The 105,571-nt window shown below is 40.5% G+C and overlaps 15 protein-coding genes and 1 long non-coding RNA gene across 26 annotated transcripts; 7 read left to right on the top strand and 9 right to left on the bottom strand.

Moving 5' to 3' along the window:
• Window positions 1–4,744: 4,744 nt before the first annotated feature.
• On the bottom strand, window positions 4,745–9,308 carry LOC6593682 (protein aubergine). Its single transcript, XM_002018724.2, has 7 exons — window positions 9,169–9,308; window positions 7,577–7,688; window positions 7,049–7,521; window positions 6,045–6,237; window positions 5,590–5,717; window positions 5,120–5,274; window positions 4,745–5,042 (listed from the first exon to the last, which is right to left on the bottom strand). Exons 1-7 carry the CDS (start codon window positions 9,262–9,264, stop codon window positions 4,745–4,747), a joined length of 1,455 nt encoding a protein of 484 aa, XP_002018760.1. The 5' UTR covers window positions 9,265–9,308.
• Window positions 9,309–12,790: 3,482 nt separating this feature from the next.
• On the top strand, window positions 12,791–14,018 carry LOC6593683 (dnaJ homolog subfamily C member 28). The gene is made up of 2 exons (XM_002018725.2): window positions 12,791–12,967; window positions 13,024–14,018. The coding sequence occupies exons 1-2, from the start codon at window positions 12,869–12,871 to the stop codon at window positions 14,011–14,013; spliced, it is 1,089 nt and encodes a 362-aa protein (XP_002018761.1). The 5' UTR covers window positions 12,791–12,868; the 3' UTR covers window positions 14,014–14,018.
• A 47-nt stretch (window positions 14,019–14,065) lies between these two features.
• Window positions 14,066–24,807, bottom strand: LOC6593684 (trifunctional purine biosynthetic protein adenosine-3). Its single transcript, XM_026987963.1, has 7 exons — window positions 24,372–24,807; window positions 18,823–19,070; window positions 18,112–18,761; window positions 17,829–18,054; window positions 16,722–17,143; window positions 15,594–16,649; window positions 14,066–15,526 (listed from the first exon to the last, which is right to left on the bottom strand). Exons 1-7 carry the CDS (start codon window positions 24,546–24,548, stop codon window positions 14,211–14,213), a joined length of 4,095 nt encoding a protein of 1,364 aa, XP_026843764.1. The 5' UTR covers window positions 24,549–24,807; the 3' UTR covers window positions 14,066–14,210.
• Window positions 22,465–23,790, top strand: LOC6593685 (pupal cuticle protein). The gene is made up of 2 exons (XM_002018727.2): window positions 22,465–22,696; window positions 22,775–23,790. Exons 1-2 carry the CDS (start codon window positions 22,685–22,687, stop codon window positions 23,339–23,341), a joined length of 579 nt encoding a protein of 192 aa, XP_002018763.1. The 5' UTR covers window positions 22,465–22,684; the 3' UTR covers window positions 23,342–23,790.
• A 2,158-nt stretch (window positions 24,808–26,965) lies between the features above and the next one.
• On the bottom strand, window positions 26,966–29,022 carry LOC6593686 (regulator of nonsense transcripts 1). Its single transcript, XM_002018728.2, has 3 exons — window positions 28,454–29,022; window positions 27,951–28,372; window positions 26,966–27,882 (listed from the first exon to the last, which is right to left on the bottom strand). Exons 1-3 carry the CDS (start codon window positions 28,505–28,507, stop codon window positions 27,306–27,308), a joined length of 1,053 nt encoding a protein of 350 aa, XP_002018764.1. The 5' UTR covers window positions 28,508–29,022; the 3' UTR covers window positions 26,966–27,305.
• A 556-nt stretch (window positions 29,023–29,578) lies between these two features.
• On the top strand, window positions 29,579–30,946 carry LOC6593687 (mitochondrial magnesium exporter 1). Its single transcript, XM_002018729.2, has 4 exons — window positions 29,579–29,906; window positions 29,974–30,406; window positions 30,467–30,643; window positions 30,713–30,946. The coding sequence occupies exons 1-4, from the start codon at window positions 29,796–29,798 to the stop codon at window positions 30,880–30,882; spliced, it is 891 nt and encodes a 296-aa protein (XP_002018765.1). The 5' UTR covers window positions 29,579–29,795; the 3' UTR covers window positions 30,883–30,946.
• An 81-nt stretch (window positions 30,947–31,027) lies between these two features.
• LOC6593688 (ras-related protein Rab-30) lies at window positions 31,028–33,344 on the bottom strand. Of its 2 annotated transcripts, none has more exons than XM_026987960.1 (2): window positions 32,938–33,344; window positions 31,028–32,886 (listed from the first exon to the last, which is right to left on the bottom strand). In XM_026987960.1, exon 2 carries the CDS (start codon window positions 32,836–32,838, stop codon window positions 32,140–32,142), a length of 699 nt encoding a protein of 232 aa, XP_026843761.1. In that variant the 5' UTR covers window positions 32,839–32,886; window positions 32,938–33,344; the 3' UTR covers window positions 31,028–32,139. The 2 variants fall into 2 exon arrangements, with proteins under 2 accessions (XP_026843761.1, XP_026843763.1); XM_026987962.1 differs by having other exon boundaries at window positions 33,060–33,344.
• Window positions 33,345–33,888: 544 nt separating this feature from the next.
• On the top strand, window positions 33,889–39,241 carry LOC6593689 (RNA-binding protein 39). 3 transcript variants are annotated; one of them, XM_026987957.1, is made up of 6 exons: window positions 33,889–33,972; window positions 34,036–34,169; window positions 37,137–37,327; window positions 37,397–37,837; window positions 37,907–38,465; window positions 38,530–39,241. In XM_026987957.1, exons 2-6 carry the CDS (start codon window positions 34,116–34,118, stop codon window positions 39,169–39,171), a joined length of 1,887 nt encoding a protein of 628 aa, XP_026843758.1. In that variant the 5' UTR covers window positions 33,889–33,972; window positions 34,036–34,115; the 3' UTR covers window positions 39,172–39,241. The 3 variants fall into 3 exon arrangements, with proteins under 3 accessions (XP_026843758.1, XP_026843759.1, XP_026843760.1); XM_026987958.1 differs by having other exon boundaries at window positions 33,903–33,968; XM_026987959.1 differs by having other exon boundaries at window positions 33,908–34,169; window positions 37,910–38,465.
• A 1,052-nt stretch (window positions 39,242–40,293) lies between these two features.
• Window positions 40,294–59,843, top strand: LOC6593779 (trafficking kinesin-binding protein milt). Of its 3 annotated transcripts, XM_026987909.1 has the most exons (6): window positions 40,294–40,513; window positions 43,667–44,001; window positions 44,069–44,278; window positions 55,306–55,584; window positions 55,655–57,251; window positions 57,334–59,843. In XM_026987909.1, the coding sequence occupies exons 2-6, from the start codon at window positions 43,827–43,829 to the stop codon at window positions 58,421–58,423; spliced, it is 3,351 nt and encodes a 1,116-aa protein (XP_026843710.1). In that variant the 5' UTR covers window positions 40,294–40,513; window positions 43,667–43,826; the 3' UTR covers window positions 58,424–59,843. The 3 variants fall into 3 exon arrangements, with proteins under 3 accessions (XP_026843710.1, XP_026843709.1, XP_002018771.1); XM_026987908.1 differs by lacking the exons at window positions 40,294–40,513; window positions 43,667–44,001; window positions 44,069–44,278 and adding exons at window positions 45,496–45,560; window positions 49,419–50,310; XM_002018735.2 differs by lacking the exons at window positions 40,294–40,513; window positions 43,667–44,001; window positions 44,069–44,278 and adding an exon at window positions 54,314–55,039.
• An 83-nt stretch (window positions 59,844–59,926) lies between these two features.
• LOC113565420 (GATA zinc finger domain-containing protein 14-like) lies at window positions 59,927–62,030 on the top strand. Its single transcript, XM_026987351.1, has 5 exons — window positions 59,927–59,974; window positions 60,331–60,460; window positions 60,704–61,101; window positions 61,168–61,281; window positions 61,523–62,030. Exons 2-5 carry the CDS (start codon window positions 60,395–60,397, stop codon window positions 62,028–62,030), a joined length of 1,086 nt encoding a protein of 361 aa, XP_026843152.1. The 5' UTR covers window positions 59,927–59,974; window positions 60,331–60,394.
• An 820-nt stretch (window positions 62,031–62,850) lies between these two features.
• Window positions 62,851–63,610, bottom strand: LOC113565520. Its single transcript, XR_003408644.1, has 3 exons — window positions 63,571–63,610; window positions 62,991–63,504; window positions 62,851–62,865 (listed from the first exon to the last, which is right to left on the bottom strand). It is a non-coding gene; the product is annotated as an uncharacterized LOC113565520 (long non-coding RNA).
• Window positions 63,611–65,698: 2,088 nt separating this feature from the next.
• LOC6593780 (protein tyrosine phosphatase type IVA 1) lies at window positions 65,699–68,708 on the bottom strand. 2 transcript variants are annotated; one of them, XM_002018736.2, is made up of 4 exons: window positions 68,522–68,708; window positions 68,176–68,342; window positions 65,958–66,089; window positions 65,699–65,893 (listed from the first exon to the last, which is right to left on the bottom strand). In XM_002018736.2, the coding sequence occupies exons 1-4, from the start codon at window positions 68,639–68,641 to the stop codon at window positions 65,782–65,784; spliced, it is 531 nt and encodes a 176-aa protein (XP_002018772.2). In that variant the 5' UTR covers window positions 68,642–68,708; the 3' UTR covers window positions 65,699–65,781. The 2 variants fall into 2 exon arrangements, with proteins under 2 accessions (XP_002018772.2, XP_026843087.1); XM_026987286.1 differs by lacking the exons at window positions 65,699–65,893; window positions 65,958–66,089 and adding an exon at window positions 66,212–66,587 and having other exon boundaries at window positions 68,522–68,650.
• Window positions 68,709–69,365: 657 nt separating this feature from the next.
• LOC113565400 lies at window positions 69,366–71,567 on the bottom strand. Of its 3 annotated transcripts, XM_026987287.1 has the most exons (3): window positions 71,440–71,567; window positions 69,968–70,045; window positions 69,366–69,428 (listed from the first exon to the last, which is right to left on the bottom strand). In XM_026987287.1, the coding sequence occupies exons 1-2, from the start codon at window positions 71,565–71,567 to the stop codon at window positions 70,006–70,008; spliced, it is 168 nt and encodes a 55-aa protein (XP_026843088.1). In that variant the 3' UTR covers window positions 69,366–69,428; window positions 69,968–70,005. The 3 variants fall into 3 exon arrangements, 1 of the variants encoding a protein (XP_026843088.1); XR_003408582.1 differs by lacking the exon at window positions 69,366–69,428 and having other exon boundaries at window positions 69,981–70,045; window positions 71,347–71,567; XR_003408583.1 differs by lacking the exon at window positions 69,366–69,428 and having other exon boundaries at window positions 69,984–70,045; window positions 71,343–71,567.
• LOC113565401 lies at window positions 69,983–72,009 on the bottom strand. The gene is made up of 2 exons (XM_026987288.1): window positions 71,701–72,009; window positions 69,983–70,045 (listed from the first exon to the last, which is right to left on the bottom strand). Exon 1 carries the CDS (start codon window positions 71,826–71,828, stop codon window positions 71,703–71,705), a length of 126 nt encoding a protein of 41 aa, XP_026843089.1. The 5' UTR covers window positions 71,829–72,009; the 3' UTR covers window positions 69,983–70,045; window positions 71,701–71,702.
• An 8,916-nt stretch (window positions 72,010–80,925) lies between these two features.
• LOC6593781 lies at window positions 80,926–82,534 on the top strand. Its single transcript, XM_002018737.2, has 2 exons — window positions 80,926–81,035; window positions 81,104–82,534. Exons 1-2 carry the CDS (start codon window positions 80,967–80,969, stop codon window positions 82,145–82,147), a joined length of 1,113 nt encoding a protein of 370 aa, XP_002018773.1. The 5' UTR covers window positions 80,926–80,966; the 3' UTR covers window positions 82,148–82,534.
• Window positions 82,535–83,815: 1,281 nt separating this feature from the next.
• On the bottom strand, window positions 83,816–85,689 carry LOC6593782 (cdc25-like protein phosphatase twine). 3 transcript variants are annotated; one of them, XM_026987572.1, is made up of 2 exons: window positions 85,554–85,689; window positions 83,816–85,500 (listed from the first exon to the last, which is right to left on the bottom strand). In XM_026987572.1, exon 2 carries the CDS (start codon window positions 85,471–85,473, stop codon window positions 84,181–84,183), a length of 1,293 nt encoding a protein of 430 aa, XP_026843373.1. In that variant the 5' UTR covers window positions 85,474–85,500; window positions 85,554–85,689; the 3' UTR covers window positions 83,816–84,180. The 3 variants fall into 3 exon arrangements, with proteins under 3 accessions (XP_026843373.1, XP_026843372.1, XP_002018774.1); XM_026987571.1 differs by having other exon boundaries at window positions 83,816–85,489; XM_002018738.2 differs by having other exon boundaries at window positions 83,816–85,486.
• Between the last annotated feature and the right edge of the window lie 19,882 nt (window positions 85,690–105,571).

The raw sequence follows: 105,571 nt of genomic DNA, 5'->3' as shown, positions 1-105,571 counted from the left end.
CCTAACCTAACCTTCTCCGAGTTTCCAAAGTCAACATTTCGCAGAATTATACAGCCAAAATGTGGCATTTGAAGGTATGGACAAAAAGCTGCCGTTTAATAGTTTATCTATAGATTTTTACAAACGATACCTTTAAAGACGCGTAGTTAACGTACCTATACTAAGCATATAAAACCCCCAAGGAATAAATTTAGTTCCACCTTCTCCGAGTTTCCAAAGTCAACATTTCGCAGAATTATACCGCCAAAATGTGGCATTTGAAGGTATGGACAAAAAGCTGCCCTTTCATAGTTTATCTATAGATTTTTACAAACGATACCTTAAAAGACGCGTAGTTAACGTACCTATACTAAGCATATAAAACCCCCAAGGAATAAATTTAGTTCCAACTTCTCCGAGTTTCCAAAGTCAACATTTCGCAGAATTATACCGCCAAAATGTGGCATTTGAAGGTATGGACAAAAGGCTGCCCTTTAATAGTTTATCTATAGATTTTTACAAACGATACCTTAAAAGACGCGTAGTTAACGTACCTATACTAAGCATATAAAACCCCCAAGGAATAAATTTAGTTCCAACTTCTCCGAGTTTCCAAAGTCAACATTTCGCAGAATTATACCGCCAAAATGTGGTATTTGAAGGTATGGACCAAAGGCTGCCGTTGGATAGTTTATCTATAGATTTTTACAAACGATACCTTAAAAGACGCGTAGTTAACGTACCTATACTAAGCATAGAAAACCCCCAAGGAATAAATTTAGTTCCAACTTCTCCGAGTTTCCAAAGTCAACATTTCGCAGAACTATACCGCCAAAATGTGGCATTTGAAGGTATGGACAAAAGGCTGCCCTTTAATAATTTATCTATAGATTTTTACAAACAATACCTTAAAGGACGCGTAGTTAACGTACCTATACTAAGCATATAAAACCCCCAAGGAATAAATTTAGTTCCACCTTCTCCGAGTTTCCAAAGTCAACATTTCGCAGAATTATACAGCCAAAATGTGGCATTTGAAGGTATGGACAAAAAGTTGCCCTTTAATAATTTATCTATAGATTTTTACAAACGATACCTTAAAAGACGCGTAGTTAACGTACCTATACTGGGCATGTAAAATCCCCAAGGAATAAATTTAGTTCTAACTTCTCCGAGTTTCCAAAGTCAACATTTCGCAGAATTATACCGCCAAAATGTGGCATTTGAAGGTATGGACAAAAGGCTGCCCTTTAATAGTTTATCTATAGATTTTTACAAACGATACCTTAAAAGACGCGTAGTTAACGTACCTATACTAAGCATATAAAACCCCCAAGGAATAAATTTAGTTCCAACTTCTCCGAGTTTCCAAAGTCAACATTTCGCAGAATTATACCGCCAAAATGTGGCATTTGAAGGTATGGACAAAAGGCTGCCCTTTAATAGTTTATCTATAGATTTTTACAAACGATACCTTAAAAGACGCGTAGTTAACGTACCTATACTAAGCATATAAAACCCCCAAGGAATAAATTTAGTTCCAACTTCTCCGAGATTCCAAAGTCAACATTTCGCAGAAATATACCGCCAAAATGTGGCATTTGAAGGTATGGACAAAAGGCTGCCGTTTAATAGTTTATCTATAGATTTTTACAAACGATACCTTAAAAGTCACGTAGTTAATAAACCTATACTAAACATATACAAACCCCCAAGGAATAAATTAAGTTCCAACTTCACCGAGTTTCCAAAGTCAACATTTCGCAGAATTATACAGCCAAAATGTGGCATTTGAAGGTATGGACAAAAAGCTGCCCTTTAATAGTTTATCTATAGATTTTTACAAACGATACCTTAAAAGACGCGTAGTTAACGTACCTATACTAAGCATATAAAACCCCCAAGGAATAAATTTAGTTCCAACTTCTCCGAGTTTCCAAAGTCAACATTTCGCAGAAATATACCGCCAAAATGTGGCATTTGAAGGTATGGACAAAAGGCTGCCGTTTTATAGTTTATCTATAGATTTTTACAAGCGATACCTTAAAAGTCACGTAGTTAATAAACCTATACTAAGCATATAAAACCCCCAAGGAATAAATTTAGTTCCACCTTCTCCGAGTTTCCAAAGTCAACATTTCGCAGAATTATACAGCCAAAATGTGGCATTTGAAGGTATGGACCAAAGGCTGCCGTTTAATAGTTTATCTATAGATTTTTACAAACGATACCTTTAAAGACGCGTAGTTAACGTACCTATACTAAGCATATAAAACCCCCAAGGAATAAATTTAGTTCCACCTTCTCCGAGTTTCCAAAGTCAACATTTCGCAGAATTATACCGCCAAAATGTGGCATTTGAAGGTATGGACAAAAAGCTGCCCTTTCATAGTTTATCTATAGATTTTTACAAACGATACCTTAAAAGACGCGTAGTTAACGTACCTATACTAAGCATATAAAACCCCCAAGGAATAAATTTAGTTCCAACTTCTCCGAGTTTCCAAAGTCAACATTTCGCAGAATTATACCGCCAAAATGTGGCATTTGAAGGTATGGACAAAAGGCTGCCCTTTAATAGTTTATCTATAGATTTTTACAAACGATACCTTAAAAGACGCGTAGTTAACGTACCTATACTAAGCATATAAAACCCCCAAGGAATAAATTTAGTTCCAACTTCTCCGAGTTTCCAAAGTCAACATTTCGCAGAATTATACCGCCAAAATGTGGTATTTGAAGGTATGGACCAAAGGCTGCCGTTGGATAGTTTATCTATAGATTTTTACAAACGATACCTTAAAAGACGCGTAGTTAACGTACCTATACTAAGCATAGAAAACCCCCAAGGAATAAATTTAGTTCCAACTTCTCCGAGTTTCCAAAGTCAACATTTCGCAGAACTATACCGCCAAAATGTGGCATTTGAAGGTATGGACAAAAGGCTGCCCTTTAATAATTTATCTATAGATTTTTACAAACAATACCTTAAAGGACGCGTAGTTAACGTACCTATACTAAGCATATAAAACCCCCAAGGAATAAATTTAGTTCCACCTTCTCCGAGTTTCCAAAGTCAACATTTCGCAGAATTATACAGCCAAAATGTGGCATTTGAAGGTATGGACAAAAAGTTGCCCTTTAATAATTTATCTATAGATTTTTACAAACGATACCTTAAAAGACGCGTAGTTAACGTACCTATACTGGGCATGTAAAATCCCCAAGGAATAAATTTAGTTCTAACTTCTCCGAGTTTCCAAAGTCAACATTTCGCAGAATTATACAGCCAAAATGTGGCATTTGAAGGTATGGACAAAAAGCTGCCCTTTAATAGTTTATCTATAGATTTTTACAAACGATACCTTAAAAGTCACGTAGTTAATAAACCTATACTAAACATATACAAACCCCCAAGGAATAAATTTAGTTCCAACTTCTCCGAGTTTCCAAAGTCAACATTTCGCAGAATTATACCGCCAAAATGTGGCATTTGAAGGTATGGACAAAAAGCTGCCGTTTAATAGTTTATCTATAGATTTTTACAAACGATACCTTTAAAGACGCGTAGTTAACGTACCTATACTAAGCATATAAAACCCCCAAGGAATAAATTTAGTTCCAACTTCTCCGAGTTTCCAAAGTCAACATTTCGCAGAATTATACCGCCAAAATGTGGCATTTGAAGGTATGGACAAAAGGCTGCCGTTTAATAGTTTATCTATAGATTTTTACAAACGATACCTTAAAAGACGCGTAGTTAACGTACCTATACTAAGCATGTAAAACCCCCAAGGAATAAATTTAGTTCCAACTTCTCCGAGTTTCCAAAGTCAACATTTCGCAGAAATATACCGCCAAAATGTGGCATTTGAAGGTATGGACAAAAGGCTGCCGTTTAATAGTTTATCTATAGATTTTTACAAACAATACCTTAAAAGACGCGTAATTAACGTACCTATACCAAAAAAATACAAAGCCCTAAAGAATAAATTCATTTCGAAGTTTTCCGAGTTTTCAAAGTCAAAATTTTCGCAAAAATATTACACAAAATTAAAATAATTGAACCATAAAAAAGTTTCAATATTTTTAAAAATGTTATAAGCCCTTTTGTAGGATTGGTTTTGCTTGAAATATTGTATTTTTGATGTTACACTATTTTTTCCCCGCTGTGATTTTGCTCTTTTTTAAAAGGTGGACTACCTTCTTTTTTCACGTAACTTAAGTATCTGACATCTAGTTTTATTGAACTTTGTCATTCCGTAAAGCCGAAAAAGGCAGCTATAAATCGAATACATGCACTTTGTAGCTTTCGCTTACCTTTTCGAAAATATTAAGCTTTCCAACTAACAATGGAGAATTTCTTGTGGTATATTTAATTTACGCGGTATATTAAATATGTACATGCATGCATACATATGTACATTCCAACGGTAAACTGTGTCTGTGTAATGGCTGCCGAGCTTGGCCCGTTTTACAGAAAAAAACACAAACTAAATATTATCCTGCATTCATATATAGTTGCGAATAGTGTGCATAATATTATGTACTATATTACAGCCAGAAGGCTAATATTTTCTTCGATTTAAATAAGCTGCCGTCCATAAAATTGTACATATACAAATATGTACGGTAAACTGTGTTTTGTCTGTGTATTAGCTTCGGCGTCTGTTGATGTGCGTTTTGCAGAGACAAACACATGCAAATTGCATTCATTTCATTCCATAGCATCAACATTTGTATTATGAACAAATAAACACTCAACTTACTTGTCAAAAACGTATTTTTTGTCCACATGCGAGTACATTGAGTTATTTCGGAATTCCATAGTCCAATCAGCACGGTTATCGCATACGAATCGCTTTTGATTGCCAAAAACTATTTTCTCAGGAAATAAAACGCGAGCTGGGATGTCCACCAAAGCTGTATCAAGTTCAATATTCCACGATTTTAACACATCCATGCTCTCTTTCGACGATTGCAAGCGCTTGTTGAATGCGCGCAGGCGTTCAATGCGACGGTCCGGATTCAATCTGGTAAACTCGCTCATTGCTTTCATTAATCTAATTTAAGAGTAACGAACCAATTTTGATATTAGAAATATTAACAACAAAAACTTTGAATAGAATAAAAGACATACTGAAAATTTGCTCGCATAGCATCAGTCATTCCAGTAGCTCGAGCCAATTCGGGAACTAGCATAATAAGCTGATCCGTGCCACCACGAATGTTTTTCTCGGTAGGTCGTGACACCACCAATGGCTGCTTATGGTCACGAATTGTGATATTATATCTCTAAAAATCGAAATAGTAGAACAGTAAAATGATTTCTAAAATTAAACAAAAGATTAAATTACTATTTGCCTTAACATTGTACATTCCAATTTCTGTTGATCGCGTTTTGATGCTCTTTTATATAGGATCATTCTTTATGATTCAATACCTTTATGATTTTCGGTTGTAAACGGAAGAACATTTGCGGTGCTCATACATTAATAGTGTAACAAAACTAGGTGCTCAAGGGGCGAAACTCCAGGTGCACTTAAACTTGCTTTTTATGTATTTTGTGTATTTTTGTACCGATGTAATAATACCTTTATGAAAACTTACCTTTTTATAATATTCCACATACGATATATCTCCATCTTTAGTGTTAAACTTACACAAGGGGTTCAATCCAAAGTCGACATCATCGATGCGATAGGTTTTATTGTTGTAATCAGTAAGACATATCATACCTGGGGAAGAGAATAAATGCGTAAATATACAACCATCAATAAGTTGTACCTGCTAAAAAGTATATATATTGCTTTAGTAAGTGTTACGACTGCAGAGTTAGTAAACGCCCCAATTTTTATAGTTTTTTCGTTCGGTTATCCTAAGAAACAACCTACAGTCATACCTTTTGAGTTGCAATAGCTCGACTTAATCCTGAGATTTTGCCTTTTCACATCTACTAATATTTTGTGTATAACAAATGCAATTACGAGTCATTAATCTAATTGGTCGCACAGGCTTATGCACAAATTTATGTATATATGCATATGTAAATATGGAAGTCTCACCCATTACTTGGCGTCGAAAAGCATCTTTAAAGTTTTCGGTATCCCGAATCGCCTCACTTAGGATGTCATACAAGGTATCCGTTCTCATTACCTTATGAACGACCTCGGCACACAATAATATATCAGACTCGTGTTGACGAATCGATGTTTGATATCCAGGCCACAATTCCACGCGGTAATTATTAAGTTTAATCTTTAGCAGAAATTAAAACACAACCGTCGTTATTTTTCGTTTGTAAAGATATTTCAAACATTTTAATAATAATATAATAATAAGAATTGTGAAATTTGTGTTTTCCCTGATTTGATTTTTGCTACGTACGCTACTGAAAATAATTGCCGTCGCAGCAGCCAACAATGAGCCAATATTTTTAGATTATTAATAGCAGCAGAAAAAACTTATTGCAAGTTGTCAATAACTAATAACATCTAGTTCGTTTTTTGACCCTCAAACACTTTTAAAGTGAGAGTCAAAATAAAAGATTTTTACCAAAGTTTTGCATCCAGCCATTCCCACGCCGATTTCAGGGAAACCGGGAATATTTTAATGCGACTAAATTTATATTTCTGCGCATGGTAAGATAATAGAAACGGCACTATCTGTTTGGTATTTTTCAAAATTTTCTTCAAAATTAAATTTATAATAATTTCTTTGGTTTTGCATCCTTTAATGCGGATAATGTTGGTGACTTCATCATTACATTCGAGTAAAAAAACCAATGCATACGATGATGGAAAGGCATTATGTTAGGGAGCCATTATGTTACAGCTTGGTAGGATTCGAATGCCGGTTTTTTTTACCATTCATGCAGATTTCAACTAGGTACACATAAGATTAAGATTGAGAGGCGTTAAGATTAAAATTTTTGGTTCACATTTACATATTAGAGAAATAATTCCTGCTGCTGTAACAATATGAAAATCCATATAAAAATGGTATAAATATATATTTACATGGCAAGTATATTAATTAAATTCATTTTTGTTAGTGCAAAGTGACGTACCTTCGCCTTAGCATCATAATAGTTGCGGGATACAAGCTGGAGACTAAGACTCTCCATTGCTTTTCGTAAGAGAAGATTAAGCACTTGGAATTGTTGATTGTCAGCTGCTTCAACTAAACCAACATACTTAATTTTGATGGTAATGTTCTCTCCTGCGTGATTTTTTGTCACTAATTCCTTGAAGTTGAACTGAGTTGTGCAGAATAAAATAGTTCCGTCGAAAATGTATCCACCCAATATGTTTTTATGTTCGTAAAGGTACCCACGACGGTAACGTGTGTTGTCGACTTCAGGTTCAAAATCAACCCGGTACTGGAAAATGGTCCAGCATGGACGTTTTAACAGCTTAAAATAATTGGTTTGGACATTTATTTTCGTGCCGCTGATTCCAGCTTTGGTTGTAAGTCCCTGAGGACGAGAGTGCACAACTTCAGTTATTACGCGTCGTCCACGTACAGACCCACGAGGATCGCCTAGTAAGAAAAACATTGGAAATTAAATTAATCACAAAAAGAACAAAACCAATACCTTCAATGGCTTGAGCTTCAGTATCCTTAGACTTGGGTATGACCTCCGACGTTTTTAACGCGTCCGCTGGGGGGACAGGTTTATCCGGACGAGCCTCGTTAGAAGATTGCCCCTACAAAGCGATAAATTCGTATGTTTTTACATAAATGCTTATATTCTATACCAAATAAGAGACAGAATAACACAAAATAGTTCAACAGAACAGGAGTTTTAGCTTCGTTAAAAAAGGCCAAAAAGGGATTTTGCTCCGTTGGAACACACATTTCTGGAGAGAACCAACTATAGAGCTTGAAATGAAGAACCGGTTAAATATTTAAAAAAATTCGGGATAAAAGATGGTTTTTGATTTTATCAGGACAACAAAAATCGTGAATTCCTTGAATTTTTCTAATTTAATTATGTCCCTCCTTGATGAATTCTTCGGTTCAAAAGCCTGACTTTAAAAGGCATTGAGAATTTGTGACTGATATTGTTTGGAAAAGGTTATAAACAATAAGGAGGGCATACCCAATATTAATTTCTAGTTCAAAAGTAAAATAAAAACGGGGGGAACGTTGCGAGTTGCTGCTATGGCCGCAGCTCCATACTTATAGCCAATACTTAGACAGTATGACTTCCCTGCGCCAGAGGACGATTACATTGAACAACAAAAACTGTGTGAGAGAGGAAAAAATCTTGAAATTAAATGATCTGATCCAGATTCGCCAATTTGTATCTTCAAAATTGTGGATGCCACAGTTGTTCGCCCCATGTGGGGGAGGAAAGAGGCGTTGCAAAAGAAAACGTTTGAAACAAACTTGATTCAGTGTGATATAACAGGAGTCTGGGTACAAAATTTGGTTGCTCTAGATCTTAGTATCTGTGAGAACTAGGCATCGAACAAGACAGACAGGCAAAAGTGGCTCAATCAACTCGGCTATCGAAAACGCTTCCTTTCCCACTTTCTCCACAATCTAATATTCCACAATACTCTTTTTGAGTATTTGTACATGAATGCTACATAAATGCTCTCACAGACTAGCTTTTCGACCGATCCAATTTGAACTCCATTCGCTTAGTTACATATGCATAAACCCAGCACATATGTATTAATAGGTTTGTGTTATGGTTTTAAACATGTTTAGAGACAGATATTATAACATAGCAGGCCAAGAAACCCACACTAATTCTATGCAAATTTCAGCACGACGGTTATCCAAAGCGCAATTATTCGGGATTGATAGAAGTATTGATCCAAAAGCATAAAGTGGAAATACGTACATACGTACGTTCATTCAGTATTTGCAAAAACAATATAATATTGTATACTTTTAGCACATGCAAAGTTATACAAACTTGAACATCAAAGTTTTCTAAAGACACATTCAAGAATAGGTGCACCAATTAAGCTGTTCAGTAAAAAGCTGCAATATTATTCCGGTAACCATTTATATACATCACTTTTTTAACATGTTAATACACAAATTAAAGTGAAATTACTTAATTACTGTGAATTTGAGTTCTGTATGTTTAAAAAAACGCGATGTGCAAACTATATATCAATACTGCCTGTAAAGCATATACATACATTGTATTTAATTTAGTTTTCTTACCAACTGCAGACCCAAGCCACGGTTTGCATCGTCCTTCTGTTTTGTTCCGCGCCCGCGTCCACGAGAATGCCCAGAATTTGTTGGTAAATCATTCATTTTCCGTTGAATAATTTCCGTCGTCCACCGTCAAAGTTTTAAAATTACCCCAGGGCTGAATACGCAAGTTTTACACTTCCATTTGCTATCGATGTCAAAATATCGTTTGCAGTTATTGGCATTTTCAAAAATTAAATGATACTGTGGTCATACTGTAATACTGTTCAGGAACAGGTAGGAATGGAATACTTTTTTTTGCAAATTACCTATAAATGCATATTCAAATGAAAACGGGACAGTCGTTTACATTTAAATTTAAAAAAGTTAAAGTTGGTGACTTCAACTTGCCAGGAACAGTTTGGTCTTCGGTAAACGAGTCTAGTATCCTAGTGCCCATGTCACGACATGACTTTGTTGACGGCTTGCTTGACCTGTCCCTGTCTCAAGTCAATCATGTGAAAAATTCCTTGGGTCGTTTGCTTGATCTATGCTTTGTATCGGATCCGACCATAGTGTTGTTAACCCGAGCCCTTCCGCTCACTATACCTGAAGACGCCTACCACCCTACTTTCGAGGTGTCGCTAGATATAGGACCAACTGTATTGATATAGGACCAACTGGTCGAGTGGACTACCTGAACGTGTCCGCTGCTTTCGTAAAGCCGAGTTTACGAAGCTTAATAACCTCATTAGGGATTTTGATTGGTCCGTTTTGTACTTGTGCACTGATGTCACAAAAGGCACAACAATTTTTTACAATGCTCTTGGCACATTTTTTGATTTTTGTGTCCCGCTTTCTTGTCCGATTAGATCTGGAAAACCCCCTTGGTTTACCAAAGAGAGCACACCCATCCTCGCTATCATTTTGTAATACGTCGGCAAATAATGATCAGGCAATTGCCGATCTTTTTGCCCAGTTTTTCCAAACCACCTATTCTGAGGAAAGCTACCATACGGTTTACCGAGATCGAACGGCATTTTCAGTCCCTTGTTAAATGAATGTTCCCTACTTCATTATCTTCGACTAGTTAAGCCAGTGTTTTCACCGGGTCCAGGCGGGGTTCCAGGTTGTGTACTCAGGTACTGCGCTGAGGCTCTGTGTGGACCTTTGCTTAAACTATTCACCCTATCCATTGATTCCTCTTGCTTCCCCCCAATCTGGAAGGAACCGTTTATAATTCCTCTCCATAAAAAAGGTAGCAAGTCTGATGCAAAAAATTATAGAGGTATAGCAAAGTTATCCGCTATTCCCAAAATGTTTGAGAAGGTTTTAACTCCGCACTTGCAACATCTCTTCAAGTCACTTATATCTACAACTCAGCATGGATTTATAAGGCGGCGATCAATCACCACGAACGTGTTAGAGTTTACCTCTTCGGTTTCTTCGGGAGTACCACAGGGCAGCCATCTAGGCCCCTTACTCTTCACACTCTTTATTAATGACTTGCCTTCAGTATTAACATACTCTCGAGTACTTATGTATGCGGATGATGTTGAACTCTGTGTCCAGTACAAGGACATTTCATTTCATTCTCGCTTGCAATCCGATCTCAATAGCTTTCTGTCATGGTGTTGTGCAAACTTGTTACACCTTAATGCCTCGAAATGCAAAGTTATGACATTTCATCGTTCTAGCCCTTTGTTGGCTCCCTACACCCTATTTGGTCGTTCTCTTAAGAGAATTACCCTGGTGGATGTGTTATGTGTGTTATGTTAGACCCCAAGTTAAAGTTTTCCGAACTTATTTCTACCATGGTAAATAAGGCCATGGGCGTGCTTGGGTTTATAAAGAGGTGGTCAAAGGAATTTGACGACCCCTATATAACAAAGACTTTCTATACCTCGCTTGTTCGTCCGATCTTAGAATACGGCTCCTGTGTATGGTGCCCTCAGTACAAAGTACACCAGGACCGTATAGAATCAGTACAGAAAAACTTTTTACTCTTTGCTTTGCGGGGCCTTAACTGGAATGCGGGTGTAAGACTCCCATCTTACTCTAGTAGACAACTATTAGTAAACCTCCCATCCTTAGTTAACCGTAGAAAAATGCTTGGTGTGATATTTATGCACAACTTGATCAGGGGTGACATAGACAGCCCTGATCTGTTGAGCCGCATAAACTTCACGATTCCTATTAGACTGACTAGAAACTTTATACCGTTGTTCCTTCCACTTTGTAGATCGAATTATTCCTTGCATGAACCGTTTAGGGTCTTATGCTCGGATTATAATTCCCTCTACCATATTATATCCACCACTAATTCTTATTAAATCCTTACTAATCCTTACACACCTTTCTAGTAATTAGTAATTGTAGTGGTATTTGTATTTTGATTGCATGCTTAGTTTTTTAGTAAGTTTAGTGATAATTTTCCTCGAATGTTAGTCTAATAGCTATCTTTCTTGCATGTTCGCGTTCGGTTCGGCTACGCACCGCGCGTCATGCGGCAGCGCCCCTCGGTCGGAGGGCTGCGTTTTGCCTGGGATTCGCGCGTAACAGCCTTCTGCTGGTTTCACACGGGCCACTTGACAGTGCAGCAGGGTGACCGTTTTCGGTATTTTTTGAGGTCCCAATTGAGCCAACGGTATACTTACGGTATATGGTATACTTGATCAAGTTCATCAATCTATTAAAGTTAATTTTTAAAGGTATATTTAAGAGCAAAGGGTATAGAAAATTCCATACGCATTTATTCCAACGGATTGCATTTTAATCCTAGTCGCGGATTCACTTTCAAAAAATTTCTATATCGTCTGTATATTTACGGTATATTTTGGTAGATTTTCTGAGGGTCAGACGGTATAAAACCGCAGTCACACTGATAATCATAAACAAAGCTGCGTTTGGCGCCATTTTACTTAAAACTGTGTGTTTCATAGATAAAAATACGGTTTTGACAAGTAAGTTGAGTGTTTATTTGTTAATAATACAAATGTTGATGCTATGGAATGAAATCAATGCAATTTGCATGTGTTTGTCTCTGCAAAACGCACAGCAACAGACGCCGAAGCGAATACACAGACAAGACACAGTTTACTGTACATATTTGTATATGTATGTACATACATATGTACAATTTTATGGACGGCAACTTATTTAAATCGAAGAAAATATTAGCCTGCTGGCTGTAATATAGTACATAATATTATGCACACTATTCGCAACTATATATGAATGCAGGATAATATTTAGTTTGTGTTTTTTTCTGTAAAACGGGCCAAGCTCGGCAGCCATTACACAGACACAGTTAGTGGCACAGTATGGTTGTGGCTCAACAACTTTAAAAATTTGCGCCGCCATTAAAAGTGCTACCACATCTGACCAAAATATAATTATCATCAGTGTTTGCAAAGAGCCAAAACGAACAGGAATATCGAAAGGTGCTTGATTTTTATTTATATATATAGCATATATTTAGAGTTAAAAAACCCGTTGTATTATTAACATATTTTCATCCATATAACCATGTCATATAACCATATTGCATTTCCACTTGTGACCAAGTTTATACTACGAACAGCTGTACGCAGCAACAACAAAAACAAACAAACAAAATATAGTATTATGAATGAATTAACCGTCAGAGTGAGTGTGTTGGCATTCAAGTTGCTTACAAAACTCACAACTAAAAATCTACAGCTGGGCAGCTGTTCAGAACTACAAAATGTTGAAAGCTGGAAAACTTTTTGGGAGCTTGATTGGATCCGCGGGCGGCCGCATCGCCTTGCGGGAAGTGCACCTGAAACGCCGTGAGGTCTATTTGGTAGGTAAAACGAATACTCTGCTGCAACGAATTGCTTATGTAATCCTCCATTTTAGCAATGCTTTCGCATCCTGGGCGTCTGCGAGGGCGCGGATCAGAACACCGTGCGTCAGGCGTATTTGGATTTGGTGAAACGCGTCCATCCGGACTCTGGATGCGACGAGGCCAGTGCTGAACGCTTCCAACAGGTGGACGAGGCCTTTAAGCTGCTGCAGGAGAAGTTCGCGAAGGGTCGCCGCAACATCCAGGAGGACGAGGAGCAAGCCATGGAGTTTGACATCAAGCACACGGCCCCACAGCACCGACAGTATCTTTCCAACGAGGGCATTGGCGTGGGCACCCCCTTTCAGCGCCAGAAACAGTACCAGCAGGTGCGCGCCATGAAGGCCCAAGAGCGTGTCCTCGAGCATCGCATCGACAAGGCGGCCGCCGGCGACAGCGACCTCATATCCAAGGAGGGAAACCATTTTCAGAAGCACGCCATCAAAACCAAATACGGCATTGATCGTGTGGTGGAGGATCTCATCCAGGAGGCCATGTCCAAGGGCGACTTTAACAATCTCAACGGCTCTGGCAAGCCCCTGTCCTCCGCCCAGTCGCAGAATCCCTACCTGGACTTTACCACCCACAAACTGAACAAGATAATGCTCGACAATGGCTTCACACCGGAATGGATCACCCTCGGCAAGGAAATACGCGATGCACGGATGCAGCTATTGAAGACAGTGCGCAAGGAGCGCGTCTACTACGGCGATTGGCCGCTACAGAATGCCGAAGAGCAGGCCGCCTGGCTAAGGTTCACACAAGACCACGAGGAGGAGGTCCAGGAGCTGAACAAGATGATTGATAAGTACAATCTGATTGTGCCCATACTCAAGAATCAGTTCTTTCGCTATCGCCTGGACCGCGTGGCCGCCATGGTGTTTAAGGAGCCGGACTTAAAACGTAATCAGAAGCGTCCTGCAGTCCAATACAAAGCGAAGGATGAGCAGTCGGAAAACACTTTCAAAAGCAATATTTTCGACCTGATTACCCGTCTTTTGTGATTGATATCGAATATGAAAGCATCCCCCCGTGATATTAGTTGTAGAGAATACGTTTAAATATTTTAAATAGGTTTGTTATCTATAAAAAACATGGAATCCAGTCTTAACCAAAAGAGAAATTGTTTGTCGATATAAAAGTAATCCCTTGGAGGGCGTCAAAAACTTACAAAAACTAAAGTTTTTATTGTCTTCTCACTTCACTGGCTATCCTTGATATCCTTTGGCGCCTCCTTCTTTACCTCTGACACCCGACGCAGGGCACCGCTGGCCAACAGCGCCAGTGCACGCGGAAAAGCCCAATGTTCGGCATAATGGATGCGCTGGGTCAACGTCTCCTCATCATCCCCGGGCAGTATGGGAACAGCGGCCTGAACGAGTATGGCTCCCGTGTCGACGCCCTCGTCCACATAGTGAACCGTGCACCCGGACTCTGTTTCACCCGCCTCCAGGGCCTGCTTTTGGACATGTAGCCCCGGAAATTTAGGCAGCAGCGAGGGATGAATGTTGATTAGACGGCCACGCCATTCGCGTACAAAGGGAACACTGAGGATGCGCATGAAGCCCGCCAGGCAGATGAACTCCACGCGAGCTGTCTTGAGATGGCGCGTTAGTTCAACATCGTAGACCTCGCGACTGGGGAAGTCCTTGTGCGAAATGACCATCGAGGGTATGCCCGCCTTGGCGGCCCTCTCCAGACCCAAGACACCCGCCTTGTTGCTGATGACGAGGACAATCTCTGCGTACACGCCCTGAGCCGAGTCACGGATGGCATCGATGAGGGCCTGCAGATTGCTGCCTTTTCCTGAAATGAGCACTGCAACGCGTTTCCGTGGTTGAGATAGCATTCTCTGGGTCCTGGTCAGCGATGCCTCAAAGTTCTGGACCACCACCTGGGGTTTCTTCGGATCCTTTCGGGCCACTACTTCGCCCACAACAGAGGCGCGGTGTGGATAGCGGAGCTCCCGGAGCACGCCATCCACTTCCGTGGCTCCCACCACCAACACCAGACCCAAGCCACAGTTGTAGGTCCTCTGCAGCTCTGTGGAGCTGATGTTTCCTGCTGATGCCAGCCAGGCAAACACTGGAGGCAGCGGGTATTTGTTGGCGTCCAATCGAACGGCCAATTCCTTGCGCAGCACTCGGGGTATATTCTCGCTCAGGCCACCGCCCGTGATGTGCGCCAGCGCCTTGATCCCATGATTGGGTCGAGAGAGCAGCGCGGACAATGCCTTCACATAGATCTTGGTGGGCACTAGGAGCTCCTCCCCCAGTGTTTTCTCGCTGAATGGCGCCCGATCGTTGAGGCCCAAGCCGGCACGCTTGAGCACCGCATGAACGAGGCTGAAACCGTTGCTGTGGACACCCGATGACGGCAAGCCAATAAGCACATCTCCGGGCTGAATCTCATCCAGGCGTGGCAGGATGCCCGAGCGTTCGGCTATGCCCAAAGCAAAGCCAGCCAGATCATAGACCTGCGGCTCGTACAGGAGTGGTAGGGCAGCACTATGGGAGGCTATGGGATCGAGAGGAAATGGCATTAGTATGTGAATCAGCAGAAGAATGATCCACCCAAAACATACCCACAAAACTACTATTGGCCTGGCTGGCGCCTTCCTGTACGCCAGCGTTGACTTCCGCAGCCAAGGCCGCCTGCCATTTGCCGCATGCATAATAGCTGGAAAAGCTAAATGGTTCGGCGCCATTGCAGAGTATATCGTTGACGCACATGGCCACCAGATCGATGCCCACGCTGGCATTCCGATGGGTCTGCTGGGCAATCTTCAGCTTGGTGCCCACACCATCGGTACCCAAGATGAGTATGGGATCCACGTAATGATTGGGCACGCGGGTCAGGCGACGTCCCACGGCATTTTCAAAGCATTCTTCACGTGTCGTTGCCTTCACTCCCGAAGTGGGCACATCCTTGACTTCCTCGGGCAGCTGCGATTCGCCCAATCCCCCAAAGGGTGCAGCCAACTTCTGCAGTTGCTCCACAAAATTTCGCACTTTCACGCGCGGAGCACCGCCGGAGTCTTTCGCTTGACGATTCAGCACGCCCAGAACCTTGGCCCCCGGCAGGGCTGTGCGCCACAGAAGACTGCTTTGTGGGAGAACCAGCACCATGCCAATGCCGCAGTTGTGTCGCTCCAGCAGGGTCTGGGCACTCAGCTGCAGCTGTCCCGCCAGCCAGCCAAAGACATCAGGGACGGGCACTGCACCAAAGTCGAGGGTGACCTCGAACCCTTCGGGCAGCAAGCGCTGGACATCGTGCAGCAGGCCATGCGTGACATGGGCCACAGCTTTGATCTGGTTGCCAGCCTGCAGATGGGGAAGCAGCTGTTGCACGTACAGGCGTGTGGGCGTGCCCAGGACCTGGGCCAGGCTAAGGCCATGCTTGCCCCCGCCGACAGGAGAGCACTCCTTGAGATTCACTTTCGAAGCGGCCAACTGGGTGAGGATCTCGTTGAAGCCAGCACAGTGGAGGCCCGAGGACGGCAGGCCCACGAGCAGATCCTCCGGTTCGTACAGATCAAAGCGTGGCAGGACACGAGCCTGCTCTACGATGCCCACACAGTAGCCGGCCATGTCGTGCTGCCCGGGGGCATACAGCGAGGGCATCTCCGCTGTTTCGCCACCTGGATGGGATATATTATATAGTTATTAATTATCTTCCTCAAAGACTGCCTCTCCTTCGATTAGATACGCACCTACTAATGCGCACTTGGCATCCCGACAGCCATCAGCCATTCCCTTCACGAGCTGAGCGGCCAGTGGCACATGCAGCTTGCCACAGGCTATGTAATCCAGAAAAGCTACCGGCTCGGCGCCCAGTTCCAGCAGATCATTGGCAGACATGGCAAACAGATCGTAACCAATATTCTCATACAATTCATTCTGCAGGGCCAACTGGATCTTGGCGCCCACACCCTGCGTGGCCTCTGCAATTACGGGCTCCTTGTAGCTGAGATCCTTCAGCCGAAACAGACCACCAAAGCCACCCAAACCGCCAAGGACCCCAGGTCTTTGAGTGCCACGCGACAAGGGCTTAATGCGTTGGACCAAAGCATCGCCGGCATCAATGTCCACGCCGCTGTCTTTGTAGCTGAGGCCTGGCGCCGTGGCAATGGCTCTGATGTGGAAAAGAAAAGTAATATATTAGTTATATGTTTAAATACTTTATTAGAGGCAAGGAAAACATTAAGAAAGATAAAGATGAAGGTTGTACTAGGGGAAACCTAGTGAGAATCTCCATTTTAGATAGATTATAAGTTGAATCAAGACCCAAAAATAATAGAAGATTGAAACGATTGTAATACTCAATGAAATTTCAAGGTTTTAAAGGTTCCAACACTTGATTTCTATGTAGAACATTTGATATTTGCGGAAAGATTATAATTTTGACCTAAAATAAGTTACGATCCCGAACAAGACTTCGAAAAGGTGACAGATCAAACAAAATCTCACAGTAATAAGAGTTTTTAGAGGCTAAGAGGAGATTAATTTTTGAATTTTTGAGGATCCGAACGATGCCTGAAATGCTTGTGCATGAAAAACTGACAATTTCCACCCTTTATAGGACTTCTGATAAAGATTTGAATACAAAATGGAACCATTTCCATACTTTACAGATTAAAGATCAATAGTTTTTCTGGCAAAATTTCATCTGTCGAGGATCAATAATTATATCTATAGCATAATAATCTTTAGTAAGAGTTCTATCAATCAATAGCTTCAATCTCCCATCTTTTAGGACCCCAAATCTCCCTATCTTCATTGGCTTTATATACACATTGAGTAAACGTCTTTTGAATTACATTTTAAATGCTTTCTGGGCAATGTCCGTGCGATACTGAGCTCCTGTGCCGGCAAAAGTGATAGTTCCTGCGAGTTTTGTGGCCTTTGCAGCCGCCTCCTTGAGGCTGGCATCCAAGGCAATGGCTATCAGCACACGTCCGCCATTCGTGAGGGCCTCCTTTTGTTTGTTTACAGAGAGACCGCTGTGGAAAATCAATTGAGTGGGCGAATTGACATCAGGCAGTCCTAGAAAATGAAACAAATTAATATAGATTTAATGGAAAGAGCACACGGAAACCTTACCAGTGATGAGGCAGCCCTTCGTGGAGGTCTCTGGATAGCCAGCACTTGCGAGGACCACACCCACAGCACTCACGCCGCTGCGCCACTGGAGGGGCAGCCTATCCAGCTGACCGCTGCAGCAGGCCTGCATCACCTCGAAAAGATCCGTTTCGAGGAGCGGCAGAATGACCTGCGTTTCGGGATCGCCAAAGCGACAGTTGAACTCGAGGACGCGGGGACCATCGCGTGTCAGCATGAGTCCCGCATAGAGAACACCCTGATAGGTGATGCGCTCCTTGATCAGACCCTGAACAGCTCTCTCCAGCACGGCTCGCTGGACCAGCTCCAACGCGGGCTGACTGATCAAAGGACAGGGACAGTAGGCGCCCATTCCTCCGGTGTTTGGTCCTGTATCTCCATTGCCCAAACGCTTATGATCCTGGGCAGGCAACATGGCCCTAACACTCTTGCCATCGGTGAAGGCTAGAACCGATATTTCCTCGCCCTCGAGGAGCTCCTCTACGACAAGGGTGGCCCCAGCTTGTCCGTATTTCAGGTCTCCCAATATCTCATCCACCGCTTGGCAGGCTTCATCCACATTGGCGGCCACCACAACACCCTTGCCTGCAGCCAAACCAGCGGCCTTTACCACCAGAGCCTGATAGGGTGCACTGGAAGAGAGGGCATCATTTATTCGAATCTAATTTCCATTCCAAGAGATTCGTTTCTCACCTCCTGATGAACGCCTTGGCCTTGTTCGTATCCGTGAAGCTCTCATAGCGAGCCGTTGGTATTCCATGGCGCAGCATAAAGTCCTTGGCCCACTTCTTGTCCGCCTCGATTTGGGCCCCCTGCTTGCCGGGTCCAAAGCATGGGATGCCCTCCTTTTGCAGCACATCGCCCAGACCCAAGGCCAAGGGATCTTCGGGTCCAACGACCACTAGAGAGATTTCATTTTTCTTGCTCCATTTGGCAATGGCCTGAAGGAAGAACAGGGCAAGAAATATGTATATCAAGATTAGAATAGATTTATGATTATTGATCTATTACCATCCATAAATATGTTGAGTTTTTGGGAATCGCATTTAGATGTTCCTAGAAATAAGATTCTGTCTATTCTATACTTCTAATATTTGATGAAGAACATTAATATTTCCGTATTTCCAACTCGGAAAGTGGTCCTTGTGCCAAAGATAGAATCTTTGCCTTTTCCTTCCCATCTTCGAAAGGTTCTGAAAAATCCCGATTCCTTCCTGCCTTCGAAGCGTCCTTAAACCTCAGAATTCCCCCCAATCTTCTCCTTGGAGCGTATTCAAAAGATTTAATGATGATCTGGGGAACCGCTGGAACTATGTTATTGGGGATACTGCCCAATACAATAGGTCTGTTCGATCTTTAATTCATATTTTAAAAACCTCATAACCCAAAAATGTTGTTCCTTATAGATAACCAAACCCTTTGAAAACCCCTTCATCTTGCCATAATATCCTACTAAAATTTAGTAAATTTGTATTCCATTTTTGTAGCATTTTAATACAACTCAAGAGACGAAAGAATATATTATAATATTTCATTAAAATATTAAAAATTTCTTATAGAAAGAATATTAAATATCACTCCCCTGAAAAATACACAGATATTTTAATCATGCAAATTTTCGATCTATATATTTTTTCCAAGCCATTTGAAATATTCGGGTTATTCATTATCCGCGACGACACAGGTCTCCATAAGCTAAGTAATCATGCAATTTAAAATTAATTAAGATACAAATATTTGGTGTGATGTTTATAATCGGAGAACCGTACGGTTTGAATTTGAATTCAACGCAAACCCGAGTTATTTATTTGGCATCGGCTTTGTTCTTTATAAAACGATACACTGATGAAAAAAATTGCATCTTTCATTTTAAAATTTCATATAAAAATGTAACGAAAAGATCTACTTGATTTAAAAGGAAGGTTCTGCGTTTTTTAAATTTAAAATATCATATGATAACCATTCTTTAGGTGGAAATTGTATGGAAAATAATGAAATTTATGAGAAATAAAACTGTTTCTTTCCAAACTTCTCTTCCATTTTACTTATAATTTGTATACTATCGTTATCTTTAGCCGTTCCTAACTCCAAATCCCATCTAAATATTCTCATATCCCTGCTTTTACCCTCTCCCCATCAATACCTCTTCTCTAAGAATTTCAGAATTGGCATTGAATACAATTTGCATCAAAAACCAATCCCCAATCAACAGAGATCATAATTGGATTTCCCCATCTAACATCTAACCGGGTCATGATCGCACTGCAACTTCTTTGGGCGGGGGATTCTCTCTCTCCTCTTTGTAACCACATTCCCCAAATGGAAGATAACACTCCTCTAAGTACTCAACCGGTTCCATTCGCCAATTTGTCGCCAAAATACTAAATGCCTTCCTAATTGTTTTGCCATTAAACTGGGTCTCTCCGGCGGTACGGGTGCATTGTCTTTCGATCGGGCAAACGTGAGCCAGCGTGTGGATCAACAGCGAAATCAACGAACGATGCGACTGACTAAGGCGCCAGCTATGTCAGAGCCATGTCAACCAACCACAGTAATCCGGGGCTGTTCTGGTCCGGTTCTCTGGTGCTTCGTTACCTCAGTTCTAATTCGTATCGGCGCCAACGCAGAATTTCGGTTGGTTTGCCCCCACAACAGCAGAGTCGACGAAACACGGAGTTGAAATTGCAATCGTCTGCGTTCCAGACCGTTTAGCACTTGGGCAAAGAATCATCCCGATTTCCTAAGAGTTCAAGAACGTTCACACGGCCGCATGCTCTCCAATTTTGCTGCTAAATATGACGTCTTTTAAGAGCTATTTGGGCTTTCCAAATTAAGAGCAAAGCTGGTCAAGGTTTTAATTTCCCGTAACGAAGGTTAGGCGCGATCAAGAAGAATGAGTCGAAAGGCAAGCACCATCTAACCATCTACATACTCGCAAATGAAGGCTTATGACAGATAGAGGTATACTATGTTTATACGAAGCTGAATTCATGATATTAATGAAGGCAAGTTGCCAGATCTAGCGGCTTCGCCGCTTCTATATCTTTGGAATAGGACAGAGATCTCTCTTACTTTCCATTTAATTCCTTTTTTGCAGTATGATTTCTTTGTTTTTGCTTTCAGAAGAGATTTGTACAGTTGATCATCAGCTGTTTTTGGTTTTCCCCCTTGATTCCTGTAAGGACAGAAGTTGGCTGCGCCTTCCTAATTCCTGATTTCATTCACTTTTCACAGCTTTTCATCAAATCTACTTCGTATAAACCGAGTAAGAGAAGTCTTGAAAGACTTTTGCCTTTATATATGTCGTTCGGAATCTCTGACCTGAGCGAGCGTCGACTACTTGCCAAATTTGGCTAGAACGTTTTCGTCTTTATGCTTTACAGAGTGCGCTCATGATTTACTGTATTATATGCAAATTATGTGGGGGAGCCAGCGAATGGGAATCGGGGTATTGAAGCAAGGAATGCTGATACATTTGTTTGCGGATAAGAGTTTGGGGAGGGAATCAGAATTAGATACGGTTTGGTGAATTAGTCGAACCGGTACGGGTTTTTATTTTCGGAATTAGCCAGCAAAAACAACAACAAAAAGAAGACGTATCAAATAATCGGAGGGATACGCGTAATTTTGATAAAGTTTGTGTCTAATGATCAAAATATATGCTTAGAGATAACACTTCATTCATCATTTATGATGCTATGCAATTTCTAATAATAACTAGCAGACAAAAACTATAAAAAACAAAGAGAGTGGTTGAATTAATTGAGCAAGATTATGGGTTGTCTGGGGGGTGTTCCATAGATGGTCTTTGAGCTGTTGATTGCTGGAGTTTTTCTTGAATTGGAATGCAATTTCCTGTACAATTTTTATTACAAGTCTGAGATGAAAGTAGTATTGTTCTTGGTCTTGAAGTATCGTACAACAGATTCCCTTCGCAATATTCTATAGTAGGAAGCCATAAAGTGGAAGTTATCCCCAGTAATCACTACAATCTTTGATCTATAAAATCAACCTTATTTTCCTCAGACGAAACTTTCTTTTGCCTCTGATATTCCAAAATGGAAGCCAATTAAGGACACTCGCAGTGTCGATGATCGCTATGGTATTTTCGTGTTCCTTGAGCATGTAAGTATTTCAAGATCAGCCACAATATACTATATATGAAACTGTAAGTGCCCCAACCTTCGAGTAGGGCATAACCATTCACGAATATTGTATATGTATGTATTTTTACCATCCCACACTTTGGGAATTGCAGCGGCGACAAATAACATCGCTGATACCTATATAAAATAATACTTATAAGAAATAAAATCATTTTATTTATGACTGACTAAGGCAAGCGGCCCCGCTGCCGCCGCAACGATGATGATGACGAGCCATGTCGGTGATGTTTCGGAACTGGGTTTCCGAGGCAAAAATATTGCCAAAAAAAAATCCAAGCTGACAGGCAAGCGGATGGATATAAAAACGAAAGCGTACGAGAAGCAGACAAACAGTTCCACTTGATACTCGAAAGACGATAGAACCCAGAGATCTCTACTCCACTCCCGTCATGCATTTGCTTGTAAGAAACCGAAAGGCGAAACGAGAATGGCAGTACACCCGAAAACGGATTATAATCGATCAATCTTCTACCCCACAGATGAGTCTCTTTGGAGTGCTGGCTGTGATGCAGCAGCAGCTGGCGGTTCGGGCGGCCGCCTACATTCCCGACTCGGATAGGAATACGAAAACACTCCAGAATGATCTCCAGGTGGAGCGGGATGGTAACTATCGCTATGCCTACGAGACATCCAATGGCATTTCGGCCACTCAGGAGGGCCTCGGAGGCGTCTCCGTTCAGGGCGGCTCCAGTTACACCTCCCCCGAAGGATCTGTGATCAGTGTTAGCTATGTGGCCGACGAGACCGGCTATCATCCCGTGGGTGATCACATTCCCAAAGTGCCCGACTACATTCTGCGCGCCCTGGAGTACATTCGCGCGCATCCGTACCAGGTGAAGGATTACTATACGGGCGAGCTCAAGACAGTGGCCCACGATGCGGCCGCTTTTAATGTCTACACCCGGAACATCCAGGACCAGACGACACCTCGTTCCCGGCCAAGTTCCACACCAAAGACCATATATTTGACCCATCCACCCACGCTATCGGATGCCCCAACACGGCGACCTCTTAGACAGCGTCAAAACGATTCGAGACGCCGATGATCCGATGATCGGTGATCGTTGATCGGTGCTAGGGGCAGGTCTCAATAGAACACCATGCAAATCTGTGAATTTCAATCTTACCAATTAATTAAGCCACAAAAACAATAAATATAGAAGTGCTAAGCAAAACATAAGCTATATGCGAAAACAAAGAACAAAGGCCCAATTTTGTGTTTATTTTTGTTGTTGTCTGTCGCAAAAGAAGGCGCTAATGTGAGGCAATGTCTGGGTAACGTGATGGAACAATCTTTTGGCATTTGATTCTTTATTTAGATAATTAAACTAGACAGTTTCAATTTATGTTTAGACATGGGTAGACAATAGGGGGGTGGAATCGTGATCGTATGAGGATCGTTTTGCACAAGCAAAACCCTGGTCCCCTGACAACAGTCCCATTAAACGAGCAAATCTACTTTATTATTGTAGAATACATTTTCTCTGCCAATCACACTTAATCTATCAACATTACGAGCCGACTAAGCCACACAGAAAAGACAGCCACAAATATGATTAAAATCAATTTGGATGCATTACAAAAATGTTAAGCTGCTAGACCTCGAATAATGCACGCAAATCCCAGCCTGCAATTGATAACGTATTGACAGACTCTCGTTACACAGATCTACATATAATAATAATCTCGAATTGCAATATTTGCCACGATTTTCGTCAGCTCCAATGGCAATGCAAGGCGCGCTCAAGGGTTAAAGTTAAACCGATTAGCGGCGATCGCAGTGCAATGGAATGATCAGCTTTAAGATCGTTCCGATTGCGGATTTATTGGCGGCTTAGCATAAAACATTCTGGGGCATCATAAAAATATACATTGCGATCTCAAAGATCTCTCAAGAAGCCATAAAAATGTATCACAGACGGCAATAAAAAAATACCCAAAACGAAGTAAATGCCGAATATTCCACGCTCAAGCTTCACCCCAAATAGCGTGCACACACACACAGGCACACACACTGTAACTGTAAGTCACTCGCGAAGGTTAATCCAAGGTCGCTGGGGGAATCATTCAACTCACTTCAAAATCCTTTGGATCCAAGACTTTTGCATCCAAATTGCGGCACTTTTCCACCTGTTGGATGCCAAAGCTGCCAGGCAGGGCATAGATCTGCTTCACCAGCGTCGACTGCGACAATTTCCAGCAGATGGCATGCTCCCGCCCGCCGCTGCCGATGACCAAGACGCTATGCGACATATTACTGGCCGATAAGAACAAAAACTAATCACGTTTTTAAGAATTTATAATTCTTTCTTCGTTTTCTCGCCCACGTGTTGCGAGTTGTTGAACGGGCAGCAGCAACAGCAGCAGCGTTTCCAGAGAGTGAGAGTGAGAGCACAGTATGTTTAAGCGACGCGACGAAAGAGAGCTTGAGAGAGGGAGAAAGAGAGCCAGGTTTTGCGTGTTTTATGTATTTGTTTTTTTTTTTTTGGCTGATCAGATCCGTAATACCGCACCGCACGACGCCTCGTTTTGAACTGAAATCTTGAATTTGAATTAAATATTTTTATGTGTGCGGCCCTAGGCCTAGGTAAGAGCAACTGTGACGCGTCAGTGACCGCGATAAGAAAACCTCCGTGGGTCGCGTCGTTAGGAGGCGACCCAATCCCACAGCATTGCACTTATTTTTCGCCGCGGCAATAATTGTTGTTGTTTTAGCTCAAATAAATAACACAAACACGTCGGCGATAGCCTTTCCAGACCCCTGCTGGGGGTAAATGTAACTGTAACTCAAATTGCAATTCTTATCAGTCGTAAATTTGTTATTCCGTATGAAAATAATTTAAAAAAAAATAAGAGGCAAAATATAGAGAGAGAGAGGAAAGAACAGCTGTTTCTCCTGCGAGCATTAGATAAATGCTATGATAGGTACACACTGGTCATCGTCCTAATAGGAACAATATTTCAGGTATAATAAAATTCTATCAAATAGTCGTGAAAAGATCATTGACTTGGCCTGGGCCTGTTTTAAATATGTTCCTAAAATACACTCGTCGGTGTAAAAGTCAGTAGACAGATAACGAAAACATCTGTTACTTAAAATTGAGCTTTTTATACCCGATACTCAAAATGAGTATTGGGGTATATTAGATTTGTGGTAAAAGTGGATGTGTGTAACGTCCAGAAGGAATCGTTTCCGACCCCATAAAGTATATATATTCTTGATCAGCATCAATAGCCGAGTCGATTGAGCCATGTCTGTCTGTCCGTCTGTCCGTCTGTCCGTCCGTCCGTCTGTCCGTCCCCTTCAGCGCCTAATGCTCAAAGACTATAAGAGCTAGAGCAACGATGTTTTGGATCCAGACTTCTGTGATATGTCACTGCTCCAAAAATATTTCAAAACTTTGCCCCGCCCACTTCCGCCCCCACAAAGGGCGAAAATCTGTGGCATCCACAATTTCGACGATACGAGAAAACTAAAAACGCAGAATCGTAGAAGATGACTAAATCTTCTAAAGTGCAAAATCTGAACCAGATCGTACAATTATTACAGCCAGAATCTCGAAAACAATTTCACTCTTTCTCGCTCTGTCTCACTCTAACACACAGGTTTCATAGTCGGTTTTGCCAATTGCCAAATATGAGTTCAAGGATCTCAGAACCTATAAGAGCCAGAGCAACCAAATTTGGTATCCACACTCCTGTGATATCGGACCTTGACCGTTTCGTGTCCAAATTTCGCCACACCCCCTTCCGCCCCCGCAAAGGACGAAAATCTGAGGCAACCACAAATCTCAGAGACTATTAAGGCTAGAGTAACCAAATTTGGTACACACACTCCTTTAAAATGTCACTATAAAACGTATATCTCAGAATTTCGCCCCATCCCCATCCGCCCCCACAAAGGACGAAAATCTGTTGCATCCACAATATTGCAGATTCGAGAAAACTAAAAACGCAGAATCATAGAGAATGACTATATCTATCCAGTTGCTGAATTTGGATCAGATCAGATAATTTTTGTAGCCAAAAGGAACAAATCAATTTGCATTGGCTACGCAGCGCCCGACGTCACGCTCAGACTGATTTTCTGTCTCTCTCGCACGCACTCTTTGTCGTGTCGTTTAATATTAGCGGCCTCTGCCGGAGGAGAGCCATACTGACTTAGTATCGGGTATAACCGTAGAGTTGCGGTGTCCGCAGCAACTCACAACGTTCCCCCTCGTTCTTAATTGAAATATGATCTGGGATAACAGTTTTGATAAACTTTTAGCTTTATTTCAATTACTAGGAAGAAGATCATTGTACGATTGGCTCCAACAATATTTACAATCCACGATATGTTTGTATAAAGATTGAATTTCAAATGAATACGATGCTCTTGTTGACAACAGGCTACTGCTGGCTGATTAATTAGATTCCAAACGGATGCTAACAATAAACAAGATGATATTTTGAGCTCAATTATTGTAAGATCATTGCACTTTCAGCCTGAATATTGGGTGTAAAAATGAAATACTTGCGATGAATCTTCTGTACGATCGGAGAAACCTTAAAAGTGGCTGGAATTTCGTTTGATTGAAGTAAATGCTAAAGTAAATAATCAATTCTACTTATAATAATCATCCTCCATAGTAGAAACCGCTTCCCAACTCCACATTTCTGTAGGACACTCACTTTAAAATAAGGATTTCCTTTTATTAGTATGACATTATACAAAAATTGGGGGTTTGGGTGAGTTGTAAATTTATAAAATATCTACCATACTTCGTCATTAATTTTTTTTACATATTTAAGTTTTTTATGTTTGATGGTTACTTCGCCTGCGGACGGACCACAGAGTACACACAAACATGACGACATACAAATCTCAGATCGGAAACGCTCGCACATGAATTTCTGTTTGTTGTTTTTTTTATCTTTGCACACTTTTGGAATCTATACACCAAGATGAGTAGAATTTACTGAATTATTAAAACCACATCCCATTGCTCCTGCTTCTGCTGAAATCTGTTACCGGCGCATCTGAAAGCCAACCGAACCATTCGGGCAGGGTCCCCTCGGTAGGCGCAAGATGTTGTCATTGTAGTTTTGCGGCGGCTGATGCTGGTGCTGCTGCTGTGGCGACTGCTGCATTGACTGCTGGCGCAACAGAGCAGCGGATACACTGCCTCCGACCACGGGCGACCAACTCTGCTGTTGCTGCTGCTGATTGACCGATGGCTGTGGTGGCGGCTGGGCTGGCATTCCACCCATGCCCATACCTCCTCCAACGTACGGTGGCATGCGTTGATTGAAATGCGGCGGCATGGCTGGCGGCTGCTGCTGTGGTGGCAGTGGTCCGGCGTGCTGGTAATAATAGTTCAGCCCCGGATTATGCGGCCCTTGGAAGTAACTGTTGTAGTTATTGTACATGGCCGACACTTGGGACATCTTCGGTGCCGAACTAGAGCGATGCATTCCACTACCAGGACCAGGGTTACTATTATTATTGTTGTTATTGTTATTGTGGCTGACAGCAGGTAGAGTTGAGTGGTTTGCCGCAGCAGGAGAAGCCTGTTGTGGTGAAACTGGGATTGGTGGTGTTGGTCTGCAAATGATTCAAGAATCACATTTAGAGAAAAAAGTTCCATGCAATCGCTATCGTGCTATGCTTACGGCTTATCATCCTCTGGATTCTTGGCCGCTCCCAAAATACGCAATCTGGCCTCTGCATACTCCTGCTCGCGCTGCTTTAGCGTCTTGATGGGCTGCTTGGGTTTCATGCCATTCGTATCACGTCGCTCCTCCGCCTGGGCGGGACGCCGCAGGATTTTTACGGTCTGATTGATGGTGGGCGTGGCATAGGTAGCCGGATCATAGTCGTTTGTCGACTTATGAAGCACCATCAAGACTGGTTCGCCATCTGACTGGGCCGCCTCGAGCGGCGTGGGCTTCTTGGCAATAGTGATTTGCCTGGGGGCACTGCTCGGGCTGCCACTGCTGCTGTCCTGGAGGCTCTGCGGGCGCTGAAGTAGTTTCATTTTCATTACGGGCTTTTCCTCGCTTGTTTGCAGCTTGGTTTGCAAAGTCATAGAGAGCTGGGCAGGTCCGAACAAGTGGGTGCAAAATGGAATTATATATAGATTCTAGAGAAAGTTTGGTGGGGAGTGAGTACGTACCGCCGCCTCGTCAAGCTCTTCCCAATTATCTAGCACATCCTCGCCATGGGACATTGTTTAACACAGCTGCTATTTGACTTCACTTCTTTTGTTTAATCGCAAGCGGAACACGTTGCGCGCGCCTAGGGGCAATGGGCAATAGATTTTTGTTTCTTGCTTTCGGTGACGACTCCTCCCTGCTGCGCGAATTCACTTTCTTCTTTTGCGCCTGCTGCTGCAGCTCGCACTACGACTGATACAGGATTCCTTTGCACTTTTATCAGACATAAGTTATACATATGATTTGTTCACTCAGATTGCACAAAAATGGTACGTCTCTTCTGCTGGGCCAAAAGAAATGAGATAAGACAATACGCAACAATTTTGTCGAAATGCTGTTGTTTTCGTTGTTGTTGCTGCCTGCCTCCCTTCTGCTTCTTCTTGTTGTGTCAGCAGCAGCAAATGGCTGCTATTTACAGCAGCTGGGTGAACGATCGGGGCGTTTTGACCAACATGCGTTGCAGTGTGTTCGTGTTCGCGTCTATTAGCCTATTTCGTATCATTTATTTTGTTAGTTCAACATTTTTGTCTTAAAATTTTGTGTTGAAATTTTATTGAAAGGTTATCGGAAGTAGTGCTGGAAAAACATCGATGGTAATATCGAAGAACGATTAACCTATTATAAGCCAAAATAAATGAAAAAAAATAATGAAAATTTAATAACAGGAGAAGGATATCGTGGTTTTTTAAGTTTAGAGAAAAGATGGCATGAATCTACAATTCGAATTTACAATCGTTAATATTCTCCGCCATATAGCTCAAGTTGAACTATTTAAATAGACGGGGCTTAAGTGGGCTAAGTCTGGTTTTTCATGATACGAGACGCTATATTGTTACAAACATTGATGCAAAAACAATCTAAGCCAAGTGTTTAAAATAAGCCAGTCAAGTAGAAAATGATCTAGATAGTTAGTTATATTCCACGGAATATAGAAATCGAGCAATATAGAACTTGAATTCGTATGTATATTTACGGTATACTTTTAAAATGAGACGGTATATTTTGGTATATTTCTGTGGGCGGAACGGTATATTTTAACGCTATTTCCGCACTCAAAGTCCGCTGCAATAGCTCAAAATCAAATGAAATTCTTCGCATAGATAAGGCCCAGCATTTGAAGATGGAATTCGCACCCCAATGGACTACTCAAATTTTCAATATTAGCATAGGTCAGCAGCCTCAAATCGTGCAGATAACATAACGCAACCCACACGCAGCATACACTCGACAGCACGTGCATTCGGCCGCGAAAGAGGCTGACGAATTTCCTGATTCGTTTACGTAAATAGTTACAATCACGCCATGACGGAGCTCGTAACGCCGCAGAAGGCCAATCCCGTGAAATTCTTTATTGCCGGAGGTTTTGGTGGCATGTGCAATGTCATCACTGGCCATCCACTCGACACAATCAAGGTATGCCACAAAAATTCCACTTGGGAAATGTTTCTTGATGCCAAACATATGTGTTTCTTATCTGCAGGTTCGGCTCCAGACAATGCCCCTGGCGGCGCCTGGCCAGCAGCCCAGATACAAAGGCGTCATCGACTGTGCCGTAAAGACGTTTCGTCAGGAGGGATTCCGGGGTTTCTACAGAGGAATCTCCGCCCCCCTTCTGGGCGTAACTCCCATTTACGCAGTGGACTTTGCCGTCTATGCGGCAGGCAAACGTCTGTTCCAAACGGATGATCATATACGGCTCACCTATCCACAAATATTTACCGCCGGAGCCTTTGCGGGTGTGTGTTCCGCCTTGGTTACGGTGCCCACGGATCGGATTAAAGTCCTGCTGCAGACACAGACGGTGAGTGGAGGACCTCAGATGTACAATGGGACGCTGGACACGGCTGTGAAGCTGTACAGACAGGGCGGGTTCAAGAGTCTCTTCAAGGGAACATGTGCCTGCATTCTGAGAGGTTAGTACTCAATCTTTACATCCGAAAAGAGGCCATTAAATATCTTGTATAACCCACTAGATTCCCCCACCGGTTTCTACTTCGTGACCTATGAATTCCTTCAGGATTTGGCTAGAAAAAAATCAAAAACTGGACAAATAAGCACCACCTCAACCATTTTAGCTGGCGGAACATCTGGCATTGTGTTCTGGACTTTGGCCGTGCCCTTCGATGTACTCAAGAGCCGTCTACAATCAGGTGAGTCATCATCATCATCGATTTACCAAGTATCGGCCATTATTGAATCATTTATGATGGATTTTACAGCACCCGAGGGCACTTATAAGCACGGCATTCGCAGTGTTTTCAGGGATCTTATGGCCACCGAGGGTCCTACAGCGCTGTTTCGTGGTGTCCTGCCCATTCTCCTACGTGCCTTTCCAGCCACGGCAGCGGTTTTCTTTGGCGTGGAACTGGCCAATGATTTTTTAAATTAATAGGCAAATTATATTACTTAAAAGAGAGGCTTTTCGTATAGTTAAACAAAGTATTTTTATCAAAGTGAATGTGTGGATTTTATTGTAAAAAGGGATACGAGAGGAATGCCTTCTCCTGAACTACTATCTCTTCGTTGGTGGGAGTTGAATACATATGAAAAGTAAGATATTCTTTTTATTAACCGATTGAAATAGTAATTTAGGTGAAGTATTGATTTGAAAATTATTGAGAAGAGTGCAACAGAGTTTTTGGAATAGATTTGTAGGCTATCCTTTGCTCAATATCTACGCTTATAGCTTGGATATCCTATTAATTCTCATGCTCAGATCTGTTATCCCATGAAATCTTTACCTCATTATGCTTCAATACTTTATACATACGATCCTTATAGAAAGTAATTGAAAAGTAAGAGCTATTATAGTAGCCACGGCTACCTATCCTGTACCAATAAGCAGGGGATATCTTGACCTTCTATTTGTTTTTTCAACATTGAGAACCCCTTGCAAGTCTCCTTAGAATCCACAAGTCCCGTAACAAATATTTACCCCGAATTAAATTACAAATGGATTTATTATTTATTTAGTTTAGTTTCCATCCAGCATTTCCTTTTATCTCATATTTTGTCAACTACATAATTAATTTTTGGAATGTCATAAAATCACCTTACACTCTAAATACGAGTACCAGTTTAAAAATTGCATTTGAAATGGTTGTTGCACATTACAAAATAATGTCAAATAAATACGCATATTGCAGGTTGGTAAATGTATACAAAAATGTTACAAAAAAAAAGATACCTTTGTTAATGTATAAAATATACAAAATACTCCTTCGGAAACAATACAATCAATTTTAAAAACAGGAATTTGTGTGCATTGCAATGTTGATATTACATAAATGTGATGCTCACTTGATACAATATCTATTGTATGTCTATGTTTATGTATAATACTAATCAAGAAAATCAGGCGCTTTAATCAGGCGACTACACATCCAATGGAGTTCGACTTTTAACACAAATATTTAGCATCCATAGTCAAGTGTTGGCTAGTTTTTCAAAGATCTTAATCGTGATTTTGGGCAACTTTGGGGAACTAAAGTAAAATATCTTGCATTTGAAATTATAATAAATACATGGGGAAAACAGGGAGTGCAGATGAATGTCTAATTATCTATTAAAAGATCAGATTGAGTATCACGATTAAGCCCTAAACTAGTTACAAATTTCATTTTAGTTTTTCAGTTACTACCGCTTTTCAGCCGCCTTGACTAGTGTTTGCACCACCGCCACCGCCGCTGCCCCCTCCGCCAGCATTGGCCAGACCGCCACAGCAATTGCTCTGCGCTGCTTTGGCACCTAAGCTGGCTAATCCAATGGAACCGCCGTCCGACTGCCGCTGGGCGGCCGCCGCAGCTGCAGCACTGCTGCCGTCTTTGCTGCGGGCCTGGCCAATCAGTTCGGCGGCAATCTCGTAGAATAAACGCTCCACATTCTCAGCCTCTTTGGCGGATGTTTCGAGGAAGTACATGTCATGTTGTTTGGCAAACTCTTCGCCAATTTGTGTGGGTATTTCGCGGTCGTCGCGATCCGTTTTGTTGCCCACGAGTATCTTGAGGACCTTGGAGTTGGCGTACTCCTGTATCTCACGCAGCCAGTCGGGCAGGCAGTCGAACGTGGGCTGGCAACTGATGTCGTACACCAGAATCAGGGCGTGAGCGGATCGATAGTAGCTTTGGGTGATCGAACGGAATCTCTCCTGGCCGGCAGTGTCCCAAATCTGTAGCTTGATCTTCTCACCCTCCACCTCCACGGTCTTGATCATAAAGTCCACGCCAATGGTGGCTCCTTGTCCGGGGGGAAAGAGACCCTGGGTGAAGCGCCGCACCAGGCAGGTTTTGCCAACGCCCGCGTTCCCAACGAGCACGATTTTGAATAGGAATTTGTAGTCCTCCATAGTTTTTATTGGGCGAGTGGAGCGTTAGAGAAACGTGTGTGCGATGCTCTGCAATCGTAGACAGACATTAGTTGATTTCAAAGCATAGTTTAGACACACCTTAGTCAACGACGCGTAACGCCTGATGTGTGGTTGATGGGCGATGATGATGGGGTGGTTTGTTGGATCAGCTTACGCCATCAAGGCGAAAGACTACGCCTTGTCTCGTGTGTGCCTCTCACCTGTGGCACCGTCTAACTCGTCGGGTGGTGTTAACGGTCGCCCCCAAGGCTGCTTCTGCTGCTTCTGCTGCTCTTGTTTTTGTTGTTAATTGTTGATGACTCAACAACAAGACGGCCCCGTGTTCTTGCTATTGCACGGAGGCTGAAGCTCCATTCAGGATGATTTGGCAAGCTTTATAATGTTCTCTCTTCCAATGCGCTGGGTGCATGCTGCTGCATTAATTGCCAGCCCTCTTTCTGCATAAATATTTCAGTAAAATTCCGCTACTGCTTATTATTTATAAACAAATCGATTAAATGACGACACACAGGTATCGACAGGTATCGCAATCCAGGTGGCAGCACCGTATAGGGTTTCAAACAGCTGCGAGTTGTAATGATAACTGCCCAGTAAATCAAATCGACGACATATTTTGTCGACAATCAAATGATATTTGAACGAAGCGAATGATATGGGAACGATTAGATAAAAATTCATTGTATTTTGATTGACAACATATTTCGCAGCTGGCTTTTCGCGGAAAAAAATACCGCAAATGATTTGCATTGCTCGAAACAGACTTACTCCATAACGAAAAAATGAGTCGTTTTTTGTGAATGGACAAAAGAAAGGGTATGGAATGGACCAACAGCCAAAAACAGGCAAGACAAATGTCGAGGTTCGCGTGTGATGAAAATATTAAGCAAAAGTGGATATTAACTTCCATGCGTTGCACTTTCTGGACCGTTTTGACCACTGTCCATACCCTCTTTTTCCTCCCATGATGTAGCAAATGCGTAGTTACCGTGTAGTTTCCATGGACATGGTACGTGTAAAGTAAATTGAACGAAACACACGCTGCGACAGCCGCCACGCTAGTGAAAAAACGAAAAAATTGCACTTTAATTTAGAAATAAACCGAAATAAAAGTTCGTAAGTGGTTTTACGACTTGCGCTGCGCATCCCACAACATTTTGATTTCTTCAAACGAGCTAGACACCGACGAGGAGACTTTTTCACTTGGATTACACCGCGCCAGCAGCGGAAGGGGAAGGGAAAGAAGAAGAAAATTTAACATGGCCGAGGACTTTGATGTTGAGGCAATGCTCGAGGCGCCGTACCAGAAAAACGTAAGTTACCACTCCATGCACACAAGTATTGAAGTATTGAACATTAAATTAAGCCAAAACAAATGGTTTGTACCAACAAAATGAAATTATTTTCACTGCGAAGAAAAACAGTTACTCTACATGTATGTTTGTATACTTCTTTTCTACATAGACACCCACATAGCGCGCGCCGTTCGTACGTGCATTTTGTGTTTGTATGTAAGTCGTCGTCTCGGGCACACACACACACACAAGCGTATACATATGTATATATATATATGTGCATTCAATGCATACTAAGTGGCGGCCGCTTGTCTTAAATCGATTTTTTTAACCTAATTTTTCTTTCATAAATGAAATCGGCAAGCGTAACACTGCAGAGCGTGATTCTTTTTTTTCTCCATAAATTTTCGTACCTTGCACCCACACACGGAAAATAGTTTTCCCGCGGCAATGTGTGTGCGTGCGAAACTCTGTCAGTTTGTGGGTGCATGTGTATGTATGTGTTGTTTACTTTATGCTGTGAGACATTTAACGGTGAACCCAGGGATGTCCTGAAGTGGGGGTACAGTGGGTGGCATAACATAACAGTGGGCAAAAACAATTTAAAAACGTGTCTTTAAAACTTTTCTCTATTTCATGGATATATTGTACGGACTGTCACGGATACTTTCAGCATTTTCTTCAACCTGCTATATGCTCAAGCGTTTTCATTAGCTTATCTTATCAGTGTAGAAATTTTTCTCTGCAGCTGTTTTAAATTGAAATGAATCGGTCCCAGTTCTAATTAAAACAGATAAGGAAAATCGTAAGAGCTCATGGCAAAGAGTTCTGTCTAAACTAAAGAGTAGTACTAACGGATTTGGGCATTCTTAATCTATTAACAATCTCTCTTTTGTTCTATCATTTTATGAGGTTTCGGGGGGATTAATACCTTAATATATGGAAATCAATTTATATTATGATTCCTATAAAAGGAAATAATTAAAAATATAAAAGTTCTCTAAAGCAAAAGATATTCTCGTCACCAAGTTAATTGTTTATGACCAGTCGTTTTTTTATACTTTTTATTTAAATTATATTCCCAGCTGTAAAAAAAAAAGAACTCGGGAGTTTCCACACTTTGAATCAAATAGAAGTCTTTCTGTTCTGATATAAGAAGTTTATAAACTTCCCGTACCACAAATGAATCAAACTGAATTCTATTTCTATTCAACATTCTCTTATTTGTCCATTATACATAGTCCCCCCAACCACCGCCCCACCTATCAAAAATATCAATACTTTTATGTAGATTGAATCAATCTGCACAATCTTTGAGTTGATTGCTCTTATTTCTCCCTCTCTCTGCTCTCTTAACACACAACTTCCCCAAAACCAACCAATCAATCAAATCAATGACAAAAAAAATTACAAAAAATTTAAAAAACAATGCTAGAATAATCCTGAAGGGTGAAATGTCTTTGCAGAGAATCGTATAAGCTCAATATTGTTGCTAGAGATTGTTTTGGTCATTCTAAACACAAAAAGCTGGAGACCATTTGGTAAGTTTTGAATGTGCCACAGAAGCTGCGAACAAAAAAACAAAAATCAAACGAAAAACAAAAACAAAAAAAAATATATGTACAAAAAAAAAACAAACAACAACAAGAACAAAAAACAAAAGAAAAGAAAAGAAAAAAAATGAAACCAAAACATATCTAGGAATTTGTTTGGTGTTTTTACAAAATACTGTATGATTTGTTTGAGTTTGAGTTTATTTTTTTTCTCCACACACAAAAAACAATTCCAATTTGCAAATTCTCGTTACTTTACTGCTTTTTTGTATATCATCCAATCAAATGAAACTGAACGTGCACTAAATTTCAGATAAACTCTACCTAACTTGTCTGGGGCAGCAGGCAGCACTACTACTACTCCACTCTACTACTACTCTCACTCACAAAAGACAGACCAGATTGAAAGAAAGTCAGAGTCTCTCTAAAAAAGAAAGCCCAAGCCAAGCCAAACAAAATATATAAGAACACAAAAAGAACAAAACTGAATCCGTGAAAAAGTAATAAGCAATTTCTATACACCATATATAGCATTATCATCTTGTACTTATATAATGTCTATGTCCTATATCTATGTGTAGACGATGTCTTCTCTGTTGAGAACCAAATCAACCAGTACCAAAGTCCACCTCCACTACTCCACTAGCCAGCGCTAAAACAAAAGAAAAACCAAAGCAAAAAACTGAATAAAAAAAAACAAAACAATTCCCCAAAAACCAAACCGTGAAAGGGAATCGAGAGCATGAGATGAGAAATGATGTGGAGACAACATTTCTCGCGCGTCGTCGTGTGAAACCATCTTCTGATCTGTGTGTGTGCCATAATATCAGCTATATATATATATACCCACCAAATATATATACTATATATCGAAACTATATTGTATAAGATCTCTCTGTCTCTCTCTATATATATTTGTGTACTTCTATATCTCTCTGTCTCTCTATTATGGCTATAAATTGGCAATGATCCCCCATGATCATTGTTGACTTAAGCATTTCTATTTTATATACTTGCAGATACACAAAAATTTAACTAATTTACTTTGATTTGCTTTCTCTTATTCAAAAAAAAAAAAAATAATAATATATACTAAAAAAATATATATACGAAAAAAAAAAATGTTACGAAAACTGAAAAACAATATATCATGAAAAACCAAACCAATGATATAAATCGAAAAATCAACCAACATCAAAACCAAACCAACGCGACAACAACGTAACGTACGAATCCACAACAAAAACCCCACCCACAATCCACAAAAAAAAAACAAACCAAACCAAAAAAAATTATTAAAAATTATATGTATGTACATTATTGCTTGCGACCGATCCCCCAAAACCAACCTCTGCCCCCATCCCATCCCATCCAAATCCAATATCCTGATTCCGAAACAAAACATACAAAAACGAAACCTATCTGTGTATAGAGTGTCAGTGCGGGCAGCGGTGGACGTGGAGGACGCGGGCGCAGCGATGGCAGTGATGACAGTCCCAGAGGCGGCGGGGGTGGTCCGCAGGCGGAGATCAACGATGGTCATGCACACAATGGAACACGCAACGGCGGCAGCAGCGGTGGCGGAGGCGCCAGTTCAAACAAAAAGCCAACGAAACGATCTCGGTAAGATTTTACAAAACACTGCAAATATTAGTGGCATAACCACTGAGAGATCTCTCTTTTGTATTGCAGCAGTCGCAGCGGTTCGCGTGATAACAAATCGAGAAGAGAGCGTGGAGATCGTGGCGATCGCGGTGGTGATCGCAGCAGTTATCGCGACAAGGAGAAAGATAGAGAGCGGGATCGCCATCGTGATGCTGGCAAACGTCCTGGCAACGATCGGGAACGAGACAAGCAGGAGAGATCACGTCGCAGTCGATCAAGAGAAGAGCGCGGCGGCGGCGGAGGAGGAGGAGGAGGAACAGGAGGCGCTGCCGATGATCGTCGTGTACGCTATAATGATCGCGGCGAGAGAGATCGCCGCTCTCGGGATCGTCGAGATGGCAGTAAGCCCATACAGCGCGATCGATCCAGGGACAGGCGTCGACGCAGTCGCTCACGTGAACAGCCGCGCAAGCGACTGAGTCCAGTACGTGAACGCAAGCGTAGTCCTTCGCGACCAAGAGATAAAACGTAAGTTTATAATATAAATATGCAGAGATTTTTCAATAAAATCCATTGAATCCCCTTCCTTTCCCACAGCAGTACTCGTCGTCGTGGCAGCTACTCACCCCGCCGGCGATCACAACCAAATGGCGGCGGCGGCGGTGGTGGCGGCGATCGTACACCGCCCACCGAGCTGAGTCCCGAGGAGCGGGATGCTCGCACTGTGTTCTGCATTCAGCTGTCGCAACGTGTTCGGGCCCGTGATCTGGAGGAGTTCTTCTCCAGCGTGGGCAAGGTGCGCGATGTGCGTCTGATTACGTGCAACAAGACGAAACGATTCAAGGGGATTGCCTACATCGAGTTTGAGGATCCCGAATCGGTGGCCCTCGCTCTGGGCTTGTCCGGCCAGCGGCTGCTCGGCGTACCCATTATGGTGCAGCACACGCAGGCCGAGAAGAATCGCCTACAGAATGCAACGCCTGCATTCCAGCCCAAGAGCCACGTGGGTCCGATGCGCCTGTACGTGGGATCGCTGCACTTTGATATCACCGAGGAAATGCTGAGGGGGATATTCGAACCATTTGGCAAGATCGATGCTATTCAACTGATCATGGACACGGAGACAAATCGCTCTAAGGGATACGGATTTATTACGGTATGTTTTGGGTATATAATATCTAGAGATTCCACTTCAATAAACTCTTTTGGTCTTTTTGCAGTACCACAATGCTGAAGATGCCAAAAAGGCTTTGGAACAATTGAATGGCTTCGAGCTCGCTGGACGTCCCATGAAGGTGGGAAATGTGACCGAACGTCTGGATATGAACACCACCTCTTTGGACACGGATGAGATGGATCGCACTGGCATTGATCTCGGCGCCACAGGACGACTCCAATTGATGTTCAAGCTGGCGGAGGGAGCGGGTCTTGCAGTGCCCCAGGCGGCGGCCAATGCGCTGTTGGCCACAGCACCGCAACCGGCACCGGTGCAGCAGCAGCAGGCGACACCATCGATAGCCACACAGTGCTTCATACTGTCGAATATGTTTGATCCGCGCACGGAGACGAATCCCACCTGGGACGTAGAGATACGCGACGATGTGCTGGAGGAGTGCGCCAAGCATGGCGGTGTGCTGCACATCCATGTGGACACCGCCTCGCCCACGGGCACCGTATACGTAAAGTGTCCGAGCACAACGACGGCGGTGCTGGCGGTGAATGCGCTGCACGGCCGGTGGTTTGCCGGACGCGTCATTACGGCCGCATACGTGCCCGTGGTCAACTATCACTCAATGTTTCCGGATTCAGTGGGCACCTCCGAATTGGTGGCACTGACGCGCAAGAACACCGACGACGATTGATGAGAGTAGAAGAACGAATGGATGGTTTTTTCTTCGATGTGGATGCAACACGCTCGCGGTATATTGTTATTATTCGTTACAAAAATCATTTTTGGTCAGAATATTTTCGATTTTTTTCAAAGACTTTTCAACGCAAGCTGAAAACTAGGGGGCACATATTACAATACAATTAAATACACTTACAAATATATTAAAAAACGTATAAATTAGGCATTCCTAACCACGCCAAAATGCGATATACCAATTGGGGTTTTTAATTCAGTAAAGCAAACAAATTACATTTTTATGTGTGAAATAATCTGAAATAATACGTTTTCAATTTGAATTTTAAATTTGTTTAGAAAATCCATAATTGAGATACAAATATTTTAGTCCGTCTAAAGATGCTGCAAGGTTAGATCTTTGACTTGGATAAAGAAAATTAAAATAATAAAAATTGTACTTTAATATCACCAAATATTCCTCTTTGAATCACCGCCAATCTCCAAACATGTAGCGTTATCAAAGCAGCAATATATAAAAAAATAGTCGATTATTAGGCCGTCATAAAATAAAACAATTGTACAAGAATTTTAGAATACTAAAAATCAAAAATAAAAACAACGGAAAGCAACAACAAAAGTCGTATTGAATTTCGAGCAACGATAACGATTAATCAGTTTCGATACATTTACTCAGGATGGCCCTTTTCATCGGTAAATATACGGTATATTTCGGTATATTTCTGAGCGCCAGACGGGTGCATTTGATCGACTATCGAAACAGACCCACTCCTGCAACGAAAAAATGAGTTCTCATTTTGATGGGCTATAAAAAAGGATATGAACAACAAGCAAAAACAGCCATAGCAAGGTTCCGTAAGAACCTCACCTCGCCTGTAAGGACAATATATTTTGTCTTCAAGGTATATGAGGCAAAAGAGGTGGATTTCACGTTGGATGCGTTGCACTTTCTGTGCCGTTTTGCCCACTGTCCATACCCTCTTTTTCCTCCCATTATGTAGCAAATGTGTACTTTCCGTGTAGTTGCCATGTAATGTAAATGTAAACTGTGACAAATCTGGCCGAAATGGTCGCCGCGAAACGCTATTGAAAATCTAGTTAAATAATTAGTTTAAATTTACACGCACACAAACACAATTCGCAGATAGTATATTCTAATAGATCAATCGACAAACAATATTCTTTTCAACCATTGACGAGCGCGTTGTGCCGTGCGGACTTAGACGAAAATTCCATGTGACGATTGAGTTTCTCGCTTGTACGTGTGCGTCGTGTGTGTGTGTGTGAAAGCAGCACACGGTGAAAAAATGGCAAACACAATCACACAGCTACAACAAAATGTAGGTATCAGAACTAGCAACAACAATGCCAAAACATAGCATGGACAAAATTGAAAATTCAATAATTTGATGGCCTAAGGTGTAAAGGTTAATTTCGTAGTACGGAATGGCTATTATGAAATTCGTGAGAGAATGAAAACAAAGTGTAGTGTAATGATGACCGCAGTGCTTCATAACGGGAGTTCAAAATCACAATACACGCACAGCTGCGCCCACGCAACATTGTTGGTGTGTGTGTGATAATTTTTGACCTCCCCCACGCAGCATCCCCACCCGACCCCCACCCGTTCTAGTGATGGCCCAGCTGATTCATTGGGGTTAGGCAATGCCTGCTGCAGCCAGAGGAATACCCCTTAAAAAATAAATCATATAAAAAAACTAGAAACGATGCCCATCGTCTAATGACCCTGCCCCACTGGCGTTGCGGCTTATATAAGTGAACGGTACTAATGGCCTGGGCTGTGTGTGGTGTGTGCATCTGTGTTAAGTGTGTGTGGTGTGTGTGTGCGTATGTTAAATGAGTACAGCGTGAAAATAGCCCAAAACAAATTTGTGGGAAAAAGAGCGGCATAGCAAACGCAACTTTAACAAATTTTTCGTTCTTTTGGCAAGCATTTGAGGGTTGTCGTTTGCTTCGAAATTAATTTTAGAGCATTATGCCATCCGCTTTCGTTTCCCCGTTTATTTTTTGTGTATTTTTTGCTGCTTGCCTGTTCTTGGCTGACAATTGCGCGCTTTACGCATTCTGGCGGTACGTTTTTGAGGTTCGCTTGGCAAAACGAATGAAAATTGCTTTCCCATGTGTGAGTGTGTGTGTGAGAGAGACCGAGAGAGTGCGAGTGTGTTTGACAAGTTGGCTGGCAGCGTCATCGACATTTGCAGCGCTGCCAAACTATTACCGTTTACCGCCGCCGGTCTCCCATTCACGATTCTGTTTTGTTGTTATTTCTGTCCATCCCCCTTTCTCCACCTCCCTGTCTGCCTTTCCCTATATGTAAATTTCTCTCAACATTTTTCTATTTTCTTTTTTTTTTTTGCGCCCCGTGTTACGCAATGCAGGCGGACGTTCGACGAACTGCAGCATAGGAAAAAGTAAGAGTCTAGTAATACGACTATAGGATACCCTGTCTATGCTAAGGGGATTCTATAGACCCTCCTATAGGGACCTCCTATGGTGAAATGTAATATCAGATATTTCATTATCCAACCGTGATGGGTGTTGGTAGATCTTCAGATAATAGACAGTAGCTCTCCAGATCTTATAGTCCCCAAGATCCAGGTGTCAACTAGTACAACAGGCAGAAGGAAATATGTCTAGATTTTCCCGGTTAGGGTAGGTAGAGATGGTTTCCTGGTTCAAGGCCCTGACACCGCTCAACCGGTTTTTGAATGCTGATAAAGAATAATAGTAAAATGTCCGCTCGAGGGGTGGAAAACGCTTCCTTCTGTGCATGGCATACCTTTACATAAACCCTAAATACCCCTGAACCCCACGAATACCAGGTATGAGGCGTTATCATTTGGGGTGTCTTTATCGCCAATTCTGACTAGAGGGAACACCCATAAAGCCTCTGGTCTCCTTCCCTCGGGGTCCCATTGTCGTCGTCACATGCTTCACAAAGTTCAGAGATTCAGTGGTCATTCGCTTTGTGCGTCATGGTTCCACCGCAGATTGTGCGAGAGAATTGCAATTTTTAACTCCAATTTGCACTCTGTTCTCTACCGCTCTCCCGCTCTTTTGGTTTGTGTGTTGTGTGCTTTTGTTTATTGTTTAATTACACCTTTTGCCTCTCATTTTTTGATTGCTTCCCTTCCGAATTATTATCACCACAACATCACACAACACTGCTTATGGAGTGCAGCGGACGGGGCTCTTGGCACGTAGTCGTATCTATTTTTTCCAGTTCACTCTTTTTGGGGCATCTATCTCTTTGCTGTTGGATTCTGTGTGCTCTTTCGAGTACTGAATATTTCGGCTCTTTTGTGCTTTTTATCGCGACCTCGAAACTCCAATACGACTTGCAGACTCCGCTTAATCAATCATTTGTGTGGCTCTGAGAAATCAGTTGAAGCCAGAGAGACGCTCTGTACGCATCGTTAGCCATAAAAAGTGGGCCCAGGTGTGAGATTAAAGCTTAAAAAGGCTCTACACGATGGAAACTTATAAGAAGAGCAAGAAAACTTGTCCAAATTGTGATAAATTAAAGAGACTAAAGATTTACACTATGCAATCATATACGGAAGGTTCAGTTAAAGCTTGTAAGACTTTCTTTAGGCAACTTTAAATATAAAAGTGTGACCAGGTGGGAGATTAAAGCTAAAAGGAGGCTCTACACGCTGGCATTTTCCATTCAGAGTGTCTAAAAAGTTGAATTAGTTTCAGATAAAGCTTAAAATCAAGTGAAATATGTACTTAAATGTAGAATGTAGAACCAAAAACAATCAGAAATATAGAGCTTTAGATCTTATACTGAGCTTAGTTGAGAAGTTGTTCATATACAACGAGTAAATAATGTAATAATGCTACAAAATTCTGAAGTTATGGCTAAAAATTTTATTTCAAGAGCTTCCAAAAGTTTTCAAGGTGTAAAATATACAATTTTCGAAAGTTCTTTCCTCTGAAAATGGTGAGATTTTAAAGAATGTAGAATGAATGGCAAATACTAATCTCATAAATACTGTTAAAACTATTAAGCAGTTAAATAAAGTTCTATAAAGATCTGTAACTATTTTCCTGCCCTAAAAACTGCAACGTGTAATGAGGTCTTCCACTGAGAATTTCATAGAAATGATCTCATATTACACATTCGTGTGTTTCCAATACTGTGTAGAATACTTTCACGAGTGAGTGGATGAGTGGGAGACTTGGCGACTGCCAATTTAGTAGTTGATAAACATTCGGGCGAAAATCCTTTGACGTTTCGCTAATATTTATAGTATTAATAATCATTCACTTTTTTTTCTGTTTATCAGCAAAAAGATAAGCAATGCCCGCGGCTACGGTTCCCGTCCGTTCGCTCATTCGGAATGAAATCATGAAAGGCAAACAGACAGCCAAAAGGTGGAACGTCGCTTGGCAGCTGGCTTATTAGTTCCATGTGATTGCCAGACAATTAACACCAAACATTCTCTCTTTCTCTCTTGTCATTTTAGTTGAGCGACTAACTAGCTAGAAACTAAAGCAGCTGGCTGACGACGAGACGAGAAGCAGCCAGCAGCACACACGAGGACTAAGACAGACTCCAAAACAGAGGATTCCCCCCAGGAACTAAAACCAAGACAATACTATAATTAGAGATCGTTTCAACATTTAATGCTATCTGCAAGATTGGGGGCCAATGGCGGCCAAATGCCGCTCAGTCCCTCCGCCCAGGCGACGCTCAGCAAGCACCTGCCCAAGCTCCAGACGAAGCGTCTCATGCAACAGGCGACGGCAGCAGCAGCCGCCCCACCAAAACCACAGACCTGCGATGCCAGTTGCCTAACCGGTAGGAGGATATAACCCGCTAATTCTCATAGCCATGCTAATCTCTTAATTGATGTTCATTTTTGCAGAGCTGTGCAGCAGCGAGAATCTGCCGGAGGTGGAGATATTTTCATTGCTGGAGGAGCAGATACCCAAATACAAAGTTCGCAATGATTTCCTAACAAATTTCTCGGGCTATGCGAATGAGGATTGGTTCGTGCCCGCCCCAGCGCTGCCGATACCAGCGGAGGGTCTGGGCTTGACCAAGGATCAGACTAGAGAGTGCCTCAACTATTTCCGTGAGTGTTTTGCACATTAAACTAGCCCTAAAATAGATGTAATAGAGGAATATCCAAAAGTCGTCTTATATCTTTTTGTTTTTAATGGCCCCCCGTTCGCGCGCCATTCAATTGCTCAATTAATTTGAATTTATCAGCGGAAGCCTCTGAGCAGTCGGCCTTTGAATCATATTCGGTTTGTGTTATACAATCTACCATATACTAGATGTATATTCCATTGAGTCTTGTATATATATATCACTATTTGGTCATGCTTCTCGTGTCAGCAACAGGCGGAATTTGCTTAGAGCTGTCATCATTCTTCCATTTCTTTGTTTTCTATACTATTTCCTTTTTTTATGCTTTTTTAAGCATTTTTCAAATTGTTTATCCAAACGTTCCTTTCAGGCAGAACGCAATTTTCTTTTATCTACGCAAAGAAAGTGGATTAAAAATAAATTGCGAAATATACTAGATTCCAAATTGTTTCTTTGTTTTTGTTGCACATGTCCGTGCCGTTTTGTTGTCTCGAAACGTTCATAAATTTTGTGACACTTTTGCGAATTTATTTTAAGAGATCGCTTAGAAGTGTTTTGAAAAATGTTTATTCATATTTCGAACAGAAACAAATTGAAGATGATTTAATTGCTTTATTGATTGCAAAGGAAATTGATTGATTTATTTTATACATATTTATAACAAGACAAAGACTGTGATGTTTTAAAACGATAAATCTTGCAAAATTTCAAAGAAATTCTGTGCCTGATTTTGTAGAGAAATATTTATATAAATTTTCTTGGATATTTTTATTTATATAAACACCATAGAAAAGAAAACCTATTGCGTAAATGAAATTCAAATTTGGCGCCCATTTAGTTACCTTCCAACACTTGATGCAGTAGACAGTGTTGTTGAACAACAGCTGCTTGCCATTCACACACATGTGCACACAATAATGACAAGTATACGACGAAAAATTGAGCATTCCGCTCTCTTTTGAGTGTGATTTAGATCAAGCGCTCTCATAAACTAACAAAGCACTCAACACAAGAACTCAATAAAGAACCAACAGTCCGGTTCTTGGTTCATTTGAGTTATTCCGACCAATTGGCGCTCCAATTTGACAGCTCCAAACAGCTGTTCTTGCTCCCGCCCGGCTCCATCCGGCAACGCCGGACATTTTCGTTTCGGTCGCCGGGAGGAATGTTCCGCGTGCATGTGTGTAAAAAATTTCAAAAGTTTAACCAAACGGCGGCGCCGCGTTGCTCGTCTCAAAATTGTGATTGTGTGCCAAAACGAAAATGTAAGCGGCGGCCTGCTTTAATAAATTACAAAAATAACACAAAAATACCCAGACACAAGTGCAAGTGGTGAATGCAGAAAATATGTGTGTTTGTTGGCAGTGAAATTGTGCGTGCGCGCGTAAAATAATTGCCAAAAATACACTAGAGAAATATGTGTGCCAAAGGCACAGCCAGGCGCAAAATCATTAACGCAAAATTATTAATACACTTTTGGTTGGATTATTCATATGTGTGTGCCAAAAACAAAATCGAAACACTTGGAATTTCTCCAAGTGGAAGATGTTCGTGCTGTCATACAAATTGAAATTTATTTTTAGGACAACTACAACTACCATAAGCTTTTTTCATGAGTGTGTGTGTGTGTGTGTATGTTTCTTATATTTCTTTTATTTTATTTTCGCTGGTGAATTATGTAGGAGAAAATTGTTGCTGTTGTAAACATTTAAAAGGGAGCGTGTTTAATAAATGGGTTCTGTGGGTGGCGGCTGACTCTTACATTGAGTTTTGTGCGGTTCTGTGTGTGTAAGGCCATGGGCAGGGCTATTCAGGGCAGGGCTTGCCCCGTCTGTCAGCTTAATTTGTTCTTGTGTTTCCTCTTTACGTATTATTGAATGTGTGTACGACGTCGACGACGACGTCGTCTCCAATTTGTTCAATGCACGCTCTTTACATAATCGCTTTTCCATAAGCAGCTCTATTTCGTCTTGTGCTTCGTCTCCTCCTCCTCCTCGTCTGCTGCTGATAAGGAGCGACATTCGTTTCGGTTCTCCCTCTCTCTCTATCGGAATTTCCCGTCTGTCTATGGCATTCCTCCTCTCCCCACACCTCATACCCAAACAGCTGTTGTGTGCGTGTGTTTGTTGAGTAATTTTACCATCTACCGTTAGGCGAATGCCGCTAGTCCAGTTCTTTAGCCGGTTATCCAGCACTTGTTTGGCCTGATTGATCACCATTATCATCCAGTGGGTCTTCCGCATCAATCAACGGTTTATCTGGCGTGCTAAAAAAAAAGCGTTACGTTGATTATAGTCGTACTCTGGACACTCATCAAGTGTTCCGCAGAATATTAACCGCAAAAAGTCACATACGCGCTGGGTGCTAGGTGTTTGTTCACGCGTGTGATATATGAGTGTGTGTGGGGTTCCATTGGTCAGTCATCAGGGGTCTTCTTGCTTATAGTTTTCATTTGATGTGGTCGCTAGAGATACCTTTTGCAGTACAGCTCTTTATTGCTCAATCTGTTCTTTGTTCAAACTATTATATTTTTGTATAAAAGTAAACCATCATTAAATAAACAACTGTTATTGGAACCCCCCTAATGCTCCCCGCAAATGTTATTTTAGTGTGCCTGTAAGCTATTGGGCACATTAAATGGCCACTGCCCAGGTAATAATCTCTCGCACAATTGTGCTTTTATTGGTGCTAAGCTTCTCCCAAAACTAAATGGCACAAATTTGTGTCAGGTACGTTTGTTAAAGCCCCAAAGCTGCTTATGACCCGCCATGTTATACTTCTTGTGGCGAAAAACCCTATCGAAATGGACGCGCAGACACAAATGGTTTACATTTTTCTTGGTTTTGTGTGCGTTTTTTTTTTCTGCTTTCGGGGTGACATACTTTCATTGCGTCATTTCGCAACACTGCACCTGAAGCCGTCACATATTTGTATTTGTTTTTGCTGTTGGCTTTTGCTATTTCTGTGCCTCTGCCTCTTTTTTTTTCTCGTGTCTTGTGTGTCACTGGCCTATTGGGGAGGACATTCACATTGTCCGCCCGATAATTAGTGCAGAAAAACGTAGTGCAAAGCGTTTTTTATTTTGTTATATGATACAACAATTAAATATATATTTTGGGCGGACATTGACTTCCTTGATAGGGATCATATGTTTATACTCAATTATACTCATGTATCAATAAAACTATTAAGCTTTATCTCCTAGTATATGCTTTCTTTACTTTTCCCCTGCTTTCGCTTTAAATCCCATTCGAATTAGGCAGACATTGAACTTGTTGACCAGTGTTGGAGAGTGTATTTTGCATCACAAATTAGTTTTATTTGCTGTTTATTCAATTCATCATTTGACAGCTTTATGAAAGTGCTGGTCAGGGTTGCCTCCCCAGCCTCGCTATTTATTGAACAAAACATGACTACGACTCTTCCCCCGCGGTGACCATAAAAATGCTGCTTAAATGCACCCAACTTTTGCCATTAATTAATTACAAACAACATGTATTTTTGTGAAAGTTGATGTGAACCAAATACATTGCAAAAATCTACGAAAAAAATATATTTATATGTATATAGAAAAAATAACACCGCCAAAAAGAGTTTGTTACTGCTGCCGTTTTCGTTTCATTTTCGCGTGTACGAATTGATTGGCCTTTTTTGTAGTATCTGTTTATTTTTTTCCGTTTTATTTTGCTTTTCCCTCAGCTATTTATTCAGTTGTCTTTACATAATTACCCCAAGCCGGCGTTGGCCCGATCGTTGGTTGATTTTTTTCCATTTCATTTCATATCTTTTGTCAATCAAGCAATCAATTTGTGTGGATTCTCGTCGTTGCCCATTTTGTCATATGCTTTATTATTTATCTATGCGATAAAGTGATTTATTCATAAGTTTGTGCCAACCTGTGGCTCTGTCCGTGACTCATAAAATGCATACAAATGGAAGCTACGCTCTGTGAATGTCGATGAACCTCTGAGATCGACGGGTGGACTGGGTCTCGAAACGAGGTTTAGTCGCTTTCAACTGCAGGGACGATTACGCTTCTTTTTTTTCCCCTGTGAATCAACGCAAATCCGAGAGACATTTATTCGAATAAGTTGAATCATCTCCTCCTCTTAGTTTTTTACTGCTCTTCTCAGATTCTGTTGTTTAGGTTGAGTTGGTAGCTCTTTTATGTTGGTCATCTCATGTTTGCCGTTCATTTGGCACAACCGTTAGCAGTCGTTTCTAGCGCAGATCTCAGCTGTGGGCTTCAATTTTCTTTCACTTTGCTGCCTGCTGCCTGCTGCTAGGCATATAAATTATGATCGAATGGCTATTGAGAGCAGAGAGGCATTTATGGACCCGGTCCAAGGCATTGCCTCAGAGCTTCTTAAGATGCACTGATTCGTTTGCCCATGTAACAGGAGCAGCATTCAGCATTCAACATTCTGGGGGCCCAACCCACACGACTCTGTCTGAAGGTATTCTCTTTGGTTGATTTACGACTTCGTCCCGAAGACGACTACGACAACGACGACCTACGTGATCTTGGCCATGCTGGAGGGATGCCTCGCTTGGGCTACCATCAAAATGCATCTCATTCCAGCGGCGAGTCTAACTAATTTATGGAAACGAGTTTTATGTTCCGACTTTTCTTCGCTGGGTGTAGTGCTAGCCACTAAATCTCCAACATGATACCCACAGTCTGTCGTCCACTCTTGCGGCTGGGTGTCGTGGCGTTAGGACAGAGTTTTGAAATATTTGTGATTTTTTGTCGGTCCCCCCATTGTATGTTAATGAATGAGAGTTATGTGCATAAACATATTTGCAATTTGCCATTGTATTTTTTGGTAGATTGTGGAAGCTAACGTTTGCCTAATAATACGACAAAACAAAAAGAAATATAGTCTATATACTTATTTCGATAATTGCAATTCCGGTCGTAAAGATAAAGATATCTTGGGGTCTAAGATCAGATGAAAGACGGACGGTGTTTAGTGTTTAGTGGCCGGGCAAAAGCGCAAGACTAAAGCGGAGCGGGTGTTGGCAACCCTGCAATCGATCGACAAGCCTGTTCAACATTAAAGGAACCTGTTATTTATTAGTTATCGTAATCGTACTCGATAATAAATATATTTTCCTATTAGCCAAACAGCTCTACATAAAATGTCCAGTTAAACGTTAATTGTGTGTCAAAGTGCGTGTACAAGTTCGTGTGAAAAGTTTGCGTTCAAAGACCATGCAAGTTCATCAAAATGCCACTCCTAAATACTGTATTTCGAAGTAAAAACAATCCACAAGAATCATCAACACAACACCAGCCAAATGGCGGCCAATGTCTGCTCAAGAGAGTCGACAATCTGCCCATCATTGCGGAACAGGACGCAGATGACTATGTCCAGAGTTTCGGGAATGGAACTCTATTGAATAGCACCCTGAGAACCGAAGATGAATCACTTATCGCCAGCAAAACCTGCTCTGCCCTGCAGCCCGATGAACCCCTCAATGCCACAATCTCGACGAAGCCTTCGAATTCCAGCAAAAATTTCGATAACACCTATAAACTGCTGGGCAAACATCTGGAGACAAATTGCCAGCGTACGGTGGAGAAGCTGCAGGAAATAAGCGGAGGCTCAGAATTTGACAGCATCTCCAGCTCCTGCTCTTCCATGTCGGCGATTGTCAATGGACTGGACCCGCCGCCCACGCGACTGGAACTCGAACTGGAGGCAGTCGATCGCATGCGTTGCATTGTGAGGCAAATGAAGTCCGGGCCAAAGACCACAGATTACACGATCTGCGTGTCTGTGCGTTTGCTGGCCCTGCTTCATGATTTTGCCGCGAAGGGGGAGAGCAAGAGCAGTATTCCGGGGACACCAGCACAGAGTCCCATCACGGGTCCCGTGGAGGCGCCTCTGTTTGAGCTGCCGCCGGAGCTGCTGCAGGCGGCCAGCTCCTGGGTGCTCATGTACTATGCCTCCAAGAATGTCGATGGCAAAAACTGTCTCAAAGTTGTGCGCAGCCTGTTGACAAATAAAGGTAAGACCTAAGATGGATAGGAGAATAATTACCAGTAATTGTATGGCCTTTTTCGGTTCGATTATACCTGATAATTGTTGCATTTATTTGCACTCAATTCTGCTCTTGAAAAGATAAACAACTCTAGTGGATAATTGACTGTGAGATAATCGAAAATGGCAACGATTTGATAACTGATTCAATTTCGATAAGTGAGACTGTGCCACTAGGGTACATTCAGGGAGTATCTTTGTAGACCCCTCACAGCTTACAGATCATTCGAATAGAAGGTATATCTTGGGAATAGTTTATTCCAGTTCAGGAACACCCTTACTGGAGACTTTAAAGTTTATATAGATGTTCAATCTGGAAAGACAATGGGGTTGTCCAGTCTTTTAAATTAAAAACCACTTGCTATCTTGTCTGGTCGGTCAAAAGATCTTTGATATTATAAGACCTACCTATTTTGGTATTATGGTCTCACTTTTCCTGTAGTACCAGGGGGAATGTGTCACAGCTCTGATGGAAACTTTCTGTGGATGGCTTAACTTATCGCTGAAGTGCAGCAAATGGCGAGGCCTGCATATGCGTCGCCTTTTAGCCATTTATTTTGTTAGCCCAAAGCGTATCTTATCAAACGATTATTGTATTCCAAATTAATAGATTTTGTTGTTTTACTTTTGGCCATTTGTTTGACTTCTTTCTGTTGTGGTGGACGTGGGGACAAACACGACAACCATAGGCCCGGCCCGGCGGTATATTTTCGCCCATTTTATGCCTTTTTCTATTTTAGACTTTGTATTTGTTTTCCATTTTCTGTTATTGATCGTGAGGCTCTGTCATTAGAGCCCCTATATCGTCTGTCTAATGTTGATATTTGTACAATTTGTTAGGGAATTTCTCTCTCCCATAATCTTCTAGGCTTTTAGCAAGTTCATTAGAAAAAAACTATTAAAATTCGTTGAGCGACGACAGAGGGCCACATGATCTCATCTTGTGGTCGCCAAGCGACTTATCAGCAAAAGTTTATAACAATTTTAGTTTTTGGTCTGATGAGAAGAGGAGCTTTTTTCTGGCCTCTTATCAAGTGTTTGCCAGGTACATTATCGTTTCGCATTGGAATCAGGGGAAAATGTTTGACAATTTACAGCCAAAACACCTGACCCTCTTGCGAAAATCCCATCATTGAAGTTCTATTAGCGTTAAGCTGCCAAAAAAAAAACGAAGAGCCATTAAATGAGTCGGTTTATGACTTGCAAAGCAATTAAACTTAATTACTTTCTTAATATAATGAAAGCTTGAAAGCTTTCCAAAGATTTTATAGTATGCCCCAGCACTTGGGGTTCCCTTAGAGGATCGTTTTTTTCAGTTACCGCAGGGCTATCTAACAATTATACTATATCACTCGAGATTAGATGGGCAGTGGAGGGAGGGTATATTCAATAAATATGATAAGGTGGCTAGATAAGGATACAGTGTTGTAATTAAATATGGTAATATAGGTGCCAATTTCTACGGTTCTTTAATGGCAGCAGATCAAACGTTTATGCCAACTCTGGGGCGCTGTGTTATCTGTATAATTTATGGTGATGATTTACCACTTTGAGAGGCTGAAATGTAAGGGAGAGCTATAGTAAGTGTAGATCTAAAATAATGCTAAAAATATTAAGCATACTTGGGATCCATAAATCGAAGATTTTTATATGTTTAGGTTTCTAATATGTTTCTCTATCTTTAGAGTTCTCTGCTCTCTACTTTGGTCAATACCTCGCTAAGATCCGTTGGTGGTCTCAAAGAAGAACATTCTTCCATCATAATAAACATTTTATTGGGGTCTCAATATAAGAGGATGCAATAATCATCATCATCAACGACAGGTCTCTCACAATGCGCCATCACAAATTACATATATCCGTTCTTATATATAGGGTATATAAAAAAGAGCTGTTAACCGCAGACGTAAACTAATTGAGTTTTCTCGAGTTTATGATCCCCAGCGAGCACGTGCTGTGCTACACTTTTCGTTCCACAAAATCCCTCGTAACTAGAGCTTCAATAATTTTAAATTGCAGTCCGAGAGAATCGTAATTCGGGTACTGGACCTCCTCACCTCACTAATCCATCAGCCAACTATCCCACGCAAAACTCGGGAGATCTTCGTACCTGATTTTGTGGAAATTTTCGTGGAAATTTGTCTCGGTCTTGTACGCGGAAAATTACCCACGTAGTTTTTCGCGCCCTATTCATGAATGGGATTAGGTTTATGTGGAAAATGGTTCCGGTTTTAAGTTGAAGTTTTACGATCATGCTGTCGGCTCGTTCATCTCTACCTGGTAAATGGGAAACATGATATATGGCCAAAGATAAACAAACAATCGGCGACGGTTTTGCGCGTTTATCCGCTTCATTTGCATGGAAAGTTTCGTGTTTCAAATAGGTATGCTTTGCTGGGTAGGAACTATGTAACAATTTTCACTGAAAAAGTTTAATTTGCTGTCCCTAATACTAATATCATTTGTTTTACGTAGTATCATTGAGTCGAGTTCCCTCGGTTAGCACTATTCTAACTTTATCTATGCTGGCAATGCTGGCACGCATTGTCTGAGAGCCGTTCTCTTGCTCTCTCTCTCAATTCCTCATTTGTGGGGAGGGTAGGCGGATTCCAATACAATTCCAAATTCATTCACTCTCAGCGCCAGTTCATATGAACGGAAACTGACTCAAGCGAACTTGGAACCGAATCAAAGCAGTCGGAACCAAGCGAAGTCAACATCGCGCTCGGACGCTCATCGGATTTTTTTTCAGACTCGCTCTCGTGTATCTGTAAAATTACACAATTTGTGCGAATTGCAAAAGGTTAAACGCAAAAGATAAAACAATTTTGTGAAAATTGTCAATGCAAAAGCCATAGGAAACCCCATTGTGTAGGTGAATGTGTGATTAAAGATGATTTGAGCAAAAAACAAAATTGATAAATTGCAAGCAAAAGGCAAACACACAGCGAGCGACGCAACACGCAAAAAACGCTGAAGGAAAAAAAAACCCACCCGTGGCCCCTTGCGAGTGTATCTGTGTGTGTTTGTGTGACACTGGTGTGTGCTCCGTCACGAGTTTGGAGCGTAGTTTTTTGTTGTTGTTGCTTTTGCTTCTTTAAGTCTTCTTCTTGCTGCCTAGATTCGAAGTTATTCACGTTTATGGTTAATGTCTCTCACCTTTGGACCTGGAAAGGCCGCGATCAGCCTTGCGGCGGAAATTAGATTTTGTTGTGAAGTGAAGTGAAACGGGGACGGGGAAGGCCTGAGAAAGAGTGTGAGGGAGAAGCAGTGATAATTTTTTGTGAAACATGTGAGTCCCAGAGTCGTTTCGTAAATTTCCCATAGAATTGGCCAAAAACTGTTTTCCCAAATGCCATTGCCATTTTCATTTCCCTTTCACTCTGGAAAAACGCCTTTTACCGCAAATGCTGCGCTGCTGCTGCAGCGACTGTCTCTGTCTCGGCCTCTGCTGCTGCCGTTGTTGTTTTTGTTCAGCTGCCTTGCCTGCTCTGCCGGGGTTCTCCTCAGTCGCTGCTGGCGTCGCAGCTGTCATTTTGTGTGTGTGCGCTGTCCAAGCAAGAAGTCCTCTCTGAGAGCAGAGAACGAACGAGCTAAGCTGCGCTCATGGCTAAAAATACAAGCAACAAAAGATAACATTGACCAGTTAAGCGAGGTTTTTGGTAGAAATCTTAAAATAATAAATTAATGAGCTCGAAGCGTTAGTGCGCACACTCCCAAAAAAAAATGAAAAGAGTGGGTGGCTTACAGAAAGAGAGTAACGTAACAGCCAAAGAGCGTAACAGCAGCGACTGAACTGGAGAGCGCGCGCCGCCATCGACATAACAGTTATTCAGTTTCTCCTGTGACTCTCTACAATTCGCATTAATTTAGCAATTAATTTAAATGTTTTTCATTTATAAGCATCAGTGTGAATGAAAAAGCGAAAAAATAATGAAAAGCATGTGACTCACAAAGGGAGAAAAGAAAACACACAATTGATGGAAAAAACAACAACGACGACAACCAAAGGGACCAATCAACCCCTGCCCTGCGCTCCACCACCAAAAAACACAAACACAAGCGACAAAAGTGCCTTGGCAGAATTTCTAAAAATGCTTTAAAATTACATAATACTCGCACAACCTGAGAAAGGGAATCAAGCAGAAAACCGATCCCAATCGATTAAGATACTTAATTTAAGCAAAGAATGCAGCAATTTCCTCTGTGACTAAGTAAAGAACAATCGCAATAGAAACAAAAAAAACCAAAGAACATGACGCACGTAAACAATGCCGAAGGAAACGCTGAAAGGGAGATGGTGGAGATGGCAGATGAGCAAGAGAGAAACAGGGCGCCTGCTGCTGCCGGCAGCAGCACTGTTCATCAACAGCATCGATTTTTAGCCAGCAGCAGCAGCAGCAGCGGCAGCACCAGACAAGAGGGTGTGAGGAGAGAGGGAAGCTGTGGCGGCGCCAATGCTGTTGGGGATGCTGCAACAACAGCGATAACCTGCTTGGAAGACTTTGCCTTTGAGGCATGCCAAAACGAGGCAACCACAAACGACTGGTCGCAATTACGCGACGACTTTTGCATCATGGACGATGAACTTGAGTACGAGGATGAGCTGGAGCTCTCTGTGGGGAGTGGTAGTGCATCGGCAGGAGGAGGACTGGGGGAAACATTGGAGCAGCAAAACGAGCAATTGCTAATGGAAGGTGGTTAAACGCTTCTTCTTTGAGAATAATAACAGAGCGCGCTCTTAGTGGGCATGGCAACAACAGCCACCTATACATAAGGGTGTGTGTGTGTGTGTGTGATCGATAGACAGGAGAGTGAGCGAGCAACGCTTTGCAACACTGTAGCTACGATATAGCAGGCCTTGACCAACACACAACATTCTGTTTGAGTTTTAAAATTAATATTTAGTATTCTTTGGCGATCAAGGAACTCAGATCATACATTTATTTTTTGAATATTCCAGTTCTATGCGGTAACCGTGTTAGCCAGATGACGCGGGCATACGATGACATTGAAGCCGTGACGCGTCTGCTGGAAGAGAAGGAGAAGGATCTCGAGCTGACGGTTCAGATTGGCAAGGAGCTGCTCACACAGAATAATGCACTGGAGGCGCGTGTCACCGATCTGGAGGCTGATCTCAAATCATCCAACGATGATCGCTCCCAACTGCTGCACGAGCTGCACAAGAAAAACGAACTGATTTCGGTGCTGACCAACGACGCAGATGATGGTACAGATACGGGTAGGATTTGCACTCGGAGAATGTCTCGGAAGTAGTATAGTAACAGTATGTATGTATCTTCCCCCCGTAGAAACCCCCACCATGTCCAAGTCCATTACGTTGGACCTCCTCCAGCGAAAGGTGAACAGTCTGCTTGACGAGAACAAATCCCTCAAGTGCGAGGCCACACAGCTGGCCCATCAGACCGACGAAGTGGAGGAGCACGAACGCCAGCTGATGGCCGACATCGGGGCGCAGCTGCACGACGCCAACTCGCAGTACGACAACCTCAGTCTCGAGTGCGAGAGGCAGCGCGAGGAGAATCGCCTGCAGCATGAGCAGATTGTGAGTCTGACGGCCCGTCTGGCCGAGGCCGAGATGCGGCTGCATCAGCTGACGCAGGACAACGACGAGCATCTGTCGCTGCTGCACGTGACGAAGGAGAACCAGAATGCCCTCGCCCTGGAGCTGGTGGAGTTCAAGCAGCGCTACGAGGAGGTACTGGCCCTACTGCACTCGGCCCAGGACCAGCTGAAGCAGCAGCGCAAGCGATCCCAGCCGCAGGCGAGGAGCTCGTTCCTGGGTGGAATGGGAACGAGTGGAGCGGGCGGTGGCATGCTGATGCCGGATTCCCTGAAAAGCGAGCTGATGAATTCGTCGCTGTATTCGGAGAACAGTCTGGACTCGGGCATCTCCGGGGATAGCCAGCGGACGGATCGCATAAGCCGCATGATGATGCATATGCCCGGCGGCATGGGTTCGTCCGGTGTCGGTGGTGGCAGTATTTATGCCGGTTCGGGTGTGGTGCCGCCCTACAAACGCGTCTTTGACACGGTCCGGTGTGCCGGCAAGAGCGGCAACTACATGGACAGCGGCAATGTGTCGATGACCACCCTGGGCGCCATGTCAATGAGCAGCTCCTCCGGTCCGCGCATGGCCTCCATGGCGTATCCAGCGGGCTCGTACTATCGCGGCGGTGGCAATCAGTCGTTGGGCGTTAAAACTCTCAGCAACGAGAGCCTCAACTCCCAGTCCGATGACGGTTATCCAGCCCAGCCCTCTGGTGTGCCAGGAGCCCCCGGCGCCAGGGAACTGGAGGCGGCCCTCAAGCGTCTGACGCCCGGTGAGGTTCTGGCTAGACGCGCCATGCTCTCCTACGCTCCGATCGGCACCTACAACTACGATGAGCCCACGATGCATGGCGGGGCGGGTGCCTCGAATTCGAACCTACCGCTGGGCGTTCGCACTCCCGATAGCATCATGTCGACGGGATCGTCACGAATGAGTGCCTCCTCCAACAATATGTCCGCCTCCATGACGCATCAGTGGCGTCTTCCAGAGAAACTGCAGATCATTAAACCGATGGAGGGCTCCCAAACCCTGCATCATTGGTCGCGCCTGGCCACGCCCACGCTCAGTGGCCTGCTGGACGAACGTCCGGGTGTCACCATTCGTGGAGGGCGGGACCTGGAAGATCTGGGCATGCAGATCTACACGCTGTCCGACGTCGAGGAGGATGTCAGCGAGGAGCTGCCGGGCAAGCAGTTTGAAGCGGCCGGTTCCACGTTCACGTACACGACGAGCGTGGTTATGCATCCGGATGATGGTTTCGTTAACGACCTGTCGTTCTTGTCGCAATCGCAGATGTCCTCGCGCATGGCCTCCACATCGACATCAAGACAGCCAAGGTAAGCGGTGATCCCAGTCTCCGGGGATGCCTGGATTGCCGAGAGATCCCCCATTCTAATGCTTTTGTTTAATTTTCTTTAGTTGTCCCGCCACACCCCGTGCTGGACTCTCGCGCAAGAACTCCTGCTCCACGTTCTCGGTGAACCTCGGTCTGGCCGGAATGCTCAACGAGCGGGGCATCAAGGCAGTGACGCCCAGCGCCTTGAATACGCCCGCCGGTCCCAACTTCTCGCCCACAGTGACGCCCTGCAACAGTCCGGAGGGTTCGCCACCGCGCTGCCAGTCCCCCGAGCCACTCTTCGGCCTGCTTTCGTCGGGAGCGGATCTGATACGCCGCAAGATTGTGGGGGATCAGCCGCAGCAGCACAGGAGCAGCCTCAGCAAGCAGCAGCAGCAGAAGATCATGCTGTCGCATCTGGAGAGGCGCGCCCTTAGATCACTGAATCTGATCGAGAAGGTGGAGAGCATTGGACTGGAGAACATAATCAGCGCACAGCGTGGACTCGGAGCGGGCATTGCGAATCGCAGCAGCTCGCCGATGAGCAGCGGCAGCCTCCAGAGTCTCCACACGAGCAGCAATAGCATCGTGGATGATATACACTTCGATCGGGCGCAGATTAAGGGTGTCCTGCATCGTGGATTAAAGTCACCCACTCCCACATCATCAGCAGCAGCAGCGATAGCTGCAACGACGGCGAGCAGCAGCACCAGCGCCTACAACAGCGATGACAGCGACGATCAGGGTCTGATGATGAAGATTAGGCCCAAGGACACATCGACAACAACGAAAGCGGCTGCGGCTGCGCAACAGACGGACGGAGCGAGTTGCTCGACGGGAGGAACAGCACCCTCCACCAGCACATCCAGCGAGACGCGAGTGAAGCAAATGCAGCGCCAGAAGTCGCGCCGACAGCTGAAGAACGGCATGGCCAACCAGAGGCCCGATCTGGGCACCATTGGTGGCGGCGGTGGAGGCAGAGTGCGTCCCGATTTGGGCAGAGTGGCAGACAGCAGCGGCGCCAGCAAGACGTCCGCGTCGAGGGTGGCGGCCAGAAGGGAAGCGGCGGCGGCCAGGGCAGAGGAGGAGGAGGCAGCACCGCAGACCATTACACAGGCGTTTGTCGGTTCAGTTAGTTCCTTGCTGTTTGGCCGCAAGGGCGGGTGGCTGTAGAACGAATACGATTATCAGATGATTGTCCTCTACCTTTTAGTTTTAAACTTGCTCTGGACTATAGTGTTTACTTTTACGAAACGAAAGCGCGAGTTTAGCATTAGTTTTTTTTTGTTAAAGCACAACGCGAAAACGATCTTTTGTTGGAGTCTGAGAACCGATTGTTCTCAAGTAGCAGCAGTGCCCTCCCCCAATGCCTGTCATCGCCACCTAATGAAACACTGGAGCAAGAAGAAGGAGATAAGGATTTAGTGTTTGTAGCTGTGATTTGTATATACATATATAAGATGAGAATGTGTTTAAATTTAGTAGTTATTAATCAAGTACTTCGCATATTATTACGATGATGTTGTTTTGCTTCAATTTACAAACAAACCAAACGATGGCCAGTTGTTTTTCGTCTAAAACCGATTTCCAAAGCAGCTATATATATTTTTTATTTTTACTTGAACTTTTGCCAATTTTGTATTTATTTTCCCCTGCGTTTACCACCTAACCGGAACGAGAGCATAATTATATCATACATTTAGTTATTTAATGAATGGTTTAATGCGGATATGGATGTATTTCGTATGGTGCAAAACTTGTATATAAGAAAAGAACGAAAGGAAGGTGATGCAAATGGAAAAGAGAGAGATCAAATTAAATCAAATCAATCTGTATGTTGGAAATGTGGTGTTAAGCAAAGAGGTACATATATTTTTTTACACGCATATGTAGTTTACGTTTTTGCTTTTCCCCCTCCACCACACAACCAAAAAACCTTATATATATCACAAAAACCTATCGCTTTGAATCGTGTACTCTATATATACTTTCGGTGCTTTGCGCACTGCCATACGCAAACAAAATACACAAATTGAAGAACTGTAATGAGAAACTATTATTTTTCTAGTCCTATCACCTGTCATGGGTCCCTGGCACTCGTTTGGCTATGCGGAATGTATACAAAAAAAGCATAGCTTGCAAAAACAGAGTGCGAAATACTCAGCGTTGCTTAATAGATTTGTTAAGGCAGAAGTTTAATGGATTAGCAGCATGGCGCACTCACTAACTGTCGGTTATCCTAGAACACACACACACATGTTATCGAGACACACACACGAACAGTTACCGACTGTACCTCAAAAACGGAAATGACTATGATCCTTAATTTGAGCTGCAAAAGTATTGATTTAAATCAAGAACTATTATACATTTGATTTCTGAAAATTGTACGCGGGTTGATGTTAAATTGTAATACGAAAAAGAGTCGTCTCGGTCGGGAGTGTGTGCTCCAACAGATAAAACGGAAATACTATTAAAACAAAACAAAAAACCGAATGCAAAACAGAAAATGTAAAAGTTATTAGTTGTAACTACCAATATATTTATTTATATATGCAAAAATAAAGAGAAACATCGTTAAACACAGAATCAATTGACAGTTTTCTTTTATTTTCAGTTTTTTGTACAACTTATATTATAATTTATATTAATTTATTTAATACATCTATTTTTAGGACACATTATTGAAGATCTGTTCATTACATTCAAAATTCAAATATATGGGTAAGTACATTGAATTATAATTTTAATTTATTTATTTATTTGCATATGGAACACTGAGGGTTTGAATTTACTGAGATCTATCCTTTAATGATATTTTCCTATAAGAACTATAACTTTCACGATATGTAAGGCTGTGGCTTCGAAAGTACTACGAATTATTCTTAATTGCATCTAAAGTCTAGAACTGAACGATCCCTACTATCCAAAATTATATTGATCCCCTCAGCTCTTAAATTTCACACTTGCTTAACAATACTTCATTTTTCCATGCATTAAATCGGAAAAGATTATCGTCTAACCATATTATCATCGGTTTCGAAGCGAAATAAAATATCCAACTCTGGAATGTTCCACAGTCTTTCGGTAACACGCAACCACTCTGTTCGGATCCCAGAAGAGCTCGCATATTTCCACCACAAAATGAATAGTTTATATTCTCTGATTTTGTTATTAATCAATTTAGTGGCTATTCGATGTGATCAACAAGTAGGTGAAATATTATGAAATATTATATTTTCTGATGGATAAATTGTGCTAAACTTGTACATAATCCAAGTGTAAATGAATTAAGGCCATAACTAATTGGTAACCGGATAATTTTGTATGTTTCGCATCAAAGTATGACATCAGAAGTTTGGCAAATCCGAAATTGAAACCAGAAAATATTGTATCATTTTAATAGACACGACTTTTTTATTCCATATAAATTTCTCTTGGTATCGTCACAAGAGCCCTTACGCCTCCATCCGTTTGGCACGGGAGCTAAGAAAACACCGCAGGAGAATTGATCTGGAGAGTCATATGCACGATCGTGTGAAACCTAAGCACTATCGAACCATAATACGCGAGTATTCATTGGAAAATTCATATCAGAGCAGTGACGAATCCGATAAAACTGGCGAAAACTTAAACCTTCGTAGTGTGGCAAAAAATTCAACCAATTCCTCGGGCGATGGCTCCTTGGCGATAGAACCAGCTGCCAGAACGCGTTCATACAAAGGCAATAGACCAAGATATCAAAAGCGAGAATCAAACTCAGGCAATGTGGCAGCAATTCAGCAATTGGCAAGGTCCTTAAATATCTTAAATACCGACTTTTATTCCTTTAGAAAAGAACAAAATGAAAGGTAAAGCCATCATATACCTAAAATTCTTGTAATACTTTCAATAGATACTTATGTTATCTTCAACAGAATGCATAATTTAACCAAACTCTTGGATAGAATCACTATGAAATCCAGAAAGGCGGAAAAAGAAAGAAAAAGAGATTCGAGATGGAACAGCAGCAAAAATAAAAAATATAAAAGGTCAATATATATCCAATAAACTCCAATTAACAGTTTTCTATAAAGAATTATAGCAGCTGTAGGAAACCCTCCGTTTCCGAAAGGATGCATAAAGTAATAGACCACCACACGCTGTACACCTTTAGTTTATCAATCCCTTTATCCAACGAGATAATCATAAGTCAAGACACAATTTCTAGTCCAGTCACAGTGAAATCGATTCTTTTTATAACAAAATATTTAACATTGAAATATTTTGCAGCCGGACTGAGGACGTAACGGACACCAAGGACCAAAATAATATAACCAATAAGAATAGCAATAATACCGACCAGATTCTTAACAATACCCACAACGAGACCTTCAACAATACCCAAAATAAGGAGGAGTTGGATCAGGAGCCCATCAAGAGCAAAACCCACACAGAAACCGATACAAACCCCAGCCACACTATTCAGAATAATACCGACAATAAAGTCCTTAATAATACCGACAAAGGGGAATTGGAGCAGAAACCCAACAAAGGCAGAACACTCACAGAAATCGACACAAATACGAAACCCATCCATAAAAATATAACACAGAGCAAGGACACCAGCAACGATCTTGGTAACGCGTTGAAGATTCATCAAACAGTCCCCAAACAAGCGCCAAAAGCATCTGGAAAAAACGATCTTCACGACGTTCCGCCGAGACTACGACATCTACCTTATCATAAAGTTACCATCTACCGAGCACAAAGAAAGAAAAACAAGGAATATCCATTGTGATATCTTGATATGTATGTGGTATGTCTTATTCGTGGTCTAATTAATGCAAATTGATGTTGATCGGGTTTTAATATATCAAAAACAAATACATATGTAAATAAATACATATATATAAAATATAATTATATTGGCTTAGCTCTTCATTGGAAAATAGTCTATTTTTAATAAGATAGTTTTTTTAACAGCGGTATAAAAGAGTTAATCCCGCAGTCTTTGCCCTATTTGCACTTAATATATCGTATATTTCAAGGATTATATCAACAGTAGAGGTCCTTGTGGAGTAAAGCGATGGACTTCGACTGTAGGATTGGTCGCACAGGGCGAGTACAGGCCGGGAGTAATATACAACGATTAACAGTCAATATCCTTATTGTCCTTGATGCAAATCTGAATCCAAACAATCCGGGACATTCGCCCGATCAAAAGGATTCGCGAAACGCCAAGATCGGACAACAAATGGGAGAGTTACAGCGATTGACATCAAAATCGGTTTACAATTTTAAAAAGGCGTTATGCATTTAGTTGCAGCTGTGGCTGTCGATAAAGAAACTGCAAAAAATCACCGGATGAGCCGCCACTGTACAACCAACAAAGAAAAACTAGCGATCTTTTGCTGATTTCTGTTCGCCTAATACCGAGTGTTTTCGCTCATGACGTCTGATTTAATTCGCATTTTTTCTCTGGCTATATTTCGGCTATGTGGAGGCCGGTCTGGGCAGCGTGGCTTGCGTGAGATTTTGATGCAGAACGACAGTTTGGATTCTTACGATCCTAGGAATATGTTCTCAGCCGATCTGGCCCTACTTAGCCGAGATATAGACTCGCCAAGTTTTGCCTGTGGAATATATTTAATTACTGCTTTTTTTTGGGACGATACATCTCGACTATACAGCTATCGATCTAGGCTGATCGTTTTCAATCACTTTGACTTCAAGGAAATTAAGGATTCTGCATTTGTACCTGTATTTTGTATTCGATTTTTAGAGCTCCGCTTTTTTGCGTCCTCCTCCTAATAGGGAGACTGCTCCCGACTGTTCCCTGTGGCATATAGCTATAGCTCCGGCAAGATTGATAGTTTACTATATAACGAAGCCGATTAGTGATTAGTGAAATTTTTGTTTTAGTAAATGCTTTATTCGTAGAGACTACACGATAGCTTCAAGCTTTCTGTAGGTTTCGTCGGACTTGTGATGGAGGTTTAGACCCTGTCGTTTGCAATTCCTATTGCTCAGCAACAGCCTCCACAACAGCCTGTACAGGGTCCCGTTGCACCGCACGGTCCGCAGACATTGGGTCCATAGCAGGGTCCACAGCACGGATCACAGCAGGGTCCACAGCAGGGTCCACAGCAAGGACCGCTGCACGGACCGCAGCAAGGACCGCAGCACGGACCGCAGCAAGGACCGCAGCACGGACCGCAGCAGGGACTGCAGCACGATCCACAAGGGCTACACATTTTTGATCCGTAAAATTTCTGGAAAATATATAAACAAAAAATGTTGAACTCTATTGATGTTATCAGAAAAGTTAAAGTAGTTACCAGAAAACAAACAGAAGCCGGAAACTAAACAAAATTTGTTTGATGTGTGCTTATCGGAGTGTGATGAACAACTGAAAAAATAATGCAATAGAACATATTACAAGATTTTGACAGCTATACATTCAGATCCTCGGGTAATGTGATTGGCATAACATGCCATATACATAATCAAAATAATTCCATCAAGTTGTCTGTGAAATGACAATATAAATATAGAAATATACTATGGGATAAAGTGCTTAAAATTAATTAAACTATGGGAAAATCATTTTGTACTTGGCACGACGAAAAAATTAGTTTGGAGGCCTGTAGACCGCATCCTCAAGCAATAAAAAATCTTTTTTAAAAATTCATTAACTGCTCTTTGGTGAGTTTTATAAGTTTTTTTACTCGGCCTTTGCAGCATCCATATCCACAATTAATGATTTGAAAAGAGAATTGAACGATCTTTCACAAGATTTTTTAATCGTGTCGATATAATGGCTATACCTAAAGATATAACAAATTAAACTTAAAGTTTTATACCATTTTTAATGTTATATTTTTTGTTTAAAATCTTTTTTTGTTTGTTATGGACTTTCTTTAAGAAATAAATTTTTTAGTGGCACTGATTCACAACAAAAATGTCCCTGATTTGATGGAGTCCTAATCAAGGATCAATTATATTTTCTCCATTATTTGCCGTGCCGTCCCTGACGTCCTTACCCATACAATAAAAGTTGAGTCATTTGGTAATAGCAGCAAAACGCTGCCATTTATTGTTCGATCTGGACGTGCCACGCCTTGATGCCTCTGCATCCCATCCCTGATTGAACATCGCACAATTGATTTTGTTTTAATTTTAATATATATCGCTTTTATTTCCTTGTAATGACTAACATTTTAAAAAATTACAATTCAATATTTTAGATAAATTAATTTGTAAGCTTTATATTTGTTTTTACTTTCGGCTTTTGTTTTTTTTTGTTTCTTTTCTTTTAAATTTATTTTCATCTTCGTCACATCTCACACACTATAATTTGTTAATTTTTTATTTTTTAATAATAAGGTTTAATTATTTGTAATTTTTTTTTCATGTTCATTTTCTCAATTTTTTATTTAGTGTTTTTGTTTGGTGTTTTGTTCTTGTTCGAGTGTTTTTATTTGCTGCAAATTATTTGAAGTATTTTCTATTTTTTTCTCTGAATGTATGTAAGTCATTAATGTAAAAATTTGTAGTTTTATTATACAAATATATATACTATATATGTATATTCCTTGATGCTCTCAGTGGCAACGGGGTAGGGGAGGGGCTTAGCATATGTACTATATATATAAAAGAGGGGATTGGCATATATAATATATATGTAATTGTATAATGCAAGTAGAAAATCAAGTATTTAGACATATAATTCCGTTCGTTGATAGCAGCTAAAGAAGAGAGTGTAAGCATAAAAAAACCATATCGAAAGTATCCAAAATTTCACAACTAAATACCGCATTAAGTACATTTTTCGTGGTGTCTAAATTCTGTCTATGTCTGCCGCTCCGTATAATTGGTTTATATATATATATATATATCTGTATATATAGTATCTATATTTTTGTTCACTCTACACTTGTTTGTTTTATGTGTTTAATTTGGGTCTAAAGGATGGATACCTCTACTGTTCCACATTCTGGGTGTTCTCTTTTGCTCGTATTTCTGTTTATTCCAGAGTAGTAGCTTATTTTGTTTTTCTTTTGTTTCCAGAATAATATGTAAATGTAAACTACGTTTCGTGGGAGGGTGGCCCATTTCTACAACCATTTTATGGGGTATTCGGGGCCCTAAACATCATCTATATAATTACAATGTCTGTGAATATGGTATCGTGAATCGAAATTTCTTTTAGCATTGGTTTTTGTGGGGGTTTCGGAAATCATAAAATAACAATAAATTACATTAAATAATACATACAAAAAATTACAATTGGATGCCAATACATTATTAAATTTGAGATTTTTTATATTAATTACTGGGGGGCTGGGGATGGGCTGTGATTCAATTTGTTCGTCTATAGGATTTGTGTGGTGTTTCTGGGTGATTCTCTCTTTTTGTTTTAATTCCTTTCAATCCGCATTTTCTTTACTTTTACTTTCGTTTTCTTCTTCTCCTTTTTTTTGTTTTTTTTTTTTTGAAAAAATGAACACTTTTTATCTGGTGGGAATATACATATGGTGTTTGGAAATCTATTGCACAGAACATGAATTCTTATGGCCATTTTTGTGCTTTAAACGCGCCTTGGGCTTGTATTTCTCCAAATACGAGAGCTGCTTGGCATTGATGGCGCCACGTCGTTTACTGAAAGATAGAATTTGAACTTTAGTTGGGTTTATTCTTTATAGAGTAAGGCTATGGTACTCACTCTCTAATCATTTCCACAGCTGCCTCATATTTCAAGCCTAATTCGATCAGTGCCAGGGCCACCAAAACAGGAGCTCGTCCCAGACCAGCCACACAATGAACGGCCACACAGGCCTCTGGAGTTTGTCGATATCTAAAGAACGAAACAAAAGTAAAAATCATTATAGTGACATTTATACAGAGAGTTCTAACAGATTCCTAAACACATACGTTACATAGATTAGGATATTTGAAAAACTGATTATTCGCTTAGCTAAAACTTGGTTTTGATTTTGGGTCTCTATGTCTAAGGACTACGGCTTACCGACAAGTTTCATTATCAACAAATGCAGTATTATTATAAATTGCCGATGATGCTGCCTCATTATCATTGCCGGTATTATCATTGAGATTGAGATTGTCATAGGCTGTTGTTAGGGGAATGGTATCGGTATCTGTGATATTCCGACCTGATGCCGCCGCGACGGAGGACGAGAGGCTGGCTCTGGTTGCCGAATGCCTGATTGTTGAAGTAGTGGCCGTAGCGGTTGCTGTTGTTTCTGGTGGAACTGTTTTTGGTATGTGTCTGAGCGAGAAACGCTTATGTTTGTAGTAGGATAGTGTGGCGCTTGTGGTGTTGGACTGTCTAAAACTATTTTTGGGGCACAGGCGGCAGCGTTAATTGTATCAATCAAATATAGCACACACAAGGAAGGAAGGTAGTAACGTAAGTTCACATTTGGTAATAGATTCGATAGATTAAAGAGGTTCAAAATAGATCAAGTGAAAAATGGAGAGATACAACCGAAAAAAAAGTATCAAGAAAACATGATAGGAATGTTCAGATAGTTTTGTTGGGATAAAATTACAAGTGGTTTCAAACACAAAATCTGTACAGGCAAATCATAAAAAGAGTTCTAATAGAAATCATAAATCGGTGGAGAGCTAAGCCGGACAGCATGGGGTGGGGGCGCTACAAGCGGGTTTTTATCGTACATATATATTTCTTTGATTATTTTGCATCTTTTATTCGATTTTATGACAGCTTTTTTGTTTGTTTTTTTGATATTTTGTTTGGCTAGCGCAGCATAAAGATTTTTCATTTTGATTTTGATTTTTATTTAAAATGGAATTTAGTCTTCTTTTGATTTTCAAAGCAACAAATAATACTGAATAAATTGATAAAGATCGCTTGAGGTATTTTCTATCGCGTACACTTTGAACGAATGATCTATGATATAAATAATACACTATAATTATGACTTTAAGCTATGATTAGTAATGGAGCTACGCGGAACTAGATCTGTGATTCGGGATTACGATTTAATGGTTTCTTTATAATGATCCATAATAAACAAAATATCTATAAAATACGGTGCTGCATACAGTCTGCTTTACAAACCTATAATCCTACAAATCAATTTCCAAAACCGATTTCAACCTTTAGACCTGAATTTACTCGCATATCTCCGAATATGCTCGTTAACATGTCGATCAATGCCTTTAAGACGGTCTCATACAAATTCGCATCCCGTAGTGCAATAGTCGCAGGAGGTTCTCTTACTATGACCCTAAAAAAATTCGTGGGCACCTGCCATGGCCCTACAGCTCCCAGGCTATCGAAAAGCTACCAATTTTGCCTCTAAGATACATCAATTATGAGAATTCCATGTCTGATCTATCGATCTGCCTATAGTAAATGGTTTTTGTACACAGTCTTCACTCAGAAATTGATCTATAATCTATGCAAAACCTATAAATGATCTTAATTTTATGGCAATTGATAGACAATCTATAATGGATCTATACTATATTGATTTCGTATACATTACACGCCAAGAAATTGATCAAGAATGATCTAGATCTGTGGTAAATTTTCTTCAAGACATCAGAATGACTTAGAATGTATTTCTAATTGAGTTCTATAAGAATATGAACTGAAATTGAATGATTTTACTACATTTATACACTCTAAAATATAAAAGAACTATACACTATACAATCACTTCGTTGGATCTGGAGAGAAGGTTCTTTAGGGCTTTACATTCGATGAATATGGTGTGGTCTACGATGTACATATTCTATTCCAAATTTATACAATATAGAATCATAGTTCCATAACTCCATTACATAAATGTAAACAATATTTAAAATGTCTTATGCTTAATGATGAAAAATCAAAAATATATATAAACTAGGTGACTAACAAGAGATCCATATTTGGTATAGCGTTTACTTACTTATCCTTCAAGACCTCAAACCACTCGTCAACGACTGTTTGTGGCGGGAAGGTGCCATCCTCAAAGGCCAGATCCTTGACATTGATGCCCTGCGCCTCCAGCTCCACTGTGTTATAGCTTGGCTCACAAACACGCACCACAGTGTTGACATTGTTCTTCTTAAGTTCCTATATACCAAAAAAAAGAAGATCAATTAGTGGGGGTATGCCTTAGGAATAGGTTTTGGGGTAGGGATCGGGGCAGGAAGGCATTCAAAAATGGTATAGAACACCATTCATTCAACACCATTCTATTGCAGTCTTTTTTGATCACATCCATGCCCACCTCTTGTTGTAAATCCACTCACCATAATGTAATGATTAATTGTTATGTCTGATGGTCGATCGGTGATTAGGAACTTCATGCCCTTGTACTCTATTAGAGCCGGGGCTGGGCGTAGATCTTTTTGACGCATAGTGATGCTCATATAAACAGTAAATTATAGGAAAAAAGAGCAGTCCTAACTGTGGTGTTTTTCCCACTTAGAAATGAAAAGTTTTTGCGTGATTTGTTTCTTTTACAATTTGAGTTCTTAGAGGGGAAGTTTTCTTGATTCCTAGTTTTAAAAATTCAGCGTATTTAGATGCTACAATTGATGTTTCGTTTAGTGTATAAAAAATAAATTTAAATATAATTAGCTCTCTTCTCTTCCTTTTTTGTATCGTTCTACACCAAAAAACACACAAAACTAGAGTAAAATTTTCCAAGTACAAATTATAGGTGATCTTTTTTTAAAATTAATTTAAGTACGAATTGTAGATTTTTTTTTTCTTCTATCACAAAGAAAATGGTATGAAAATTTCCGTGAATTAAATCCCTGTTAGTTTTTCAGTTTATCTCTCGGATTTAACAACGTGTTTTTCAGTTTTCGATGTTACAATAATAAGATTTCCTTTTCAGCGATGATATGAAGACGATGCTGCGATGCTAAAAAATGTAAGGGGGTGTAGATTTTGCTGCTTCCGCTCTCTCTCTCTCTCCCTCTCCTTCTCTCGCTCTCATAGATTGACGACCGGAGTGAGAGACCAGACAGACAATGTGTTGGCCCGCTGTTGCTGCTGCTGCTGCCGCTATATATCCTATATCCAGCCGATCTGCTGATCCGCTGATATGATCCACACACACAAGTTATCGACGCGTCGACACTTCCGAAGAGACAGACCGGTGACCGGTGTTCACTCAGGCTATCACCGCCTTGCTTGAGGTTTGATTACCTACAAACGAAAGAATGAATAAGAATTCTTTAGTAAGCATCGAATACAGCAAAGGCTGGTCCCCAGAAAAATCTGGTTTAAATCGCCCAAAGCTGCACCCTTACTGGTTGGAGCAATACTCTCGTATTATTCCCATTAATTGAAGACGAAAAAGCAATTTAGTTCAATTACACGCAATGGAATAATTGAGGAGCGACTCTATAGAGACTCTATACTCTTGCAAAATATCTCTGGAACACGCGCGCGCTCTGCCATTCTTCCTCCATTATCCATTCTGTACAGTTCTTTCAGGCGGCAGGCGGCAGGCGGCAGGCAGCGGCATTGGCAGTGGCAACGGCAGCGGCAAGAGCAATAAATTGGCCATAAAGGTCAACCGCACTTAATTCCCTGTTAAAGCCAGTTGACCTTAGTCTTTCCAAAGAACCACCCACCCACGGCACACGCACTGCCCGGAGGCTACTCTGTTCATTTAGCCAATTAATTTTCCATCAGAAGTGGAAATTTCTGGATCATGTGCTCTATAGGAACCTTATACTTACTTTTTATTTGTGCTGTGCCTGGCAGTATTCTGCACTGTCTAGATGAAACTCCATAGATGTGGGAACAGGTCTAACCAACTGCAAAAGATGATTGAATACTTATATTAAAATTGTGTTTAAGAAGGTTCTGAAGATAGTTATGTATAGATTTTCAATGAAGGAATACTTAAGGTCCTGCTTAGGTTTTAATGAAGGTCTGACCTTAAAACCAATCGGTTTTATAGCCTCAAAATGGGTTCGGCTACTCGCAAGAGAAATAATATAGAATTTTAAAGCTTAATCAGCTATGGGTGATCGATCAGGCTTTATTCTCAATTTAATTATAGACCATTTTTGCAATTCTAGTAAAATTCTCGCGACTCTAAGCTCAGAAAATGTCACTTAAGTAGTAGATATTTAATACCACCATAAATATTCTCCAAACCATAATATTTATCATAGCCCCTGAGAAAAAAAACAGCTATCATATTCTGAAAGTTTTATAAATAGTCCCTTCCGTGATAATTTATTTGTACGTTCCCGGTTTTCAAGTTTTTTTCAACAGAAAAATTCAAGGAATATAATATTCCCGATGTATACTTTCTTCATATTTATGTGAATTTTAATAAGTAGGTCGTTGGCTGTCGTAAAGGAAAATCTTTTTGAGCAAATATATTCCCTAAAAGCGAACCGAGACAAAGCCAAAGTCAACGAAAATGTCGTCTCCGTTCCACAAAAGATTTACATTATTTAAATGTGTTTTTGTTCTTGAAAAACATATGTATAAAAATGGTCCACAAAAATAAAGACCGAACACTGTGCCTGTATGAGTGGATGGATATATATAAAACATTTGATAATTCTTCGAGCAAATATTGAACTTTTTTTATAGGTGGGATGTCTGGCTGCTAGCCGTTTTGTTTATTTTGGTATTAGACAAACAATTCCATTGAATTTTTTGGCCTCAGGCAACAATTGTTACCAGGGAAAATACTTGCGAATGGAAACCATTATAGATTACTTATCGAATCGGTTCTTAGACGCGTGGAACTAATTAACACATTTCTTTTAGCCAGCCAGCCAGCCAGCCAGCAACAGCACCTTTCGATTGTTGATACAATTGCAAACCCAAGAGGAAAAAAAGCTACTTTCACTTGTGAGCATATGACTATATTCTTTAGAAGGAAGATACACCTCATGACACGATAAACAACAGACAGAAACAGATTGGAAGACTTTTGTTGATGGTGCCATTTATTTTGGCATCCTCTCTTGCCTGCCTGCTTGCCAGCCTTGATTCCTTCTTACTTTCGTGACTTATGCAATGAGCGAACCGAGAGTATTTTTTGTGTTTTTGCGTCTTGGCGAAAATGAAAAAATCACACAGACTACGTACATACATATATTTGTATATGATTATATATAGGTACTGCCCGATTGTTGAAGGGGGGGCTGGCTTATGACGACACTTCAGAAATTAGTTGCGGTTTTACCGTAGATCGCCAGAGATGCGGCGCGATAGTATCTCGATTAGATATCGACAGGTGTCAATTCTGAGTCGCTGATCGATTACCACACTGAGCAGATTACAGTTAAAGCTGCGCGATATGCACTGTTTCATTGCTATCGACTGAGTGAAGGGCGCCAATCGCCGACGCGGCCTGTACTTCCAGAATCTCTCTCTCTCTCTCTGGGCTAGTGGAGACTTACTCTAAGCACTTCTTAAACGAGACACTGCGGCTGTTTGATATTACCTTTAATCGCCCGTAATGCGGCGTGAGAAGATCTCGATTAGATATCGACAGGTGTCAATTCTAAGACGTTGATCGATTTCAACACTGAGGAGCAGACTTCTGAAGCTCCACGATGAGCACTGTTTCATGTTTTTCTGTCGAATGCTGCGAGAGGGAGCTTCCACACGTCGACAGGCCGCCCAAAAGCGGGTCCGTGTCCGGGTTCGGTCTCCCACACACAGACACGAACACGACCAAGTGGAGACTTACTTTCAGCAAGAGAGCACAAAACATACACCAGGAGAGAGCAGTGGAGAGCGAGTGAAACGTTACGGCAGTCAGTTGTTCAATGACGCACATTTCTACACTCAATTGACGCGAAGAGAGCAAGCTCTCGCTCTCTCCAAGCACCTACTTCGTCCCCCCGTCCGTTCGCTCTCACTCTAGAGGCGCCTACCGCTCTGCTGCCGCTCTACCGCTCCCTCCCCTTGAAGCCCAGGGGGCCATCCGAATATACAGATTTTACAGTCTGGTGAATATTTAAAGCGCTTTAAAGGCGGCTGTCGAATAAATACATATCTACTGCGGAAAGCACACATACAAAATGGTCTTATGACATATAGCCCACCCTTGAAACCCCTCTATCCCCCTCCCCCTGTAAACACTTTCATTTATTGCCAATTTAATTGTTTCATTATCGCTTTCGACGGCTGTAAATGGATAAATACACTCGTATAAAACAGGAAAAAGTAATGTGGAAAATGTGGAACGGACTGGCAGGCGCGTGGGAATTATGTTAAAAGTTTTTTGGGGCGTGCACCAGGGAAATGGCCTTGAAAATGTCAAGTTTTTTGAATAACCCTTTTTATTATGATGTATGGGAGTTGGGGATTGGATATATAATTAATACAACCTACTAGCGCCTAATCTACAGCCTAGTTCCCAATGCCTAAGGTCAAGGTTGGGAAACTGATGGCCTTTTAAAGTAGAATTTGTATGCCCAAACACAGGCCAGACCCCTGATTATCCCACCTGTACTCCCATCACCATTTAATAGCACACACCGCAGGGGCTTTCAAGCGCTTCTCAGTGAAAGAGTGGCCTGCTGTGCCATCGAGTGGAGTCTCTGCACCAGATTAAAGCTTCCTGCCTTCGCAAGGACGTTGAACAAAATATTATAATTAAAAGCTATCATAAAAGAAAGTTATATTTTATCAATATAACTTTGGGCCTGAAGGTCAGGGCGTTTATTTAAGTGCCGTAAACAAAGTCATAATGAGGTTTAATCAAGGCTAAGGCTGTGGCTTACACGTGTAAACGTGTAACCTAATATGGAAATGGTCTTAAGGTTCGTAGTACTGAAACCTGTTAGACCCTCCATAGAGATGACGTCAGCGGAACCACATATTACGTTTCTATTACTATAGAAATTTGCTACACTTGAGTGCACATTCCCTCACTCAGACATAAACAGAAAGCTTATTGCTTCCCAGTATATATGGACCCTCTATGTACATATAATCATTGAAAAGTTGCGAAACTATTTATTTACTGAAACTTTAAATAGAGGTTTACCGATGACCATGTAATCACCCTATCTAATCATCAGTCATTATCTATTAGGTATCTATCTATTACAAAATTTGCAAATGAATTTAATGTAAAAAGCTGTCAACAGTGCAAATTAATTCGAGAGTTTATAGTTGTATTAAGAATTCGTCCTCATTTCGCGATATGGTAAGGCGCAACCAACTTAACTCCGTACAAAAATCAGGTGGCAAAAGCAAAATCAGCTGTTCAGTTGCTTAAAACCAGAACAGTCAGAAAAACTAACTTTAAAAACAAAAAAGAGGTGGAAAATAAAACGTTTGAAGTACTTCCGAACAAATGGAGCTTCTTGAAGGGAAAACCTCTTAAGAAAGTAAATGTTATCCCCATCTGGCTGCACATTTCGTGAAATCAATCGTATAAACATGGCAATCATCATTCAAAGGCAACATCATAAGGGTTACTGTACAACATTGGAATTTCTTATTGCAAATTCCATTACAGAACTCAAGAAACTATTTGGACAAGACCCCTTTTTTCCCATATACTCGACATTTATTAAAAGTTTTGCATACAGTTTTTTTTTTCTCGTTGGCTAACAGCTGTCTTTGTGGCTAGGGATAAAAGTTTATTGGACTCTCCGGACAGGCAACAGTCAATGGCATTTCGAAAGACAAAGAACTTCCCGAACAGGAACCCAAAAAACGTCTTCACAAAAAAAAGTGAAGAGGGATACATACCATAAAAAAAAGGGAATTGAATTTCGGGGTCTGTGTCTCTCCGTCTCGCGTCTCTCGTCTGGTATCTGGGGTTCAAAGTACTGCAAAATTCTGTCTACCTTTTTTTTTGTATACGTGCAACAGCTTTCGCTTTCAATTTTTCCCAGACTCAACACAATACCTCCTGCCTGGAATTGCAGCCGGACACATATATTTCATGTTTATTGGCGTGGTTTTTTCATAAACAAATCGGAAAGTATGTAAGTGCGCGCAAGTAATTCGATGTCCCAAAACCAGAAGCTGAACCAAAGTCTAGACACTAGAGAAGAGGTGTCGATTAGCGCGGGAGATACAGACGCACCCGGACAGCCGCCCAGACAGACCCCAGACATTATATAAACAGAGAGTGAGATTTATGGAAATGCCTGTGTGTGCAATTCAATTCGATGGGAACAGATGTTCTCTAAGAGTCAAACGATGTTTAAGGCTGGGGCTTTCTTACACTTATTGTATAACCTTTAAAAATCCCTTAAATATTCTTTCTATATTTAAAGAACATTTTAAATAAGATCTATTCATAGTCAAGGCTTTCCATCTATTAATATTCACCTATTTGTGTATCTTCTTTGAATTATTTCCCCCACAAAACATTAACCTTAAGGTTTAATTTTACCTCCAGGTACAGCTTTAAGAACAGCCACCATTAGGCTGTCTATCGGCATAGTCAAGGCTTCTCTCTGTTTCAGTCGTGTTAATCAAACAGAAGACACGTTAAGAACACAGACAGAAATTCAGGGCAGAGCGAAGGAAAACAAACAGAACCCGAAAGCAAGAAAAAGCCGAAACGAGCCGCAAATGGGGCCTCTGTTGGGAATTATTGATTTTCTGCGACAAATTGCAAAGGGAGGGGCAGCGCTGTTCCTCTCTTTGGGGGGAAACCTATTTCGCCATAATGGAAATTTGAATTTCTAAAGGAAACTCTTGCATCTATTGGGAGGGGGGGGGCAGGCGCTGGTAGGATCTAGAGAGTTTCCGAGTGGAAAACTCAGAGGAAACCCAACAATCTGTCAGTTGCCAAGTGGCCCGTCCGTTCGTAATAATTTGTATGACGCGTGTTCTGCTGTTGCTACTGCCGGCTTCTTATGCGTCATTCCGTCCAGAGAGCCTTTATCGCTTTGACGTACTTCCAAGGCTCAGTTCTGTTCGGTTGGGTTGGAGTGTTGCCCTCCCCATGGCGATAGGGATTGCAAGTGTGGGCTGAGAGACAGCTGCCCTCCGTTCTGATGTTTGTCTTAATGATAAATAATCAACTTGTTATTGCAATTATCGGAATGCATGTCCTCTGTCACTTGGCTGCCTCTGCCTCACAAATTGCATGTCTTTCAAGGTTAGCTCTTGTCGAAAAATCACATTGTTGAAATTTCTTTCAATTATACGTGGTACTCAGAAGGGTTCCAGAGGGTATATTGTGTTTGTGGGGAGGTATGTGATAAAAAGAGATGCTGAATCTTTTATCCCTGACTTCGCTATAGAAAATGTTCCCATAAGCGAAAGGACTCATTACACTGAATTTATATCAAGCTGTGGCAAAAGTATTATCTATCTAAATAAATAATACAAATTATTACAATGGCATACAGTTTTGAATCGAAATATTTCCTCATTAAAAAGTTTATTCTATGGCTGAATAAATCCTGTGGATTACTACAGGGTATCCCACATTCAACTACTGTGGGGATCCTCGACTTCTTGCTTCTTTTTGCTCTCTCCTCCTGCTTCTTTTTGCCTTCTTCCACGTGCCTTTTATTGTGCTTTTTGCCTTTAAGCGCAAGGGCAAGCCAAAACTATTGCGGGAACAACAAAAGCAAAAACCGCACACACACACACAATATTTATTGTACTATATATAGAAACCAGAGACCGTTGTTGCTTATCGCGCGGAGGCGGGGTGTAATGGGGAATGGGGCGCGGTCGGTGGAGACATCTTCCCCCATTCCCAACCATTTTCTATTCATTCTCCACCCCCCCCACTGACGTTTGTGAATTGTATTGCATGTTTTTGTCGTTCTGTCGTTTGGTTTTCCATCTATTTATAGCAATGACATGTGGAAATGGTGAAATTTTCTGCACATAAGCCACCGAAACGTGACAACAGTAAACAAATGCAGTAGGGAGGGGGTGGAAGGGAGAATGCGTCTTGCCAGAGATAACTGGGGCCTCAATTAGCAGGTGATTATGAATATAACAGGCATTTCTACAGTGAAACGAGGCAATCTCAGAGACGGGGGAACCAAGATTTAACGTGTGGATTATGTCGATGGCAAGAAATGTTCGGTTTTTGGGCACATGAAAAGATTCATTTGATCAAATGCAATAATTTATTTCATCAACCAAAAAACAAATGGCCAACAAATGATTCATTTTAATGATCATAAAAGCCTCTTCATAAGTCATTCCACATTCAATTGATCTCACTGCGCGCGTATGCGTGTATGTAGTATTCACGAATTATGCGAATGTGCTTGAGAGAATATGGCACATTCAAAAACTGGCATAAAGCAGACGAACCCAGAAAAAACGGCAATCGCAAGACAGCCAAAAGAAAGAGTGAGTGGAAAATAATATGGAGAGGGGGCATCGGATCCACGGTGTGCACACACACATGCATGCGTACATATGTACATACAATGCCTTATCTCTATCTATCTTTGCATACCCTTGGATAGGAGTGGACTATATCAATGTTGTTCAGAAGTTTGTCATCCACCGAAGAGCGAGCAAATGCATGCAATTGGGTGTGTGTGTGTGTGTGTGTGTGTGTGAGAGATAAGAGTGCGCCTTAACATTCTGTTGAAGGCACTGCTATTGAGGTACATTTTTAAGCGCTCTGTTAAGTAATGCATTTCTGTCTTCCTATTTGCGGTAAAGGGGTATTTTATAGTCGATAAATCACACTTAATGGTTTCATACGGTTTTTATACCCTTCCTCAGAGTATATTCCCATTTATCAGGTGTCTGCATTGAGTACAAATTTACAATTTTCTACATTTAAAAGTACAAGAATTGTGGCCTGATTTTTCATAGATTTTTTTAGGGTATGCAACACTTCGACTTTCGGAAACATTTTCTTGTTCCTAATTTTCGGCTGTGTACCGTGGGGGGAGGGGTGGGGACGGGGCACAATATATACGATAAATTTCGTTCGTCCCAACATTTCTCCCATGTTTGATATGATTTCATTTCTGTGTGTTCCTTTTTCTTTATCAAGAATAAATAATAGGAGAAAATCAACAACTAAATTGTATAAAATACACACAGATTTCATTTGTATGGGTAGAAAATATCATTGAACTTTTTCAAGGACAGAACCAGAAAGAACAGGCAGAATCAAACCAGAACGGAAGCCAACAAGAGAACAGAATAAAGAGAAATCAAAATTTTGTGTGGTGGGATTTTTTTTAAAAGCGATTTTAACTGTTTTTTGTACTTGTTTTTCGATTGAAATTCTGGTTCCACGCCCTCTCTCCCTTTTCAATGGGAAGTCGATTACCATTGACGCAAATGAATGGCTAAGAGGGTTCGGTCTGCTGCGGTACCCTGATATGATATATCTATACGACGAATCGCGTCAAATCGATTAGCAACCGAGCGTTATTGCGATAAATAAAATGACAGAATGCGACAAAAATGTGAGATAAAAGCGAAAAGGCACTTGCAAAATCAAATACGATTACTCCTACCCAGCAATCTCTGTTGAATAACCGATGATAAAAAGAATTAAACTCTTTCGACTGGAATAAAATGTAGACTGATTTGGTTTGCGGGCTGAAAGCGTATCTCCGGCTGACTTGTTGGCTCTCTTCTTTTTGAGATATGATAAATCTATTTGAAAAAGTATTCCCAAAGATTAGATAGATCTTTTCGTACGTGCCCGAATGACGTAGGTAGGCATTGAAAGTTGCCAAAAACAAGAAAGTAAATCAAAACCAAAAGGAGTGTCTTCGTGCTAAAGTAGATCTGGGGCAGGTCTGTCCTACTTCCTACTACTTTTTCTGCTGAAACTGGGTCAACTCTTACTGCTGTCCTACATTTGACTGTGAAATGCGGAAATTCCTGAGCTCCCGGGTCAATGAAAGTAAAAGGAGTTTCATTAATAACTTAATTTAAGCCACAATTTGAAATACTGAAGTATTTCTGATTTTGCACAGCACGCACGCACACTAACGCAGCACACAACACTGCACTCATACACTCGAATGGCTTTAGGTGGGAAAAAATCACTAAATTTGACATTATTACTGCACGAAGCCCCAATAAAAATGTAATTTCCTTTTCAATATTAATTCACACACAATAATTCTCATAAATTATGTGATAAATGCTGTATTTTTGGCCATAAATAACCAGAAATTAACAAAAGCCCACACACGTGCAAATTCGCACAAGCAGCGATATACATACTTACATGCATACATATACACTGCTGCCTTGAGCATGTGTATGCGTATGCCTTTAGGCTTATCGTTTTGTAAATTCTCTTTTTAAAATTATAAAAATATATTTTTATGGTTTCTATTTTACACCCACACACGCACCCACATGTATATACACTTACCACAATTGCCATACACATTTGAGTATAACTTTTGGAGCTTTTTCGTTGCTTTTTTGGGTGCACGAGAAAATTGAATTCACGCACACTCACACAGCACAATACACGGGCGTACACACTCAGGCAGAGACTATTCACACAGACACACGAATTCCACGAATGCAATTGGCTTCTGTGTCTAGGCAGAATCCCAGCTTTTATTGTATTTTTTAAACTTTGTATTTCAGTTTACAAGTGTTTTATATTGAATGTAATTGGCAATTGATTGCTGTTGGGCGACATTAACACAGTATTCAGCTGCTGCCGTGGTCAAAAAGGGCTTAACCTCAAATTTCTTTGGTGGCACACGGACGTACACACACACACTCACGCACAGATGGGCGAGACACAGCGCGAGGCGAATATCAATTGGAGCAACAGACGTTGTTGGTGTGAAATCACTGAAGGCTAAAACGACAACCAATTCGATTTTCTGGCTAGGTCAAGCACTGGTATTACACAATTAATATAGATTTCGAAGGATTTTTAATTGAAGACTAACTAGAGTTGCTGTTGCTGATAGCGGCTATCGACTTATCGACTTATCGATAAAATATACCGTCCGACCCTCAGAAATATACAAAAATATACCGTCTGATTTGAAAAATATACCGTAAATATACTGACAAATTCAAGATCGAAAATGTAACAAATCTGCGAATGAATGTTTCTATACTCTGCGTTTTTTAATAATTCTTTAAAAATAAAATTTAATAACTTGATGATATTGATGGAAAATATTATTATATACTGATATACTTAATTTCGGCGTCAAAATATACAGAAAAGTTATTATATACCGTAAACGGTCACCGAGAATCGATAGTACGTACTATCGGTTGAATTCTGTTCACAGTCGATAGCTGGAATAAGGGTATTCCAAAAACTGACCAAACTGGTAAAGATTTATTCATATTTCATTCATATTGGTATTGGGTTTTTATAGTGCTTAAGAAGTGCTTAAAAGTAGTTAATCTTGTAGAAAAAGTAATTAGTTAAAATTAGCATATCCTGCAGAAAATTGATCTATTCTATCAATTTAATAAAATTATGTCTTGAGGTATGGAAGTCCGCGGTGAATTCAAATTGTACCATACGCAGTGTTGCGGGCAACATTAACTTGTTTTAGTCAAAATACAATACATGAAAGTACTTAAAAGTAGTTAATATTGTTGAAAATGTATTCTTTAATGGGATAAAATTAAGTGGGCAAAGCTGAGCGATATATAGCTTGAAATATCCGACGAAAGATAAATTTGGCAACACCCGCTGCACAACAAATGAGTCCCATTCCATAATTCCATGCTCACATACCCTACCGTGGCGGAAATGGATGTTATAGAACTGAGAAAATATTTGTCATCCCAGGCTGTAATGAATTGGCCTCTAAAATTCAATCTAAGACAAGATAAATTACGTTTGAAAGCAACTTTGAAAACAGTATCTCTATATAATATTAACGAAATAGGGTATAAAAATGCCCCTGGTTGACAAGAAATGAGTCTGAAAAAATCACCAACATTGACGTCATAACACTGCGGCTGATTTTTTTGTTAAACATTGTTGTTGAAACCGTGTTTTGGTCAAAATAAAATACCTGCGAGTACTTAAAAGTAGTTAATCTTGAACACTATTTATTTAGCAATCATATAAAATTATCTGGGCAAAGCTGAAAGATCTATATAGCTGGGAATATTCGATGGAAGATCAAAAACAAGTATTTACTGGTGAATAACCGGTTGACAACAATGATTCCCGGCAAAAGTAATTTTCATAACCTAGGGAAAAGGATGTTATAGAATTCAGAAAATGTTTGACATCCCAAGCTCCGTAAGTAAGATCGAGATAAATATATACAAGATACTAATAATATACATGAATATGTCTAAAACATATCGATTTGAGAAAAGGTCTTTATAAATTACTTTTTATCTTCATATAAAATTTAAGAAATTGGGTATACAAGTTTCGATCATTATGTCTTAAATTACCAGCAACATTGCGACTGTTTTTTTTGTTGAACTATTTTTTTTAAACCTTGTTTTAGTCAAAATGCAATAAAAGCAAGTGTTTAAAATAAACTAGTCAATTAGAAAATAGATTCACTAATCGGATAAAATTATGTGGGCATGGCTAAATGTTCTATAAAGCTAGTAATATTCCACGGAAAATTAAAAACGAGGAATATTTAAAATATAACTTGAATTTCTCAGTACACTTACGGTATGTTTTTTAAATGAGACGGTATGTTTCGGTATATTTCTGAGGGTCGGCCGGTAGTCCGCGGTCACACTGTCCATTGTTCAAGACGCAAAAATTTCCGCGAATTGGAAATATAAATATATTATTCACAATACAGCTTAGTGGGAATGTCCAAACGTAAAGCCGAGGATACAAACATCGAAATGGCATCAGGTCAAGAGAAAATCAGCCCCAAGGTACGAAAAAAATACACTTTTTGCAAACAAAAGATTTGGGGCTTTATATTTTTCGGTTTTTTTTGTAGAACAATTTTAACATTGGCCTGGCAGAGCCACTGAAAGATTATCAGAAGCTGATCGAAACGAAGGTGCAAGTTGATGAAATTGTCGACGATGAAGTCATCAAGAATAATTTCGAAGGCATTGCAGCGGCGGCGCGTGGCGTCATTTGGCAGCTGCTATTTACCGGAACTGATGGCGACGGCGGCGTCATCTCTGAGTCACAGCAGAAGGCTTCCGAACTGCTAGAGGAATACAAAGGTGATGCCACATTCTATGATCCATGGGAGTACAACAAATGGATTATCACGCTGCGGGACGAAGTGCTGAAGAAGGAACTCCTTGACTTTTGGCGAAACACAATCGTGAAGAAGCAGCTTGGACCGTGCTGGTCGCGTGACTGTGATCTGTTTGACAGTGACGATACGCCTCCAGTGGAGTTTTACGCCCACGCTGGATGCACGGCTCCGTTTGCGGCCAGCCTCAAGGTGCGAGCAGCCAACAATGAGCTCCGGGCATCAGAAGCCTCCGATGCAGAGTCGTCCAGGGAGGCACCCGAGGGGGAGGAGAGATCTGCAGAGCGCAGTGCCGACGATGAGGCAGCCTTCACGGGTGTATTCGATGCTGTTATAACCCGGGATCAGCCGCTCAGCGAATACCGCGACCTCATGACGCGCTTTGTGCTGACCGATGTCATTGTACCCGATGAAATTCAGCAGGCCAGCGTCAAGAAGATCGCCAAGGCCGCCCAGGATGTCATCTGGCAGATTCTGTTCGAGGGCAACCCCTCGCAAGAGGATCAAGACAAGGCGGCCGATCTGCTGCAGGAGTATAAAACCGATTCCGGCTTCTATGGCCCCTGGGACTACAACGAGTGGATTGTTAAGCTGCGCGATGAGGTCCTGGCCAAACAGCTGCTCGACTTTTGGCGGGAGAAGATCGTCAAGCTGGAGCTGGGTCCCTGCTGGTCCCGCGACTCGGATTTCTTTGAAAACGATGATGATGTACCCCTGGAGTTCTACAACAAAGCTGGCTGCAAGGCGCCCTTCAATCCACCAGCCGATACCTAGATGGACAGGAGCTCCTCCATTGAAGCCCCCACCACGTTGTTGCCTGCAGGTTTTCATACATTTTGTGGTTTATGGTTTCGTTAGTCCGTGGCGCACAAATAATTTTGGCAACTAATTAAATTAAATACATTTGAACATTTAAAATATTTATTATGAGATGCGTTGCGCGTTGAAAATCTCATTTAAATGTGAAAATAAGTTTAAAGTCGTATGCAAAAAGTTTTTCGAAAATTCCTCGAATATAAAAAGTGTCCTTCATATTTATTTAAAGAAGATTTTACATTGAAATTATAATGTTTTTGTATTTCATCTATTAATTAATGATGCAATTAAAAGATGTTTTACATTTATAAAAAAATATATTTTCTTTACTCGCTTTGAAACCAAGTCGAAAGTCTCTTGGAGCGTGCAGGGGGATATGGAAAAACCCACAAGATAATTGAGTCAATTCATTTCCATTGTCATTGTAAGACTGTTTTATTTGCATCGAAGGTACTGATAAGGCAAGAGCCTCCCCTCCGATCTTTTATTTGGTGTCAATAACAAAAGGTGCGCGCAGAGCTCTCAGGTTTTGAGAAGGTTATCAGGTTCTATGAGCTGTGATTCATGTGAAGTGAAATGCCAGCTTTTGCTATCAGTAGGAGACAGGCTTTGGCCCAGGGGATCGTTGGATTTTCCTACTATATGAACAAGCATAGTATAGGAACATCTGTAATCGCAAGCCTGTGAAAGGGATTTAGATTTGCCAGAATACTTATTTATTTGACTTTGTGAAATAATTGGTATTGATGACAGAAGACTTTTGTACTATTTGTTATAGTTTTTTATTTATCAAGTTCGGTTTTCATGGATTTATTTAATTTAATTTTATTAAATTCTTTTATTGGTTCAGTATAAACACATTATTATTATTTTTGTTCATTATTATTTTTTGTTATTAATTATTGTATTTTGAATTCAAGCAAATATTTTTAAAATCAAATTTTCTAGATTTGGTATAAAATTATATATAATTTATTTTATATATATTTTTTATGGAACTTTCGTAAACCTACAAATTTTTATTATTATATTAAAAAATTACACATTTGTTTTATATGAATTTATTTTTTTTTTTTACCCAAGTTTTTTGTGTAATTTCAAAATTAACTTTCTTAATTTATTAGTAAAAAACTATAATTATTTTTTCGAAAAAATATTATTAGTAATAGATTTTGAAATAATTTTTGAGTATTTAAATATGATTTTTCTCAATATCCAAAATTATAGACCTTAAGGATCTTAATTAAAGTATTAAAGCTATAGTCTTATTAAAGTAATATTGTTTTCTCGTTCTATTTTATAGACACTTCCATAATGCTCATTTCAGATTTTTGTGCTTTTATTTCAGCAATCATTCAAATCTTCTTCTTTTTTTTTTTTTTAAATATGGATAGAAATATAAGTAGATCCCTTCCTTCTTCTTTTTTTTTAGTTTTTTTTTTTTTTTTTTTTTAGCAAGTATTTTAATCGTTTTCCATAATTTTTGGTAAATCCCTCGGGCTTTTTGGATTGAAATCCCTTTCAGGAATTTATATAAGTTTTAAGAACCCGAAACTCAATTGCTTGAATAGTTTTTTTTCATTTCCTTTTATGCTTAAAATATATTTTATTTGGGCTTTGGGAAAACATTTGATTTACAAATATATTGGATTAAAACTAAAATTAAACACGAAATACAAATATATATTTTGCAACTAAACTTTAAAATGCCGAACACAAACAATAAACTAAATCAATTCGAAATTTTCACTTTCACTGACTAGAGAACATTTCTTTTCTTTTTTTTGGTTGGTGTGGGGTTTTTCTATGTATAAAACTCTCAACTAGAAATCGAAATACGAATAAACATTAAATCTTAAAGGGAAAAACTCAACATTTGAACAAAAATCAACGAAACGAAACGAAACTATAAATTTGCGTCCTTTCAATCCTAGCGATTAATTTTGTTTTAGAATAATTATTATGGAGAGGTGGATGAGGATGGGCGCCGCTTACTCGGCGTAAAGCAAGCGGGAACGTGATTTGCGCAGGGTACGGGATCCGGTACTGCCGCCGCCGCCAATGCCACTGTCAGCGCCGTCGCCATCGCCGCACTGCCACGACTTGGTCTTGGCCCGAAAGTGGCGGAATTCCTCGTTGTAGGCGGGCGCCAGCATGGGCACATAGCCGCGGGGTTCGCAGAGATTCGCATGGAGATTGAAGAACTCCTTGTAGCCGTTGTGCAGCAGATACAGCTCCGGATAGTCCAGGGCCGGATAGTTGTGCGTGTGCTGGCTGCGATCGTTGCTGCGCAGGAAGCGCAACAGCTTCGGTCCACGCTCCGACGAGAACTCACAGTGAAAGATGTAGATGTAGCGCTGTCCTGGCACAGGCTTCAATGCGGCAGCCGGAAAGGCCTCCTTGATGAGGGCCCGAGTGTACAGATTCTGGGCGCCGCGTATGTGCCCGCCCTCGTACTCGTACGGATAGCGACAGTCGATGATCTGGTAGCAGTCGTTGCCCAGCTGCTCGCCGAAATCCCCATTGATCAGGCGCGCCAGGGTATCACACGAAATGGTCTTCAAGTCCCGATGACGGGTACCAGCGATCAGGCAGGGCAGGGCACATGGTTTGCTCAGATCCCCAATCAATTCGGGCTCGTCGCCCAGGGCTGTGAGAATGTCGGCATCGTTCATGGACACGGACTTGCGCAGCAGCATGCGGGTGGCGCTGGGTGACGTCTTGTGGCTAAGCACAGACACGCTGCTACCATTGGAGTCCTCTTCCGCCGGGTCACTGGGCAGCATGCTCAGGCAGCGACGTGCCGAGCGGGCCTTTGGTTCGCTGCTGCTCTCCGAGATGTGGTCCGTCTTCAGCTGGCCAGTAATCAGTTGCTCCAGATCGTCGGGCAAACCCACAGGCAAATCATGGCCAACAGCATCTCTCTGGTCCAATTCGAACATGTGCAGGTACTCGTCGTCCAGGGAGTTGCCCGAATCGTAGCTAGAGGCTATGCTATTGATGCTATTGAAGGTTCGTAGGGTGTTGGTGGACTTGGGTGTGCCACTGGCGCACTCATTCAGACGGGCGCCGCGCATATTGTACGACAGCTCGGTGATCGGCGACAGTGCGGTGGCCGAATTGGCGGGAATGTGCCGCTTGAGCATGCGCTGCAGTGGCGTCTCCAGCAGCCCCTTGCGACGTTTCGCCATATTATTGGTCGGAATATTCTCCTGATTCTCCAAATCGAAGCTAAAACCATCATCTTGTTCCTCATCATCGAGCATCAGCCGCTTGCAGGCCATAATTCACAGACAGCTGCTGTGAGAATTCTGCGATTAACCGATCAGCTGGTGATCTGCGCTTTCACTTGATCAATACTTACACTGATTTTCCTAATTTAGCTTTGGATTATTTTAAATGCGTGAAAAGCGTGCTTTGGGTGCGATTCTCTGGCCTTCCTTTTAGTCTGTCTTTTCCTTTTCGCTTTTCGCGGCAAAACCTTTTGGCGCCTTTCACCGATTCCCCATCCCTTTCTAGTTCGAGTCACCGGCATAATATCAGGTAGGTAAACATTGCAGAATTCTAGAGATGAGCTCTAGCCGATAAACAGTGTGGTGAATTCACGCTATTTAAATTTGAATTTAAAATTATGGAGGATTTATACTTGAATTTTTCAACAATATTTTAGAATATGAAAATTGAGTGAATATACTTAGGTGAAATATTTGCTAAGACTGAAAAATATTCGTTTAAACTGTGCCAGTGACTACTATTAATTAATCAGCCGATAAAAGATCACTCTGGCTGTTTTTTACAATTTACTTGCATTTTATTCGTGATTTCAATAAGAAATATTTATTCAGGGAAATATTTAACAGAAAATATACATTCGCATTTAAAATTGCGGGTTTTTGAACCAATTTTTTTGACAGTTTGCGGGAAGACCACTCTTTAAAGACGTTTAGACAGGTAAATAGATGATTCAACGGGTTTCCCGCCAACTTTAAGTGAACCAATGAATCACCATACCACCATAAATAAGATTCAAGGTATTAATCTCCGTCATGTTCGCCGGCTCCGGCTCCGGCTCCGGCTCTGACATGCTCCAGAAACACCAAGATCTGTGCCTTGTGTTACCAGTATTTGCTCGGAGAGAGGCCCCAAGAGAGGCCCCAAGAGAGACACAGACAAACACACGCACGTTGGACACGCATTTTAACACACAACACAGAGCAAAATACTCGCCTGACAGACTGTCAATTTAATCGGCCACTCTTTAGCCTCAACTGTCAGTTAAGTTAAAGCGCCGCTTTTATCGGTGTGTTGCCCCGATCTTTAGCCCGACTGTCATTACCAAATTCAACTTAAGTGCTGTCAAAAGATAATTACCGTTTCGGTTTTGATTTTAGCTTAACTTTTTTTGTTTATTTTGTTTTTCCCTGGCCACAGACAACTAAATGACGCAGACATCGCACCAGCAGCAGCAAAAGCAGCAACAGCAGCAGCTCTAAAAGGCTTAAACCAGTTTTTTGCGTCTGTCTGGCTTGCTGTGATTCAATAATGCCACTAAATTCGTTGATTAATTGCATTATTTGGTTGTGCGTCTGCGAAACAACTAAATTCAATTTGAAATTTCAAATCACAGAAATTCACCACGCACCCGATCAGCTGTGAACGCTTTTTAGGATCAATTGGCAGCCCCCCAAAAAACGGAATGCTGCAAGACAACAAAAAGTAGAACAAAAAAAGTGTGTGCGTGCGGTTCTGTTGAAAATATTAAATTAAAAGTGTGATAAATGCGTAAATAGATGTACTAAGTGCGGGGGAAATCTGGAGGCTGCGCTATGCAGATTGTTTTCTGTGTTCGTTGCCCTGGCAGGTATGTATGGCTGGTTTTGGGAAATGTTTGTATTGCGTAGGCGAAAAGACGCTCCGACGCTTTCCATATTTAAGCCATCTCCGTTTGTTCGCCCCTCCCCTCACAAATTATCTTCAGATAATCTATGAACCTTTGCATTTGCATGTTTCATTGCTTTCAATTAAAAAAAAAACAAATTATTTTCAGCGAAACTCAAGTCGAGCAGCTTTGGGGTTATGTCTGTTTATTTTTCCTCAGGCCTAGTCGGCCTGTGGAATCAAGAGTCTAGATGATAGATCATTTCTAAGTCCTAACATATTTCTTGCCATTTTTAAATAATATCTTTGAGGCCAAACAGCCCTCACCATGGTAGGGTGTGATTTCCATAAAATCCGCCCAAATAGCAATATTTATCAATAATTTTATAAGTGAAACCCGAAAGCTAAGCTTTCTACAGACGTAAGAGCTCTAATAACATATAATTAGTTTATACATTTTCCTTTTGATTGATAAAAGGCCTCGATTTTTGTTGTTGTATTAGCTGTTTCTGTTCTACATTTTCTAAATTTCTACATTTCCCATTTCACATGTCTCTTTTATTTTTAGGAACTGCCAATTGATGGCAAATGCTTTCACAGCTGATCAGGTGCGTGGCGAATTTCTGTGATTTAAATATTTGAATGGTAAAACTACCATTGGAACATTTAAGAGCCTAGTCTGTTATTCAGGTTAGTTTTTTTATTTCAACCATTCGTGATTTTTCCCAGCCATTAAGTGAGCCATAAAATTGGCATTTAAACCGAAATCAACAAACATTTCAATGATCAACACACACATCTAGTTTAATTTCACACTCCTGCCACTTATTTAACAAACACATTCACGCACATAAGTATACGTATGGTATGTTCATACGAGGGTACACCACACATTTCAGTTTGATATCGAATACTCGGCCGGCAAACATGGCGTGTTAGCAACGCTTAACAGCATCCAAAATTGACAGGTAACTTAAAATATATTACATTTGCGGGGCCGTTCAGCATGCCTGTCTGCCACGATTAGTGGCAAGCAGCCAGCAGGCCAGCAGGCCAACAAGGCACAAGGCACACCGCTCCAAAGAGGCAGCTCCAAAACAGGCAAACACTAGGCAGGCATCCGAGCACAGGCCAGGCATCGGCGGAGGCATCCACCAAGGCTCTCTCCTTTAAAAACCCAACTTCATTTGGTGAATGGGGCGAAGACGTGCAATGCGGCGCGACGTGTACAATTATTAATTTGATACGATATAATTGACATGTTGCCGATGCCAAAAAGGAAGCACTAACATGCAGACAACAACAGCAACAACAACAACAACAGCAAGGTGAAACGTAGTAACTTGGCCAACAAGCTAAGCCAGAGCGACGCATATTAACGCCATGGTTTTAGAGACAAGGACCGGCTTGCCTTAGAGATGGACCAACGAAGGCGGAGTTTTTGGAATCACGAAGGAGCTATTGGACCTCCTGGATATAATGGATTGTAGATATAAGTTACGAAAAGATTTCTTTGTTATATCTGTTCTATCTCTGTATGGGCTTGTGGCTCTAAAGCTTTTAAAAGAGACTCCTAAGCTTGGCTTTGCAAGCACCAAAAAGCTCTTCGCCTGATATTTTACTCATAACGGAGTGAGCGAGAGAGGCGAGTGAGCCGAGGGTTATCGCTCGAGTGTAGCGAGTACGCATGGGGCTTGTCCCGAGTAACGTGTAATATTAAATCTAAGCGGATTCCGGATGAGGTTCTTAGAGGACATTTATTATATCCCCTGATCTTTCGCAGACTCTGTAGCCTTTACCAGATCAAACTCCTTCCCGTGGACACAAGTATCACCAACAAGTTCATCTCTAGCATTTCATTTTCTCCCCGTGCCTGTCCCTCTGTCCCTGGCTCTTTTCGTGGACGTCCTTCTGCGGCTGGTCTTCTTGGCAGGCAGGCGTGTAAATTGTTTTTACTTAATCGTTGCGGACACAAACGCACATGTTGTTTGGCCACAACAACAACAACAACAGCAAGAAAGCAACGAAAATTTACAACAAAAGAAACAACAAAAAGCTACAACAAGCACCATTACTGGTTACTGGTTACTGCTTTGCCTCTTGTGGCGATCTCCTTTGATATCTGGTGGCTTGGCCTGGCCTGGCTTGGGTCTGTGGCGCGCTTTTGGTAATTGCACTTCGTCCACTGCTTCTGTGTTACCACAGACACAGCCACGGCCACCGTCCAGCGAGAGAGAGAGAGAGAGAGAGACCCCTTTCGGAGACCCCACGTCCACGAGGTGCCCCTTCTCGCGGCCAGTTTTGTGTGTGGAAAATTGTTATTTGCTGCCGCTGCTGGTAGCAGCTTGTCTTGCCTGTTTGTTGTAGCTGCCACGGAATCGTTGGCCAACATTCAGTCGGTCAGACATGCAAATTTTCTCTGCTCTGTTGTTGCCGTGTGTCTAATGTTAGTTGTTTGTTAGTTTTTTATGCAAATTTTCTTGTTTCATTTGACAAATTGTCTGTTCGACTTAATGATGGAACGTAGGCTGTGAACGATGGCCAAACACTGCAGATCCTGAGTATGTGTTATGAACTTATGCCAGCAGTTGATTATACTCGTACTCTCATATGATCTAAGACCATGCCCATACTGGTTGTTGGAAAGTGACCCAAAGTGGCATGACTGGAGCTTTTTGGGGGGTTCATAGCATGATATATTATACGGTTCTCAATAGATTTGATAACACTATACAGCACCAGATTTCCGTTGTGCACTAAACCGAGTTTTGTTTATAGATTTTGTGTAAATTTCTTTTTTTTTTGGGTAAAATGCGGCAATAAAAGGTTTGGTCAAACGGATATATCTTAGCTGTTTATCCATAGATTTTTACGAACGATAACTCAAAAGACGCTTAATTTATGTACCTATACAAAAAATATACAACATTTTACGACAAAATTCGTTTCGGCTTTTCCCGAGTTTTCACAGCCAAAATTTAGCAGAATATTACCGCAAAAAATGATCAATTTGGGTTTTGAAAGCTTTATATTTCTCAGCGCTAAACCTAAGCTGCTAAGTGTTTGGATCCGATTTAGAGCTGCATTTATCAGCTTTTTAGAATTGAAGAATTATAAATAAAACCAGGGGTAAGATACTTAAGATAAGTGGTAGAAGTATAACCCCTAAAAAAGTCAAAGAAGCCAGACTTTAAAAATTAAAAAAAAATTATTATATTTTTAAAGAACCAATCTATCAGAAAAAATTTAAATTTTGTTGCCTAGTGTAATCCATTGGTTGATGTTGTATTTAAATAAATTGTATATATAATTTATTCTTGAATTTTATTAGTTTTGATACGTATTATAATATAGTCTTAAATGCAAAAAATCGGAATAATTTGTAACAAAAGAATAGTCGAAATCTGTCGCTCCACTGACATGAAGCGCCCTTGAATGGACAGCCCCATAAATATTGTAATCCGATATGGAAATCGATGTTTCTTCGTAAATGGATATTTCCTATGCTGGACGAAAAAGATTCGATCTTTAAGAATTGGCACAAAAGAGAGATATCATTGCACAATATTCTAGAGTTCGTCTTTCTTTTAGGCTGAGATTGGATCAGGGAAACCTTTTGGGGCTCTTCTTTAATGGTACTTATATTATTAAAAACCATAAGTACTTAAAAGTAACGTCAATAATCCATCAGTAGTCATCAAGAATGCCAAAAAGAATCCAAAGTGAACAAGGCTCTCTTCGAAGTCGTTATTTTGATCATATCTAGAGCTGTTGATGTGCTATCCAGCTGTAATTTTAAAACTAGAACTCATCTAACTATTTATAAACAACACTATTATATCCTACCATAAATTAATATCCTAACGATCCCATGGGATATAATTATGCAGCAGTTTTTTTTGCATTTGCCTGCCTGCCTGCCACCATCAACACTCGAAACACCTTTCGCTCTGAAGGGTTTCCCACCTTATCTCTCGTGTTTATGTCCCATTTATCCACTCTCACACCTTTGGGCTGTGGCTTCGAGGCCCCTTATTTTCCTGTTTGGAATTGCCGCACCACCACAGCACAACGGAGCACGGCAGTCAATCAATTATAGTCATAAGAGCAAATGGAAATGGAAAACCATTAAAATCTTATCGTGCCAGCCTTTAACGGGGCAGATGGATGGATGGATGGATGGATGGTCTCCGAATGGATGGTATGCCTATAATTATGGGCCATATCAAAGAATGATTAGCAGAGCCGCCAAAGCGATATCATGCGATGGTGTTTGCCGATTGGCCATGGAGATCGTTCGCTCCGAATGGTGGAAGAAACATGACAAATTGCGAGAAGAAGAAGTTGATGGTCCGGTTGCAACTGATTATAGACTTTAAGGTGTAACTTGGCGGCGGGGAGAGAGCCCAATGCATAATACTAATTTCATTTTAAACGAAGCAGCAGCACACTGTGGCAGCTATGCATATAATTTAGGTAATTGCATAGGAGATGCCATCCCCCATTGATGATGTTATCATGGGACTCGGAGTCCGGTATTCGTATGCACTTACATATACTTAGTTGCTGTCTTATCAAACAATTTCCTTCTGTGGCGGCAGCAGCAGCTGCTGCTCTCGACGCGTCTTGTTCCCCTTAATTATAATGTATCGCTTAATGGGGCCCACACTTTGCCGCTGGCACAGCCACAGAGAAATGGTGGAATTATTAATCCACTGATAAAACAATTTACTCTTCCTCCATCTGCATCTCTCGCTCATTCGTTTGTAAATTATGGTTACAAAATTTTATGAAGCCATTTATATCACTCACCAAGATGTGTGCCGCCTATAGCATGTAATATAATCAATGGCCTGCATCCACAGCCACTCTTTTACTCCTTTACTCTTCCATTCTCATACAATATTTTCGCATAGCGTACCTCCCTTTCAGTACTTGTTTTCAATTTTGTTTTAAACAAAAAAAAAAAAAAACACAACAACAAGCGAAATCGTGTCCGAGGGTAAACATGTACGAGTAGTTATGTAATTACTGTTTACTCGCTACCCCATGCCTCTTGCCCCATGCCCCAAGAAATGAAATAATTATACAAATTATTCAGTTAGTTTTCGAGCGAAAAAGTGGCTCTCGTGGCCCCGTCACAGCGTCGTTAAATGAAGTTCTTTTTGATCGAACAATGCAAATTATATTTCTAAAATTAAATGCCCTTTCGACAGGGCCTGGCAAATGGATCGTACTTTTGTTTTAAATAATAGGTAATTTTACATTTTACATACTCGCTTTTTTATTGTACTAAAAATTATATAGTACATATTATGGTGATTGGTTTTCAAGGCAAATTTAAGGGTTTAACTAAGTTCTAATAAAGGATTCTAGATAGTTATGAAGTGAGCTTGGGAAATGTTTTTTAAATGGGTCTTTCATGGGTCTAAATGGGTAGATTCAGACATAGAAGACATCATATATAAGGCAAAGTAGATAGTCTGAAAGGTTTGTTCTATAAACTCTGGACTTGTAACATATGTTTATTCCTTGCTATCTATTTTAGTGCCAGCCAAGGTCAAATCGCTCCTAAAATTCTTATAAATATCATACATAATACACCTATTCCCTGCTTTTGTCCTATATCTCTTATATGTTAGGTTTTTTATAAGACTATGAGTAGTTTCGGCTCTACGAAAACCACTTGAAAGATTTCCTACGTCTAAAAAAACTCTTGATTATTTGATATTTTATTTATTTATATTTAATTATTAAATTATTTGATTAAAGTTTTAAAAAAAATTTTTTTTGGTATTATCTTTTGTTCTTTTTGCGTTAGGCTTTAATTTAAATACTGCAAAGGATGCTTGGTTTAAATCATTCAATGCCCAATATAAAATTCAATATATTTATTCATTGATTATATAAGTTTTTTTTTAATATTTTAATTAGATTATTTATTATTATTTTTTCATTATTTGTTATTTATTATTATTTATTTATTTATTATTTTTCAGTTATTATTATTTATTTATTCAGTATTAGTTATTTATTTTTTTTTTTATTATTATTTATTATAATATTTGATGGTACAAAAATGTATCAATCGAATGAAAATTATAACCGGAATAAACCAAACTATAATTTGGCTCTTTGAACACCTGACTTTTAAAAATTTTTGAGACTTTCCAAATCTATCTAAAAAATATTCTCCTACTTAATCTTTATAAAAATGTATGCATTAAACTTTAAACTTTTTTAAAGAAATACCCATACAAATATTTTCTTAAGCCATTTTATGACAGACTCCACCCCACTGGGGAATCGTTCTTACGGCTCATAAATTGCTTATGAAATTTCGAGTTGATTAAAATGTATCTTTTCAATTTCATCGCCTGCATCCGATTACCCCTTCTAATTAGTCTGCCACATACTGATGCGCCTTTAACACGCTTTGCGACTTTGTATTAAAAGTTAAGCGCATTAATCAAATATCATGTTGAGGGCTTATAAAGATGTTTTCATGAATAAATTTCATACAATGTTTTTTTTTACAACATACGGGTGAGTATTCAGTGGATCCTCTATGGGGGCTGGGGAGGGGGGATACCCTCTCCACTTACATATATTATGGTAAATGATTAGGTTGAAAGAAAAATGACTGAAAAGAAAAGCAAAGCAAAAAAAAAAAAAAAGAAACGTGTGTAATTTTGATATACCAACACTTGAGGCACAATTTTAACACTGCCGTCGCGCTGGCACTGCCACTGCCGCCACTGCCGCCAATGTAGCCATCAGGCGGCATGCAATGTTCAACTAACGAGCAAAAACAGCAACAGCAAAACCGACTGCAACATGGAAACTACCAAACTGCCTTCTCGTGGTAATCAATTTTAAAATTTATGACAAAATTTGCAGCTTTAAATTATGCCATTAAGCACGGCATGTAACTCATATCGTCAGGCTGGATGGCTGCCTGGGCTGCCTGGGCTGCCTGTGCCGCCTGGGCCGCCTGGGCTGGATGGCCCCGGACTCTCTGGCGGCTTAAAACAAGAAAAAGCCAAAGGAGAAACATGTTAACTGCTTTCTTGTGTGTGCGTTGCCATGCAATGGCGTTTGCATTATACGCTCGTATTTCGCCACATTCAACAACGAGCTACAGAATGACGGGTGGCCATAACTCATTGCCCGATGCCCCCCAGCTCCCAACTGAGTGCACCTCTCGCCAGCCCCTCCTCGTCTACGGCTCGAGAGAGCCGTGTAGTCTGAGACCTGGGCACCAGTTGTTGCAATTACAACTGGACACCACATGCTACAGCTACACATCCACAGCTGCCTCCTCTGTGTGCCCCAAACAGTGTGCGTGTGTCTGTGTGTGTGTGTGTGTTAAATATTGCAATTTATCACGCAAATGCGTTTTTCAATTTTAACATGCCGCCAGGCATCATAAAAACGTTACAAACCCCCAACAATACGAGTATGAGCCCAAGAGTAGTAGAAAACAGCATGGCATGCGGCATGGGGCATGGGGCATGGCATGAGGTAAGGTAAGGTAAGGAGAGGAGCCCACCCCCCGCCCCACACAGATGAGTGGTGGCATGCACCGTCCTGCCATCAACGTATCCATTGGCATCGTCATCGAAATATTACAACAAAAACACACACACGCAGGGAAAAACAAAAACCGAAAGGAAAATAAAGTGGCAAACACCACATTCGGAGTGCCCGGAACGGAACGGCGTGGGATCCCCCAAAGGCCCGATGATAGAGAGCCCATCGATGCATCGATTGAAATGAACCGAGCGGAACACGAAATATGATAGCAGCAAGAGTGGGTCGGGCCATGGGGCTGCCATGGAGATGGTGTTAATAATTCTAGCTGGGGGCTGGCTAAAATTGGGAGATTTTAGAGTCATCCCAGATGGGGGAGGATTATTTTTTAATCATAAAGATACAAATTGTGAGGGTCCTTAGTTAGGACTAATGGAACCCAAGAAACTCCATAATAAATGTATGCTATAAAAACCACTGGAACTCCATCTACAACTACATCTAAAAAAAGGAAAACCAGGAACTCCAAAATAAATCCCACATCAAAGGCGCATCGAAAATCAAAGGATTTCGGAGAAAAAATATGCTGTTCGAAGCTTAACTCACTCTTACCTAGGAGGACCTAGAAGACCAGTGTCATATAGTGCTAAATGTTAAGTTTTAAAGAAGGGACTTGATCTACAGAACCTCAAAGGTTCTAGGTTTCATATGACAGATATATGATTCAGTGTTTTAGCGATGGTCCCTTCTAGACTTCAAGAGCTATGTATCTATGTATCTACTCTTGTGGTTAGATTTTCTTTGGGAATAGAAAAGGATGTGAAAAGTCAGCTCTTAAGCTTCTGGTTTTAATGCTCTGATCTGAGAAGTACCCATTTCCGACCTTGAAACAGAGATTTATTGAATCTACTCGACTGTTGATGCTGCTCAGGAATATATAGACCTACTTTGTATGATCTTAAGTTTACTTCTTTCAAAAGAGATATGTATAAAATTTTTCTTATAATATAAAACCATTTAATCCCTTTCAAAATGAGTCATGACTGCCTTCCTCTTGTGCTTTATCTAACCTTCCACAAAAAGCCAAAAGACAAACCTCTCAATTGACAGAGAGCTGGCTTTGTCTGTGATACTCGTAGTCGTACTCGTTCGTACTAAACTCCAGCTGTGTATTGCCTCCACCCATAGTCCAATTAGCTGTGGAACAACAACCAGACCCAGACCCAGACTCTCTGTCATCTCCATGTCAGTCCGTTTTGTCCACTTTTGGCATTTGCAAAATGTTAATAAAATGCGTCTAGGACATGCCACCATGGCAACGACAGCGACAACGTTGTCAACGATTTCCAATTCGCAGCAGAGGAGGTGCAGAGTCCGAGGACCATTGGATATAGATAGCTGTTCCGAGTCCCAGACCAAAGTTTGAGTTGGATCTGGCTTATGTGTGTGGTGTGGTGCGTGGTGTGGTGTGGTGCGTGTTGTGCCATTTAATCTAGCCCAAAATGCCTCTGGCTCAAGTCTCTGTAATGGCGATTAGTTTATTTGCAATATCAATTTGCATGACATTCGTTTATAACGTTTTCTTGGTGTCTTATTTTTCTACCTGACGCCTGGCCCCTGGCCCCTGTTTCCTCTCTCTGTTTCTGTGATTTTATGGAGTTTAATTGCTCTGGGAAACGGGGGGGAATCCAACTTTTTGGGTGGTAAACTTTTTGGAAAAGGAGTTAGACATGGAGTCAATTGAAGATGGTTAAAATATGGATACCATAAGAAGAGGATTTTATAATAGTTTGTGGGATTTATACAGAAGATGGTGGAACATCTATGAGAACTCTATGAGAGCGTGAAGGACAAGATCCAGTACAAGGAGGAAATGCCCCCGAGATGCATAAAAAGTGTAAAAAAGTTGTTCCACGGAAAGTGGCTAATTGGAATACACATGTTCTGATGTTTCCTGTTCGTCATCACAGAATCTATAAATATTTATTCGTTAATTAATTTGAAGTTCGAAAGACCATTATGTGCGTGGGCTAATATTAAATTTAGATCCCTTTAAACATCAATAAATATACACCCATAAATACCATATTCCTCCCTAACTGATCTATAAATTTCTTTAATAAACATTCCCCTTACAAGAAAACCACATCAAGGAAATCGAACCTTTGATTAAAACAATTTGTGTCAAATTGAATAGATTTCTCTCCTTATATAAACTAAATACAAAATAAAATCTTTCTGAATAATAATTACCCTGCATTCGTTTACGCATCTGTTGAAAACCCTTTAAACACCATATTGCTCCCTAAATTATCTATAAATTTCCCCTTAGTAAACCCCATCAAGGAAACCTCTGATTAAAACAATTTGTGTCAAATTGAATAGATTTCTTTCCTTATATAAACTAAATACAAAATAAAATCTTTCAAAATATGTTTGAATGAATACTAATTCCCCTGCATCCGTTTACTCATCTGTTGAAAAGCCAGAAATTAAATCGATATGAAATCTACACCAAAAATGGGTGTGACAATGATGACTAAATTCCACTAAATTCGTTCTCTATTTTGTTGTTGGTGTTTTGCCATCTTTGATCATTCGATAATCTTGATTCACGCTAATAGTAGCTCGCCAACGAACAAAAAAAAAAAAAATCAAAAAGTTTAATAACCACCATATATACATCAATGGCGAGCCACTAATGAAGTTTATTATCAAATTTTATTGCACTCTTAAAATGTTGTATTTTAATGATTTGTCAGAAAGGCCAACAAAATTAATTGTTTTTCGTTATTTCGTTAGCCTCAAAATAAACGCAAAGTGGGCGATGAGTTTTGAATTAAAATAATATTGAAATTAGAAACATGTGTTGGGCGAGTGATTTTTTGACCATAATAATCGAATAATCGAGTTGATTGTGGGAAGGTGGGATTTTTACTAAAGGAAAAAGAGGGGAATTTAACAAAATGAAATAAATAATTTAATATTTAAACTTTTTTGATCTTTTGAGAGAAATTAAATCAATTAAAGTCAGTCCAAACAGCCAAAAAAAGTGCTAAAAGTGTACGCCCAAGGCGCTTCGTTGTAGCATTTATAGAGCCCGAAAGCCAGGTGTTCAAATAGCCAAACAAGAAGTGCTTTTCGGCCATTGTTTCTCTGCTAAAATCGATTGAATAACCTGCACAGGAACTAAAAAATAAGCCTGATTTATAAAGCTTCAATTTATGCTAAATTTTTTATTGGTTTTGTAAGTTTTAATAGTTTTAAAATTAATTTAAACCCCCCCATAGATCACCCATTAGTTCCACTTTCGAAAGAGCATCAAATGTGTGATGATATCTGACAGTGGACAGTAGATTATGCCGATGCGCTTAGTTCATTGATGCTTTTGTCATTTCATTAAACAAAATTTGAATATTAAATTAACACAATATTTAATGTCAGTGGAAAGCGCACGCATCGTAAAATTCACTAAAATATTTGTATATGTTATTTTTTCTTATAAAGTAGTTTGCTGATTATTTTTTTATTTCCATTTCGTTTAGTTTACGCAGCTCTCTTGATATTTATTATACGGCTCGGAACGAAACACAGTTCGTCGGCATCGACATCGACGGTGGCGGCATTTTTGTGTGAAATGTTTTTCGGACAAATTGAAATGTATTAATATGAAATGCTATAAATAATTTATAAGGTTTTTTTTTTATGCAACAGACAGGGACTGAGAGGCTGTGTTGCCCAATGAAACAGCGAAGAATCGAGCCGAAAAATTGTCACTTTAAACATGGAATTTATGTGACGTTTCTTTTTTTTTTGCCTTTTTTTCATTGCGGATTTCAGGCTATCAATGATAATATCGAAGTTCAGGCTGTCAGAAGTCATTAATACCCATGGAAAACGATCACAAAGCGTTTATAATATATGTATAATTTATGTTAATTGCTTGCAAAATGCAAAGTGACGACGTAGCTCACGATATGTCAGCGGCAGACAATGGATATATAATTTGAAAAACCATGTATATTATGTGAAGAGACTTGTTCTCTTAGTTTCGGTGCGGATTCTGTGGATTTGGCCTTTGTAATGCGCTTTTAAGTCTATATTTTATTGCCTTCGATTCAATCAAAAGAGTCCACCGACTGCCATTGCTATGCAAATCAACAGGGAAGTAGCACAAAAGATTCAATCATATAATTTATGGCACGACAATAGTTTGCTCGATTTATGATGTCAGGTGTTAGAGGCAACGACAATTAAAGCTTCTATAAATTGCTTTGTTGTGCTAAATAATAGATTGTCATCTGGTTAGGCTTAAAGATACTCAGCACGTAAATGTAATGCTTTTGTTTGGACTGTTTTTTGCGTATTTAGTTTAAAGAAACTACAGAACGATATCTAGGGCATCTGTGAAAGACATAAACATGAATAGAGACCAGGAATTAGTGCAAAAAATAATCAGAGCGCTGTCCCAATAGCATAAATAGGAAGTTAAATCATTTTATTCGTTATACTCGTTATATATGTAGCGAGTAATGCAGTAGCGCACCTCTGTCGGTCATATTTCTGACTGGGTTACGCGCATAATAGGCCTAGGTTTGGTGTTGCTTAGCAAAAACCAATCTAAACCCAAACCCAAATCGAAAACCTGCAGTATATCAACAGTGTAGGCAGATCTTAGGCCTACAACACCATATATTTGTGACATAGACCATCTTTTTGCATTGATGATGACGCTTTCTAAATCCCTCTAATTATTAGCAATGTTTCAGAGCTAAACAAAGGTTCGAACCATTGAAAGTATACACAAATCTATGCTAGGAACGCTCTTTCCATCGCATAGAACTTCTTTGAAACATTTTTGGACCCATGATTCGATGTATCTCCCACGGGAAAGCGTTGCTTCAATCCAAATAAATTCTGATCTACTGTTTACATCTCTAATTTAACCTTATTTATCCCCGTATCGATGTGGCCAACTCTCGAGTGCACTTCCGACATGGACTTTCAGTTCGATCAGAGTCGAAACCCCTTCTATGGTATGGCTATATGCTAATTAGCTTGATGCCTTCGATAAGATAAAGCGCATACAATTTAAACTTTGCAGCTCCGTGTGGCAAATTAATTCATTTTCTTACAACTTCTTCCTGCCCTGCCCTGGCCTGGCCTGGCCTGGCCCGGCCCCTATCTGCACTTGACCATCGTCATATTTAAGTTAATTGCTTTGCATACATTTTTAATGCGGTCAAATTAATTAGCTGGGACCTCAATCAGCAGACATTTCTTCGTGTTATTGTTGCCTGCCGTGGCCTGTTGTTGTTGCCGTGTGTCAACGTTTTTATTTATGCACAAATGCAAGAGTTGTGGCTTATAAATGTAGCTGTCAGTTGTCATAATTTATAGAATAACTGTCAGAGCCGTAACACCTTTGAGCACGATTTTCTTACTCGACTGCTGCGGCGCGGCTCCTACTGCTCTCCCACAGGGGCCTCAAAAAAAAAAAAAAACAGAAACCAAAACCCCGAAACCTATAGCTGCCATAATCATAGCGTCAACAATTTTGATTTATGCACACAGTTCTCCATTTTTGTACCCGCTACTCGAAAGGGATACTGGGGTACATTCAATTTTTGTAGATGTACAGGCAGAAGGAAGTGTTTCTTTATATTATATAAAGGCTTCATGGGCGATATTGTCTTGTCCTTCTTTGCGTTGTCTTGTTCAACACCTAGATCTCAGAGATCAACCCGATCGGTTCATTATTCTAGGCAGAACAAACAAAAGAAGTTTGGCTGTTTGAACACCTGGCTTTCGAAAACATTTAATGTTAGAGCATCGCACTCTTTCGATACATAAAAACTGAGTAATGGGTATTATTGTATCGACTCCAAGCTTATCCAAATGGTTTTGTCTATATTTTTTTGTCCAGTGCTCATGGGACACCGATGCTCGCAGCGTGGCACAGCAAGAGCTGCCTCTCGATAGAAATAACAGTTAGAGACACGCGGGGACAGTAACAGTAATGTGGGTTGGTATGGTGGAGCTAGAGGTAGAGGTAGGTCGCCAGATTGGTAGGCTTGGAGTTTTTTCGCGACAGTTGATTATGATGAAGTGCTAAGCCCAAAGACAAAGTCGAATATCATTTTCCAGATTTTTGCTATAAATTATCAAGCATACTCTATGAGAAAAGTGGTTCCATAGATTGGTCCGAAATTTTATTGATAGAAGAACAAGAATTTGCAAATATGAGTGAGGAAAATATAAAGAAAATACTCTTTAATGGGATATTTCCTTAGATATTTTTTCTATATATCAGTTAGAGTACCCATTATTCTTTCTGAAAAACCACTTATTTTCCATTCACAAAATTTAAAGTCTTCCAAAGCATTTTTTTGATTTTTTCTTTTTTGGTAACGGAAACAGCTGAGGCGGAAGTTCTATGCAAATTTTTCTTTATTTTGTCATATTTCCTCTCTAAATTATTTTTGTGCACATTCCGAACGAACACAAGATACATTTATACATGGCTTCATTTGTATCTATAATCGCAAATACATATATTTGTATGGGTTTATCTGTTGAGTGCAAAAAAAAAAAAAAAGTACACAAATCCAAGTTAAATGCATGCATAAATCAATCAATCGCAGCATTTGACAGACAGTCTCGAGAGCCGAGACAGTCGGAGAGTCTGAATGACAGACGGTTACCGCTTATAGACTTTGTTTCTGTAAGGTTGGAGGTATGAGAATAACGTATATGGTGGTTTTTATTACCCTAGATGAAGTGGGTTTTAGAGGTAGCTTGATTTGTGTTCGAATAGCAGACATTATTTGATAGGAGATTTCAGATATATTTGCAGATTTTTGGTCAAGGGAAATAAAGCCTAAAAAATGTAAAGAATTTTCTTTATTGGTTTACATTACATGGATCAGATTCGTATATGTTTGGAGCCTCTAAATTTTTTACTCGTACTCTCTTTCTCGCGGAGTAGCTTGGCACTAAAAATTATCAGCCCACAGTCACAAATTATTCAAGTAAATATTTCTTAAGTGGTACTCTATGATTGAAATCAAAGTTCTAGAGGGTATCATATGTTCTAGGTCTTTGAGGGTACTTCAAAATTGAGAGTTAGAAATTAAAAATTCTTCTAGTTAAAGTGTAAAGAAATTTCCAATGTAACATATATATATTTTATAACTATGTAATGACCCCAAAAATTCTTGGAAAATAAATAGAGTACATAATAAATTATATTTTTCTATGATATCATGATTGAACCGAAGTTGTACACATTCTCCAACGAATCATTGTCTTTATCTTAAGTATTCATTGCCAAATCTGTATCATACTCCAAGGTATCATAGGTTCCATCTCCTTTAGGGCTACACTCTAACTCTAACCCACTCGATTTGTTGATCTCTTTAGCTCCTTTGCCCCCTTGCCGTCTCTAAACGGCAGCGTTTGCCTGTCAAACTGATTTATGCACGTGTTTGACATATATTAATGATCTGTACTGCGAAACAATTGCGCATTAAATTATTAAAATGTTAGGTCTTCTCAATTTGTTGTTGTTTACCGATATGCAAATGTTTAGAGAGGAAGGCTCGACAATTGTCGGTAATTAGCTATTGTTTTCATAGAATTTATGGATTGTACATTTAAAATTAAATAAATAAAAAAAAATTATTAATTGGTACCCTTAATCATAGATTTTTGTTTTACTCTTTTCACACTTTATTTATCGCATTGATGTCCCATTGGGCGTGGTATTCACAATACAAATATCTTGACTATAATTAATGGCTTCAAAACGATCCGGCATGCTCCAATATGACGTAATTTGAGCATTAAGTAGAATATATGTATAGTATATCTATCTGTCTGCTTATCAAGCATTTGTTATGCAAAAACAAAATATCCACGTACAAATATTGTTTCGAAAATAAACATAAATCTGTCAACACGCAATGCCATACAAATTGTGTCACAATTAATTATCAGTTTTTTGTTGTTGTTGTTTTTATACACTTATTTACGAAGGGTATAAATATTTTGAATAGATTTCTGGTATTATGATGTCGCGGCACGTGGGCCGCTACTCCAAACGTTTAAACGAGTTTTTGGGGTATTTTTTTAAGTTTGAAATTTTTAGATTAATTTGAAAATTTAGTTCCAGTAATTTTTGAAAATTAAAGATTTATATTCCAAACAAAATTATTTTTTAAGTAAAGAAATAAATAAATACAAAAGAAATAAATAAAAAATAAATTCATAAAAAAAGTAATTTCTTGTGAACTCTACTTGTGGACTCTTAAAAATCGTTAAAAAATAAGTGTCTTACACAGAAACGAATCATTTACAAGGGTATCAAATATTCGTCCCCCCTGCTGAGTTTTCTTTTGTTGTTTTTCTTGGCGCTGCCCGTGCTGTTTGTTTATAATTATTTATTTGCTTGTGGGTTTTGCGTATATCGTAATTACATTATTGCCATCGATTAATGAAAATTGTTCAATAATTTTATGTCATTTTATATAACGCTTTCTGTGCTTTTTTTTTACATTGACAGTTGATTTGGTTATTCATTGATTGCATTCATAAATAACGTAAAACCAAGGCTGAGCAATAAATTTGGTTAATTTGCAAAATGAAATAAATTCGCTTAAAATGTACAAAAAAAATGTGATGTAACTGAAGAGCGTATGCCGTAGCAATTAAGGCCAATTAAATTTATAAATATTTATTGAATAAGGGAAAATACAGGTTACGAAAAACAAAAGAAAAACAAATACAATAATATTAATTAAAATAAATACCAATTAAGAAATTAAAGAAAGATATGATGATGAAAGTAGGTCTCTTAGGTGCAAATAATTTTTGTTAAATGTTTGTAAAAATTCTAATTGGAAGAACTCCATCTGGGGGATGTCTTACACATTTATTTGTTGTATAAATAATATTCAAACTAATATTAGTATCTAGTGTCGGCTTTCAGATAAAGATTCTCAATTAAATATATAAATATTCCACAAAGAACTAATCTATATAGAAGAAAACCACAGTTTCCTATTAGCCAACCATAACATATTTAATTTAATGGACTCTCATTCCACTCTACCCCATGATTCATGGCTGCACCTCAATTTGTGGGTTGTGTTCATTGACCAATTCACAGGCGAACAAAAATCTAAAGAAAAATACTTTCGAAAAGACGACAGATCTTAAGTGAGCCGCGATGACTGCCAACACCGTCCATCCATCCAACATTGCTCGCCCACAAATGTATTGCGGGTGAGCACGCACGATTAATAAATTAAATTGAAAGACACACACGAAATAGTGGAAAACATACAGAAACACTCACAAGAAATTTCTCAAATGAAATTGTTAAACACTGACTAGGCATGTGCCTTGAAAAATGTCGCGACATGCTAATAAAAATATTTGCCTTTCCTTCCTCTCTCTCATTAGAATAGATTTATATTTTCTCTTAAAATTGAAGAATAGCTACCTCTGCAGAGGGTGTGATGAGACCACAGCATATTTATATTTCTTAAATATTCTAAACATTAAGAAAGATTGGACTTATGTATATCCCAGTTCCAGTTGATTTGCTGTAAAAATTTCCCATAGGCGAATAGACTCATTTAAATAGCTGATTTAAAAATAAATAAATTTGGTGAATCAAAGAGGATTTTTTAAAAGAAGAGCCAGAATTTTAGAGCTCAGCACAAGAATATTTCTATCAATCGATCTACTTAGAGTCGTTTTACCAGGGTATCCAAATGTTCGTTCTTTTTTTTATTTTTGTTTATTAGCCTTCTGCTAATAAAAATTAATTTGAAAATACTTTTTAAAATGCTTTCGCCTCGGGCATGGGGTTGGGCTGGCTGGCTGGCTGGGTGCTGGCATAGCTTAAGATTTTTATTTATTTGTTTTTCTAATTTGTATTTTTCGCCTCACATCTATTTCGTTTCGCTCCTAAGTACGTTGTAGTTTTCGCGATTTATTTATGAGCTCTTCGACTATGTTCTGTGCGTTTTACATATTCTTATATTTTTTTTCTTTGGGGGGGAATTCTAACATTCTATTCGCTTATGAGGCACAATGGTGTTTATTTTACTTGATTTATGTTTCGTTGTGTGGCATTATTTCTCTAATGTATGTGTATTTGTCATGTTGAAATACGCTTTTAAATCCCTCAAGGGGAATTTATGGGCCAAGAGTTATATTGAGATTATGATAGATATAGGGAATGTTCTTGAAAAAAACCCTAAAATGAATAGCTTTGCGATTTGGAATAACCCAAAGAGTTTAAAATATATATTCCTTTTTTTATTCGATTTAAACACAATTCACTTTCCATTTAAATTTGTTAATTTTTGTATTTATTTATATATTTGTTGATTTAATTTAACCCTCTCTTTATAGCTTCATTCTAAAACTAAGCTGGCTCTTGGTTTTCGTTTGAGCTCTCATCAGTTCTGAGATTTACGAGTAGTATATAAAGTTTTAAGCAAACAGTTTATATACAAATTTTGAGTTTTGAAATGCCGCTGACAGACATTGAGGCTGGTTTTCCAGATACCATTCGGTTACAGCCGGGTACTAGACGGCCGGATTGCCTCAAAGTGATCATCGATCATTTTCGGGCGGAGGGGACGAACCAGCATTGCCCTAAGAAACATGTGATTGGCTGCTTCCGGATGTCGGTGAAGAGCGATGCAACGACAAAGTATGTCGAGTTGACAGCCCTTAAGCTCTGCCGGAAGCTAATCTCATCGGGGGAATCCGACGAGGAGTAGCAAGAAGATGAAGATGTTTCCACTACAAGCGGGCCATCGCAATCGCTAGGATCTTCAGCTGGCAATGATATTTTAAAATCGTGAATGTTGTTAAGGTCTAAATAAAGAATTCCCCAATACCTGAGTGCCCCAGCACATCCCATAGTATTCTCAACCGGTACTCTATATTTCT

Source organism: Drosophila persimilis, unplaced genomic scaffold, assembly GCF_003286085.1.
Source record: "Drosophila persimilis strain 14011-0111.01,24,50 unplaced genomic scaffold, DperRS2 tig00000124-arrow-pilon, whole genome shotgun sequence".
Taxonomy (NCBI): domain Eukaryota; kingdom Metazoa; phylum Arthropoda; class Insecta; order Diptera; family Drosophilidae; genus Drosophila; species Drosophila persimilis.
The sequence above is the reverse complement of the archived record's forward strand: the minus strand, read 5'-3'. Positions and strand labels throughout refer to the sequence as shown.

Excerpts from the sequence above, each read along its gene's own strand:
- LOC6593682 (XM_002018724.2), bottom strand. The coding sequence starts at position 9,264 with ATGAATGATTTACCAACAAATTCTGGGCATTCTCGTGGACGCGGGCGC. Across the intron at positions 7,522-7,576 it reads TGAAGCTCAAGCCATTGAAG|GCGATCCTCGTGGGTCTGTA; the intron begins GTATTGGTTTTG and ends TTTTCTTACTAG. Across the intron at positions 5,718-6,044 it reads TTTTCGACGCCAAGTAATGG|GTATGATATGTCTTACTGAT; the intron begins GTGAGACTTCCA and ends TCTCTTCCCCAG.
- LOC6593683 (XM_002018725.2), top strand. The coding sequence starts at position 12,869 with ATGTTGAAAGCTGGAAAACTTTTTGGGAGCTTGATTGGATCCGCGGGC. Across the intron at positions 12,968-13,023 it reads AACGCCGTGAGGTCTATTTG|CAATGCTTTCGCATCCTGGG; the intron begins GTAGGTAAAACG and ends CCTCCATTTTAG.
- LOC6593684 (XM_026987963.1), bottom strand. The coding sequence starts at position 24,548 with ATGTCGCATAGCGTCTTGGTCATCGGCAGCGGCGGGCGGGAGCATGCC. Across the intron at positions 19,071-24,371 it reads TGGATCCAAAGGATTTTGAA|GCCATTGCCAAATGGAGCAA; the intron begins GTGAGTTGAATG and ends TTCTTCCTTCAG. Across the intron at positions 16,650-16,721 it reads TGCCAAGTGCGCATTAGTAG|GTGGCGAAACAGCGGAGATG; the intron begins GTGCGTATCTAA and ends TATCCCATCCAG.
- LOC6593686 (XM_002018728.2), bottom strand. The coding sequence starts at position 28,507 with ATGTCCCATGGCGAGGATGTGCTAGATAATTGGGAAGAGCTTGACGAG. Across the intron at positions 28,373-28,453 it reads AAGAGCTTGACGAGGCGGCG|CTCTCTATGACTTTGCAAAC; the intron begins GTACGTACTCAC and ends GGACCTGCCCAG. Across the intron at positions 27,883-27,950 it reads AATCCAGAGGATGATAAGCC|ACCAACACCACCAATCCCAG; the intron begins GTAAGCATAGCA and ends AATCATTTGCAG.
- LOC6593687 (XM_002018729.2), top strand. The coding sequence starts at position 29,796 with ATGACGGAGCTCGTAACGCCGCAGAAGGCCAATCCCGTGAAATTCTTT. Across the intron at positions 30,407-30,466 it reads ATGTGCCTGCATTCTGAGAG|ATTCCCCCACCGGTTTCTAC; the intron begins GTTAGTACTCAA and ends ATAACCCACTAG. Across the intron at positions 30,644-30,712 it reads CAAGAGCCGTCTACAATCAG|CACCCGAGGGCACTTATAAG; the intron begins GTGAGTCATCAT and ends TGGATTTTACAG.
- LOC6593688 (XM_026987960.1), bottom strand. The coding sequence starts at position 32,838 with ATGGAGGACTACAAATTCCTATTCAAAATCGTGCTCGTTGGGAACGCG.
- LOC6593689 (XM_026987957.1), top strand. The coding sequence starts at position 34,116 with ATGGCCGAGGACTTTGATGTTGAGGCAATGCTCGAGGCGCCGTACCAG. Across the intron at positions 37,838-37,906 it reads TCGCGACCAAGAGATAAAAC|CAGTACTCGTCGTCGTGGCA; the intron begins GTAAGTTTATAA and ends CCTTTCCCACAG. Across the intron at positions 38,466-38,529 it reads AGGGATACGGATTTATTACG|TACCACAATGCTGAAGATGC; the intron begins GTATGTTTTGGG and ends GTCTTTTTGCAG.
- LOC6593779 (XM_026987908.1), top strand. The coding sequence starts at position 49,527 with ATGCCACTCCTAAATACTGTATTTCGAAGTAAAAACAATCCACAAGAA. Across the intron at positions 50,311-55,305 it reads CAGCCTGTTGACAAATAAAG|TTCTATGCGGTAACCGTGTT; the intron begins GTAAGACCTAAG and ends TGAATATTCCAG. Across the intron at positions 55,585-55,654 it reads AGATGATGGTACAGATACGG|AAACCCCCACCATGTCCAAG; the intron begins GTAGGATTTGCA and ends TTCCCCCCGTAG.
- LOC113565420 (XM_026987351.1), top strand. The coding sequence starts at position 60,395 with ATGAATAGTTTATATTCTCTGATTTTGTTATTAATCAATTTAGTGGCT. Across the intron at positions 60,461-60,703 it reads CTATTCGATGTGATCAACAA|AGCCCTTACGCCTCCATCCG; the intron begins GTAGGTGAAATA and ends TATCGTCACAAG. Across the intron at positions 61,102-61,167 it reads AGAAAAGAACAAAATGAAAG|AATGCATAATTTAACCAAAC; the intron begins GTAAAGCCATCA and ends TATCTTCAACAG.
- LOC6593780 (XM_026987286.1), bottom strand. The coding sequence starts at position 68,641 with ATGAGCATCACTATGCGTCAAAAAGATCTACGCCCAGCCCCGGCTCTA. Across the intron at positions 68,343-68,521 it reads CAATTAATCATTACATTATG|GAACTTAAGAAGAACAATGT; the intron begins GTGAGTGGATTT and ends TTTGGTATATAG. Across the intron at positions 66,588-68,175 it reads TTTGAGGTCTTGAAGGATAA|TTTTAGACAGTCCAACACCA; the intron begins GTAAGTAAACGC and ends CCCCAAAAATAG.
- LOC113565400 (XM_026987287.1), bottom strand. The coding sequence starts at position 71,567 with ATGAAACAGTGCATATCGCGCAGCTTTAACTGTAATCTGCTCAGTGTG. Across the intron at positions 70,046-71,439 it reads CGCATCTCTGGCGATCTACG|TTGGTTAGACCTGTTCCCAC; the intron begins GTAAAACCGCAA and ends CATCTTTTGCAG.
- LOC113565401 (XM_026987288.1), bottom strand. The coding sequence starts at position 71,828 with ATGAAACAGTGCTCATCGTGGAGCTTCAGAAGTCTGCTCCTCAGTGTT.
- LOC6593781 (XM_002018737.2), top strand. The coding sequence starts at position 80,967 with ATGTCCAAACGTAAAGCCGAGGATACAAACATCGAAATGGCATCAGGT. Across the intron at positions 81,036-81,103 it reads AAGAGAAAATCAGCCCCAAG|AACAATTTTAACATTGGCCT; the intron begins GTACGAAAAAAA and ends TTTTTTTTGTAG.
- LOC6593782 (XM_026987572.1), bottom strand. The coding sequence starts at position 85,473 with ATGGCCTGCAAGCGGCTGATGCTCGATGATGAGGAACAAGATGATGGT.